At 32.3% G+C, this 101,452-nt stretch overlaps 8 protein-coding genes across 11 annotated transcripts; 6 read left to right on the forward strand and 2 right to left on the reverse strand.

Moving 5' to 3' along the window:
- Window positions 1–15,497: 15,497 nt before the first annotated feature.
- On the forward strand, window positions 15,498–17,704 carry LOC115706540 (ankyrin repeat-containing protein BDA1). The gene is made up of 2 exons (XM_030634221.2): window positions 15,498–16,183; window positions 16,740–17,704. Exons 1-2 carry the CDS (start codon window positions 15,584–15,586, stop codon window positions 17,106–17,108), a joined length of 969 nt encoding a protein of 322 aa, XP_030490081.2. The 5' UTR covers window positions 15,498–15,583; the 3' UTR covers window positions 17,109–17,704.
- A 4,089-nt stretch (window positions 17,705–21,793) lies between these two features.
- LOC133031970 (uncharacterized) lies at window positions 21,794–23,251 on the forward strand. The gene is made up of 2 exons (XM_061105778.1): window positions 21,794–22,899; window positions 22,976–23,251. Exons 1-2 carry the CDS (start codon window positions 22,501–22,503, stop codon window positions 23,249–23,251), a joined length of 675 nt encoding a protein of 224 aa, XP_060961761.1. The 5' UTR covers window positions 21,794–22,500.
- A 28-nt stretch (window positions 23,252–23,279) lies between these two features.
- Window positions 23,280–24,682, forward strand: LOC133031843 (uncharacterized). Its single transcript, XM_061105573.1, has 2 exons — window positions 23,280–23,989; window positions 24,085–24,682. Exons 1-2 carry the CDS (start codon window positions 23,483–23,485, stop codon window positions 24,604–24,606), a joined length of 1,029 nt encoding a protein of 342 aa, XP_060961556.1. The 5' UTR covers window positions 23,280–23,482; the 3' UTR covers window positions 24,607–24,682.
- A 21-nt stretch (window positions 24,683–24,703) lies between these two features.
- LOC133031844 (uncharacterized) lies at window positions 24,704–27,192 on the reverse strand. The gene has a single exon (XM_061105574.1). It carries the CDS (start codon window positions 27,073–27,075, stop codon window positions 25,132–25,134), a length of 1,944 nt encoding a protein of 647 aa, XP_060961557.1. The 5' UTR covers window positions 27,076–27,192; the 3' UTR covers window positions 24,704–25,131.
- A 2,691-nt stretch (window positions 27,193–29,883) lies between these two features.
- LOC133031845 (17.6 kDa class II heat shock protein-like) lies at window positions 29,884–31,717 on the forward strand. The gene has a single exon (XM_061105576.1). It carries the CDS (start codon window positions 29,976–29,978, stop codon window positions 30,723–30,725), a length of 750 nt encoding a protein of 249 aa, XP_060961559.1. The 5' UTR covers window positions 29,884–29,975; the 3' UTR covers window positions 30,726–31,717.
- Window positions 31,718–31,943: 226 nt separating this feature from the next.
- LOC115706555 (protein NRT1/ PTR FAMILY 7.3) lies at window positions 31,944–36,853 on the forward strand. The gene is made up of 5 exons (XM_061107097.1): window positions 31,944–32,187; window positions 33,686–33,829; window positions 33,924–34,141; window positions 34,977–35,542; window positions 35,874–36,853. Exons 2-5 carry the CDS (start codon window positions 33,697–33,699, stop codon window positions 36,757–36,759), a joined length of 1,803 nt encoding a protein of 600 aa, XP_060963080.1. The 5' UTR covers window positions 31,944–32,187; window positions 33,686–33,696; the 3' UTR covers window positions 36,760–36,853.
- An 18-nt stretch (window positions 36,854–36,871) lies between these two features.
- Window positions 36,872–40,513, reverse strand: LOC115706547 (pentatricopeptide repeat-containing protein At1g03560, mitochondrial). The gene is made up of 2 exons (XM_030634235.2): window positions 39,028–40,513; window positions 36,872–38,181 (listed from the first exon to the last, which is right to left on the reverse strand). The coding sequence occupies exons 1-2, from the start codon at window positions 40,141–40,143 to the stop codon at window positions 37,108–37,110; spliced, it is 2,190 nt and encodes a 729-aa protein (XP_030490095.2). The 5' UTR covers window positions 40,144–40,513; the 3' UTR covers window positions 36,872–37,107.
- A 5,335-nt stretch (window positions 40,514–45,848) lies between these two features.
- Window positions 45,849–57,069, forward strand: LOC115706564 (aminopeptidase M1). Of its 4 annotated transcripts, none has more exons than XM_030634264.2 (20): window positions 45,849–46,129; window positions 47,540–47,674; window positions 47,786–47,931; window positions 52,265–52,367; window positions 52,462–52,648; window positions 53,002–53,095; window positions 53,197–53,350; window positions 53,429–53,533; window positions 53,802–53,918; window positions 54,018–54,131; window positions 54,234–54,416; window positions 54,498–54,801; window positions 54,895–55,016; window positions 55,112–55,209; window positions 55,426–55,606; window positions 55,691–55,805; window positions 55,902–55,969; window positions 56,328–56,402; window positions 56,561–56,638; window positions 56,733–57,069. In XM_030634264.2, the coding sequence occupies exons 1-20, from the start codon at window positions 45,920–45,922 to the stop codon at window positions 56,913–56,915; spliced, it is 2,772 nt and encodes a 923-aa protein (XP_030490124.2). In that variant the 5' UTR covers window positions 45,849–45,919; the 3' UTR covers window positions 56,916–57,069. The 4 variants fall into 4 exon arrangements, with proteins under 4 accessions (XP_030490124.2, XP_030490130.2, XP_030490139.2 ...); XM_030634270.2 differs by having other exon boundaries at window positions 47,549–47,674; XM_061106518.1 differs by lacking the exon at window positions 45,849–46,129 and adding an exon at window positions 47,330–47,377.
- Window positions 57,070–101,452: the final 44,383 nt, after the last annotated feature.

The raw sequence follows: 101,452 nt of genomic DNA on the forward strand, positions 1-101,452 counted from the left end.
ACACAAAACAGAATACATGAAGAACCTAAACACTTGCATGCCCAGAAATCTCAAAATGCAAACCCAGAAAAAACAAACAAAGCAAGTAAAAGCATGTCATTACCAAAGGATGCGAGAAACTTACAGTGAAGCGTCGAACTGGGGGTCCTGATTTTAGTCAAGTAAAGACGAAAAGGACTGATAACAGCAAGCAAGGAAAAACTGGGAAAAAATGGCAAAGTGTTCAGAAGGTTCGTGCTGTTTTTGAAGAATTTTCTCTCTGGGAAATTCGAGCAAAAATGGCAAGGAATGGAAAGTAACCGAAATGAAGGAAAGATGGTGGCTTTTATAGGCAAAAGTGCATGAGGAACAGGCGTCACCACCTACCAATCGAACGGTGGGGGAAACGCACGATTCAAATACCCAAAGATCAACGGGCCAGATTGAGTTGCAATAAAGGCGGTGGAAACGTTTGAGTATCCGTCTGACACCATTAATGCACCGCATCAATCAATGGGCATGAAACGAATCGACCTCTGCAAAAAGCGAATCGCTGCATTTAATGCCATCATTAGATGCATACGCGCCCCAAGCTCGTGCCAGGAAACCGAGGAGTCGGCCGGAGACACCTCTGCAAAAAGCGAATCGCTGCATTTAATGCCATCATTAAATACGCCCCCACGCGCTCTGAGCTTGAGCCAGGGAACCGAGGAGTCAACCGGAGGCACCTAAGCAAGCCTTGGTTTATTTTCCAAGTAAACAAGGCTTGGGGGTAAATGTTGCCCCTGATTTCACCCAATATACGTGGACCAATCGAACAGGGACACGTGGATCAAATAACTTGTAAATATTTGCTAAGTCTTTGTATGCCATAAGGAAGCCCCCTGGGCATAGGTCCCGGAGGAGGCACCCGGAGTGCAAGGTGCTCCCGGAAGCTCGCATAGCATAAAGTCTCTCCGTGAGGTGTCAGGCTTCTCCTGAGCAATCAAGTCGCATTTAATGCTGCATGGGAGGAAGCGTGTTGGGACTGCAACACGCAATAAAGTCTGACGGCACAACCTCCAAACAACAGCGCCACAGTAATGATCATTTAAGTCTAGCGACGGCTACTCTGCGAAGAGTCACATCAATCACAAGGCAAAAAGGACATTCCTCATAAAAACCCTACAGCACCTAGGGATTTGACCATGCATTACTCATGGTATATTCATTGGGAATACCCAACTTTATGGATACTTACAGATACGTTTGTAAGAACAATTCTAGGGATTACTCCACCAAAACACTATAAATACCCCCTCAAAGCTCATTAAATGGGATCGAGAATCTTGGGTTGCATATGAGCAAGAAGAGTAAATACTCACCAAGAACATTCTCTGTATTTATAAGGGTCACATTCCCTCAAGTGTGGAATCTGTATTAAATACATCCATTAATAACAAAGACTCGTGGACTAAGGCTCATTAACGCCCCAACCACGTAAAAATCCTTCTCTCGCTTTCTTACAGCTCAATATTATAATCATATTTTAGTAGTTGCCGAAAATCTCGGTCAACAGGAAACATATAGCGTGACAAATTATTGTTCATATATTAAATAATTATTTTTTATTAATGAGATTTATATATATAACTGTGTATATTGAATTCTTTATTCAAATAATTATTTTTTATTTTTACGTGATTATTTATTGTTCATATATCTAGAACCCTATTTGATTAAAGTTAAGATTATAAGATTAATTAATTTGTGATTTCTTCCTATACACATAATAATAATCTCACCTAATAACTAATAATATTTTTTCTTTTATTTTTAATTGTATCACTTTCAAATAACATTAAAAAAAAACTAACATAAAATTTAGTATACGTGTCTCGCACGTAGTTTTTTGCTAGTATATATATATGACAATTATTGTAATTAAAGACTTTTCTAAACCACAGCGCAGCCACACTTTATATAAAGAACATTAATATAAAGTTGGGCCTAATACTATTTGTCAGTGGCGTCTTGCGATTGATTAACGATTTTCTATAAAAATTATTTTATTAAAGAGCATTGTTATTGCATACTACAGCATCTTCTATAGGTGATACCTTACACAATTGGTTAGTGATATTTTTAAAAAATTATTTTCTTAATTACACCAATATTAATATAATACGAAATAAGATGTTAGGCATCGCTTTTTAATAATTATTTTTATTAAATTATACTAGGATTAGACACAGTACATTATAGCATTCACTATATATATCATTAAATACACTTGTTATATTTCTCACTTTCTATAATATTTTTTTTAAGTGGTGCTTTTCAACCACTTGAACACGCATACCACAAAAGTTGTAAGGGTGAATTTCATTGGTTGAAGAAAAGACTACGCATGACATTGAACTTTCCTTGAAATTATTTAAGAAATAATTGTGGCGCAAGTAATTTTGAATTTTTTTTTTTGAAAGCAATTAAAGTTTTGAATTTTTGAATTTTTAAGTAGTATAAATTTAATAATTTTTTAGCAGTTTCTAATATGAGTACAATTTTAATTTTGTCAATACTGATTCTGTTTTAAATATATTAAAATAAAATTTGGAAATAATTGATACTACGTATTTCTGTCTACTCTACGGGTGAAAATCGGTCAGTTTTTATAAATTTATAACCAATTGGTTGGTTACGATTTTTATTTTACAAAAACTGTAATCGATTGTTCAGAAAATATAATCGTATAAAACTAATCGTACGATTTTTGGCAATTTTTAGCGGTTTTTTGGTTTGGCGGTTTTGAGCGATTTTTGGCAGTTTTGACATTTTTTCGGTGTAACTATTTTTTTATTTTAAAAACCAAAACCGACCGCCATGTCAAGAAATCGTAACCGAAACTAATTGCCAAATTCAGTGATGACGTAAAACCAAAAATTCGGTTACGGTCTAATCGGTTTGATAGTCGATTTGGGTTTTTCAGTTTTTATGAACATCCCTTGTCTACACCTAATGATCTAGAATCTAGATCGTATATGTGTCTTATTTAAGACACTAATAAAGTATGTACTGAATTACACACACGAGTTCTCTCTCTTTTCTCTCTCTCAACCCAATGTGGTTAGCCATAAAGAAAACTCAACCTAATGTTTCCTCACCAAAATCATGTACAAATTATTCAAGATATACATCAACGACGTCTTCTGTTTAAGATTTTTGTTTTCATTTATTAATTTATTATTATTAGTTTAATTCCAATTAATATTTTGATGGGGTTAGAATTATAAGGAGCTCATTCCTTAATTAATTTTAATGTTGTGATCGTGTTTATGTGTTGAAACTTATTTAGTTTTTCTATTAGTCTTGTCTTTTGGCATGGTTCTTTAGTCTTGTCTTTTGACATGGTTCTTTAGTCTTGTCTTTTGACATGGTTCTTTAGTCTTGTCTTTTGACATGGTTTTTTAGTCTTTTTCTTTTAATTTTTTCTAGTTCGAGTCTTGTCTTTTAGCATGAGTTGTGTAGCTCAAAATCATCATGGTCCTATGGTAGAAGCATTCAAGAAGGGGAAGATTGGATGTGTTCAACCCGAAATTGCTGAGATAATAGGCATTAAAGAAGCATTAAGTTAGATTGCAAGTCATTCGTGGGATAGAGTCATGTAGGAAACAGATAGCTTGGTGTGTGTGTCCAAGCGATTCAGAGCGGTATTTTATGCTTTCACAATTTGTGTTGTGTAAAACGATCTGCAAATAAGTTGACTCATTTCTCAGCAAGAGACTCTTGTTTCTCTACAAGTCGGGTGCTTCAGTTGGAAGACTGTTCCTCTGAAGTGCGTTCTATTATTTTGAACGAATTTATTAATTAATAGATCTTATGATTTTTATTCAAAAAAAAAATAGAGTATGTACTAATGAAACTGGATCAAAATTACACTTTTATTACAAACATTAAGTACTTATGCTGGTAAAAAAAATAATTATTAAGTTTATATTACTTACAAATTTAAAACTTTTGACCATTGTCCAAAAAATTCTGCCCCCGGTGACGAAGAGGCCAAAGACCATTTGAGGTGAATGTGCCAAAGACCATTTGAGGTCAATGTTGCCTATAGATTAAAATATAGTGTATATGTAGGGAATCTTTATTAGATGTATACTATATAATAAACATTATTATTAAATTCCAAAAAAATAAAATGTATGACATGGAATTGTTTGTTTTTGGTTAGATAGAGCACACCATTATTTACCGACAGCTTTTCTTTTCATCATTCTTTTCTTTTATATAAATATAAATATAATTAATTTGTCTAAAAATATTAAGGAAAAAAGAAATAATATACATCCTTTAAAAGGCTCTTTCCTTACCTTCTTTATCTATTTCTATAAAATTATAATAAATTACAAAGTCAAAAATAATAAGTTTAAACAATTGTTTATTATATATATATATATATAAAAAAAAAAAAAATAGTAATTTGTACAATAAATTTACATATGGTTCTAAAAAATTACAATTTAAGTGTTATAAAAATAAATTGTAAAAATTCTTTTAAATACCGAAAAAATAGAAAGTGTAATGTGTACACAGTATGTAGAGAATCTATGACGTGGCCTTATCCGCGTAATATCATTCATTAACCTAGGAGAAATTTGTTAAGGTTATGCTAGCCTTACCTAATTTTATTTTATTTTTATTTTAATTATTTATTTTTATTTTTTTATAATAGGTAAACCTTACCTAACTATATAGATATATGACCACTCATAACAACTTCTTTAAAATATAGAAACACTAAAAAATTTAAAGAATCGTACTAAAAACATGCTATAACAAATGTTCTAAACTTCTTTTTTATTTTAAAATTTATTATTTATGATCTATATTTATAGAATACTATATATTCATTGCTAAATAAATATATTTTATTAATTATTTTGGGTTTTAATAATTATTTGTATATGAGTATATGTGTATATATTTATATTACATATTTAAAATAAATAAAATATATTAAAATTTAAAGAAAGTAGAATTTTAGTAATGTATTTTAAAAAAATTAATGTATGACGTAATATAAAAGTGTGCTAGAAAGTAGAGTTTTGGTTATGTATTCTAAAGGATAAAGTAAAGAACTTGTCGAGAGTACTTTAATATGGTGAAAATTTATCAATTGGTATTAGAGGAATAATTGATTGGTAGGAAAATATTAATATTAATATGGAATCTTGGCAGTAAAACTATTTAAATTTTATACTTTTTAACACTTAACAACAAAAATTCAAATTTTGACGGTAAAACCTACTAAATTCAAGTTTCGTTTTCTTCATTACACTTCTGTCCAAAAACTTCAGTTAAGTGTCATAGTGGATAGTAAATTTTAATAGTCCACGTAATATTAATTGTTAAAATATTGTAAAAAATTAATTTAAAAATTATAAAAATAAAAAAAATTATTTTATTTTACTTCTTTTCTTTTTTTTTTTTTATCTTCTTCCAACAATTGCCACCCCACTCCCGAAGCTTACCAATTCCTCATCAAAATATTTTTATTTTATTCCAGAGTAAATACTATTTTGGATCATGTATTTTTGTTAAAGTCATTAATTAGACTCTATGTTTTGTTAAATGACAAAATGGATCTTATATTTTTCAAAATGATATAAATAGGACACAAAGCTTAATTTTTAACAATTTTATTTTTTAATATAATCGACTTTAAGATAATTTCTAACAAGAATAAATACATAAAATATAACTAGTTTTGTCATAACATCTCTAGATCAGATTATTATTAAGTTTTATTTTGACAAAAAAAAAAAACAGTTCATGGTCCTATTTATACAATTTTAGAAAATATAGAATCAATTCTATCATTTAACAAAAAGAAGGTTCAATTGATAAAACACAGGATCCAAAAAGGTATTTACCGTTTAATTTATCCCTCCCATTCATGACCGGATCTAGCTCGTTGATAAGTTTGAGATGCCAAAGCCACCATCTCTACCCCATTCCCCTTTTTTTATGGTAGAAAAATCAAATCTTTGCCCAATTATAAATATGCCTGGTTATTTAAGGTTTTTTTTATTTATTTAATTTCTACTGGTTTGACATATTTTTTTGGGTGTAGTAGTGGGTGTGGTAGTGGTGGCAGTGTAGTGATAATGATAACAATGGTAGTGAGGGTGATAATAGAAGAAGAGGTAAGAAGGAACCTCAAAGAAGAAGAGGAATGAGTCATCTAGTCATCATGAGAGAAAGGAAAAAGAAAAAAAAAATAGGATTGGGAAAGAATTATAATTTTATAATTTATTTTATTTTTTAAATTCTAAATATTTAAAGAATTAATATTATGTGGACTATTAAATTCTTGTCAAGTGTACATCAGTGTACATTGTGGCATGTAAACTGTGGCACTTAACTGAACTTTTTAGATGAAAGGGTAAAGACCAAAATAAAAATATAGTTTAGGTAGTTTTACTTTCAAAATTTAAATTTTTAGAAATTTTTACATGAAAAATCCTTTTTACACACTTTATTACAAAATTACCCTCACACGCCTATTACTACATTTCTACTTACAAAGTTATTTTTATTACACATTTACCACTTACTCATCATACCATGCATACACGTGTGCTCTCCCCATGCATCATCAATCAAATCATACTCTCTTCCCTCTCTTTTTTCTTTTTGTTTTCATTTCATTTTCGATTCTTCATTTCTGTTCTCTAAGTTCATTTTGAATTCAAGTAACCTCCATTAACCACCCATAATTTATCACGTTTTTCCCTCTTATTTTTGGTTCATCCACGAATTTTCAACTTCCTCTTAGCCCACGATTTAGCAACTGTTTTTCCCTCTCTGTTTCAATTTTTTTCAATCTTATTTATAGGATGGCAATCACTCGTTCATCTTCATCCCCTTCTCCAGTTCTCAAAAAGAAATCAAAAATGGGCAAGAAATCTTTGGCCAACAAATCCAAGGGTAAACGCCCAATCATTGATGATTTTGATTCTGATTTTGAAGCTCCAATGCCGAAGCGTGTGAGACCCCATTCTTCGAAGAAAACGAAGCTGAACTTGGAGGAGCACACGCTTCCAGAAATTTCTGGGAAAAAATTTCAAAAATCTATTACACATGCTGAAGATCGGACTGAGGTTGGTTTTTAGTTTTATTTTCGTTTCCCCCTTTCTTCCATTTATGCTTTACCCAGATTTTGGCGTTTTCATGTTCATTATGCTTTGTGTAATTTTAGGGTTTCATTTGCGCATTTTGTTTCATGTTTTTAAATTTTTTAGTTATTTATTGTTGCTTTTGATCATTTCATTTGATTCTGGTCTGGGTGTTGTTCTTTAATTTGGTTTTGTTTTCTTTATTTTCAGTGTTTTTTTGTGCTTACAGGTTATGTGTTTTGTTTTCGTTTTTGGTGTTTTCAATCAGTCGTCGGTAGTTTCTTTTCAGTTTTTTAATAGTTTGTTACTGGTATGTTTTGATGTGTTTTTTATTTTCATTAGGTTTAGTTGTTTGCTGTTATATTTTAGATTTCAAAACGATTTTCAAATCTTTGCTCTATATTTTTCTATAGTTGTATATGTTTTTTAGTTTGTTTGTTGTTTTAATATAGTTTTATTGTTCTTTTTATACTGCATTTTTCAATTTCTTTTAGGGTTAGTTGTTTACTGTTTTTTTTATGTTTCCAAACGATTTCAGGTCTTTACTGTTATTTTCTGTGTAGTTGTTTGTCATTGATAGTTTGTTTTTAGTTTGTTTGTAGTTGTATTACAGTTTTCATACTGTTTTATTCAGGATTTATAATTTATCTTGGCCCTTTTCGTTATGTTGCAGGTTTGGGACTGTAAATTTAGTCCTTTTGATCATCCTTTATCCTCAATGGTTGGTATCCTTCCTTCACTTGACATTTCAGTTGCAAAACAGTGTTTTCTTGGTTGCATTCCAGGGCATCTTTGAGTTTCTGTTGCAAATCTTCATAGTTACAATTGGCAGAAATGTAGTGACCACTGGCTTCATAATTTTCATAATTCATTCGATCATCGAATTTTCCATTGTAGAAGACTAGGAATGGAATGTCTTTCCTTTCCTGTGTTTTTGCAATGGTTATTAGTCCGAGACAACGAATTTTAAAACTGGTTTTATTATGTTATGAAATAGAGTACAAACTTACTTCTATTTCTGTTCCTTTGTTCAAGCATTGTATTTCCTGTCCTGATTCCTGATTTTGCCATTTTTTTGGTTGTTAATAAACTACAAAGAAACGAGAATAAAACTATTAAGAAACTTCATTTAAATTTTGGGAAACTAACCATTTCTCAAACTGTTCTGTCCTCTATCTTTTCCACAATAAATTCCTGCAAAAAACGTAATGAAACTATTATTAAATGATTATGCAACTGTAAACCAACTGAAAAACCACAATTATATCCCCAAAATTACATAGTTCTTACTCATTGTCATTTTTCATCATGTTTATTCGAATCAGATCGATTTACAACTATTATAAAACTAATTTGCTACCATTAACATACATCTTACCTTGTATATATGCTAGCTCTTGGTACTTGTCATATAACACTTCTTCATGATTTCTAAACCATTTTCAAACGATAATGCAACTGTAAGCCAACGCAAAAAAAATTAAAAAAAAGTTATTAGTATCCCTTGTTTCCTTAATCAGAATCAGTTCTTGTTTATTGGTTTTACCATATGAATTGCCTGTTGCACACCATTGAATCAACCAGAATGCAACTAAAAATGCTGTGTATCATTGTTGAAAAAAAAATTCAGTTCATACCTTTTTTTTGGATTTGAGGGGGAGCTCCAGATCTGTTCAATACAGATTTACATTGCTTCAATCTGAATTTTCGACGATCGTTTGAGTGATATTGCACTGTAAAAACCGAAATCAAATGTTGAATTTCAGTTTCTCCACGGTTGTCCTGCTATTTTTTTTAAAAAATTTATGTTTAGATCGTTGGATTTGATCGTTTCCTATTGAAATTCGACGGGATTTACAGCTGTTTTACGTTCGATCTGGTTTCATTATGGTTGTGTGGCCGACTGCATCGATGGAGCTTCATTCATCCTCTCAGTTTGTGACGTGCGGCTGAAGGTAAGGGCAAGTGGTATTTTTGTAATATTTTCCTTTTGGGCTGTACAAATGTTCATTGGGCCGGCCCACAGTATTGTTGTAATATTTTTCCCTTTTTAGAATATTCCTATTTTTTTCCCAAATTTTTATGATTAAATATTAAAAAATATAAAATTTAAGTAATTTTATCGTTAATACCCCCACTAATATTGATAAGAAGTGTTTATATATGTATGGTTGGGCATGCAAAAAATATTTGTTTAATTAAGGTAGTTCTAATATTTTTTTTTTCAATTTTGATATTATGAAGGTATATATTTTATTATAGTAAGGTTTGCAAATTTTATTGTATAACTAATAAATTTTTTTTTAAAAAAAATATTTCGATAAAATAGTTTTAATATTATTTTTCTTTAATTGTTTTCTATGATTATAAAAAAAGTTTTAAATATGTAGTGTACTAAACTTGTTTAAATTCTAATTTAGCTATTGCAAACAAAGACAATTGTGTTGTATGGTGGGAAAAAAAAGATCTTTTATAATATATTCATAGTTTTATTCGTTATATAATTAAATGCATTTCTATAATAAATGCAATTTGAATTAAGTACATTAATTTAACTCCTTGCATATTTGTGTGCCTATATAACTGAATTCTTAGTTTATGAGAAATTTATGGGTGATTTTTCATTTATATTAATAAAATAATAAAATATTATTTATATATAATAAAATAATAAAATAAAACAAATCGATTCATATTTGATTAATTACCAAACGCAGTCGCGTAGATAAGAGCAATAACCGTTATTAGATTCGAACTGATATTTGATTACCAAACGCAGTCGTATGAAGAATTTAAGTCGAGAAGTTCAACGAGGACACCGACGACCAACATATGAGAAACCATCTCGTCAGAGTCGATTTTCATGGAAAAAGTCAAGGAAGGCTCGGCGAGCGAGGAAGCTGGTTCAACAATGTCGATCGGCGGCCACCATGTGGAAAACCACCTAGCTGGCACCGAATTTCATGGCTAAAAAGGTATGGAGACAGCTTCGGCGACCTTGATCTTGATGAAGACTCACTGCAAACAAAAAATGCATCAAACCATCCGTCTGAAGAAATTACTTGGGGTGGTCTTGCCGGAAAGCTTTTATTTGATTTTTCTTTTTAAATTAAGATCGTATAATTTTGATTGGTCTTGGAACATGATTTCATAGGGATCCCTTTATTAATTTGTGATCTTCTTCTTTTTATGGCTAACCATAGATGTACTGTGATACTGTAATTAAGAATATGAATTTGGAACGCTGGGAGCATCTTGTTGTTTCTCTTTAATTTTTATTATTTCAAAAAAAAAAAAACAAACAAACAAAACAAAATAAAAATCCATCACCTCCTAAGTTGGAATCAAATAATAATTTTCTTATCAAAGATGAAAGAACTCATTTTTTTTTTTCATTATAATAATTCACCCTAAGTATTTATACTATGGAAACTTAATTATTTACACTATGGCTAAGTATTATAAAATAATTTTTTTTTAAAAAAAAAAACAACATTTTCTACTGGAGAAGCAAAGGAAAAATTGCCACAATTTTTTTTTTTGATAAATACATAAGATACTATTTTTTGTAAACAAATTACATTTTTACGTTTACAGAATTTATTTTTTTTTTACATTTTTTACGGTTTTCTATAAAAATAACACGAAAACAACAAGAAAACTACATAAAAGTAACATAAAAATAACATCTAAATAATATCAAAACAACAACAAAAAATAACATACACATAACAAAAAATCAACAACAAATTAACAAGAGTACAACATAAAAAGACTGTATTTTTTGTAAATAAAATAAAAAAAATCGTAAAAATATTTAAAATTCTGTAAAATCGTATTTTTGTAATTTTTTTGTTGTTTTTGTGTATTTGTGATATAATCCCATTTGATGATAATATCTGATCAAGTTGCATGATTCTAATAAGTAATAAAATACATTTTATATTTGTCTTTTGATAGTTTAGTATTACGTTTATTAAATTCTAAGACGAGAAAATGAATGTGTTAATTGCTTACTTTCTACTAATTTTTACAACTTTGTCAAAAATATTAAGGACAAATTATTAACAAAAAAAAAAGAACAGACCTAGCTAGAGAAAATAAAAAATGTACAATCCACGATCAACTTCCTTTCGTTGTACCCTATCCCAAGGGGAAGTCGAATCCCCGCTGCCTCCTTGAAAGCAAAAGAATAAGAACCTTTAATTATGTGTACTTTTAATTTTCTCTTCTTCAAAATTTATGCAATAATTTTATTGGATTTATTTAATTATCAACATTTTAGAAATTGTTCTTTTTAAAAAAAAAAATAATAAACTTCACAATTTTAAGCTTTGCTTTAGAATTATAACATTCATTTTATTGTTTCTATTACTTTTAAATCATTACACTAATATATTGCATTCAAAATTTACTTTTGAGTTGTATCACTATTATTTTCTTACATTGAATAAATAAAAATAACTCCAATTTTTTTTCCAATTAATCACTTTATATTAAAAAACTTTTAATTAAACAAAAAAGACATTAAATTAAATTATATATAAATATTTATTGTATCATTAAAAAATTAAATTAAATAACACCTAAAATAAAACAAAAGATACGTGCCTTGCAACCCACCAAAAGCTCATAACTTGCACGAATAAAACTAATTATTCGTGGCTTGGTACCAAATATCTTTTTTTTTTCTTATCTAATTATTAACAATTTAGGGATTTATTTTTAATTTTCTTTTTTATTTGATACACATTTAAGTTGTGTTTTCGTTAGTATTTGAATATTAATTTTTAGTTTATTTTTAGATTATCTTAAGAACATATTACAGTTAAATTATCAAGTTTTATTAAATACTAATATATTGCATCAAGTATTTACTTTTAATCGTCAAAATTATAAATTACACTATTTAAATATACATAATAATAATCTCACTTAATAACTAATAATATATTTTTTTTAATTATTAATTGTATCACTTTTAAATAAAGTAGAAGATACTTAGCATAAAATTTAGTATACGTGCCTCGCACGTAGCTTTTTACTAGTATATATATATAAATATATATACTAGTAAAAATTTAGGTGCGAGGCACGTATACTAATTTTATGTTAGGTATTTTTTATTTTATTTAAAAAATATAATTAACAATTAAAGAAAAAATATTATTACTTAATAGGTGAGATTATTATTATGTATATCTAAATAATGTAATTTATAATTTTGACAATTAAAAGTAAATACTGGATGTAATATATTATAGTGTTTAAGAAAACTTGATAATTTAAGTGTAATATGTTCTTAAGATAATCTAAAAATAAACTAAAAATTCATGTTCAAATACTAAAGAAAACACAACTTAAATGTGTGTGAAATAAAAATGAAAATTAAAAATCAATCTCTAAATTATTGGCAATTGAAGATAACATCTATCTAAAAGTTGTAGATAAAAAATCTCTTTTTCACAAATTATAATGTGAAATGTTTTAGTTAAAATACTTTTTATATATATATATGGAACACTTCTAAATGGGTAATACCCATAGATGGGCACTAAAAAAATTAATAAGATAACAATCTAATAACCTTTTATGACAAGTTTCTAATAATTATTTTTTTTAAAAAAAAAATATATATATTTATTTTTTATAAAATTGGAAATAATAATTATAACCAATATTTTGAAAAAATTATAAATTATTTTTAAAAATTAATTGAAATTACTACTTTATAATTTTATGAAATTGTGAGTTTATTAATAATTTATTATTGTAAAACTAAGAATCATTTACATGTATATTAATGTGTTTTTTTTAATAGGAGAATAAGAGCTTGATTGTGAAATCCAATTGTCTTAATATTATTCATGCTCTTAAAAATAAAACGCTACAATACTTCTTAGTTCTTACTTAGGGTATCATTGTTAGAGAAATATTATTATCATCTAATAATTTTTTTGACATTACCATGCATCATTCTCCTAGAATAACTAATGAGGTGTTGTTCATTATTTATATTATTAGGATTGGAAGATCATGATAATCTTGTCTAGGGGTCAAGTATAATTTTTTGTGCTGAAATTCTTGTGTTGGCAATTGCCATTATTCAATAATGTTTATGACACTTTTTTTCTTCGTTCATTTTTTTTGTTAAAATTTTCTTCATTGGTTTTGTTCTTATAGATTTTGGTAAGCTCAAGTATTTTTTAAAAAATAAAAACAGATAAAAGATTGTTAATTATTATGAAATTAAAAATTTTAGGTTTAAAAAAAATCTTATATAGCTTAAAATTAAAAAGATAAATAATATCAGTTCAAATATTAATAGCTATATAATCAAAACTTACCTATATTAATTTAGAGAGTCCATGGTTTGATCATATATTTTTTTAGAAAAAGAAAAAAGATTAAAAAGACGTAGCTAGCTATAGACAATTTAAAGAAAAAACTATGCTCATTGTCATATTGAACAATTAATTTTTCCATAAATAATAATATATTTGTCCGATTTAATTTAATTGTTTGATATATAGCTCCCAAAAGAATAAATTAATTAAATAAATAATATTAATTTATATCAAGTAATTAATATATTAATTAAGTACGTGAATATTATGTGTGTTTATTAAATATATATAGTCTATTTATGTTATTTTTGCTTATATATATATAAATTAAATCAGAAACAAATTACAAACCCAAAACCGATTTTTTGTGTGGTTAGTACCTATTGGGCAATATTAATGGCTATATTAATGCCTCGGCACGTACCTATTTATGATAGAGGGTTGTGACTCTTGAATAATTAGCATCAAATATCAGTTCAAATATTAATGAGATTTGTTTTATTTTTATTTTATTATATATAAATAATATTTTATTATTTTATTAAATATAAATAAAAAGTCACTAATGAATTTCTCATAAACCAAGAAATTCAGTTATATAAGCACACTTTATATAGAATAGATATATATTATATATATATATATGTTTATAGAGAAGTATTATTATCAAGTTTCTGTTATAATTTCTATACTCGAAAGTGAATACATGTTGAAGTTTTTTTAAAAAAATAAAAATTCATAACAGTGTTCGTTAAAGTTACAATATTATCTCTATAAATTTTTGAAAAAATTTGAATAGTTTACAGTGTCAAAAATAGGTTTAAAGTTTCTTAAACACTTTACCACAGGGAATATCAAGAACTCGGTATTGTAAACGATTCAGAATTTTTCAAAAATTTACAGGATAATATTATAACTATAATAAATATCGCTATAAAAAAAATTTAAAAAGTATTTTAGCATATAATTTCTAAGAGATTGTAATAAGATTATAATAAGAATTTGTAACTACCACTCTTCATCCCACTAAATTAAATAAACATAGTTCTTTATTCCTACAAAATAATTGCTATCAACCAAATACTAAAAAGTCGTTTTCATTGATAGCTTTTGTTTTTTCAAAAGTAGCTAGTGGTGTCAAATATGCTTGCAACTAGTAATATATATATATATATATATACTAGGTGATTGTTACGTGCCAAGCCACGTAGTGTTAGTTTTATTTAATATTTTAGTTTTTTTTATTTTAATTAATAATTAAAATAGTATAATTATTTGAATGATTTGTTTTATAAAAATAAAATATGTGTCAGTATATTTAGTAAGTAAAACATAGTTGTGTTATAATAATGTAAGTTATTAATAGTAAAATGTACATTAATCTTCTAACTGAAAAAAGTTCTATTATTTCATTTCATATCTAATAATAGCTACACAACTATACATTTATAGATTTTCACATTTTTTGCAAATTACTAATAAGCACCAATAATATTTTCATATTCTAATATTTTTCAACCTTCTCCTCTTGGTGGTAAAATTAAAAATAAAACTAAAAATAAGCACAAACATATAAGGTAAATACTAATTACAGCCAATTTCATCTTCTTTTTATTTTTTTAAGCTATTTTATCTTTTCTAGACATTTTATCTATATTTTTATTTTTTAAAAAATAAATAAAAAAAATTATTAATATTCTTTTTTAAAATAAGTTTGTTAGAGAGATATGTGGCTAAGATGCTTTTTTTTAATTTAAAAAGAAAATATTAATATTTAAAAGATTGTTTAATTTTTTGGGTTTAATTATTGGGTTTATTTGTTAACGGGAGATCAAACCTAATCGTTAAATTTAACAGAATATTCTAGTATATTCTGTTAAACCAAGAAATGTCGTTAGATAGACACTTTTAATATATAAAGATATATATATTTATATATATATATATAAATAAATATTTATAGTAGTGGGGGCCAAAATTACTACGTAGAGATTGATTAAAATATGTGTATATATAGTCGTGAAAATTAGTAGAGAACTAACATTTCATCAAGTAAATTACAACTTTCTTCAACATATAGTTTTTCTAATCAAAACCATGGAGAAAGTGTTTAGTATGCTTTATGAAGCTGCCCAAGAAGGGAATGTGACCACTTTAAGGCAACTTCTTAAACAAGATAAATTGATTCTCGATCGACTCATTGTTATCAACAACAATGGTTTTTCAGAGACTCCTCTTCATGTGGCGGCTATGCTCGGCCATGCAGATTTCGTCAAAGAAATCATCACTTACAAGCCTGAGCTTGCAAAGGAGGTTGACGCATGGCACTCCACGCCACTGCACTTAGCAGTGGCAAAAAGTCACCTGGAGACCGTCAAAATACTACTTTCAATGGTTGATGATCACAAAAACTTGTGTTCCGCTTGGGATGGAGAGGGAAGAAACCCTATGCACCTCGCAGCTATGAGAGGGCGACTTGATGTGTTGAGAGAGCTACTCAAAGTGGCTCCCGAGGCAGGTCGAATCAATTTGAAGGATCGAAATGAGACCATTTTGCATGTTTGTGTGAGGCATAATCAGTTGGAAGCTCTAAAACTTTTGGTGAATGCTATGGATGGTGATTACCACTTTGTAAATGCCAAAGATGATTATGGTATGACAATTTTGCATTTAGCGGTGACTTATAAACAAATTGAGGTAAGTAAAAACTATTCTTAATGGAATCTTGAATGCTTAAAAGGAACAATGTTTATAAGTATATTTTTTATGTGCATGAAAGTTTAATATATAAATATATGTTTTTTTAAGTTCAGTCATTTTTTATACAAATTTTGATATTTATTTATCTTTCTATATTTTACAATTTAGTACCTATATAAATTTTGATAGCAAGCCCTCTTTTAATAGTTTTTTTAATTTTCCACTCTCAATAATGAAATTTTTGAGTCTGCAACTAATTACTACAGAGTCAGCCCTAGGCTAAGGCGAGTTAGGCCTCGGCCTAGAGCTCATCTAACTCAGGGAACTCAAAAAAAATATTTTTATTCCTTCTAAAAATACACATAACTTATTTATTCATTTTGAAAAACTACATTTTTTTAAATAAGGGTCAAAAAAATTATTTTTCTTTAAGCCCACTGAAGTTCAAGATCTCCTGCTAATAAATTGTGTAAAAAGTTTGGAAGATACAAAATTATACATTTCACTAATCAAAGTTGGCTATTACTAATTTTTTTTATCTTTTATTAACCAGACAGTTAAGTTTTTGGTAACAAATACTAGAGTTGAAGTGAATGCTACCAACACAAACAAATTCACAGCATTTGACATCTTAGCACAGAGTCAACGAAGTGAAAAAGACTTTGACATTTCAGAGTCTCTTCGGTCAGTAGGAGCTTCACAAACCATAGATCAATCTTTACTTACAAAGAAACATATTCATGATCATGGTACTAAAAATGACCAAAGTAATAGTAACAACCAAAAAGAAAATCAACAAGATAAAACAACAAAAATGTCTGAAGGCTGGCTAAGTAGAAAGCGAGAGTCGCTAATGATTGTTGCATCCCTTATTGCCACAATGGCTTTCCAAGCTGGAACGAATCCTCCAGGCGGTCTCTAGCAAGACAATAGTCCCTCAAAATCAATATCTCAGGTCACACAACACGACACGATAATAGCTGACTCTCCTGCTATATTCGATCATCTAGCAGGAGAGTCAATAATAGCTTGTTATAATGATAAAAATTTTATGTACCGTATTTACTTATTTTGTAACACGGTGGGATTTATTGGATCATTGAGTATAATCTTGCTACTCGTCACAGGCTTGCCTTTTTGTCGAAGATTTTGGATGTGGATTCTTACAGTGATTTTGTGGTTGACTATAACGGCTGTGACACTTACATATGTAGTCGCCATATGGGTTGCTGCTCCAAGCAAAGAAACGCACATTGTTGAGGATTTGCTTTACTTCTTCATATCAATTTGGGGTGGAGTTATGCTTGTTATTGCAGTGCTTCATACGATTCGTCTTGTTATAAAATTGTTTAAATGGTTGGGAAATTTTATCCTAGGAAGAATAAAGAGATCATGTGTATAGTTATGTTAGTTAAAGTTGGCTTTATGTTTGTGATAGACTAAGTATAAGCTTGGAATGTTTGTATTTTGCTTATGGATATTTTATAATAAAAATTAATTAGAAAATTTTCTCCCAAATTCATAAAAATTATTGAAAGTGCTAGATTTAAAGATTTTTATTAAATTCTTTATATTCTCACTAATTAATTAAATAATTAAGGGTTCTTATATTGCCAAAAAGTAATTAAGTAATAAAGAGTTCCATAAACCAAATTGCAAAGTCATTTTCTTCATGATAGCTTTTGCTTTTTTCAAAAGTGGTGTCATTAATATGCTATTACAAAATTTATAATTATCATCACTTTTTCTAATATTAGATCCTTATTTTTATGGGATTTGATTTAAAAGAATGAGAAAATTGTTAGATTCACATTTAAATTAGATTCACATTTAAATTCATACTGATATTATTTCAGACTAAATGTATTCTTTCTTCCTTATAAATAGTGAGGTTAATTGACTATTAAAGGGACTTTTTGGGGATGCACTTTGAAAAGAGAAAATATTTTGTAAATATTTGTAACATTTTAATGAGATATTAAAAAACTCATATGGTCGGACTTTGTGATCTTAATATTCTTTTACAAGCAATATAACAAAAAAAGAAGTAGGTTGTTATCGTTGAAAGGGATCGAACCTCTATTATTTTCACATGTCGTTTCTAGATATTCATAATCTTTATTATTATTCAATTACTCATATTATCGTTTTATTGACTTCACTTCGTTGACTAAAATTAAGATTAACGGTATATTTTAAGTAATTGTATGCATAAAATTAATTTGATGATTTTAATTGTAAAATTATTTTAATTAAAAATATTTAATTTATTTTAATTTTATGCTTTTAGATTTGGAGTAGAAATGATAAAATTTTAAGTGAATAAAAATTAGACTCTACACCTTTTTTATATTGTCTTATTTTATTTTTATCCTCTTATTTTAAAGTCTATCATTTTTATTTCTTTTTTTAAATATTGTACTAATTTTGCCCTTATCACTTCAAAATATCATTTTTATTTCTTTTTTTAAATATTGTACTAATTTTGTCCTTATCACTTCAAAATACTCTACGTGTAACTCTCTTATGTTAGGGCATTTTGGATACAGTACATATAAAAGGATGTATGTTTCAATTAAATATAAATTAGAGGTAGATTTAGTTAATTGATAAATAAAAGAGATATTTTTCAATATGAATGATGAGTAAGAAGCTCAATTGGTGGAAGCCCAATTAATAAAAATGACTTGTTGTCTTACAAGCCCAACTTCATCTACCCTCATACTTTTTTTTCCAGTCAACTCAATCTTTAAACATTCTCATTAGTAGCCCAATATTAGTTAAGGATGACACTCCAAAAGTATGTGACTATTTTTATTTAGTTTGAAAATATTGTTTACAAAATTATAAAATATAATAAATTTCAATTGCAAATTTGTAATTAATGTGCAATTGATGTGTACATTAATGTGCATACTCTCAACACAATAATTTGCATAACACATAAACATAATACAAACACTCCATACAATGACTCAAAATAAATAAAATTCACAAGCATAATATTCATGACTCAAAGTAATTATTTTTCTGTTCCTTTTTTTTTATTAACAAAAAAATCATGTGACGTAGATTTTTTCCCTACCTTGTAGTTTTGACAATTTTGAAACCACCTGCTAGCTATAGGGATTTTATATCTTATTTTGTAGTAATTGGGTCATTAGTATATACTTTATGAGAGTTTCAATCTTATTAAAGATAACACTTTCACAGCAAGCTAGTCTTCCAAAGAATCAAACATAATCTCTCACAATAAGTTGCGGTGGAATTCAAATCCTTAACTCATACAAATAAGAATGCCAATAAAAAAAAAATTATCACTACACCACACAACAAATTTACTCATTACATAAAATTAGCACAAAATAATTAACTTCCTCCTCAAACTCAAATCAAAGCTAACACAACATGAAAAAAAGGAACATCATTTCATACATTCTTTCTTACAAATTTTTGTGAACTTCCATCATTAGAAAAATAAATTTAGTAATATTTTCAAATTTCTTAGTAAAAAAGAAAAAGAGAAAAAATAGAGTATTCATTTATAATTAAAAAAAAAAAAAAAAAAAAAAAAAAAAAAAAAAGCAAGCAAACTAAATCGATTACATAAAAATATATTTTTTATAGCTAAATAATTGGTCTTGTAGTGTATCATAATATGTTATGTGATTTATTTAGCTTGATGATTGTACATAAAGTACTTCACATTTTGAGGCCCTTATTTAAATAAGTTTTCTTCTTTAATTTTTAATTAATATTATTATGATAAATATTATTCATTATTGATTTTGTTGTTATGGTAGAAAATTTCAAAACGATTCATGTAGAAGCAATAAATTTGATGGTAGCATTAACTTAGACTTTTATGGAAGACTAGTTCACAAGTTCATGTCGAAACTGTAACATTAATAATGTTAGATTTATCATTGAAGTGAGACTTTTTCCCAATTCTGTAAAAATTTAAGGGAAATTTGAATTCCTATACTTACATAACCTAAAAATTTGTCATCTAAATGCAAAGTTATTAAAATTGGTAATATATGACTATTTTATCACTTTTCCTAAACTACCCCTCTCATTTGTAATCAGCTCTCTCTTCCTCTCTCAAATTCTCTCTTAGCCGATTTCCCATTCCCACACCAAACCCACACTTCCCACACCAAACCCACACAGTGCTCGTCGGACCCGTGACACCCAAACGACCAGGGAACACAGTCGACCAACGCAACCCGAACCCTCGCAACCCCGACCTTCGACGAACTCCCAACATCGACAATGTCAAAGGTATGTTTTTTTTTTTGTTTTATTAGAAAGGATTTAAATATTAATTATGTTTGAGATTGTTTGTGAGATATTATTGGTTAGATTTAGGTTTTTTTGTGAAAATGGGATTCGGATTCCGACTGTGAAGATGGGTTCGGATTCCGACTAAAAAATGGCCTTCGGATCTGGGGAAGAAGGTCGGCCCGATGGTGTGCCATCGGTCCGATGGTCCGATTGGGGTATGGGTCCGATGGTCCCATTGGGGTCGGGTCCGATTGGGTGTCCGAGTATGGGTCCGATGTTGGGGCTCGGACTGTTGTGCTGTATGGGCAGGGAGATTGGACCGATGGGTCCGATGGGTACCCAATCGGGCCAATCGGACCAATCGGACCCGATATTTTTTTTTTTTTTAATATTAATGATTTAGTAATTGTTTTAGGTATTAATTTATTATTATATTATTTAGTGATTGTTTTAGGTATTAATTTATTTTTAATGACTTAATAAGTATTTTTTAATTAATTATTGGTAAGTAATAATTTTTAATTTATTATTAATTATTGTTTTAATTTTTATTATTTTATTAATTATTGTTTTAGTATTAATTAGTAATTATTATTTAGTATTAATTATTAATAAGTATTTAGTGATTGTTTTATTTTTTTTGATTAATAATTGTTTTATATTATTTATTAATTATTGTTTTATTATTAATTATTAATTTTTGTATTAATTTTTATTGTTTTATTAATTATTGTATTTTTATTAATTTTTAATTAATGTTTGAGTATTAATTATTGTAGTAATTTGTATTGTGTTATTATTTATTATTTTTTACTAATTATTAGTTATTAATTATTAATTTTTATTAATTATTAATTAACATTTTATTATTAATTATTAATTATTGTATTAATTTGTATTGTGTTATTATTTATTAATATTTTACTAATTATTAATTATAAATTTGTATTATTTATTAATTATTATTTTATTATTAATTATTAACTTTTGTATTAATTTTTATTGTCTTATAAATTTGTATTATTTATTAATTATTGTTTTATTATTAATTATTAACTTTTGTATTAATTTTTATTGTCTTATTAATTTTATTATTTATTGATTATTGTTTTATTATTAATGATTAATTATTGTATTAATTTTTATTGTTTTATTAATTATTAATTATTGTTGAAAAATTGTTTTTTTATTGTTTTATTAATTATTGGTTTTTTATTAATTATTGTTTTATTATTAATTATTGTATTATTTTTTATTGTTTTAATAATTTTTAATTATTGTTTTATTTTTTATTTTTTTTTAATAATTAATTATTGTTTTATTAATTATTAATTATTGTTTTATCTTTTATTATTTTATTACTTATGTATTATTGTTTTAGTATAAATTATTGATTATTTTTTTTTAATTTTTATTGTTTTATTGATTATTGTTTAATTATTAATTATGAATTATTGTTTTATTTTTTATTGTTTTATTCATTATTGGTTATGTTTTATTATTAATTATTTATCGTTGTTGGTTATTAATTATGTTTTATTCCCACATAGGTTATGTAAGTATATTACCAATTGTATTTTTGTATTATTAATTATTAATTATCGTTGTTGGTTTTTTTTTCAGGGAAGTGCACATCTTATAATTCCAGTGTCGGACCATTACACTGGCCGTGTCACATGGCGCGGGGGTAGTTACTACTACCCGAAGATTAAGGCTAAATTTGAAGAATTTAACCTATTGGACAGGGTGAGGGAATCCCCTTTCAAACAGTTTTTCGAGAGAGCGCCCATACAATTTTCTGGAGCATTTTTTCATCAGTTGATGCTTCACAAAATAAAATCTGACAAGCCGGCTTGGTCACCGGGTTAAACTTATTGCCCGGCCCTACTGAGGAAGACATCAAACAAAATGGAAGCTCTGACCGGTTGATTCAGGAATATTTCAACGGTAGTGCTTCGATCACCTTCGGCCAACTGCGCAGAGTTTTTGAGAGCTGCACAGAAGCTGATGATGTTTACAAGTTGGGGATGGCCTTGTTTGTTATGGGCGTCCTCACTGGTAAGGAGGAGAAGACTGCCGTTCCTCCTTTTGTGATAAGAATGGTTGATAACCTTCCATTCTTCTACGAGTATCCCTGGGGAAAGATTTCTTACACCAAGCTGATGGAAAGTTGTAACAAGGATTACTTGGATGTGAAGAATAAGATGTTGAAAAAGATTGAGAAGGGAGTAACTCAGAAGGAGGCAAAATACTCAGCCTACGGCTATGCTGCAGCGTTGCAGTATTGGGCATACGAGGCCATATTACAGCTGGGCAACGAGTATGCAGTGAGGAGGTCGCATGGCTTTCCGAGAATGGTCAACTGGGAGAGTAAGCCGAAAACTACACTCGGGAAGGATGAAGTGACCAGATTATTTGCTAAAAATGTAAGTTTGTTACGCTTTATTTTGAATTCATGTTAATTTCCATATATTATATTAATATATTTGTTATATTTTTCAGTTGACAGTGTACTCCGTGTTATGTCCTCGGCCGAACGAGATTGAGTTTGTGAGTTACATAACCGGGGGTCAGCCTCCGTTATTTGTTGACTTGGAGGAACTTGTGTTGGGTGAGGATGGGCAACCAACACAGGATGCTTTGCGAAGCCAGGCCGAAAAGCTTGCCTCCACATTGGAAGAACGAGCGGAGGCAGCCCGAATATTTAAAGACTCTACACCACCTCCACCGTCTCCTCCACGTGCACCGCCCGCGTTCCGCAGATGGGTCCGGTGTTGACCCATCTCCGCCTTCGCTCCCGATGGGTCTGGTGTTGACCCATCTGCAGCTTCAGTTCCTGATGGGTCTGGTGTTGACCCACTTGCAGCGTCACAGGGTCCTCCTGTTCCCCCGTCAGCTTCCATTCCCAGCACCTCGGAGGCTCGCGATCCAGTATACCCTGCCATTTTGGCAAGGTTGGAGACTGTGGAGAGGGGGCAGGCCGCTCTGCTAAGAGGACAAACAGCGATTATGGATCAGTTGAAGACCATAATGACGCTCCTGCAAGATCCTGGAAGGCCGGCAGCAGATTCACAGCCACAGCCACAGCCACAGCCACAACCGGAAGAGGAGGCTCGGACACCGGAAGATGACTTCATTCTCCCAAATGATTACCAACCGGATGATGATGACATGTTCTGTACACCTGAGAAGACGAATATCACCAGCATCGGGGATACTCAGGATTCTGAGGTGCAGGTGTTAGAGACAGCTCCAGAAGTCATGGAGAACCGGAGGAAGAGATGGAGGCCTAGGTGGTTCGCTGAGTACACTGAAATGAAGAAGAAGGCTAGGGCTACTTCGACACTCGTGAATGCGGACCCACTTAGAGTGGTTGATCGGAAGCTGCTCAAGACTTTTCACAATTGGGTACTCGGCCAGATTGGGAACAATTACCCGAGAGAGTGCTTCACCGGTCGATACCATTCGTCTTGGTTCCTCGAACTGCATACTCCGAAATTTTGGCTTGGGAACGATGTAAGTTTTTAAGACTTTTTTACTGCTTTTGCTTTTAAAGACTTTATCTAACTCTTTTTTATTTAACTCTGACATATTTAATTTTCATGTTTTAGCATTTGGATGCGGCATTCCATTTGATGAGGAGGCGGCAACACTTTTATCCCGAGTCCTACCCGAATAGATGTGTCACAATGCCGTGTATTTTCCCAGCAGGAGTTATTGCTCGGTGGGAAGCTGCGGGTGATGACCAGGCTAACTATCAGTGGGACGAGAGCATATTAGATTTGATTCGAGGGGATGAAAGTCAATTCTTGGCCAGTTGGAAGAACAAGGAGAGAATATATATGGCCCTCTACTTCGATGGAGCAAAGCATTGGGTGGCATTAGAGATAGATCTGGATCATTGGTTGTTGAACATATTTGACTCCAGCCTCGGATCGATTTCCCCGAACGAATTGAACCGTCACCTGGCAATGTGGGAAAAATTACTACCAAATTTGCTGCTGCAGGCTGGCCTATTCGAGAGTCATGACATGATCCTCTTGCCTCAACTTACCGCCTCAGAGAGCCAGGTCAGAAATTTCACTTCAAAAGTCATGGATCGGGCCGTTGTTCCACAGACAAAGACAAGGTAACTTAATTACAATTGATTTTTTTGTTATTTAACTTGAATTTAATTTGCACACTTTTATTCATTTACTTTTTATTGTCTCATACGGCAGAATCGCGGGATGTACGTGATAGAGCACATCGAGCATAGTATGCTGGAGACTACGTTTGATAATGTGCACGATGAGAATATGAAGAAATTTAGAGAGCGGTGGTGTGTAGATTTGTTTTACCAGAATTTAGCATGAACAAATGTTTTTTTTATTTGGTATTTATTAAGATAACAATGTAACTGGTTTTTTTTATTGGTATGTTTATGTTTTTTCAAGAGTTCATACAAATTTTACGCCTTTCTTTCGTGCAACAAATTATAATAATTATGTAAACATAAAATATCACAAATTCTAATGTTTAAAATAGTCCAACATTAATTCAATAACAATACATAATAGTCCAACCCATCACGATACAAATAAACTAAAATAACATTTTTAACCTCGGTAGTTGCAAGTGCTTCTGTTGTGCCCATTGGCACCGCACATGCTACAATTTCACGATTTGATAATCCTTTCACCGTTACAAGCAGTTCGGTTGTTCTTAATTCTTCCAACCTTTTGCTTCTTGGGTCGCCCTACTGGTTGCTTCTCAACAGGCACTCCAACTGTCATGTTCTTGATGTCATCAGGCAATTCCCAATCATCCTCGTCACCAACTGGCATAATTGTTCCTTCATATGTCCTCCTCCAATATTCAGTTGTGTAATATGGTGAGCATAGTGTGTACGCGCTAATACTTCGCTCCTGACATGCAGCACATGCATGAGGACAAGGAAACTTCATGCACTGGAACAAGCCGCAAGTGCAAGTATGTTCCTGCAAGTCCACTATGCCACCGGTCATAACTGTTCCTCCAGGGTGAACCTGCAACGTGTAAGGCCCGCATGAGTCAACGTTCAAATACCGACCTTTTTCAAAATGCAATGTCAAGTCCTCCTCCATTTCTGGTGCTAGGGGTTTCGTCCACTTGTCAGCTTTTTCTTTTCGTGAAGCAAACCACTTCTGGACTTTGGACCTCAGGAATGCTACAGCAGCAGTGATCGGGAAGCCTCTTGCATCCTTAGTTGTGTTGTTGAAGCTCTCAGCCCAGTTGCTCGTCATTACATTGTAACGTACCCCTGGAAAGTACGACCGGACCCATTTTTCAAATCCGATTTCCTCAAGATATTTTGCAACCGCTGGATTCATGGCCCGAATGTTCTCAAATTCTCTGTGAAACTCTGATCTTGAATACGTGTACGCACAGGTGTAAATGTGATTCGTGAAGACGTCAGTCTTGAACTTGTGGTTGACGTTCATAATAATGTGGTGGTAGCATGCACCGTGGTGTGCATCAGGGAACACGATATCCAAAGCACGAACAATGCTTTGATGCCTATCCGAAACAAAAGCTAAGCTCTCAACATCACCAATCGTTTCTTTCAATTTTCTCATAAAATAGGTCCAGGAATTGTGGTTTTCACTGTCAACTATAGCAAAAGCTATCGGAAAGATATGACTCCCTGCATCCAAAGCCACTGCACACAACATTTGCCCACCATACCTAGTCTTCAAGAAAGACCCATCAACGCATATAACAGGTCGACAAAACTTAAACCCCCGAATAGAAGGACCCAGAGAGAAGAAACAATACTTGAAGCGACCATCTTCTACCACAAAATCCGTGATGGTACCTGGATTCCGCAACTGTAGCATGTGCAAGTAACTAGGTAATAAAGAGTACGAATCTTCAGGTGTAGCCCGAGACAGGTGTATTGCCTTCTCTCTGCACCCCCATGCCTTTTCGTAACTCATTTGGATCCCGTAATCCTTGTGCATACTTTTTCTTATATCAGAGGGCAACTGATCCGAGCCGTCAGTTGTGAACTTATCCTTAATTAGATGGGCAACTATTACAGGTGATGCTTGACGGTTATCTTTTCCTCGAAGATCAAGGGAACATGTATGTACATTATGAAATGTACTCACCTCAAACATGTTAGAAAGTACGTTCTTCTTCGCTCTTAATCTCCACCCACAATCTGTATCCTTACATGTGACGTACCAAATATCAGTACCGGACTTCCTAACGTAGTAGTCAAACCATTTCTTCATTGCATACAGGCCAACAACCATCTTTAAATGCTCTTTGTCTCTAAAAAACTTTCCCACATGTAACTCCCCGCCTGGTGTGCCACCCGTAGATATATAATGACTATGATCCTCGATGTCTTCTCTTGTATACATTTTCTCCTTGAATTTACCGTAACTTGTCGAAGAAGAAAATGGATCGCTCCATCCAGTCACATTGGTACCTCGAGCATCAGTAGGACCACTAATATCATTGGTCTCTCTACCATTATTAGGACCTGTACTGTCAGTAGTTCCTCTAGCATGACTGGTTTCGCCTGGACGACTACTACTAATACCAGGTGTTTGACAATTTTCTCTACGGGGCATTCTTTTCCGTGTCGGTGGCCTCGGTGGTATTTGGTACGATAGTGGAGTCAAGTTCAAAGGTACAGCAGCAGGGGCCTCTGTACCTTGGTCGTCTCTTACGCCATCATTGCCCTCAACATAACATTCGTGTCCGGACCATTAAAAAAACCATCGATGAACGGCATTTGTGCTACAATATCAGCACTCGGCATCATATTGTTTAATTCAGGTAATACATCTGCAACCAACACCTCTGGATTTGTTTCTGGACCAACAAAACTCCCAACCTCGCTACGATTATCCTTAACAAAACTTGGTGTGGGACTAGGATCAACGCAAACATTCTTCTTTAACAAAGTCACAAACAAAGGAGTAAATTCATCTGGCTTCTTCGCAAGTGTAGATAAAAAGTACCTTGCACGCTTATCATTTCCAATAACTTCAGGGCGATACTCAAAGCCTTTCTTGTACTTGTAATGTACTTCCAATTTCAAGTCATACTCCACTTTGTCGACATCCAGTTCTTTGTACAAAACATCAACCAAACCTGAGTAGCTGAGGTTTGGATCAATGTCAAATGTCAAATTGTCGCCCCGTTTATAAACCCAATCTCTACCATCAAACTCCCAAACACCATTATACATAACACACGCATTAACAGTTGAACCTGTCACATATATTTAAAAAAACACAGTTATAATTTACAACAAAAATCTCACCGAAAAAAAATCTTAATTAATCATTAATAACAAAACAATAATAATTAATTGATAATAAAATAATAATTCATAATTCATAATAAAACAATAATTAATAATTCATAATAAAAAAATTTAATAATTAAAAAATAATTATTAATTGATAATAAAATATAATTAATAATTATTACTCAAACCATAAAAAATAAACAATAATTCATAATAATTCATAATTTATAGTTAATAAAATAACTAAAAAACAATAATTCTTAAAACATTAACTAAAATAATAATTAATAACTAATAATGATTAATAAAAAAATAACTAATAACACAAATAATAAATCAATATAAAATAAATTAATAATAATAAATAAAAAATAATAATAGATTAAAAAAATAAACAATAATTAATAATAATTCATAATATATTAAAAAAATAATAATTAATAATAATTAATAATAATAAATAAAAAATAATAATAGATTAAAAAAATAAACAATAATTAATAATAATTCATAATTTATAGTTAATAAAATAACTAAAAAAAAAAAGTAATTCTTAAAACATTAACTAAAATAATAATTAATAACTAATAATGATTAATAAAAAAATAACTAATAACACAAATAATAGATCAATATAAAATAAATTAATAATAATAAATAAAAAATAATAATAGATTAAAAATATAAAAAAAAAATCCCGTAGGGTCCGATTGGTCCGATGGTCCGACCATCGGACCCCACAAGGATCGGACCGTATATTAAAAAATTTAAAAAAATAATAAAAAATTAAAAAAAATAATTTGGGCCGATGGGTCCGATGGTCCGACCATCGGACCCCTATGGGGACCATCGGACCCTTGTTCCAAAAAATAAAAAAAAAATTCAGAAAAAAACATCGGACCCGAGGAGGGTCCGACCATCGGACCCAGTGATGGACCATCGGACCCATCGGGTCTTCACCCCTGTCAACAAATTTTTTCCCACGTCGGGCCACCCATCGGGCCAGCATCGGGCCCCATCGGACCCGACGAAAAAAAATGCAGAAAAACAGCAAAATCCCAGTTTTCACATGCAGCAAAAATTATAACAGAAAAAATAGCAAAATAACAGCAACAATCCACAGATCAATCATCAAACACAACATTCTTAATTAAATATGACAACAACAAACAAGATTTAGAAAAAAAAAAAAAATTAATTACTTACCCATTGATGGAGCTTGTATGTGTTCTTGCTTCTAATGTGGTGGATTAGTGTGGTAGCTTGTAGTGTGGAAGGTTGTAGCTTTTAGTGATGAGTGAAGAGAAGAAAAAAATTTTGGTGGTTGTGGAAGCTTTCGGGTGGGGATTTTGTTTGTTGAATTGATGAGAAAAAGGTTGGAGTGGGTAGATGTAGGTGGGGAGGGTATTATGGGAAAAATACAAAAAGTGTCATATAAAATTAATTATGTATAGTATTAGTTTAGGGAAATAATATATGGGTTATTTAAGCATGGAAATTCAAATTTCCCAAATTTAATTACTTAATTTTGGGCTCTCAAAGCTTGGTTTTGTTTTTTTTATTCTCTACGATATTTTTTATTTGTATTAAATTTTAAAGATGTTTGTTAGAGAATTTTATTAGTTTACTTTTTTTTTTTAAGTAAATTTAATTTATGTTCATAATCTTAAATTAACAGTACATTACTCTCTCATTATTTTTAATAAAATATTTATTCATTATTAAAAAAAAGGGTAAATACCATTTTGGACTCTTTGTTTTGCAAAAGTTACAGATTGGACCATGTGTTTTGTTAAATGACAAAATGGACCCTGTATTTTATAAAATAGTAAAAATAAGACCCTAAGCTTAATTTTTGACAACTTTTTTTTAATACAACCAACTTGAAGACAATGCTTAATACGAACAGATACAATAAATGTAAACAGTTTTGTCATAGTATTTTTAGATCGGATTATAATTAAACTTTATTTTGACAAAAAATCAATTCAGGGTCCTATATGTACTATTTTAGAAAATACAGTGTCCATTTTGTCATTTAACAAAACACAGGGTCCAACTGGTAACTTTTGTAAAACAGAGGGTCCAAAATGGTATTTACCCTTAAAAAAAAATATAAGGCAAAATAATAATTTTGTAAATTTTTTTCTCGTAAAGAAAAATACAGACAAATTAAATGGGCAAAATAGTAATTTCACTTAGGAACTTTCAACTATGTTCTTCACCATTCTAGAGTCTATAGACAAAACCATTCTGTGTTCACCTGATCACTCTACTAATCTCCAGAACACTCTCTTCCCATTCCTATATGTACAAATATATATATATACCATTCTCAGTGATTCAACTAATATCAAACCCATAACACTCAGAAAGATCTCAAACACACAAAGCTTCAATCTTTGTTCTTCAATGGATTTCACAAACAACAACAACATCAGATTAATTTCCCAACCCCTCTTCTCAATCCTCGGAAACATCTTAGAATTCCCAGAAAATTTCGACCACCACTCTTCCGCCGCCGTCACCGGACCCGGCGCCGGTGCCAGTGCCGGAAAGTTTCAAAACAACAACCCAACCAAAGCTTATGTGAGAGATGTCAAGGCCATGGCGGCCACCCCGGCCGACGTGATCGAGTACGCTGACGCCTACGCTATTGTGGTGGACATGCCCGGAATTAAGCCTTCTCAGATCAAAGTTCAGGTGGAGGACGACGGTGTTTTGGTGGTTGCCGGAGAACGGTGGAGGCCGGAGGATGAGAATGGTGGTGGTGGTGATGGAGTTAAGTATTTGAGGATGGAAAGGAGAGTTGGGAAATTTATGAGGAAGTTTTGTTTGCTGGAGAATAGCGACAAAGACCGTGTCTCTGCCGCTTATAACGACGGAATTTTGACTGTAACTGTTCGGAAAATTCCGCCGCTGGTGACTAAGAGACCTAAGATCATTGAGGTCAAGGGTGCTTGAAATTATTAGTAATAATAATAATTTTTAATAACTTTAAATCACAATATTTATCAAATTATTAAAATTTTAGGCTAATTAGTAATTTTTCCCCTGAACTTTGACATGTAATAAGTTGTACTCCCTGAACTTTTTTAGCCGTTAAAAATTCTCCCGAACTATTGAGATTGTTAAATTTAAGGACTTTTGTCTAATTTTAGTAGAAAATTCTAACATGGATGAAAGTTCAAGGGGCATGATTTAGTACATATCAAAGTTTGAGGGGCATGATTTGGTAGATATCAAAGTCTAGGGAGCATGGTTAAGTACATAAACAATTACTGAAACAGTAAAATTGAATGAAATTAGACAAAAGTCCTTAAATTTAACAATCGATCTCAATAGTTCAAGGGGAATTTTTAACGACCAAAAAAGTTCAGGGAGCACAATTTACTACATGTCAAAGTTCAGGGAGAAAAATTACTAATTAGCCAAAATTTTATAATAAAATTATAGTTTGGTATAGTAGGTATATATACTATGAATTTTCATAAACAATGTGTAATTATTATTTGAGTAATTTATTATATAAATATTTAAATTTAGTTTTAATTATAAATTAAAATTTAAGTTTAATTTTTTTTACAGTAATTTTAAGTATAAATATTTAATTATTAAATATCAAATAAATTATCAGGTGACAATCATTGATTGTTTTATGTTATTAAATTTTTATTTTTTATTTAAAAATTAATTTGAATATACTAATAAAAAATAACATAATACTGTAAAAAATCTAAAACCGAAGTAAATTTAAATATTAATATTGAAAATTATTTTTTATTATTTTGAATTTTTTTTTTATTTTCATTTAAGAATAATAATTAATTATTGTTGTTGTGATAGTTAAGATATAGTTAATGATTGTATTTATGTATGTTTTACTTCTTCATATCAATATATTTTAAAAAATAAATTAAGTTTATGGCAAATTAGTCTAAATGTAATATCTTAAATAAAAGTAACATACTTCTAATTATTCAAATTATACATTAAGTTTTACATATTTAATTTAATTCAATAATTATTCTAATTAATATGAAAAAAAAAAAAGGCTGAATAACATTAATAATAACAATCTCACCAAAACCCTTTTTTTTTTCTTTGTTTTTTTTTTTATGTGAAACTCACCAAAACCTTATTTGTTAATTTTGTGAAAATGAAAAGTTTGTTTTAGGAAAAAAAAAATAATTATGTTTTTTATTAAAGGGAAATAAATGTGAGAATTAAGAGTAATTAAGTGTTTGGTAGATACATACATTATTACTCATCACAAAAAGTGCCATGTCTTCTCAAATCTCTCTCACTCTCACATAAATTCTTCTTCTTCTTCTTCTTCTTCTTCTTCTTCTTCCTCTTCTTTCTTCTCTTGTACAAAAACTCCAAAGAATAATTTGATGATCCAAGTTCCAAACAACATTTTAAGGTACTTTTATTATTATATGATGTGATCATATTATATTATATATATGTGTATATATTATCATGGGATTTTCTCTTTTTCTACAAGAACTTATTCTCTTCTAATTCTATCTTGTATTTTTTATCATAATTATGGTTAATAATTTTCTTTTTGTAATGTTTATTATTGTTATTAAATATTTTGTATTTTTCTAAAAAAAGTGTTAGGCACAAATACAAAAAGACTACATTGGGAGCACTGTACACCTCACTTTTTCACAAATAAAATGACAAAATAAAACAATTAAAAAACAAATTCCATTTTCTTAACAGAAAAAATATATATATTCAATAATTAAGTCATATATATCCTTGTTAAATACTCCAATCTCAATAATAAAAATCTCTTCTTTTCTTTTCTATATTAATAAAACAATAATTAATTAAATTTGACAATTAATAACATTAAATTTAGTTCAAAATATGTCAAATTTTAAATATTAAAACAGAACAATAAATCAGAAAATTACATTGTATACTCATTTTACTTTACATATTTTAATTTTTATCTTTATTTCTATATTCTTTAAAATATACCCACTTTTATAAACAATGTTCCTATTATACCCTTTAAATTAATGTAATTTATGTGTTAGACTTAAGTGGATGATGGGGATATAACTCACTCACAAAAGTAAGTATATTTTAATAACACTAGATAGATGTTACTTGTCAAGTCACGTATGTTAATTTTATTTTAGTTTTTAGTTTTTTTTAATATTATAATTTTAAAATTAATAATATTCAATGTAGTGATAATCATTAAAATTTGAAAGCATAACAGTGATTTAAATAAAAACAAAAATTACTATTATACTTTGTAATAGTAATTAAAGAAATATTATTATCCGTCAAATTTAAAACATTCAAATTTAATTTAAACTATCAAAACATTAATTATTATGCATCTGGTTAAACTATCAAAACATTCAAATTTAATTTAAAATAATATTTAAAATTTAACTAATTCTAAATATCAAAATTTGAAAATAATTTTTTTAAAAAAAATCAACAATATGAACAAATTTATTATTAATTACAACACTTTAAGTAGATTAATTATATTTAGGTTTAACTAACTACATAGAGGCTGACCCTTTACGTGTCAACATCTAATAATTTGTTATTTTTTTTTTTATTTAAAAAAAAAGTCACCCAATAATTTTTCATAAACCAAGAATTCTGTTATATAGCCACATTTTATCTAGAATAGATATAATTTGAAAGTGTTTTTGATTAATAGATACAAAGATATGTATTCATCAACTTATCCCACAACAAATTGAGATAGTGTTTAAAAAATTATGGATAAATTATACACAATTAAAAAAATCCAATAATTAATTGATAATAATCTCCAAATATTTTACTTTTTAGTTTGATCAAAAATCATGTAGGGTAATTTTTTGCATTTAATATTAATTTTATTATTTTAATAATAATTTTATATATTGATATCAAAGAAATTAAAAAAATGGAGGAAGAAGAAGGTATTAGAGATAATAAGAATAATAAAAATATCACAAAAGATGGTTCAGTTGATTGCTATGGAAAACCAGCTCTAAAAGAGACTAGTGGTACATGGAGATGTGGAATTTTGCTTCTAGGTAATTTTAATTAATTGTATTATTATTTATTTATTTATTTAATTTCAATATATATTTTTTTTTAATATTTGGGTAATTGAAATTAATTTTGCAGTGAATCAAGGACTGGTCATATTGGGATTTTCAGGTGTTGAAGTGAACTTGGTTGTGTTCTCAAAATCAGTTTTGAGGTACTCTCATGCTGAGGCTGCACACACATTTACCACATGGATAGGAACAGTCTATCTCTTCTCATTAATTGGTGCTTTTCTTAGTGACTCTTACTTGGGAAGATACCTAACTTGTCTCATCTTTCAAGTCATTTACATTATTGTAAGTTTTTCAATCCTTTAACATCTTCCTTTCGATAAACTTATGCTTATTGTGTTTCGGAAATCGAGTAATTTTATAGTTAGATATCGTCTTGATTGGACTATAATTTTACTTCGAGAGAAAAGGATTTAGGTTTTCTTACGAAAGTTGTACTAACACTAGACTATACTTATAATTTATTAAGTATAAATAATATTTGTGTCCCCTAAACTATAACCCTGTAAAATTTTGCCCTTGTTATTAGACTATTATTTATGCATTTATTTTTTTTTCGTGAACTCTTGAACTAGGCTTGATAAACGTCATGTTAGTATTATATCAACAAATTGTTTAAAGAAATGAACAAATTACAACTGCATAGAGATGTTTGTAATAATTTTTATAATTCAAGTGAAATTTTACAACAAAGAACAGTTTATAGGACAAAACTCTACGAGGGTTATAATTCAGTGGGATAAATCTTATTTATTCATTTATTAATGTATAAATGTTCTTTGGATTTTTCAAATAGCTTTGTTTTGACAAAATTAAACATATTTTTTCGACCTAGTAGTAACTTTATTGTTGAGTTCGGAGAAAATGAGATTCACACAGTTAAGACTTTTTTTCTGAAATAAAATGTGTAGTACTACTCCTTTTATTTTTTTGGTGAGTAAATTTGTTTCGTTAGTTTATTAATTTTGGTATTATAAGTGAAATACTAGTAGTCTGATTAAAATAGATCAGCTAATACGAAAGACTTTCAAAATATTACTAACTCGCTTTACTTATTAAACTAGTTTATATAATCACTAGTATTAACTTAGTTTAAATGCTTATACTTTTTTTTTTGTAGGGTTTAATAGCATTGTCCTTATCAACACACATATTTCTACTCACTCCTCAAGGTTGTGGAAAGATTGGTGAGCCATGTGAGGCTCACAAACCATTCCAAATAGCATTATTCTACACATCAATATACCTAATTGCCTTAGGAAATGGGGCAGCTGAGGCTGCACTTGCTGCATTTGGAGCTGACCAATTTGATGAGGAAGATCCAAAGGAAAGACACTCCAAAGCTTCATTCTTTACCTACTTTTACTTGGCTCTAAACCTCGGTGCCCTAGCCGCCGAGACGATTTTGGTTTACATCGAGGACATGGGGCAATGGGTGTTGGCTTTTCGGATTTGTACTTTATCTTCCATTGTTGCTTATGGTTTTCTCTTAAGTGGGAATTTGAAGTATAGGCGTTTTAAGCCTTGTGGGAATCCCATCTCTAGGTTTTCTCAAGTTATTGTTGCCTCTTTTAGAAAATTTAATCTCAAGATGCCCTTGAATGGTGATCAAGAGCTTTATGAAGTTGATTTGAAAGAGAGTGAAAGAAATGGAATGAGGAGGATTCTTCATAGTAATGGCTTCAAGTAAGTATGTATGTTATGATTTTTAGTTAATTCAAACTATATATCAATATAATAAATAGTCAAAATCGTACGTTATTTAAATATAATTTCTCATTTCAATTAGAATTTCTTAACCAAAAACTATTAGTTGGTTCATACATTTTTGTAATCCTAAGTATGAATTCCCATTTATTTTAATACATCAAAGACAATTTTCATAGTAATATTTGTAAGTATTAAGTTCTTAAAAATGTCATTTTTGCTCTTAATTTCTTTTGCTTTTCTTTGCTTTAAATTGATGCCATTCTATTTTAAAATGTTGAGATTTTTAATGATATTTTCTTTCATATAGGTTTCTTGACCAGGCTGCAATCATTATGACAGAAGATATTAAACTAATCACAACAACAACCGAAGGCAAAAGCACACAAAATCCATGGCATGTTTGTACTGTCACTCAAGTTGAAGAAGTAAAATGTGTGTTAAGATTATTACCAATATGGCTTTGCACAATCTTCTCCTCTGTAGTTTTTGTTCAAATGCTTTCGCTTTTCATTGAACAAGGCGCGGTTATGAACCGAAGAGTCTTTAGCTTCGATATCCCTCCTGCAAGCATGACTGTATTTGATTTCATCTTCACATCGCTCTTCATCATACTATACGAGAGACTCGTATTCCCTTTGCATGTTAAAGTAACAAAACGTGAGCCAAAGCTTCCGAGTGCCTTAGAGAGGATAGGAATAGGGCTCGCTATTGCCTCACTAGCCATGTTGGTAGCTGGATTCGTCGAGCAACAAAGGAGGAAATTCGCCATTGGTTCCCTCGAACAGGAGACTAGCTCTTTGAGCATTTTGTGGCAAATTCCGCAGTACTTTCTAGTGGGAGCTTCGGACGCGTTTGTCTATGTGGCTCGGATGGAATTTTTTGCTTCACAAGCACCCGACGGGTTAAAGAGCTTGGGAATAGGGTTATCGTTGTCTGCTTCGGCCATGGGGAGCTACGGTGCTAGCGCTATTTTAAGTATCGTGATGAGGATTACATCTTCGAGTGATGGGAAGAAACCCGGTTGGGTTCCTCCTAACCTAAATGATGGCCATTTGGATTGGTTTTACTTCTTATCAGCTGCTTTGGCTGCACTCAATTTCGGATTATTTGTTGTTTGTGCTAAGCATTATAAGCCTATATCTTTTGAGAAAAGAGATGGTGAAACTGAAATGAGAGTTTTAGATTCAACTTAGATAATCTTGTAAAGCTACCTTGATTGCCTTTAGAAATTGTTGATTAGTATTAAAAAGTTCAAATTAGAGAAAATGACATTCTAAATGATCAAAATCAATTCAAGAAGACAAGTGAATGAAAACCTGTTTAACAAAGTTTTGAAATTTAGAAGTGTTCTGATGAAATTTCAGAAATATTTAGTAAATGTTTAAATAAAATATCAAAAATTTCCTACTACTTAATCCATTTTCTAATAATAGATTCTCTCTATTTATTACATCAAAACACATTTATATAATTTAAATATTAAGTTTGAGTGAACTATCGAAACATAGCAACTAAAAAGCCTTAAACGAATCCAAATTATGTCATACCCGGGTTCGTCTGGTCCTTTGAAAAGTTTGTCCGGTGCTTTGAAAAGTTTGCTTCGCCATCAACTTTACCTTCAATGGATCGGAAATGGTGAAACCTTGTGCCTCCATCAACTGCCCCATCCTACGAGCCTGTTGCTGAAAGCCGCCAGCCACAAGTCCATCTATGATCCTCTCGAACTCACCCTGACCCAATTCTTCCTTTCTAGCCTCGAGAACCCCCAAAGCTTGTAGAGCCTTTTTCTCAATTCCAGCCTTTGAATACATATCACAAAGGCTTACATGAAGTTTAAGCGGAGGAGCTTCACCCAGCTCGGAAATTTTGGCCACCACTTGCTCGGCCTCCTCAACTAGTTTTAGTTTTCCTAACCAATCCACAAGAACAGTGTAAGTAGCTACTCCCGGTTCGAAACCATCCTTCTCGAGCTGCAACAAAAGTTCCAAGGCTAGACCCAATTGGTTCTTCACTTGATAAGCTGAAATCATGTTTCCAGTGCACTCGTCGTCTGGCATTTCACCAAGTTTTCTTAAGTGGTCAAAGTAGTTCCTTGCATTAACAGATTCGCCAGCTTTCCCATATGCCTCGACAAGCAATTTACAAGTCTCGGCATTTACTTGGTACCCAGCACACAGCAAGGAACTGGAAATATTTAAGGCTCCAATGCAATCTCCTTTATGGGAAAATGATCGAAACACAGCCATGTACATCTCCTCTGTGGGATTGATATTGCTCGCTTCCATATCCCTCACTATTTTATGCGCTTTTCCAGGTTGCTTGGCATTGACATAAGCCATGATCATGGAATTGTAAAGATTAAAGTCTAGTTGGAAACCTTGGGCCCTCAAACTTTCGTACGCTTCTTCTGCACGTTCAAGATTTCCAACCTTGCTGTACATGTGAACCAAAACAGTGGCAGTCAAAATATCAGGCATGATACCATTTTCAGTCATCTTTTTGAGGATTCTCTCTGCATCTTCCAAACGGTTCTCTTTAGCATGAGCATCGATAAGCTTTGAGTAATCACGAATATTTGCTTGGAAAGACTTCTCGCTTAATAAAAGTTCTGCTACCTACAAAACAAATCCCGTTTGACATCAGAAATTACGAAGATACAGTTCACATAAACAAAACATGTCCAGTATCAGATTTGTCTCGGCATAAAAGGAAAAAATTTTAATAACATAAGTAGGGATACCTCGAGCTCTAATACAAAAAAGAGTGCATTCAAAATTTGAATGTTTGCTAGACTACATTATTTGCGGATCGGTAAATAATAGCAAAAAACAGACATAAGATGTTAACTTTTTAACTCATGTACAGAACAAAAGTCAGTTTTTTGAGATTTTTATATGTTTTTAGTCTAAATAAAAATGGTATATAGTTATGTACACACGTAAATGACTCTGTCAGTGTTAGATTTTACATAATATTTAAACTGAAACACAGAATGAAGAAATCTGAACACTTCAGCAAAACAAAACAGAACAAAGATACCTTACTATGCAAATCGATAAAATATACACTTTATAGAACATGATTTTTATTGTAGAAAATTTTTTATGAAACCTAATGATATCAGAATTATTTAAGAGCCAACAATGAAACATACTAAATTACTTACCAAGGCTGTTCTCTCCCACTTCTTACCCTAAAATCATATTAACTAATTATAATATTTGCATGATTCAGAATCAGATTATTAGATATATTTAACTTATAGTCTTTTACAGTCTGATGTCATTGCTACTTATATAAAGTTAAAGCTGGTGATAAACAATGCAAAATTGTTGTGAAAAAAGAAAAAAGGTAAATAGTAATCACAAAGTGTAACATGGAATTTAGCCAAAAATGGTCAAAAGAAAAACTCACAACTCTTACTACTAGCATAATACATGTCATATGCAATGTTTGTTTACCTTAAAGTACAGCTCAGTATTCTGTTCTTTCAATCTATCAAGCAAATTGGTCCAATCAACTTTACTAGGTTGAAGAAGCTCTGCCCATTCAGCCAAAAGTGGAGATGGATCATCTTTCTCAGTCAATGAAACTATTTTATCAGTAACAAGTTTGCATTCCCCAGATATTGGTTTCGGTTCTTCAGGCCAAATTACTTCTGCAGCCTCATTAACTTTATCTGCCACCATAGCCCACTTTGGGTCAGAAAGATCAAGACCATAAATCTTGTACCTTATCTTCCCTCGTCTCTTGGGAAGAGACACAGCTTTAGGTTTGTCCTCCTCTTCCGCCCCAACCACAACAGCAGCTTCAGCCCCATCGGCCACAGCTTCTTCACCTTGTTCATCTTGAGCTTTAGCTTCGTCTCTAAGACGCTCCAAACCTTGATAAAACTCACTCTCTTCCATTTTCTCGCGAGCCCACTTAAACCTAAGCTCCCTCAACATATCCCCTCTAATACCAATCTCACCAGCAAACCTACACAACTCCTTAACCTCTTCACATTGCAAAAAACCCTTCATTTTCTCCTTCTTAACCGCCTTTTTCATATCATCCATAACCATATTACTCACCTCCCAAACTGTTATCCACAAATCTTCACTAAACTCCTGCGAAGCAGTAGTAGATTCCGCCGAAGAACCAAGCATCTGCTCAACACCACCCTTTTCGATCTCCAAAACAACCTTCTCAACAATAACCAAAAGCATACCATCTATAGTCTCCTTATTAAAATCAGGGTAAGAATCAGTGAGCTTACCCCGCATTATCCAAACGAATCGAGACAAGAACTCGTTAATTACGCCATCTTCCTCTTCCTCAGCATGATCTTCAAAACCAAGTATCAAATCATTAGCTGATTGATAGCTCATCAGCTCAGTCGACGGAGAAGAGTGAATGCCTCTCCAATTCCAACTCTCAAACTCTTTATTAAAGTTTCTTAAAGGCCTTGAAGAGTGAGCAACCGATGAATAATTCAAAGGTGCAGAAATGGCGAAACTACAAAGAAATCTCCTTCCATTGATTCTTGAAACCTTATTCATGGCTACTTTACCAAAGATCAAACCTTTCAAATACATCCTTCTAACCCTAGTTTAAGCTTAATCAAATCATCCACTGAAACTTCTAAGATATTTTTCTCAAAATCTTCACTCTTTTAAGTCTCTAATCAATTCATTCAATAATAATGAAAGAGAAACAGTTTGAATAGAATGAAAGAAGAGAGCGTAGAGAAACCTGTTGTTAGAGGAGTCACTTCCGTTGCCGTTTGCCGTCGCCGGAGGTAGAGACGGCGAGAAAAGAGAGTAGAGAGAAGGAAGCAAAGGCTGCGTGAGTGGAAGAAGAGGAAGAGGTCTGTCTCTCGCCCTATGTTTGAGGGCAAAATTGGAATAAAGAAAAGTTTTGAGAGAATAGATGAAGGAGGTTTTAGATGCACCCCTATATGTTTCGGCATCGGTGAGAAAAATTTAATCTAATTTTTTATATGGTTATTTATGTTGTAGTTATTTAGTATATTTTGTAAAATTTTAAGAAATTCAAAAAAAAAAATTAACACGCTGAAAATAAGGTTCAAAAAATTTATTTCACACCTATATAAAATAAAAGAGTCTTGTGTACAATAGACTATTTAAACTTATTTTCAAGGTATTAAATTTTTCTGAATCTCTTAATTTTTTGCAGTATGTCTTAAATAACTACAACGTAGACGACCATGAAAAAAAATTAAATTAAAAAATTCTCTCATATGTCAAAATAAATAAGGGGTGCATCAATTGACCCATTTTAAGGGTGCATTGTAGAAGTATCGAGAGTTTTATTTGCACCCCTTTTAATAACTTTTATTTTATTGATGAAGTTGTGGCTCTTAAAGAAGTGTTCTCGTGGTTGAAGTGTGATTTCTCTGGTGTTAGTGTTATCGAATCTGACTGTTTGGTGTTGGTGCAAGTCGTTCGAAATTTTAATGTATTGCAATCCACTTTTGGTGGTGTCGTTGAAGATTGTAAACGCTCACCTTGTGGCTAGAGTGTCTTAGTTACATGTTGATTGTGTGTTTTTCGGAGTCTAATCTCCCTTCTGATATTGTTGTCATTATTAAGGTCGAGTTGGTATAGTTGAATGATATTTTCAGTTCAAAATATATATATCTTTAATTATATTAGTGTGTTTAATTTTTTTTTTCCCAATTTATATTCTTAAAAAAAATACATATTAAATATTATAACAAAAAAAATTATATGAAATTTTATTAGAAAAAATAAAAAAAATTATGAAAATAAATAAAAACTATTGAAATTAACACAATATAATATGAGACAAAAATTAAAAATATTAAGAGCAATTTTTAAAAATTATGTTAAGCTTATTTTATTTAAATATTAGGGTGTACTTATTATTTTGTTGGGTGGAAATATAATTTCCTTATATGAAAAAAAAAATGGTGGGGTAAATACCATTTTTGTCCTAATGTTGTACAAAAATTAGCGAGTTTTTTTATAGTCTGTTAAATGATAATTTAGACTAAGTATTTTTTGAAAGAGAAACGTTGTTGATACAATTCAATATCATATTTCTACATTTTTTTGTAATTATTAGCTCCCGCGCATTTTGTAACGTTCCTGCTTCAAGCTTTTAATGAACCTTTACACCCACGGAATTATGTCTCTTATACATGAGTTCGTCACTCTGACTGCTTCATGGACTGAAGACTGACCCTACAAACCAACACGAGTGTTTCCAGCGTACTTTATTCTCACTTGCACGCTTCTTGGGAAAACTTCTCATGTTAATTTTTTTCTCATAGTCAATGTACATTATAGTTATTTAAGACATCCTCTAAAATTTTAAGAAATTCAAAAAAAAAAAAAATTAACAGACCAAAAATATAATTCAAACAATGTATTGCACCCGTGACTATTTTATTCTATACGCGTGTGAAATAGACTGTTTGAATTTCTCAAAAATTAGTAAGATATCTTAAAAAATTATAACATATACGAATATAAAATAAATAGATAAAAAAAAATTAGATGTCGAAACAGGTAAAAGTTGCGTCAATATATATACCTTTTAACACTCCATAAATACATTAATATTATAATTTGAAAATAATAAAATATATTAAAATTTAAAGAAAGTGGAGTTTTGGGCTTTACTATTTGAGAGTGCTCATAAGATTTTATTTTTTCACTTCACCAGTTTTGTTGAAAGCTGTTTATTATTATTTTTAAGTGATTTCATATCACACAAAGTTGGATAGCTTGGATGGTTAGGCACGTGTTTGCTCCCTCAATATCGAGGGTTTAAGTCTACCTTTTTGCATAATTTTAAATTAATTATTTTTGATTTTATTTGATTATAGTTTCACGTTAAGTATCGAGTCTTATATAAATTAAAAAATACTTTTAAGAAATATCATTAACTAAACGTAGGGTGTCACGGTCACCTATAAAAAATATTGGACACCACTAATACCCAATAACAATGCTCTTTATTATTTATTTTTGGCTGTAATTACTTTTTCTTTTTTTAAAAAAAAAAATCGTGTTTGATTCTAGGGTTCAAGTCTACCCTTTTGCATAATTTTAAATTAATTATTTTTGGTTTTATTTGATTATAGTTTCACGTGTCTACTGTTTAATATTTTTTCGGTGTCATACAAATATTAATGTAATTAAGTATCAAGTCCTATATAAATTAAAAAATACTTTTAGGAAATATCATTAACTAAACGTAGGGTGTCACCTATAAAAAATACTGGACACCACTAATACCTAATAACAATGCTCTTTATTATTTATTTTTGGCTGTATTTGCGTTTTCTTTTTTTTTTTTTAAAAAAAAAAACCGTATTTGATTCTTTATTTTTAAATGTTGCAACATCTTTTTCACATCCTTTAGAAGAGTGCAGTAAGAAACTACTTTTTTCGGTCGGTAGCACGAAGATTTAAGATATTCATAACAAAATACTTAGGGCGCATTTAAAAAGTCACTGTGTAATTAGAGACAATTACACAGTATGACATGTTTGTCTGATTATGTAATTACACTATAACTGTGTAATTGGAGGTCATCGAGGGATTCCAGTTACACTCTTCAATTCTCATGGCCCTCGTGGTCCATGAGAATTGAGTGTAATTACTAAAAACTTTATATTTTAAACATTAACTAGTAAAAAATATTATTTTCCTGTGTAATTACTAACTATTTTACCAAATAAAATATAAGTATTTCATACATAATTACCATCTCATATCTTTTTTTTTTTAAAGTAATTACCATCTCATATCTAAACACATTATATTTTAAAATTTAGTGTAATTACTAGACCGTATAATTATCATTGTAATAACTTCACAGTTACTTCCAAACACAACTTTATATGTTCCTTAAAGAAATTTGAATGAGAAACCAATTCTTTTAGAAAGCTTTTAGTTTAATGAGCCTAAAAGTTATTCTGCCTCACATATCAAGTTCATTTATTCTCAAAAAATATCCTAAACCCTTAATTGAGGCTCTTTTGATTCTCTTGACAAAAAAAAATTACTTCAAAATTTCTACTAGACAATTTGGAATCTACTTTTATAATAATAAGATTGTGATCTATCCATATATTTAGGTAAAGAATAAGAATAAAGTAAAAAAAAAAATTATTTATTTATTTATTTACTAAAAAATAATGTAGGTTTTACTTAGTGAATATAACAAATTAATAATTAAAAGTATTGGCTAATAAGATAATTTAAATGCCGTTTATTTTAATAAGTTTATTTTAAATATAGATGCATCTTTTTTGTTCAACTAATGAAAGGGACACCTCCTAAAACTTCTATCAATCCAAACAAGATCAAATAGAAGAATACAATAGCATTTTTGAGATAATTTATATACAAGATACCCTTTTGAATGGTGAGAAAATTTATTGTGCAAAACATAATGTTCGAATATTGTTATAAGTGTTTTGCTTTTTTATAAAATTTTTGAACACAAATCAAATATCTACTATAACTATTACATACTTTCATTGAAAAAAAAAAACCCTTAAAAATTATTTTTAAAAAAATTAACAGAGAAATTTTCTTTTGTTTTAATTTTTCTTCCTTTATTTTACTTTTATTTTTTTGTGGTAATAACCCCTTAAGTTAACTTTTATTTACAAATTTGAGGTATTAGTTACATTTCAACATTAAATACGAATTGTAATTGCCTCTGTGAATATGTGTACACGTGACACTAAAATCTTGGATCCAATAAAAATATATAAGTATACACAATGGCAATTCAACATATATTTAACGGTGAAATTCAACTGGCACTTTAAATTTACAAACAAAAGTATACTCAAAGGGATTTTGCTGCCAATTATAAAACAAAAAAAAAAAAAACATTGATATTGGGCACCAATGGTATCTAGCACATTCTAGACGTCTCATCTTATAATTAGTTCGCGATACTCACTAAAAGTTATTACATTAAATTATATGGGATTTGATATTTAATGGGAAATTTGAATTTCTATGCATTTTATAAGGGATAATTGGTTAGGAGAACCAATAATTAGGGTAATTTTAAAAATAGGACACTTTTACAAAAACCCCTAAAATACCCTCCTCATAATTTCTAACCCTTTCTCTCTCCTTCTCAACTAAATCTCTCTGCCCACTTCGCCCGAACCGAACAGCGACCCCCACCTCCCACCACGAGACGACCCCCACCTCCGACCGAGACGAGTCCGACGGAGACCCACAACAGCACCACTGCGACAGAAACACTGACGGAGACCCAAAGCACCATCCACGAACTGAACCCACAATGTCCAAGGTATGTTTTAATTTTAATTTTTTTTTGTGAGAAAGTGTTAAAGATTGAGTTTGATTGTGATTGTGTTTGTGAAACTTAAGATTTTGTTAGATTTAGGGAAATTTTTGTCGGATCTAAGAAATGGGTATTATTTTGCTTGGGGAAGAGAAAGACCCGATGGGTCCGATGCTCGGACCGATAGGGGTCCGATGCTCGGACCGATAGGGGTCCGATGCTCGGACCGATAGGGGTCCGATGGTCCATGTTGATTTCAAATAGTAAGGGGCCCGATGGGTCCGATGGTCCCTTTTGCTTTCAAATAGCAAGGGGTCCGATGGGTCCGATGCTCGGACCGATAGGGGTCCGATGGTCCCTGTTGCCTTCAAATAGCAAGGGCCCGATGGGTCCGATGCTCGACCCGATATGGGTCCGATAGGTGTTTGGTCTGATGGGATTTGGGGGGTCCGATGGGCCCGATTGCAGGTAATGTAAATGGGGGGTAAAATTGGGTTTTAGAAAAAGTTATCCTATTTTACAAATTATGCATAGTATTAGTTTAGGGGACCAATATTTGGATTTATTAAGCATATAATTTCAAATTTTCCTATTTAATTATACTAATAGCGATATTAACACGTAGTAGTGTGCTAGACACTAATAGTATCTTTTAGCATTTCTTAAAAAAAAAAAAAAGTTAAAGGACACGTATGATGCCTATTACCTTTGTGATGTGTAATATCAAGTCTCAATTATTTTACTTTAATAAAGATTATAGAATATTACTAAACAATTATAGAGTAACACCTCCTAATAGTGCTAAACACCTTGCTCAAGAAAAAAAAATGCTTACTAGAAGGAGCAAGAATGACACGTGTCCCTACTAGTAGTAGCCGTTTGGGAGGCTTAGCTTAAAAAAAACAGAATTCAACAATCCAAACGGCGTCGTTTTGAAGCCTTTCCATTTCCACAGTATAAATACCCCTCTCATTTTCCCGCTAAATAGCAAACTCATTTTCCTTCATTTTCCCACTTCCCAAACACACTCACTAAAAAGAAAAAATGGAGCAATTCAAAGGCCAGCCTCGCTTACCCAAATTCATCCTCCCAAAACGATACCGTATCAATCTCAAACCCAATCTCAACTCCTGCAAATTCACCGGCTCCGTCTCCGTCGACCTCACTGTTCTCTCTGAAACCAGATTCATCGTTCTCAATGCTGCTAATCTATCTGTCAAAATCGCCTCCGTATCTTTCATCCCCAAAGATTTGGTAAAACTTTTTCTTTTATAATGATCTTATGGATTGTGTGATGTTAGTTTAAAGTGATTCTTAGTAGTTACGATCGTTATGTAAGTTCATAATATTTGATCGGATCTTTGAGAGAGTGAAATGAGTTCTTCTTTTGTATAAATTGATTACTGTGTTTTTGAACTTTTTTTAATGGATGATTAGAGTTTGGAGAGAGGAAATTTCAGATCATTTGGAGTATAATTGTTGATTTTTAGCGATCCTTATGGGTTGTGTGATGTTAGTTCAAAGTGATTCTTAGTAGTTACGATCGTTATATAAGTTCATAATATTTGATCGGATCTCCAGGAGAGTGATATTAAGCTCTTTTAGAAATTGATTACTGTGTTTTTTATCTATTCAATGGATGATTAGAGTTTGAACAGAAGAGAAAATTTTATGTGAGTGTACTTTTTGCTGGAAAGATCTTCTGGAGTATTTTTGTTAATTTTTTTAACGATCTTTGTGGATTGTGTGATGTTAGTTCAAAGTGATTCTTAGTCGTTACTATAGTTATATAAGTTTATAATATATGTTCAGATCTTTTGAACTTTTTTAATGGATGATCAGAGTTTGCAGAGCAGAGAAAATTTCATGTGGACTTTATTTTTTGCTGGAAAGATTATTGGAGTATTATTGTTAATTTTTAGTGATCTTTGTGGATTGTGTAATGTTAGTTCAAAGTGATTGTAGTCCTTATAATCGTTATTATGTATGTTACCTTTTTCAATATTTTCATATATGTGTATATAATATAGAAAAATTCTGCAAGGGTGAATTGAAGACCCTTATCTATTTCAGTATCTAAAACAGCCTGCAAATTTTTGACATATTTAGAAAAATTTAACACGCCGAAAATAGAGTTTAAAGAGTTTATTGATTTTTTTATTTCATACGCATATGAAATAGACAATTTGAACATACAATTCTATATTGTAAATTATTCTGAATTTTTATGAAAAAGATTGAACTAAGAAATTTTTTAGATACCGAAACAGCTAAGGGTTGCACCAGATCATCTATTTTAGTGGGTTGAAGCAACTTATAATATATTTAATATATATAATTGCCTAATATTTGATCTGATCTCCGGGAGAGTGAAATTGGGAAGATAACAAATGATTACCATGTGTTTGAACATTTTCAAGGGATGATTAGAGTTTGCAGAGCAGAGGAAATTTCATGTGGAGTATTAAGTTTATTTTTAATGATCTTATTATGGATTTTGAAGTTCTACTCCTTACAATCGTTATACTATGTCAATTTTTTCAAAACTTTCATATACATATAATTTCCTAATATTTGATCTGATCTCCAGTAGAGTAAAATGGGAACCTCTTTTTCTTTTTAAATTGATTGCCGTGTGTTTGAATTTTTTCAATGAATGATTAGAGTTTGCAGAGCAGAGGAAATTTGATGTGGAGTTTACTTTTTGCTGGAAAGATCATTTGGAGTTTTGCTAAAGCAATTATGAATCTTATTATATGGTTACTAAGAGGCCGCAGTGAAGAGAGTGGATCATCAGGAGTATAATTGCTGTTACCATTTCTGGGGGGCTTTTTTTGTGTTCGGTTTATTGAATTACTGATTGGATTGGATTCTGTTCCTAATTTTATGAGTTATTGGAAACTTGAACAGGTATTCAAGCCTACAAAAGTAGAAATTTTCGAAGAGGATGAGATTTTGGTGTTGGAGTTTCCACAGACACTCCCTATTGGAGATGGGATTTTGGATATTGAGTTTGAAGGGGTTTTAAATGACAAGATGAAGGGTTTTTATCGAAGGTAATTGATCAATATTTTTGTTGTGTTTTTTATCACAGTTTTGTTGAAAACCCGATCACCAGTTTTCACTTGTTAGAATCTTATCTCCATACAGAGGCATACATGTTTTGAAGTTTTTCTTATTAGTAAACTAGGGAATGACACCGCGCTTCGCGCGGTTTCTATAACATTAGAATGGTAAATATCTAAATTATTTTATATTCTTATAAAAAACTATATATAGTTTTTAAGATTTTTCTCAATCTCTCATTACTATTATTTAAAGTGATTACTCTGTTTAAATTCATGAGTAAATTTATAGTTTTGATGCAATTTAAATTATTATAAGAATAAATAGATATTTTTTTCCTTCAATTATTACAAAAAATAAATAAAAATAATAAAAAGTCATGTCTCTAAATTATTCTCGATTTGAAATATTCTAATACATTATTTCTGTTATTGAGTTGTGACTTTGTTTTAGTTGTTTATAATATTAATTAAAAAGTAATTAGAATTTCTTTATTTTATTCTCTCTTTTAATTACTAATAATAAATATTGAATATAAAAAATTAGAAAAAAAAAATCACAAAATTTGATACCTACAACTCTTCCTAAATAGAATGTACATTGTCACACCTTCTTTACATGGGAGAACTATATATATATAGATAGATTATTGAGTTCTCATCCTTCTTTTTTTCGTTGTTTATAACATTTTTAGTACTAATACTAATATTAATCATGAAGTAATTATAATTTATTTTTTTTATTCTCTTTTAATCAAAAATAATAAATATTAATTAACAAAAGCCAAAATTAGAAAATTATAATTCTTAATAAATAAAATGTCATGTCACCTCTTTTTGTACTACTTAGAGCATCTCCAATGACACATTAAATTTGGTGTTACACTATCACTAAATTTAGTGTCAAAAAGTATTTTCACTCCAACCACAACACTAAAATTTACACCAAAAAATATATTTTATTTATTATATTAATAAAATATAATATATTTTAATATTAAACAATATATATAAACAAAAATAAACTATTAAATATTAATAATAATAATTAAAAAAAAAAGATACAGTTGCTACAGTGCTACTGCATATATACGGTGTAATCGCAAAGAAAGATCGCATATATGATGTAAAGATGCTGCTACGTTGGAGAAGATTACCCACTGCAACTTTAAATTTGAAGGCTCTTTGGAGTTGCTCTTATTATATCATAATTATATATAAACAAATAGATAGCTTAATTTAAAATAATAATTAGCAACTGACTAAAAATTAAATTCAATAGAAATCATAATACAAAATTTAAATAAAATTTACTTTTAAAATATGACTATATATATATAGTAGTATGAAAGTAATGTTATTATATATTTACAGTTTATATAGAAATATATTTTTTGAAACAATATTTTATGGACAAATAATAAAAATAAATCAAGGATATTTTTCAATGTATCATTAATATTAATCAAATAAATATATGTCTTTATATAAAAATTATTCTTGGCAATAAGTATATAAACACTATCTTAAAGCGTATAGATTGAACAATTAAATCTCACGTGCAAAGAGTTAATATAAAATAGAAAGATCTATTCATATAATAAAATAGTAAAAGAAATATTATATTTCTCCTTCCAAATCTGTGTAAATAAAAAATATAAAAACTAATTAAAATAAAAGAATTTCAAAGAAAATAAAACATAAAATGAAACCTACCAATTCAATATTTGTATACTAAATAAAGCACTCATTCTCACAAAATTAAAAAATAATAATAAATGATGAGAAAATATAGAAAAGATAATTTTTATATATATATATTTGGTTAATAATAATAATAATAATAATATGAGTAATATGTATAGTATATGAATTATAGAGATGAAGAGAGACAATTAATTTTAATATAATTATGAGTATTATATAACATGAGTTATAGAAATGAAAAGACATAATTAATTAATTTTATCAATGAGATTATATATTTTTATGATAAATTATTGGACTTTTTTTTTCACACAAGGGTAAACATGATCCAAATGATTCCAATATCAATTAAAAAAAAAATGTAACATATAACATGGTAAAATCAAAGAAATTTTTTTTTACTATCTTTGAGTTTTTATTCTTTCAAAAAAAAAAAAAAACAATAACAAAATATGATATTAATATTAACTAAAAAATTGTAACACATATTGGTATAAAAAAAATTGAAAGAGAGACATGTTAGAAATATAAATATATTTGTTAATATATTCTTCTTAATAAAATAGTTTTATACACTACATGTGCAAAAAAAATAAATAAATAAAATATAAAAGATATATGAAAGTCTCTAAATATCTAATATATTGTATATAATCAATAATCAAACGATAATACATACATTTTTTTTTTGTCACAAATTTAAGATAATATATAATAGTGATTAAAATGTACATTAATTTTGTATATATACACACAAAATAAAAATGAATATGTATTTATACTCTTATAATATATAGTATTTATTAATATTTCTACAACACCGCCGACCTCCTCCTCAATGTGAAGAATGCTCATTTCTTGGTATCATATTTGTGTTTGTCATTTTTCATCCTTGAACCAAAAAAAAAAAGCTACAAAAAAAATTTGTTTCTGCAAAACCAAAAATTCATTAAACATATAAAATAGTATATTAAAAGTAATTTACCTTTTAGTTGTCAAAATGACATAAATTAACTTTGAATAAGAAGTATTCAGCTTTCCCATGAATATGATAGATCGAGATTTCTTTTCTATGGAATTCAAAAATAATTTTAGATTTCTTTGAAGAATTCTTTAAATTGTAAAGAAACTATTCTTACAAAATTTTACTAATAGTACACTTCCACATAACACATCAAATATATTCTTCCTACATATTTATATTGAAGAGAATTAATACATATATTAAATTATGTGTATGTTATATTTTTATAATTAATTTGGTATTAGTGTGAATGTTACGTTTTTAAAATTAATTATCATATAAATGGTATGGTATTTTAGAATACTATAGGTCATTAGTCTTTTATTTCTTTTAAGTTAGTATTAATTAGTATATAAAATAAAAAATAATTATAATGTTTTTTGCTTAACAATTATTATGTAACCATTTGAATTCGTTGATTCCATTTTATATGGGTTTTCTATCTATAATTTAATGATGTATTAACTAAATTATAAGTTTCCTTTTTCAACAATATTATTAACAAATTATGATATCACTTACCTATAACTCATTATGAATTAGAATTGTAATATAATAGGTTTATTAATGTCACTTGAGCATATATAACGTTGTCTATATAAATATAAATATATATATATATAATAAGAGAAGTGAAAAGGTTTGAGAGAGAGAGAAAATAATTGTAATATAGTATGAAGAAAGGCATAGTGCTTATTTTTTTTTTCTTATTTATATAATAATAATAATAATAATAATAATAATAAGTGTAATAATATATTTGAGTAGATAATAAGAAGTAGTATTGTAATAAAATCAACCGTTACAACTATTAATCCTTATTAAAAAACTGTTACAATTATTAATGGTTACAATGTGTTAAATAGAGATAGTAAAAAACTTTGAGTATCTCATTATCTTTTAAATAACAATAATTATGTAAGTTAAAAAAACAAAGAAAACTATTTGTATTCTTTGAATGTTATAAATTAATGTAATAAATTTTAAAATTATTTCATGGGTTTAAATGGTACTAATTAAAAGAAAAGAATAGACTAAATATATAATTGAATCTTTAAAATAATAGGAGTAAATTTAGAAAATTGAGAGAAGAGAGATTGGAAAAAAATGACATAGAAGTTGCCACATCAACTCCCCTAAAACTCTCCTTTATATATATAGATATTGATGATTGATTGATTGATTGATGGACAAATTATTTAATTTTCCTCAAATTATAGCCTTTTTTGCATCTAAACATTTTTCACATAAAGGTCCATGTAGAGTCTTGTCATTGCATCTATTTTTCTAGAGCATTGCTATTAGGCCCCTTGAAGTGTCCAACACCATAATGATGTGTGCCTCTTAACTTTTCTCATTTTTCTAAGGGTTTGCTGATGTAGCATTGACGTGGCATTGATGTGTCATGTAACTACATCAACAAACCGTTGAAGAAAAATGGTTGGAAGGACAAAACTCTACAATAACCATAAGTAAAAAAGTTTGGGAATAAGACTCTTAAGTACCATAGTTTGGAGGAATTTTTATTGTATGTCCTTAATAGATTGTTTTGTGTCTGTATATGCTTGACTTATTACTCTTCTTTTGTATAAGTACATATGAGCATAATGGTGAGAAGAAGAATATGGCAGTCACACAATTTGAACCAGCTGATGCAAGACAGTGCTTTCCTTGTTGGGATGAACCAGCTTGCAAGGTCTCTATTTATCTCTATCTAAATCAACAAATATGTATATATATAATGATTATTGTTATATTTTGTTGTGTTATATTTTCTTGGGGAGTTACAGGCTACGTTTAAGATCACGTTGGATGTTCCATCCGACCTAGTAGCCCTTTCAAACATGCCAATCATTGAAGAAAATGTTAAAGGACAAATCAAGACATTATCATATCAAGAATCACCAATTATGTCTACATATTTGGTGGCCTTTGTTATTGGCTTGCTTGATTATGTGGAAGATCATACTTCTGATGGTAAAGTTATAATACTCAACATCTATTCTCATTTAGCCAAGTAAGTAATTTCAGCAAAAAAATGAAGTAAATAACTGTTACGAAGAAAAATAGGGTAAAGTTAGTGTGTAAGAGGAAAAAGAATGAGAATGAGAATACTACTTCCCTCATCCACTCAAGAATGGATTCTTTTTATTATATTTAAATAAAAGACAATTTTATTCTTTGAAAATCTATCTCACCAAAATAATAATTTCAATTTTCCTATTTTTTTTTTTCTCGTGTTGATTTATTCCAATTTCTATTATAGCTATTGTTTTGTGAACAAACCTTTGAACAGTCATTGATAGTGTTATATTACATCTCAATCACAGGGGTCAAAGTTCGAGTATACTGTCAAGTAGGAAAGACAAACCAAGGAAAATTTGCATTACATGTTGCTGTCAAGACACTTGAGCTATTCAAAGAGTAGATTCTCTTTCTCAAAACTGAGTATATATATTTCCGTTTATAGGTGCTTTTGATTTTGATTGTTTTCCTCTTTGGTTAACATATTAACATATTTACAGATATTTTGGTAGACCATATCCTTTGCCTAAATTGGATATGGTTGCCATACCTGACTTTGCTTTTGGGGCAATGGAGAATTATGGTTTGGTTACATATCGTGAAACAGCTTTGCTTTATGATGATCAACATTCAGCAGCTGCAAACAAGCAAAGGGTAATAATGTGAATTTTCTGAACATCAATGCTTTTGCTATTAGTACTCTAAAAATTGAATATTTGGCTGTTTTGAAAGGTTGCAACCGTGGTAGCTCATGAGCTCGCGCATCAGTGGTTTGGCAATCTTGTAACGATGGAATGGTGGACTCATTTGTGGCTGAATGAAGGGTTTGCAACATGGGTACGTTCTCACTTATATTTATGAACTTTAGACTATTATGTGAGGTGAAAAGAATTTGCTAATTTTCATGGAAAGAAAATTAGACAACGAAATACATCTAATATACAGCTAACACTTTCATTTAAAAGTCTAGATGCTCGATAGAAGATGCCCTTAGCTGTTCTTCGGTCTTTACATATCTTTTTGAAATTAAATATTGTTGAATTTTCCCACTATCAAATTGACAACTGATTTCAATGTGACAAATAACTCTTATGGGGTCATTTAGGTAAGCTATGTAGCAAATGATAGCTTGTTCCCGGAATGGAATGTATGGACTCAATTTCTCAATGAATCTATTGAGGGTCTTAGACTTGATGGGCTTGAAGAATCTCACCCCATTGAGGTAATTTTGTCTGCACTGTGAATAGATACTCTTACACATATGCCTGCTTCAACTACATATCATAATCATATTGAAGTGTGCACCCTTTTCATTATTCAGGTGGAAGTTCCGCACGTGTCTCAAATTCAGGAAATATTTGATGCAATCAGTTATAAAAAAGGTGCTTCTGTTATTCAAATGCTCCAACGCTATATTGGTGCTGAATGTTTTCAGGTTTGGTTACTTGGTTTGTTCTTTCCTTTCATAAGTTTAGCTACTTCACTTTAGTCATGTCAAATAATTGTTTGTATTGTTTTATTTGATTGATGTGATTAGAGGTCACTTGCTTTATATATAAAAAGACATGCTTTCTCAAATGCAAAGACAGAAGATTTATGGGCTGCCATTGAGGAAGAATCTGGGGAGCCTGTGAACATGCTAATGAGTTCTTGGACAAAGCAAACAGGATACCCAGTTATCTCCATCAAAGTCAAAGATCAAAAATTAGAGATTCAACAGGTCATTTTGTCTCTAATTATAGTTTGTTAAGTTCTATTCTACTGTTTGTGAACTTACAGATCTTGTATGTTATAAATGTAGTCACGATTCTTGTATGTTGGTTCACATGGGGTGGGAAAGTGGATTGTCCCAATAACACTATGCTGCGGTTCATACGACAACCAAATAAACTTCCTACTAGAATCAAAGTCTGGAGCTCTCGACATGAATGAATTCGGCCTTGCAGAGGCCGCAACAGCTGAAGGCAAGGGCGGTTCATCACTCGGTTGGATAAAACTTAATGTCAATCAAACTGGTTTCTTTCGGGTGAAATACGACGAGGATCTTGCAGAGAGACTAAGATATGCAATAGAGAACAAGTACTTAACTGCAACAGATAGATTTGGTATTGTTGTTGATGCTTCTCACTCACTTCAATCTTTTGTCTTGTTGGTTTCGAAATTAAGTAGTTTAAATCTTGTGTTGTTTGTTTTCACAGGGATTTTGGATGATGCGTTCGCGCTATGTATGGCTAGCCAACAATCTCTTAGCTCTTTACTTACCTTGATGAGTTCTTACTCGGACGAACTTGATTATACTGTGCTTTCTAACTTGATTACTGTAATGTTATGCTCTAAATCTTGTTTTAAGTTCAGTTCGGTTCATTTTATAAACCTTAGTCTGCTAATTCTGGTTACCTTAATAACAATTCACAGGTAAGCTATAAAGTAGAAAGAATTGTAGCTTCCGCCATACCCGAGCTTCTGGATGCCATTAAACAATTTTTTATTAACCTATTCCGAATTGCTGCAGAGTAAGTTCTTTCATGCATTTTCATGACTTATTCATGTTATCATTCTCATTCTCTTTTTCATTACTCATAGCCAAACAACACCAAAGATAGACTAAGGTAGAAAAATCACAGAGAAATTGAATTGGGAGGGCGAGTTTGGCGCTTTCCCTTAACACATCAAGAAGACGAAATTTTTATCATTTTCTCATTTCTTTTCTTCTTTCAAAATTGTATCAGGACTCTTGGTGGTTGGCAACCTAAAGATGGAGAGAGCCATTTAGATGCAATGTTGAGAGGAGAAATTTTGACAGCCTTGGCTGTATTCGGACATGAACAAACTCTAACCGAAGCAATTAGGCGTTTCAATGAATACTTAATTGACAGAAACACACCACTCCTTCCTCCAGATTTGAGAATGGTTGTCTCTAATGTAACTTAAAAGCATATCTAAATAACAACATTATATATTTGTTCATTATGGATTATGGTTTGAACTTTGCAGGCTGCATATGTAGCTGTAATGCAGAGAACTAGCGCGAAGAACAGATCGGGTTATGACTCCCTTTTGAAAATCTACAGAGAAAGTGATCTAAGCCAAGAGAAAACCCGGGTTCTAAGTATAATCCAGAACTTGATTAAGAACAATATTGGTCATGCTTAAACATGGATTATATATTTATCTTTATGGCAATTGTTTCTATTTCGTCTTGTAGGTTCATTGACATCTTCTCCTGATCCCATCATAGTTTTGGAAGCTCTTGATTTTTCGCTTACTTCTGAGGTAATTAATCTCGAGTCAATTTATGTTATGTATGAAAATATTTATAGGTAGGGGATCGTAGGAGCATTTATTTTTGACACTTACATAAATTCATATCTAATTTTTAATTTTCTTTATATGTTGTTGTAGATTATAGTTATAATAGACATCTCAGGAAGATCAGAATAATTTATAGTATTAAAAATAAAATTCAAAACAATTAATTGCATACGTATAAAAAAAATATATATATACTTGTCCATTTACCGAAAATAGAAACATTTACAATTAGTACAAAAGTAATACATTATTAGTATGTGTATACATATTTCTCCTGTGATTTACATATTTTAGAGCTGAATATGGCTATTTTGTTTAGGTTCGTACTCAAGATGTTGTATTGGTTCTTAATGTTAGCAAGGAAGGGCGTGAAACAGCTTGGAAGTGGTTGAAGGTACTATCAAACATAAGTCAATTCCCTTTTCCTTCAAATAACAGTGTTAAATCTAATATCAACAACAAAATATGAACTCGTATGTATTAGTGTATAGTATCTTAACACTGCAAATGCCCTCATAATATTTTCTATTTACTAATGATTCCGAAATGTAGGATAACTGGGAGCACATTTCAAATACTTGGGGTTCTAGTCCTTTAATAACCCGTTTCATCAATGCAATCGTATCGCCGGTTTGTTCTCTTTCTCTACATCTCATTTATAATATTTGAAAAGAACTCGAATCACGCTCTTCTCATTCCAATTTTCACTCCTATTTTTCGATAGTTTTCTTCGATAGAGGATGCCGAGGAAATTGAGGATTTCTTTGCGAACCGCACCAAGCCGAGCATGGCTAGAACATTGAAGCAAAGCATTGAACGGGTACGCATTAATGCCAATTGGGTTCGAAGTATTCAAAATGATGACCAACTTGTTAAGACCCTCAACACTTTGACATACTACCACTAAGGTTGGGTCGTGTAATGTCATTATGTTGTGTATAATATGTTTAAAGAATAAAGTTGTAAATATAGTAACCTAAAACAATCATGTGTAATAAATATGCACTCTTTAATGCATGATTGGGTTGATGTTACGGGGCGGGAAATTAGCGTTGAGCACCTTTCCGTCTTTGTTATTATTTTGCCAAAATCCCTTTAAGTATACTTTTTTTTGTTAGTTACATTTCAACATAAAATACCAATTGTAATTGCCTTTGTGAATATGTGTATAGGTGATACTAAAACCTTGGATCCAATAAAAACACATAGGTATACACAGTGGCAATTCAGCATATATTTAACGGTAAAATTTAGCTGGCACTTTAAAATTACAAACAAAAGTATACTTAAAGGGATTTTGCTGCCAATTACCAAAAAGAAAAAGAGTTTTAATATTGGGCACCAGTGGTGCCTAGCACTTTCTAGACGTGTCATCTTGTAATTAATTAGCGATACTCACTAAAAGTTATTATATTAAATTATATGAGACTTAATACTTAATTAAACTAATAATGATATTGACACGTAGGAGTGTGCTAGACACCAATATTATCTTTTAGTATTTCTCAAAAAAAAAAAAAAAAAAAAAAAAGCTAAAGGACACCTATGATGTCTAGCACTCTTGTGATGTGTAATATCACTATTGATGCAATTCAATATGCCTATATAACTGAATTCTTGTTTATGAAAAATTCATGGGTGACTTTTTATTTATATATAATAAAATAAAAATAAAACAAATCCCATTAATATCACAAAAATATTAGCTATGAATAACCTTTCCCTTTGTACCAGCTACATGAATAACCACCGCTTTTCACGAATTAGCTACCGGAACTACCGCTTACCTATTTATTTATCTTCATACTTCTCCACCTTTCAAACCCAATCTCACTCCTTTTCACTTCTCCCTCTAGCCTCTACTCTACTCATACCCTAATCGCCATGGCTGAAGGTATACTCTGCTTCATCTCTTCATCATTACTTGTTTTCTATTCAAAAATAACAATTTTTTTTACTGAGGTTTAGGTTAAATTTTCCAACTCCTTCCCTCTTTCTCCTATCCTCACGCAAACAAAAAACAGTACAGAGAATAACAGATATATTTGTATTAGTTTAATTGCTTATTTTGTTTCTCTGTGCATAATAATAATGGCGAAGTATATTCAAATACGGGAATTTGACGATGATGATGATTGAGAGTCGAGGTGTATTGGTATCAAATCATTAAAGAATCACTTTCTGGGTTGTATTTATTTTACAATTTTGTTTCAACTACTACTTTCATTCGGTGTATGAATCACGGTTTCGATAGTGGGCACGTGGCGGTAATATACAATGACCCTTTTTGCTTATTTATTTTGTTAGAAGTCATCACCTCCTCTAAACTTCTAGAAATTTCTAGTTATTACATATTTGATAGTTAATTTAAGACAAAGCCCATTGTAATTACCAAAGATTAGTAGAAAAGTCTAATAGCTTTCTCAAAAAGCACTTTTAACTTTTCTAAAAGCTACCCCAAACGGGCCCTAGATAAATGTAAGAAATGAGTAGAAAATAATTTTCTAGAAATTTTTAGAAACAATAGTCACTAGATGTTTCTAGTTATTTGGGACAAGCCTAATGCTAGAATTCTCTATTAGAATATTTCTAATTAAGGAAATAAAATAATATTATTGATTCTGATAAATGAATATTTTATATTCATTGAATCTGGACAGAATCAATTACGTAATATTCTATATATGGTCAGATTTCTATATTCATTACCTGATTTGATTTCCTGAATTAATTGTCAAAATATTCTGACAATTAATGTGGCACAGATACTGATGGAGTATCTCACCTATAAATATAGGGTCTCGGTCCCCGAGCTCCTCACTCATTCTGTTCATAACAGCAAAATCCATCTAAAGAGAGTTGAGAGAGCGAGGAAGCCCGATTACCCACATCAACTAGTTTCCTTTGCAGATCAAAGCTTATGTGGGTTTGAAGCTCAAGAATCAATAGCTGGAGGTATTTCGATCCTTATTCATAGTGTATATATGTTTGATTTAATTCCGCATTTATATACACATACATATATGTTTCAGTTTGTACATATAAATGTTTAACAGTTGGTATCAGAGCGGATTATATATCTCTGCCTTGATTTATTTTAAGTTTTATATATATATATTTTTACGGGGTTCTTCATTTATAATATAAATTATATATATTTATACTTTCATATTATACAATCCCGATTATATATATACATTCATACTCAATTCTTTTTTATACATATATATATTCATATTCATCTTCATATATATACATATATATATTTATATTCATATACATCTTTATATATAAATATATATACATATATGATCGGTTCTTAATTTATATATATTTTATATATATATTCATATTCATATAATTCTGATCATATATATACATTTTAATTTAATCTACGTATATACATATATATATTCATATTTTTTGTTTATATATATTATATATATGCGTAAGTATTGTTGTATATATATACGTATATATATATTTTTTATATATACTTTTATTGCATGAAATTGTATGTAATACTCTCTTCCATACATTAATGATGATTTTATGCAGTATATATTGTATACGAGTATATATATACATGAAAGTTTTATGCTTCGGTCCGTATTTTTTTCCGTTTTTATTTTTGGTATTTATTTTGAATTCTATATGCATTATTATATTCATAAGATATTATAGATCGATTTTGTGCATCAAAAATAATTTTAATACCTTAAAATCTGAAAACTTTACTGGAAAAATTCATTCAGACTCGAGAACACCTTTTGAAATTAAAGTATACATTTTGCGTGTTTTCGATGCTTGAAATCAATATAGATCTCTTAATTTTTTCATTTAGATCATTTTGGAATTGATTTCATGATTTTTGGAAGTTTAAGGATAATTTATTATGTCGTTTTTCAGGGCAGATTTTTCAAAAAAAAAAAAATAGAAAATTAAGAAAAATTTAAGAAAATTCCGAAATTTAATTATTTTGATTTATTTTTGGAATTTTATTTTATTTCCTTATTTTGTTTATTTAGTCAATTAAATTACATTTGTTTAAACTTTCCATTCTTATTTAATATATATCTTCATATATTATATGTTATTTAGTAATAAATTATTATGGAAGTTTTTAATTTGGTAAATTAATTACATGCTTTATTTTTTACATGTAATTACAATAATTGTGATATTTTAAGAATGTGAATATTTAATTATTCTACAATTAAGTGCGCAATTATTATATTTATTTACCAATTAAGTAATTTATTGATTAAATTAATTGATAATCTGCCATTAAGTATATTCTTTAATTTTGCATTTAATTCATTTCATATAATTAATTGTACTAATTTGTATATTTACCTTATTTATACAAATTAATTATTAGTACAAATATTTAAGATATTATATGGTTATAAATGCATAATTAATTACATATCGTGGAATTAAGCATTTAATTTATTATCATACAATAATTGTTTTAATTTGTATTTATTTGGAAAATTTATTTTTAATTCAATTAATTTTGATTTGTATGATTTAAATGCTATACATAAATTTCTTTTATAGTGCTAGATATATTTAGAATGTTCAAACATTAAGATAGGTTGAATATTTTATATAGCACATTAAGTTTCATAAAACTTCATAAAATTATTCATAAAACTTCCTAAAATGAATAAAATATGAATAAAATGTAAGTAATTTTGTGGTTTGACATAAGAAAACATGAACTTGGGACAAATGCTCATATCTAGAACGGTTTTTAATGATCTTCGGACGACCACACTAGGAGCACTAATCTCAGTGATTGTCTACTATGTTAATAACGAAATTACTTTTAGGTAGAGCCCAATACCTAATGTCAAAGTGAAAATATAATTTTATATAATTAGGGAGTAGCCACAACATCCTTATTCGTATAAAATTATATATTAATTAAAATTCACCTTAATGGACATAACTTGTAATTTATTATATAAGTATAATAATTTTACCCTACAGGGATTTTATTATATTTGTATAATTAATTAGGATAATATATTAAATTAAATTCTCTTAATTTACCCCACAGGGAGTTATGGGGATTTAATTTAATAGTGTTATCACAAATTTAATAAAGATAGATAATAAACCTTCATTTTCCTAAACTAATTGTTTAATTAAATCTATCATAAAGTTCATCTAATTTATTAAATTTAAAATTTAGCCCACAGGCAATTTTAGATTTAGTAAAATTTTAATCTTCAGTTTATACTTTGGTGTCTAGTGAACCACATAATTTTAAATAATTAGGGAGTAGCCACATCATCCTTAATTATATAAAATTATATATATTAAGTGGATCAAGATCACATAATGGACATAAATTATGTGAACATAATAATCTTACCCTACAGGGATTTTATTACATTTACATAATTAATATGTTAAATTAAATTCTCTTAATTTATCCCACAGGAAATTATGTAGATTTAATTTAATAATTTTATCATAAAGTATAAAATTTTGAAACATTTATAAATAATTAAGCGTTTCATACCTTTCATTGAGATAGAAATATTAAACTTTAAGTTTTTCATAAATTGTGTAAATCTATCATAATCTACATCTAAATCTAATCTTATTAAATTAAAAATTTAGCCCACAGGCAATTTTTGTTTAATAAGATTTCATATTTAAACATGTTTATTCATTGGTAAAAACATGATTCATTTAAACCTCAAAACTATATGTAATTTTATTACATCACTATTCATAAATTTTTACCATACCAGTAGAAATTTCTAAAATTTATTCTGATAACTTCATCCAAAATGTACAGTTTTTACTGTATAATTAAGAAAAAATAAATCACACTTTATTATCACCAATAAATTTTAATTTATTGTGTATGAATTCATTCTAATATAGTTAATGTGATTATTAACACATAGTGAATTATTTTAGATTGTTATTCCACATTCATAATTTCTTCCAAGGTTTACAAATAAACATAAGAAAGTCAGTAACTGTGAGCAAATCTTATCCACAGACAAGATAAGTTCTCACATTTAGAAGTTTAAGGAACAAGCAATATAGTAGTGACTTTGTTTTAAAATTAGCAAAGATCTTTATGTTCCAAGCTTCTTTTGAAACTTGATTTAGACACATTTAAAGGTCTTTACTATAAAATGATGTCACTCATAAAGATATGCAAGTTCAATCTGACAATAAGAAATGTGTTATTAATAAGAATTCTTCTACATTATAGCACCAAAAATTATGGAACATATATTCATAAATAGAATAAATGTTAGTAAATGGTGGGGATATTCATTACACTGATTTTACTAACTTTATTTAGAACTTGTGTGAAATTCATTAAGAATATGTATTCCAACAAGTCAAAATCGGTGCATATTAGAATTCTATCATATTAGAAATCATACAAGTCAATTAATTTTGAAGACATGGACTCAAATTTTGCATCTCTTTTTTAATGATTACTCACATAAATTATTTTTCTACAAAAGTATAGATTTATATGTTTCAAAGACATTTAAATCTTAAGTAGAGAAATAATGCATTTTGCATATTAAGATAGTGAGATGAAATATAAAATGGAGAATACTACATTAAAATTCGTGAGTATGGATAAACTCCCAGTCCATTTGTAAAGTTTCTTTAAAAGCATGGATTCATTGTCCAATACATATGCCTGGTACACCTAAATCATAGTGTGTGATAGATTTAAGAAACTAAGCATTTTTTTTTGGACATGGGGTGGAGCCTACATAGCAAACTCCAAACCTTCCTAAATCTTTGTCTATTGATACTCTTAAATGGGGGTGTACATATCGAATCGTGTTCTAACCAAAGTTGTTTCTCAAACATATTTTGAGTTGTGATAAGGTTGAAAACTGACTTGATGACATGTACACATTTTATAAATACCCATATATAGTTAGAGTACAATTGTCAAAGAAAAGATCTGGGCCCAAATACCATAAATAAGCATTTCATCATAGGGTTACATATTTTATTATCCATCTCACAATACTAGAATTGTGGAATTAAGAATTGACTTGATCAGTGGGAGTGATCAATCTAGGAACCTAGTTTCTGAGAAAGATCATTCATATTTTCTCAAACTTCCACCTCAAGTATTAGATTAATTGTGATTTAGTACAACAACCCTTAAGGTTAATGGTTATTGAGAATTCATAACTAATCATTAATAGTCTACAAGTCATTGATAAAATTCTAATAAGTTATGTTATTTAGTAATTGCTTATAATTTCTAAAATAACATGCATATTGAACCATTTGCTCTTTTAAGAGTTTGTTGGTCCATCCTTAAGATGACTTATTAGAACAATAAGATCAATGTTTTCTAGTGATTACATTTTGTACAATAAGAGTTCAACTACAATATTAATTTGAGACACAAATTAAATTATAGAATGATAAAGAATTGAAGTTGTAGTACAACATGCCATGAATGAAGAAATGAATATGTTAAAGAGCAATAAAGTTTATCTTTAGTAAAGTTGCCTAATGGGGTGGAGAACATTAATTAAGCATAAGTTTTTTCCACCAATAATATTCATTAGGCAACATTGAGAAACATAAAGATATAAAAGAATATTCATTGCTAAGAAGTTCATTTTTGAAATAAGAATCAATAATAAAGGAGATTTACATTCTCACTTGTTTTTATAAAAGATTCTATTATAGACCTTGGCATTTGTTGCTTGTTTTAATTCATTCATCAATTCCAAACAGTGAACTAGAGGAGAAGGTATACAGGCTGCCATAAAGATTTTTCTCTAATAGTGGTGAACATATGCAAGCTTAAAGTGTCTACCTATAGATTAAAATAAACATCTCACAAATTGGTATTATATCATCTTTTTCTTTAGGTTTGAAAAGAGAATTATGGAAATAATTATATACCAGAAGGTTAGTGGGAGTAATATTTGTTTTATACGTAGACAATATGTTACTTGCAAATGATGATAAAAGTTTTCTATATAAGTTGAAATAATTCATATCTCAAATTATTATTTTGAGATAAGGAATATAAATAATATATATAATTTTAATTAATTAGAGAGTAGCCACAACATCTCTGATTAAATAAAATTATGTATTATTCATCTGATATAACTTTTATCTTTAAGTGTGATAAATTCAATTCGAACCAGCATCTGAAAAATGATCTGGAGTGAGAATAAATTAAGAACATTCATTTGCTTCTATTTTAGAAGCCTAATGTATGCCTAAGAGTCTGAATAAGACTTTGCATTACATTTGTTTCAGGATCGTTAAGTAGTATCAGAATAACTAAAGTTAAGACCACTTTATTCTTCATACAAAGTGATGAGGTGTCTTTAAGATACTAAAAATTATATTCATACATATTTTGTTAAGATGAATTGACTATCTGGAAATATAGTTAACCAATTAGATTCTAATGTACTTCACTGGTTGTATTGATTCACGTAAATCAATATTTTATTACGTCCTTAAGATTACCAGTAAGTTATATTGTAGAGAATCTTGATTGTTATTTCCACTATAGAAGTCACATTCATTTATTGTTTTGAGGATACATCTCGTATGATGTATTATAGAGTTTCATAGTAGGCCTAGAGTTCAGAATTACAGTTTTATTAGGCCATTTTGCGATAAATTCAGCTACAATATTTATGGCTAATAACTATAAGAGTACTGGTCGAAGCTAGCATATCGACATTAAGTATTTAGCCATAAAAAAGCGTGATAAGTGGTCATTAATCACGCAAACTGAATTGGGTGATCACATATACTTGACTAAAGGCATGCCGTAACACAAATTCAAGGATCATAAAGTAAATGTGGGATTCAGTTAACCCATATGCAGTTTTTTATTTGTACAACCAAAAATTATTCAATGAAACTCTAATTTCGATATTTTCTCATATTTATGTGCACCTTAATTTTGTTTGAGAAAATTATCATAAGAGGACCTGAATAAACATAAGGGTTAGGGTTTATTTGCTTAAGTACATTGCCACATAAAATACATTTTTATATAGTAAATGTATTGTAATACATAGAAGATAATACTCGACTCATAATGAGGACATGTCGCTATGATTCGTATGTTTATTATATAATGAGGAACGTTGGGGTTTGAATGTTTTAGTTTAAATGCTGACCAAGTGGGAGAATATTAGAATATTTCTAATTAAGGAAATAAAATAATATTATTGATTCTGATAAATGAATATTTTACATTCATTGAATCTGGACAGAATCAATTACGTAATATTCTATATATGGTTAGATTTCTATATTCATTACCTGATTTGATTTCCTGAATTAATTGTCAAAATATTCTGACAATTAATGTGGCACAGATACTGATGGAGTATCTCACCTATAAATATAGGGTCTCGGTCCCCGAGCTCCTCACTCATTCTGTTCATAACAGCAAAATCCATCTAAAGAGAGTTGAGAGAGCGAGGAAGCCCGATTACCCACATCAACTAGTTTCAATTGCAGATCTAAGCTTATGTGGATTTGAAGCTCAAGAATCAATGGCTGGAGGTATTTCGATCCTTATTCATAGTGTATATATGTTTGATTTAATTCCGCATTTATATACACATACATATATGTTTCAGTTTGTACATATAAATGTCTAACATTCTCTAGCAATTTGAAGTGGCTTCATCAACCAACCATGAGGCACTATAAATAGACCCTTGGTCTCATGGATGTGGGTGCACAAAACAAGTGAAGTCTTAGTGTGTGATAAGTTATCTATACACAAGTGTGTGTGTATTCTTAATAAGTGTCTAAATACAAAGTGTCCCAAAAGTGTGAGTTATATACAAGTGTGTAGTAAAGGTGTCTAGTGATAAAATAAAAGAGTAAGTGTTTGGTGTATTGTGGTCTAATAAAAAGTGTTCAAGTCTTGGTGTAATTACTTTTTCAATAATAAAGTAATTACTTAACATCAACACCTACTCTACAAGTATCTAGAACTTTCTATCATTTTGGTAATGTTATAGAATTTTCTAGAATCATAGAGAGTAATAGTCATTAGAAGTTTCAAGAATATTTTAGTAACACAATTTGTAATACCCGGAATTATGAGAACGGATTAGCAAAACCCTAACTAGATAATTATGTATAATTGAGGAATTATATTATTATATAGTTCAATATATGTGAAATTATATGAATTTTAATATGTTAAGACCCCGTTGGTGAGCTAGGGGCATTTTGGTAACTGTGACCCGAGAGGGGTAAAATGATGAAATTAATTTAATTACGTGCTTAATAGAACTATATTATTATATAGTATACCTATGTTGTCTTTTTAGGTGTGTTCTGACAGGTTGGCGCGGTATAGTCACAACCGGGTATTTCGGGCCGAACTGGGTTCGATCCCAAAATACAATTGAATTGAATTAATTGGCATTTTAATTGATATTTGATAATCTGAAATTTCATTGGGTTTGAAATTGTGTGTTAATGTCATTTTTGCCCTTGTATGTTTAAAGTGGAAGTTATATGGCCCTAAGGGCATTTTAGTAATTTGGCTTTATGAGATAAGTGTGTGAAATGGCATTTTTGACAAAAAAAAGAAAATAGAAATTCTGGTTATTCTCTCTCAACCTGAACCTCTCTTTCTCTCTCTTACTCTCTTGTTTTTCAACTTGATTTGGTGAGAAATTGATGAGAAACTAGTTTGATTGTTGGGGAAAATTTTGTGTTAAGGCTTGGAGTTAACTTGTGCAAGGAATGGAGGTAATTTTTATAACTTTGATTCTCTTTTGCTTGCTGAATTTTAGTTAAAAAAAAAAGCATGAATAGGTTGAAGAAGATGATATGTGCATGATTGTGAGTTCTTGTTAATTTAAGCATGTGGTACTTGAATCTTTTGGGTTTTGTGTTTGTTGAGCATGGAATGAGATTCTAGGGTATTTTCTGGGTTTGATTTCATGTTAAAGTTGGTATGTTGCTGCTAGAAAATGTTTGGGGTTGAAGGATTTAAAGCTCAAGTTCATGAGCTTGAACTTTGTTGGTTTAAATGCATGATTTTGAATTGATTGTGTAAATTGAATTTTGAGAGTTGTTGTTAGCTCTCTATTGTGATGATTTTTATCTGTAAGAAGTTAATTTTGGGTATGGTATGATTGAGTTTCGAATTTATTGAAAAATTGGCATGTTTAGCCCTTAAAAATGGAGTTTTTGGGTGTTCTGAACCCAGTCGTCGCGACGGGGTTTTTGGCCGTCGCGACTGGGTTTGGCAGTGAGAAATTCTGTTTTTCTCAATTTTGTTTTGGCCATAATTTTTGACTCGGGACTCCGTTTGGGACGTTCTTTATATCGTTGGAAAGCTCGTTCCGAGCTTTATTTGATTATCTGTGTTTTGAATGCCATGTTTATATTTTGTGAAAGTGAAATTGGGGATTAACCCTATTTGTGAAATCCCGGATTGTGTGACTAGGATTACCGGCACCTGATCAGGAGCACCCAGGGGTTTGGAATCTCTGTTATTGCAGGACAACAGGTAAGACAGTAGTTTGCACGTAGAGTATGCGCGGTGGCGCTTATGTTGAATATGATATATGTGAGTAATTGCAACCAGGATTAGGGTTATTACCCTAACATGAGCGGTTTAATAGCCTAGGATTATTACCCTAGTGATATATGTTGTGTAATACTATGCCATGTCAGATATATCTATATATTGGGATTATGAATTATGCGCTTAAGGCATAATTAAACTAGACTCGGTAAGTTGGTACCTTGAGTTTAATTTTAATGCGGTCTAGGGTTATTACCCTAGAATATTATGAGTCCACTGAAAGCATGAGTCAGCGTTGACACTCTTAGTAAATATCATCTAAGTATATAGAAATGTATTATATGCGTGATTACATAGTATGCAAGTTAGGGTTATTACCCTAAGATTATATATGTTGTAGTAAATATTGAATACACGCATGTATGTTAAAAGTTATGTGTTTAAGACATAACTGGGTTAGACCTGGTATATATCACCCGGATAAACCACCGAAAGAACGTAATACATGGATTACGTATATACATGAATAGGGTTATGCGAGCAAGGCATAACCAGGTTAGGCTCGGTAATCAGAACCGAGGTAAACCCTACTGAGGCCTTATTGTATATAGACGTGTGAGAGCAACACGTAGGTCTACGCCACGTAGACAGAAATAGACATGTGAGCGTAACATGCAGGTCTATAGCAAATAGACAAATAGTGCAGTGGCACTAATAATTATGTGTTACATATTGAGATTAAGGGTTATGTGTCAAGGCATAATCAGGTTGGACTCGGTACTCATAACCGAGATGAACCACTTCTAAGGCCTTAATGTATTTAGACGTGTGAGAGCAACACGTGGGTCTACGTCATGTAGATTTAAATAGATGTGTGAGCGCAACACATAGGTCTACGCCACGTAGACATAAATGGGCATGTTGGTATAATAATCAGGTCTGTGTCATACAGACGTATGTGAATGGCATATCTATTAAATAGTATGATGAGCATATTATATTTGTTGTGATTTATACTGTCTTGCTGGGCTTGGATCACGGGTGCTCTACTGTGCAGGAAAGGGTAAGTCAGTGGCTAATCAACCATGAGTTTGAGGAGCAAGACGAAGAATGTACATGTTCGAGCCATATCAGACCAAGCGGGTTAAGGGTCTATCAGTGATGAACTTTTGAATTCTATTTTGCCGTTTAGGTTGGCTAGAAAGAAATGACTTGTAGTAACGTTTGTAAATATTTTTGGGATCCCAACTATTTTAAAAGTTTAAATATATTACAAGTTTATTTTCATTCTGTTTAATATAAAAGTTTATGTTCTGCGCTATTTTGATTAGTAATCTCGATTAGGGGATTAGAGTTTCATAAGTATTTTGGGTAGAGTGCCTAATTATTTAGCGCGTTACACAATTAGTTAGAATTATCTAGAATATTATAGTTAGTTTCTTTTGAGTAGTATAAATAGGGGTCATGGGTCTTCAAGTTGTGCATCCAACAAGAGTGTCTTCAAAGTGTGTTCAAAAGAGTGAAAGTGTGTTCTAAAGTGTACCTAAAGTCTTTCAAAAGTGTGAGTTATATACAAGTGTGTAGCAAATGTGTCTAGTGATAAAATAAAAGAGTGAGTGCTTGGTGTGTATTGTGGTCAAGTTAAAGTGTTCAAGTCTTGGTGTAATTGCTTTTATAATAATAAAGTAATTACATTTTCACGTGTTGTGGTGTTCAACAAGTGGTATCAGAGCCGGATCAAGTTCGTTCCAAAAGAGTCCTTTGTTGAGTTTCTTAGAGTGATTGTGTGTAATTTAGTACTACAGAGTTTGCACGATGGGTGACCGTCAAGTGGTTGGCGAAATTAAGAAACTTAACAACCAAAATTACAACACGTGGTCGATGCACATGGAGGCATATCTCCAAGGCCAAGACTTATGGGAGATCGTTGGTGGCAATGAAGTCACACAACCGGAGGACACATCCGCTTTGAAGAAATGGAAGATTAAAGCGGGCAAAGCCATGTTTGCGATTCGGACCACAGTCGAAGATGAGATGTTGGAGCACATCAGGCCGACAAAGACACCAAATGAAGCATGGGATACTTTCACATCATTGTTCACCAAGAAGAATGATACGAGATTGCAACTTCTGGAGAACGAGCTTCTCTCAATTAGGCAGCGCGACATGACGATCAAACAATACTTCACCAAGGTAAAATCTCTTTGTCGCGAAATCTCTGCATTAGACTCTAGTGCTGGCATGTCAGATGCTAGAATTAGAAGAATTATTATTCATGGATTAAGGCAAGAATTTAGAACTTTTATTGCTGCAATACAAGGTTGGCCAAGCCAGCCTTCTCTTGTTGAGTTAGAAAACTTGCTAGCTGACCAAGAAGCGTTAGCTAAGCAAACGTCTGGAGTCTCATTAAAGAGTGACGAAGAAGCACTCTTTAGTAGAGATAAGAAAGGACGACCCCGACCAAATACTAGTAGAAATGCTAGAAAACATGATGACAAGGATAGTCATAATGGGAGCTCCCAAACAGGGGGAGCTCAAAATAAAGACAAACGAGGTGGTCAATCAAAGAATAACAATAAATTTGATGGAAAATGCTACAACTGTGGCAAGTATGGCCACATGGCTAAAAGTTGCTGGTTCAAGAAGAAAACTGCAGAAGGCAATGCAGCCACATCAAATGCAGAAAGGACAAGTGATGAAGAATGGGACGCATAAGTATCATTCGTAGTGGAGGAAGAAGAATTAGCTTTGACAGCTTCTGTTCCAGGAAAGATCGACTACAATAACGATTGGATAGTCGACTCTGGCTGCTCAAATCATATGACAGGAGATGAAGAGAAGCTGCAAGACATGATAGAATATAAAGGTGGTCGCGTAGTGGTGAAAGCCAACAACTCAAGATTACCGATCGCGCACATCGATAAAACAACAATCACGCCAAGATTCAGCCCAAAAGAAGTATCACTCCAGGATGTCTACCATGTACCTGTGTGAAGAAAAACTTGCTATCAGTGGCGCAACTTACGGCGACAGGTCACCATGTCGTATTCGGTCCTCAAGATGTCAAGATCTACCAAGATCTTGAAATCTCTGGAACACCGATGATGAGAGGACGACACTTAGAGTCTGTCTATGTAATGTCAGCAGAGTCCGCTTATGTAGACAAGACTCGGAAGAATGAAACAACAGATTTGTGGCATGCAAGGCTAGGACATGTTAGTTATCATAAACTCAAGGTGATGATGAAGAAGTCTATGCTGAAGGGTCTTCCTCAACTTGAGGTCAAAACAGAGACTGTATGTGCTGGCTGCCAATACGGTAAGGCACATCAATTACTGTATGAAGATTCAAAGTTCAAAGCTAAAGCACCATTGGAGCTGGTCCATTCTGACGTGTTTGGGCGAGTCAAACAACCATCAATCAACGACATGCGGTACATGGTTACATTCATCGACGACTTCTCAAGGTACGTATGGGTTTTCTTTATGAAAGAAAAATCTGAAACTTTTTCAAAATTTAAAGAGTTTAAGGAAATAGAAGAAGGAGAAGTCGGCAAGAAAATCCAATGCCTCCGAATAGACAACGGTGGCGAATATACCTCAGATGAATTTTCTGAGTATCTTCGAGATGTTGGAAATATATTTTACCAGGAACTTAGATCTACTCACAAGTATGTTGATTTAACAACCTAATATTGAACTTCTAAAACGATGAACTAAACACATAAAAGTTAAGAATAACTTACAGTGATGGCAGCGGAATTAAGTGTCTCGTTCCACTCAGATCTCTAACCCTTGATTCCTGTCTGTAGCAGAGTATAATCAAGATCTGAGCCCGAAAATTCTTCAGTTGGATGTGATCCTTCACAGTCTTCCAAACTATGATGAGGTACTGAGTGATGTGTGTGGGCACTTCTCTCTCACTAGGATTTTCGAAATTCTCTCTTGTTTTTTTCTCTCTTGATTTCGTGTATAGCAATGCAAAGCTAAAAGCTTGTAAAAGCATACCAAGAGTAGAGAGAGGGGGCGGCTATAAATAGGAAAAGGGAAGAGCACAACTTTCCAAATAAACAGTTTCCTCTTTTACTGTGTAATTGAATAACTGCCTTATTTAGTGTGATCCACCACTTTTCTATTTAGGCTAGGCTTTGATTAGAAATTACATGACAATTTAAATTGAAAATAATAATTGGGAAACAAGCAAAGGGTGCCCGGCCATGGTGTGTATGGGCCTCACTGGAATTTTGCAGTTACCTCAATTTTATTTCTATTTTTCCAAAATTGCCATTTTTTCAATTCTAATATTTTAAATGTCAAAACTAATTATTTAATAACTAAAATAGATTATTAAATAATATTTCCATTTAAAATAATTATTAATTAGACATGCAAAGTCTCTTAACTAATAATTAAACTTAGAAACCCTTTTATTTACAATTTCATCCTAAACTGTGAGAATTCACAAATTAGACATAGTCTAACTTTTAGAATTATAATTGATTAATCATAAATCAATTATAGAGTCTTACAAACAGTACAGTCTCAACTAGAATGGGGACCATGGATCTATATGCTGAGCTTCCAATAAGTTGAACCGATTTACCAAGTAAATCCCTAACTTATTAATTCCTTGTTGAATTCACTCTTAGAGCTTGGAATTGCACTCTCAGACTTATATAGAGCATATCATATGTTTCACGATATCAATATGCTATCTCATTTAACCATTGTTATAATCTTAATGTGATTTAGAGATCCTCTATATAGATGATTTACATCGAGATGGGACCAATTTACCGTTTACACCCCTCAATGTATTTTGCCCCTTTGAACACCTAGTTACCTGTAAATGATGTTTTAGTGATCTAATATACGATACCTTTGAAACAAGAGCTCATCCATTTACTTCTATTTAACTAAGCTCAAAAGGAATCATCACTTTACTTCTATACACCAGTAGAAGCTATAGATTTCCATATTTATGTTCAGCACTCCCACTCAGTTATGCTATCATGTTCCCAAAATATACGTATCATCCTGACCTAAAAGGTAGGCTTAACTAATAAATCAAAGAACATGAATAGCACTCCTGAGATTGAGCCTAAGCATATCAGGATTTAGATTCTCTTAATCTAAGATCAACTTCTGACATTGACTTGGAAAGATACAACGGTAAGTTTACAATATCTTTGACCAAGTTCAATATCGGTCCAGTCCAATGTATACTCCATACATTCAAAACTAGTATACTTTGCCAATGTTCTGGAAAGAACATAACACTTACTCCAAGTGTAAGTATACTTCATCGCTGATTATCACATCAGTGTAAATTCAAAACACTGATGAACAGGGACCAAATCTTTTGAATCATATAATCACAATCACATTCCACTGTATTGACAATACTGTAATTGTGAATAACTATATGTTCTGGATTTAACTGATTTTGTGCATATATCAAGTATATATATATTAAACCATAAACATGTAACATACATGTAATCATAATTCACTTCAAAATTCTAAATTGATAACTAATCAGATTGTAATGGGTTTTATTTAGGGCACAAAACCCAACACGAGAATGCCGCATACGCCATCAATTCACATGTGCAAATACGCCACAACAGAATGGAGTAGCCGAGAGGAAGAATCGCCATCTTGCAGAAACATGTCGAAGCATGCTACATGCAAAGAATGTTCCAGGGAGATTTTGGGCTGAAGGTATGAAGACAACCGCTCATGTAATCAATAGGCTTCCCCAGGCTAAGTTAGGGTTCGTTTCACCCTTTGAAAAACTATGGGATTGTAAACCTGCAGTAAGTCACTTTCGAGTATTTGGTTGTGTGTGTTACGTATTCGTGCCAAGTCACCTACGTAGCAAATTTGACAAGAAGGCGATACGATGTATCTTTGTGGGATACGACAGCCAACGGAAAGGGTGGAGATGTTGCGACCCTACAACTGGAAAGTGTTATACATCAAGGAATGTGGTCTTCGATGAGGCATCATCATGGTGGTCATCGCAAAAGGAAGCATTACCATATTCTAAAGAAATGGAAGACGAATTGCAGAAGAAAATGGGGGAGCAAATTGTTGAGTTACCTACAACACAAGATACAGATGAAGAAGAAAACACCGAGGATGAGGCACCTCAGAATCCATGGCAAACAGGGGTGCATCAAAGAGAAGAACATGATGATAGTCAACCAGAACTTCGGAGATCAACAAGAGCGCGAAAGCCAAATCCAAAATGTGTTAATGCTGCTGTAGCTGAAGAAGAAAAGTTCAAAGAACCAGAGTCATATGAAGAGGCATACCAAAACTCCAAGTGGCTAGGAGCTATGAAAGAAGAAATAAGTGCGCTAGCAAAGAATCAGACTTGGGAGTTGGTGCCAAAGCCGAAGGAAGTGAAACCCATTTCGTGCAAATGGGTTTACAAGGTAAAAACTCGTCCTGATGGTTCAATTGAGAGATACAAGGCTCGGTTGGTTGCTCGAGGATTCTCTCAACAATATGGGCTTGATTATGACGAGACATTTAGCCCAGTCGCTAAAATTACAACAGTGCGAGTTCTGTTAGCATTTGCAGCTATAGTAAAGACTGGAGACTATGGCAGATGGATGTGAAGAATGCCTTTCTACATGGAGAACTGGATCGAGAGATATACATGGTGCAACCAAGAGGATTTGAGGATAAAGCACATCATGACTATGTTTGCAAGCTGAAAAAGGCGCTCTATGGATTAAAGCAAGCTCCACGAGCATGGTATGGAAAGATTGCTGAGTTTTTAGTAGAAAGCGGATATTCCATGGCACATGCAGATTCAAGCTTATTCGTCAAAGTAAAAGAAGCAAAGATCGCAATTGTTCTGGTATATGTCGATGATCTCATTATCACTGGAGATGATGATGCAGAAATTTATCAAACAAAAGAGAACCTATCAGTACGCTTTCAAATGAAGGAGCTTAGAGAATTGAAACACTTCCTTGGATTAGAAGTTGATCGAACTGAGGAAGGCTTATTTCTCTGTCAGCAAAAGTATGCTAAAGATTTGGTGCAAAGATTTGGAATGCTCGAGTGCAAGCCCATCTCAACACCTATGGAAGCTAATGTTAAGCTATGTGCTCATGCTGGGAAGGACTTGCAAGATGGAGCAATGTATCGACAGCTGGTGGGAAGTCTAATCTACCTTACATTGACTCGACCAGATATTTCTTATGCAGTTGGAGTAGTAAGTCGATATATGCAGCAACCAAAGAAGCCACATTTAGAAGTAGTACGACGAATACTGAGGTATGTCAAAGATACCGTTAACTATGGTCTCTTCTATAAGAAAGGGGATGAGGTTAAGATCATTGGCTACTGCGATGCTGATTATGCTGGAGATCATGATACCCGACGATCAACTACTGGGTATGTATTCAAGATTGGATCTGGAGTAGTGTCTTGGTGTAGCAAAAGGCAACCAACAGTGTCTTTGTCAACCACAGAAGCAGAGTATAGAGCAGCAGCAATGGCAGCTCAAGAGAGTATGTGGTTGATGCAACTAATGAAGGATCTACACCAATCTACAGATTCTGCAGTGCCACTTTATTGTGACAATCAGTCTGCTATTCGTCTAGCAGAGAATCCAGTATTTCATGCTCGAACAAAGCATGTGGAGGTGCATTACCATTTTCTCAGAGAGAAAGTACTTCAGGAAGAATTAGAGATGCACCAAGTGAAGAGTGAAGATCAAGTAGCAGACTTATTCACTAAAGGACTTAGCACAACGAGATTTCAGAAGCTGAGAGACCAACTCAGTATGAAGAGTCGGTGTTGAGGGGGAGTGTTAAAAATCAACACCTACTCTACAAGTATCTAGAACTTTCTATCATTTTGGTAATATTATAGAATTTTCTAGAATCATAGAGAGTAATAGTCATTAGAAGTTTCAAGAATATTTTAGTAACACAATTAGTTAGAATTATCTAGAATATTATAGTTAGTTTCTTTTAAGTAGTATAAATAGGGGTCATGGGTCTTCAAGTTGTGCATCCAACAAGAGTGTCTTCAAAGTGTGTTCAAAAGAGTGAGAGTGTGTTCTAAAGTGTCCCTAAAGTCTTTCAAAAGTGTGAGTTATATACAACTGTGTAGTAAATGTGTCTAGTGATAAAATAAAAGAGTGAGTGCTTGGTGTGTATTGTGGTCAAGTTAAAGTGTTCAAGTCTTGGTGTAATTGCTTTTACAATAATAAAGTAATTACATTTTCACGTGTTGTGGTGTCCAACATATTTTTGTGTACACTCCATAGCGATGATAAGTGTTATTATATGCTATTTTGGTTATTCTTTTTTGATTTTGATTCATTTTTTTCCCAATAATGGGTGTGTTTATATCCATGTTGAAATAATTGTCCAAATATCAAATGACACCTTTGCCCTTACTGAACTTAACTAACTTAACCAACTGTTAGTTAAGACAGTTAATGTTCGGGCCTTGTGAACCACTGATGCAACATCAGTATTTAAGGGGCTATTCCTTCACACTGCAACATTGAATCTTGGAGAAGAATTACACAATGAGAAAGAGAGAGAATTCAGTTTGATTGAGAGCTGTCTTGAGTGCCCAAAACTGGTGTGACATTGTTCCTTTGATCACCACCATTAGAGATAGAAATTACAGAAGCATTGCTTCATAGTGTATGTAAATTTGTATCAGTTGTAATCCTTCCTTTGAAGCTCAATCAATAAATTCTCATAGCCATAGTTGTGGTTGTTTCTGGCCGAGGATGTAGGCAAGTCATCTTGCTCGAACCTCGTAAAATACATTGTGTTCTTTATGTTTTATTGCACATGTTTTCTGGTTTAATCTTTACTGCATAGCTCTGCATTTGTCATACTTGGTTTTTCATTGATCTTACTGTTCTACATTTGTTCTTGCTGAGGTATTGTTTTCACAACAATTGGCATCAGAGCTCAGGTTTCTTGCTGCAAGAACTGAATCAAGAAAGTAATCTATGGCTTCCGCACGTTTTGAAGTAGATAAATTCAATGGAGCCAATGACTTTGGGCTGTGGAGAATAAAGATGAAAGCTTTTCTGGTTCATCAAGGAGTGTATCAAGCCATTGATAAAGAAGAATTGAAGGAATTGGGAGATGACAAGAAGAAGATTAAAGAAATTGAAACAAAGGCTCATAGTGCAATCTTGCTGAGTTTGGGAGATGAAGTGTTGAGAGAGGTATCCAATGAAGAAACAGCTCTGGGGTTATGGGAAAAGCTGGCATCAATATACCTGAAGAAGTCACTTGCCAACAAACTATACCTGAAAAAGAAACTGTACACACTCAAGATGGAAGACTCGAAAGAACTCAGAAAACATCTTGATGAGTTCAATCGAATCATCCTAGACCTTAGCAACATTGGAGTGAAAATAGAAGATGAAGATCAGGGAATCTTGTTACTCAGTTCACTGCCTAAGACCTATGAACACTTTGTTGACACGATTCTATATGGCAAAGAAACATTGACCATGACAGAGGTCAAGGCTGCACTCAACTCGAAGGAAATCCAGAAAAGAAATGATGAAAGGATTGATAGCATAGCAGATAGTTTGTTTGTGAAAACCAGAAGTAACTCAAGAGATTTCAGAAGTGGACAAAACAAAACTAATCACAAGAACAATCAAAACAGAGGACACAGTTCAGGATTCAAATCCAAAGCAAAATCTAAACAAGGAAAGCAGTGCTATTACTGCAAGAAGGAAGGACATTTCAGAGATGAATGTAGGGCACTCAAGGCAAAACTAGAGAGAGAAAAGGGACAAGAAAGAGGAGCTGCAGGGATTGTTTTTGATGGCTATGAGTCTGCAGAAGCTCTAGTTGTGACAAGTCAAGAATCTGGTTGTGAATGGATTCTTGACTCAGGGTGTTCATTTCACATGACACCAAGGAAGGAACTGTTAAGTGATTTCAAGAAGATTGAAGGTGGTTCAGTTCTACTAGGAGACAACAAAGCCTGTAAGATCTCAGGGATGGGAAGTGTACTGATCAAGATGAATGATGGTCAGATCAAGCTCATACAGGAAGTCAGGTATGTCCCTGAACTAAAGAGAAATTTACTTTCAATTAGTGAACTTGTATCTAAGGGCTGCACTGTAAAGATAGATGGTTCAATGAAAGTAATGAAGGGTACTAGAATAGTAATGAAGGGAGACATCAAAAATGGAATTTACTATCTACAAGGAAAGACAGTTGTGGGAAATTCGAATCTGGTTGTCAAGAGCTGTGATAGAGACAATACAAGGTTATGGCACATGAGACTTGGCCATGTCAGTGAGAGAGGTCTTTATGAATTGGAGAAACAGGGAATTCTCAAAGGCAAACTTGACAAGGAACTAGGATTCTGTGAAGAGTGTGCGTATGGTAAATGCAGCAGAGTGAAATTCACTCCAGGAATACACACAACCAAGGACAAGCTGGACTATGTGCACTCTGATCTCTGGGGTGCTTCAAGAACTAAGACAATTGGAGGTGCCAGCTATTTCATGAGCATCATTGATGACTACACTAGAAGAGTTTGGGTTTTTCTACTCAAAACTAAGGATGAAGCATTTCAGACATTTGTCAACTGGAAGAAACTAATTGAAAACCAGACAGGAAGGAAGATTAAGAAACTAAGGACAGATAATGGGTTGGAATATTGCTCAGATCAGTTCACAAAGTTTTGTCAAGACAATGGTATTGCTAGACACAAAACTGTTGTGAAAACACCACAACAAAATGGGATTGCTGAGAGAATGAATAGGACATTGCTTGAGAGAGTGAGATGTATGCTAAAGGGTGCTGGTTTAGACAAGAAATTTTGGGGAGAGGCACTGCAAACAGCATGCTACCTCATTAATAGATGCCCTTCAACAACACTAAGGTTTAAAACTCCTCAAGAGTTTTGGACAGGTGAAGTGCCTAGATATGATCATCTCAAGGTTTTTGGCTGCACTGCATTTGCTCATATCAAACAAGACAAACTAGAACCTAGAGCCATCAAATGTTTGTTCTTGGGTTACCCTGATGGTGTCAAGGGTTATAAACTGCAGTGCCTAGAAGATGGACACAAGAAGTGTTTCATTAGCAGAGATGTGGTGTTTAAGGAACATGAAATGGCAATGAAACTTGCCAATACAAAGAGCAACCATGAACAACAAAGTGTTGAACTTCAGACAGACCAGGAGAATACAGAAGTTGCAGATCAGGTGGATACATCTGCAACACAAAGAAAACACAGTACTGAAGAAGAATTAAGGGAAGAACAATCATCTTCTGAGCTTCAAGAGTACCAACTGGTCAGAGATAGGGTTAGAAGAGAAGTAAGGCCACCAGAAAGATTTGGATATGCTGACTGCATTGCTTTTGCACTTGCAGCAACTGAAGAAATCGAAAACAGTGAACCTACCACCTATACAGAAGCTGTCACTGGAAAGAATAGAAAGAAATGGCTTGGTGCCATTAATGATGAAATGGGATCACTAGAAAGAAACAAAACATGGATTAGAATACCTAGACCTAAAGGACAGAGGGTAATAGGCTGCAAATGGATATTCAGACACAAAGAAGGGCTACCTGGTGAAGAAATCAGATACAAAGCAAGGTTAGTTGCAAAGGGGTTTAATCAGAGAGAATGAATTGACTATAATGACATTTTCTCCCCTGTGGTAAAACAAACTTCCATTAGAATCATGATGGCTAAGGTTGCTATGTTTGATCTTGAGATGGATCAAATGGATGTACAGACAGCATTCCTACATGGAAGTTTAGAAGAGAAAATCTACATGGAAGAGCCTGAGGGATTTAAGAATGTGGAAACTGATCAAGTTTGTTTACTACAAAAGTCTCTATATGGCCTGAAGCAGGCACCAAGACAATGGAATCTTAGATTCCATGAATTCATGCTGCAAATAGAATTCACAAGAAGTGAATATGACCCCTGTGTTTACTACAACAAGACTCCTATATGGCTTCTGCTCTATGTGGATGACATCTTGATAATTGGAAAAGATAGAAAGGCCATTGACTTACTAAAAGAACAACTCAGCTCTGAATTCGAAATGAAGAACCTTGGTGAAGCCAAAAGAATACTCGGGATAGATATCAAGAGACAAAGACCTGGTTTTGTTTTCTTATCTCAAGAAGGATACATTCAGAAAATCATTGACAAGTTTTGCATGAGTGAGGCCAAGACAGTCACTACACCTCTTGCCTCACACTTCAAACTTGCTCAAAATCAAGCACCAGCTAATGAAGAAGACAGACTGTACATGGACAATGTACCCTATGCTTCCTGTGTTGGAAGCTTAATGTACTGTATGGTCTGTACCAGACCTGACTTGGCCTATGCATTAAGCATGGTAAGCAGATTTATATCTGATCCAGGCAAGACACATTGGGAGGCTGTGAAGTGGATTCTAAGGTACCTAAAGGGAACTTCTAATGTTGGTTTGCTGTACAGAGACAGTGGAAAATTTGAAACTGAGATTGCAGGGTATGTTGATTCAGACTATGCAGGGAGTATTGACACCAGAAGGTCTATCACTGGTTATGCATTTACAGTGTTTGGTGGATGTATTAGTTGGAAATCGAATCTACAGAAGGTGGTGGCATTATCCACCACAGAAGCAGAGTATATGGCTGCTACTGAAGCCATTAAAGAGGCAATCTGGTTAAGAGGATTCACTGAAGAACTTGGTTTCAAAGGAGAAGACATCACTGTCCATTGTGATAATCAAAGTGCTATTCACTTAATGAAGAATCCCATGTACCATGAAAGGTCCAAGCATATAGATATCAAGCTACATTTTATTAGAGAAGTGATTACAAGGAAAGAAATACAGATTAAGAAGATTGGAACAAAAGAAAACCCTGCTGACATGCAAACCAAGTATGTTCCTCAAGCAAAGTTCAGACTTTGTCTGAATTTGCTTAGCATTCTCACTGCCTGAGATTGCTCAAAGTCCAGAATAGTTGCAACTCATCTCTATGCCTCTGATCATTTGATATATGTCCAAGGTGGATAATTGTTGAAATAATTGTCCAAATATCAAATGACACCTTTGCCCTTACTGAACTTAACTAACTTAACCAACTGTTAGTTAAGACAGTTAATGTTCGGGCCTTGTGAACCACTGATGCAACATCAGTATTTAAGGGGCTATTTGTAACACCCTAACTACCTTAGGCGTATTACGTGCTTTTTAAACATGCTGTGCAGCTCGTTGCTAATCAACGAGGTTTATGGAAAAACGTGATTAATTAAAATTTTGCTTTTTAATTAAACTTATAAAATAATAATACGAAAGACTCGGGATCCCGATAATAAAATCATTTACAAAAAGATTTAACTGTTTAACTGATATACAAAACAAGAGTCGTCTAACGACCAGTTACAAAAATCAGCCTCGCTGTCCCGATGATCGTACGCTCCAGGCCTAACCGCCCCGACATGTACAACCTTCATAAGCTCGCTCACGGTCCATCAGCACTAGCCTTGCCTTTACCTACACATCAACGTAGAACTGTGAGTCGACAGACTCAGTAAGAAAAGCATAATAATACTCATACATAATTCTAACTGCCGTGTCCAACACGATGCGGAATCCCGCCATTCTTGCCATGTCCAACATGGTGGTGCGAGCCACTACCGCCATGTCCAACATGGTACTGAGTTCTGAACGTTCATAGGGACGGTACTATTGACACGTAACAACACGATCGGTCGAGCCGGTCATACTCATTGCTGGTCATACTCCGGCCTATACCGAGCGTGTTACTATATCCTCCGATCGGTCGAACCGGTCATACTCCCATTGGCCGGTCATACTCCGGCACTGTACAGACGGGATACGTCAATAGCACGGAACCACCAACCAAGTGTCGACTGATCGGTCAAACCGGTCATACTCCGCCGCGGTCATACTCCGGCTCGTACCGACGTGACGGGGTTGGATGGTTCGAAGCCAACATACAACTAATGTAATCTAATAGGCTTCCTACATGCTCGCTAAACATGTAATCTACATATGCATCTTGTTATACTAATCTTACGGATTCGATTTCAGTGTGTCGGTCCAACCCGACCGGAACCGAAGCCGAGCGGCGGACATCGGCTCCTAAACCATAAAAATCACAACGCTATAAGTGACACGCTAAATCACTTCCCGGGGACTAAAACTAGGAACTAAAAGTTTCCCTATCGATAAAAAGCATGGCAATACCCCTAAAAACATAAAAACGAGGAAAACTAGGGTCCCTGAATTTTCCCCAACCGGTAGACCGGTTGTCCAACCGGAATTCCGGTTCTGGAAAATTCAGAACCCTCATCCGGAATTCCGGATGTACAACCGGAATTCCGGTTCCTCGCAGGCAGCCAACTAAAATTTTCATAACTCGACCAATTCAACCCCAATTGGTTCCAAACTTTCCAGACCTGCTCTAAACACCCCAAAGAACAAATCTAAGGCCTCAAAACCACCCAGAAAACACATATACAAAAATCACCATTGGAGCTCAAGCTTTGAGTTCCAAACTCAAGCTTGAGCAAATCCACCTAACAAGCAATCAAACCAACTTAATTCTACATAATCAAGCTCAAAATAACCTCTGGAAACTCAAGCAAACATCCTCAACATCACAGCAACAAAATAGAACCTTTTCTCTCAAAAATCACATATTTGCATAGGAAATTCAAAGCTTTAAACAACACCACTAGCATGCATTAAAACCTATATAATCCATCCATTTAAAACCTAATTAAGCTACTGGAAACAACAATTAAACACAGCAACATACAGCTTTGCAAACTAACATGCAACCTACCATTTTCACCTCAAAAACATCAAGAACAAAAAGAAGGGTTGAGAACCACTTACTAGCAACTATGGATCATAAAATCAACACAAAAAGGACTTGAATCACCAAGGAAAACTCCTCCTCCTTAGAGGGCCGAAAGAGAGAGGCTTGAGAGAGAGAGTTTGAAAGTTGTAAATTTTTCTAAGTGTTATGTTTTGTAAAAAATAAAGAAATAAGTATAAATCCACTTATCAACTTACATTTCAGCCAACAATTAAATAAAACAACATTTATTTTTCATTTCATAAAGTCACATAAGACAAAACACTAATGGGGCAAAAAGACCATTTTGCCCCTCCTCCATAAAATCACATAAAAATCACTAAAGGGGTATTTTTGGGAAATTCTAAATTCCCGGCCATTCCCGACATTCCCAATGTCTAAAACCCGTCCCCAAACTACTAACATACTAAATTGTGATTTCTACTGAGCCAAACGCCGAGTTCCAAAATACCGGACACCGGAAATGCAAAATATGCAAGATACTGAATAACATAAATAACCGAATAATAAATTATTTAAATATCTATAAATAATTTCATAATTAACCATAAACAACTGATAATTTCCAAATTAACTAAGCGGGCTTTACAACTATCCCCCCCTTAAAAGGATTTCGTCCCCGAAATCTAACCTGAATAACTCTGGATATTGAGCTCTCAAATCTGACTCTAGCTCCCAGGTGGCTTCTTCCACCTTACTGTTTCTCCAGAGAACCTTGACCAATGCTATGGTCTTATTCCGAAGGACTTTATCCTTTCTATCCAGGATCTGCACTGGCTGTTCCTCATAAGTCATATCTGGCTGAAGTTGAAGACTCTCATATCTGAGTATATGAGAGGGATCTGAAACGTATTTTCTCAACATCGAGACATGGAATACGTTGTGAACTGCTGATAAAGCTGGAGGCAATGCTAACCGATATGCCACTTGACCTATCTTCTCGAGAATCTCGAAAGGTCCTGTAACTCTAGGGCATAACTTGCCTCTTTTCCCGAAACGTTTAATCCCCTTCATCGGAGATACTCGTAAAAACACATGTTCCCCTACTTGGAACTCAACATCTCTGCGTTTCGGATCTGCGTAACTCTTCGTCCGCTACGTGAGGCAAGCATTCTAGCTTTTATCTTTTCTATTGCCTCATTGGTCCGCCGAACTCGACTACGGACCTAGGTATTTCCTCTCCCCGGTCTCATCCCAGTGGTGAGGGGATCTACATTTCCTACCGTACAACGGTTCATAGGGAGCCATCCCTATCGTACTCTGATAACTGTTGTTGTACGAAAATTCTATCAACGGTAGATATTTACTCCATGAACCCTCAAAGTCCATAACACAGGCTCTCAACATATCCTCCAATATCTGAATTGTCCTTTCGGACTGACCATCTGTCTGAGGATGGAATGCTGTACTGAATTTTAGCTTTGTACCCATTGCCCGTTGCAAACTTTGCCAAAATTTGGAGGTGAATTTCGGATCCCTGTCCGAAACTATAGACTTCGGTACCCCGTGAAGTCTCACTATCTCTCTGACGTACGCCCGCCAACCGATCCCACCGTGAACGTTGTTCTAACCGGCAGAAAATGAGCAGATTTCGTAAATCGATCCACCACTACCCAGATGGAATCAAATAAACCCGTGGTCCTAGGTAACCCGACCACAAAATCCATCGTAATATCTTCCCATTTCCATTACGGTAGGGTTAGAGGCCGCAACAACCCTGCTGGTCTCTGATGTTCAGCCTTAATCTGCTGACATGTGAGGCATCTCGATACGAATTCTACCAAATTCTTCTTCATACCGTTCCACCAGAAGTACGGTTTCAAATCTTGGTACATCTTGGTGGTGCTGGGATGCAGGGAGTATGGGGTAGAATGAGCCTCCTCAAGGATTTCATTTCTAAGTCCCACACTGTTCGGAACGCAAACTCTGGCTTTATACAAAAGCATCCCACTATCTGACACTGAAAAGTCCTTGGCTTGACCAGCCAACACCCCATCTCGGATTTTCACTAACTCCGGATCTGTCATCTGAGCGACTTTTATTCTTTCTAATAGATCAGATTGCAGCGTCAAGTTGTGAAGCTGACATACCACAAACTCAATGCTGGATCTAACCATATCCTCAGCTAGTTGGGGTGAGATCTGAACCATGCTAGCTACTTGCCCGGGACCCTTTCTGCTCAGGGCATCGGCCACTACATTGGCTTTTCCAGGATGATAGAGGATCTCGCAATCGTAACCCTTCACTAATTCCAACCAACGCCTTTGTCTCATGTTCAAATCTTTCTGAGTAAAGAAATACTTGAGACTCTTATGGTCGGTATAGATTTCACACTTCTCTCCATACAGGTAATGCCGCCAAATCTTCAGTGCAAAAACCACTGCGGCTAATTCTAAATCATGGGTCGGGTATCGCTGTTCATAATCCTTTAACTGACGGGAGGCATAAGCGATGACCCGATCGGCTTGCATCAATACACACCCAAAACCCTGTTTGGATGCGTCACAGTAGACTACGAATTTCTCCTTGTCCGAAGGCAAAGCTAGTACCGGAGCAGTAATCAACCTCTGCTTTAGCTCCTGAAAGCTAGCTTCGCACTTATCTGACCAAATAAACCTCTGATTTTTCTTTGTAAGCTCGGTTAGGGGCATTGAAATTTTGGAGAACCCCTCCACGAACCTACGGTAGTACCCAGCTAATCCCAAGAAGCTTCGATCTCCATCCTTGTCTTCGGTCTCGGCCAATCCCTGACGGATTCAATCTTCCCGGGATCCACCTTGATCCCATCTTTACTCACAATGTGCCCTAGGAAGGACACCTGAGACAACCAGAACTCACATTTCTTGAACTTGGCGTAAAGCTTATGTTCTCGAAGTCGTTGCAGTACCATCTGAAGATGTAACTCATGCTCCTCTTCTGATTGAGAGTACACGAGGATGTCGTCGATAAATACAATCACACAGATATCGAGGAAATCCTTGAATACTCTATTCATCAGGTCCATGAATGCTGCAGGAGCATTGGTTAGTCCGAATGACATAACCAGAAACTCGTAATCTCCATACCTAGTGCGGAAAGCCGTCTTTGGAATGTCTTCCTCTCGGATTCTCAACTGATGATAACCCGAACGGAGATCAATCTTAGAAAAGACCGTCTTCCCCTGAAGCTGATCGAACAAGTCACCGATCCTAGGTAATGGGTATTTATTCTTCACCGTCAGCTTGTTCAACTCCCTGTAGTCGATGCACATCCTCATAGATCCATCCTTCTTCTTGACGAACAAAATCGGGGCTCCCCAGGGTGACACACTGGGCCGAATGAACCCTATGTCAAGCAATCCTTGGAGCTGAATCTTTAATTCCTTAAGTTCAGCTGGAGCCATTCTATACGGGGCTTTGGAAACCGGATCCACCCCTGGTGCCAAGTCAATCACGAAATCGATCTCCCGCTGAGGTGGTAACCCTGGAAGTTCTTCGGGAAAAACGTCCAAAAATTCCCGAACCACTCTGATGTCTTCTGGCCGAATGGTATCTGGCCGAGTGGTGTCCACCACCACAGCCAGAAACCCTAAGCACCCGCCGTGCAACAATTCTCTCGCTGACATAGCCGAGATCACCGGGATCCGAGATCCCTGAACTGAACCCACAAATACAAACGGTTCTTCACTTTCCGGTTGGAAGACCACCATTTTCCTTTTTACAATCAATACTCGCCGAATATTTAGATAGGAAATCCATTCCTAAAATAATATCGAATTCGACTAAACTCATCTCTATCAGATCAGCGCTTAACTCTCTACCATCTATCCTGATCGGCATAGACCTAATCCACCTATTGGAGATAACCAATTCTCCGCCAGGTAACAGGGTTCCAAACCCTGATTCCAAATCTATCATAGGGTCTACCCAATTTACTAGAGATTCTAGCAGCCACACAAAAACAACCTTGACCCAAGCACTCACCTGGAGAATGCCTCTTACTAATAAGACACTCCAGTAGGAACAATGGGTCTCAACACTACCCTGACGATCGTCTTGATTCTAGTTCCCTCGGAACTTCTTGTTCTGCCTCGAGCCACCGAATGCAGTGGATGATTCCTCTTCCAGTCCATGGCCGAACCACTACCTCCCCTGCTGAAACCTGACGCAGAAGGGGTAGGAGCCCCGCCACATTCCGGAGTCCTAACTGATTCCACATACATCTAGCTGCGCCCTCAGCTCACCATGCTTTCTTCGCCATCTCAGCTTAGATGGTCTTATCGTCGGTAGTGATCATAAGGTCATACTTGATCTTCACATTAAGTCCATCGAGATATTTTCTTTCTTACTGAAATCGGTTGGCGCAAATCCCGAGGCTAACCTCGCCAACCGGCTGAACTGAGTAATATATTCCGTCATGCTCATATTCTCTCGCTGGGTCAGGTGGGCGAACTCTTTCCTCTTGGCGCTTCTGACCGCCTCGTTATAACATTTAACGCTGAAGAGTTCCTAAAACCTTTCCCAGGTCATAGTGATAACGTCATGGATCTGAGACACCATGTCCCACCAGACCAGAGCGTCTTCTTAAAACTGAAAAGTGGCACTCACCACTCTGTCGTTCCCGGTGACACCCATAAAGTTTAAAATCTTGGTGAACACCGTCAGCCACTGCTCGGCTTTCATCACGTCCGGACCTCCCAGGAAAACCGGAGGTGCTTACTCCCGGAACCATTCATTCAAAGGTTCCAATCTATTAGTCGCCACCACTATCTCGGCCTAGGCAGCAGGGGCAGGTGCCACTGGAACTACTGGCACTGGAACTGCGAGAGCACCCTGCTGTCTCACCCTCTGAATCTCGAGGTCTTGCTCTTCAATCCGGGCTTGCATTTCAGCAAACCTAACTTCCCAATTCTGGGCTTCCTGATTGACTTGGGCAGCCTGCGGCGAGTTAACATCACCTCAACCGCGAACCCTGCCCCTGGGACCTCTACCTCGGCCCAAAACACTTGAGGGGAACTGAGCTCCTCGACCTTGATCTGACCCGACTGAGATGCCCTGACTCCTGATATTTCGTCTGGCGTCCATCTAGTCTGAACCGCCTCGAAATCCCGAGTTGGCACTTCAGGTCACGATCATCGAGAGCTTTACTAATGCCGCTTAATTTGGAAATTAAAAACGAAACATGCGCCTATTCTACTATCAGGCTACTAACATGCTTCCTCACAGGCTTTTCTTTTTCATAACTGAATAAAATAAACTACTAAAGCAATAAAGGCTTACTGAACCGTGAACCGAGCTAACTGCTGATGATGATTGTACATGTCGTGACGATCTTCGGAAAACAACCTGGCGGCTCTGATACCAAATTGTAACACCCTAACTACCTTAGGCGTATTACGTGCTTTTTAAACATGCTGTGCAGCTCGTTGCTAATCAACGAGGTTTATGGAAAAACGTGATTAATTAAAATTTTGCTTTTTTATTAAACTTATAAAATAATAATACGAAAGACTCGGGATCCCGATAATAAAATCATTTACAAAAAGATTTAACTGTTTAACTGATATACAAAACAAGAGTCGTCTAACGACCGATTCTACAAAATCGGCCTCGCCGTCCCGATGATCGTACGCTCCAGGCCTAACCGCCCCGACATGTACAACCTTCATAAGCTCGCTCACGGTCCATCGGCACTAGCCTTGCCTTTACCTACACATCAACGTAGGGCGTGAGTCGACGGACTCGGTAAGAAAAGCATAATAATACTCATACATAATTCTAGCCGGTGTCCAACACGATGCCGAGTCCCGCTATCGCCATGTCCAACATGGTGCCGAGCCACTACCGCCATGTCCAACATGGTACCGAGTTACGAACGTTCATAGGGACGGTACTATTGACACGTAACAACACGATCGGTCGAGCCGGTCATACTCATTCTTGGTCATACTCCGGCTGTACCGCATGTTACTATATCCTACCCGATCGGTCGAGCCGGTCATACTCATTCTTGGTCATACTCCGGTCTTGCAGACGAGATACGTCAATAGCACGGAACCACCAACCAAGTGTCGACTGATCGGTCAAAGCCGGTCATACTCCGGCTGCTGGTCATACTCGGCTGTCTTGACGTGACGGGGTTGGATGGTTCGAAGCCAACATACAACTAATGTAATCTAATAGGCTTCCTACATGCTCGCTAAACATATAATCTACATATGCATCTTGTTATACTAATCTTACGGATTAGATTTGGTGTGCGTCAACTGACTGGAACTGAAGCTGAGCGGCGGATTACTGGCTCCTAAACCATAAAAATCACAACGCTATAAGTGACACGCTAAATCACTTCCCGGGGACTAAAACTAGGAACTAAAAGTTTCCCTATCGATAAAAAGCATGGCAATACCCCTAAAAACATAAAAACGAGGAAAACTAGGGTCCCTGAATTTTCCCCAACCGGTAGACCGGTTGTCCAACCGGAATTCCGGTTCTGGAAAATTCGAACCCTCATCCGAATTCGGATGTACAACCGGAATTCCGGTTCCTCGCAGGCAGCCAACTAAAATTTTCATAACTCGACCAATTCAACCCCAATTGGTTCCAAACTTTCCAGACCTGCTCTAAACACCCCAAAGAACAAATCTAAGGCCTCAAAACCACCCAGAAAACACATATACAAAAATCACCATTGGAGCTCAAGCTTTGAGTTCCAAACTCAAGCTTGAGCAAATCCACCTAACAAGCAATCAAACCAACTTAATTCTACATAATCAAGCTCAAAATAACCTGCGGAAACTCAAGCAAACATCCTCAACATCACAATGACAAAATAGAACCTTTTCTCTCAAAAATCACATATTTGCATAGGAAATTCAAAGCTTTAAACAACACCACTAGCATGCATTAAAACCTATATAATCCATCCATTTAAAACCTAATTAAGCTACTGGAAACAACAATTAAACACAGCAACATACAGCTTTGCAAACTAACATGCAACCTACCATTTTCACCTCAAAAACATCAAGAACAAAAAGAAGGGTTGAGAACCACTTACTAGCAACTATGGATCATAAAATCAACACAAAAAGGACTTGAATCACCAAGGAAAACTCCTCCTCCTTAGAGGGCCGAAAGAGAGAGGCTTGAGAGAGAGAGTTTGAAAGTTGTAAATTTTTCTAAGTGTTATGTTTTGTAAAAAATAAAGAAATAAGTATAAATCCACTTATCAACTTACATTTCAGCCAACAATTAAATAAAACAACATTTATTTTTCATTTCATAAAGTCACATAAGACAAAACACTAATGGGGCAAAAAGACCATTTTGCCCCTCCTCCATAAAATCACATAAAAATCACTAAAGGGGTATTTTTGGGAAATTCTAAATTCCCGGCCATTCCCGACATTCCCAATGTCTAAAACCCGTCCCCAAACTACTAACATACTAAATTGTGATTTCTACTGAGCCAAACGCCGAGTTCCAAAATACCGGACACCGGAAATGCAAAATATGCAAGATACTGAATAACATAAATAACCGAATAATAAATTATTTAAATAGCTATAAATAATTTCATAATTAACCATAAACAACTGATAATTTCCAAATTAACTAAGCGGGCTTTACACTATTCCTTCACACTGCAACATTGAATCTTGGAGAAGAATTACACAGTGAGAAAGAGAGAGAATTCAGTTTGATTGAGAGCTGTCTTGAGTGCCCAAAACTGGTGTGACATTGTTCCTTTGATCACCACCATTAGAGATAGAAATTACAGAAGCATTGCTTCATAGTGTATGTAAATTTGTATCAGTTGTAATCCTTCCTTTGAAGCTCAATCAATAAATTCTCATAGCCATAGTTGTGGCTGTTTCTGGCCGAGGATGTAGGCAAGTCATCTTGCTCGAACCTCGTAAAATACATTGTGTTCTTTATGTTTTATTGCACATGTTTTCTGGTTTAATCTTTACTGCATAGCTCTGCATTTGTCATACTTGGTTTTTCATTGATCTTACTGTTCTACATTTGTTCTTGCTGAGGTATTGTTTTCACAACAATATATGTGTATGATGTTTTCACATGTTTATGGCTTTCTTACCATAGGAGCACAAAACCAAGAAGGAAGCGATGGAGGAGATTATGTCAAAGAGCAAATATTTAATGGGGGATATTTGTTTCTTCAAAAGCTTTGAATTCTTGATGTAATGTTAAATATGTTTGCTTTCGACCTTTAAAAGTTTTTGTTTTGCTCTGTTTCTTTCATTATTTTTTTTATAGGTACAAAAATAAAAAATAAGGAAGAGAATGAACATTTGATGGAAGAGTTATTCAAAAACTTTACATCCTTGATGTAGTCAAAATCCTTATCATCTCTTAGTGATCCTAGGAAGATGAGTGCTTTAAAGTCTCTTGTAAAAAAGAGCATTCTGAGTGATAAGGGATGATTTACTACTACTACAAAATGAGAAATTTCTAATCAGGTATGTTGTTTAAATATAAGCTCTTGTTTATGTCTGGAGAAAATTTTGACCTGGTAAATTTGTGCTATTTGTTCTCAAATGACTATTGTCTTCAGTACTATTATATACTTAAGAGGTACTTGACTTAGCATTTATGAAAATGATGTGCCTGATAAAATTATTAGACTAAGTTCTATATATATGTTGTGGCTTACTTTTAGTAAAAAATCGATGGTATCTTCTTATCTACAAATATAAATGCATCACTTAACATTTATGTTTTATTATTATCATTAAATGATTGATCATATATCCTCCTTGAAAGAATCTATTTAAATTAGTATGTTAGGAGCTATTATTCCAATTATTTTTAGCTAAGGAATATCTTATTTATAAATGTACCTGTACTTAGCTTAATGTTTCTTTTTGTATATTGTAAAATAATTACTTTTTGTCTTTCTTGTTCAGAAAGATGAAATTCATTTTAGTATCTTGCGAGCTATAATTCTTTCTAGAATTGTACAAAATATTGATGAGATTGATCCTTAGTATGTAACTCTTATATCATATATTCATTAAAAATTACATATGGATTGAATTTTTATGTCAAGTGTGGCTTCAATTGCAAGCCGAAAATAAGTTTTTTTTTTTTTCCTTCATATAAATATATATATAATTATGGGTAATAGGGAATTATATTTTTTTGCTAACTCTATTAAAGGATTATATTTGATCATTCAGAATAGAATTTTATCAATTATTTAGAGCTTATACTTATTTTTATAGCATACTTATTTTCCCTGTAAATTTTATGGGGGGTCTTTGTATACTCATATATTGCCATTTCTTCTTGCTTAGTTGCCAAATTAATATTGGTGTTATAGGTTTGATGCTCCGGTTTGCATTTCTCCCATTACTATTCTGTTAGTTTTATATTTAGTTTCAATTTAATGTTCTTATTAAATATGATTACCCTTTCTTTCTCTTCCTAAATTAGGCTATATAGTGGTTAGCTTATAATTAGCAGTTGTAGATTTTATATGGGTTGAGTGTATTGCAATTTAGTTACATTAAATCTGCAAGATGGTTGAGATTTTTGTTAATTATTTTACTATTCTTATCATTTTTACTACGTTTATGTTTTATGGGTTATTGATTGGGAATGGAATATGTTTAATGTCCACTGTCATCTTTTAACGATTTCTTAGCTCTTGAGATTTACGAGGTATCTATTTTTATCACCTTTATATTTGTGTTTGTAACTTTGTACATATATATATATAGGAGAGGTTTATAAATAGTTGATATATTATGTTTTTTTGGTTAGTTTTTCATTCCAAATATGGAATTATGTTTTTATACAAATATATATATATATATCTTTATTTTTTTCTGATAAGTCGAGTGTGCATGCTTATTGACCTTTAAAGATGTACGATTAAATTGCAAACATAGATTTCTTACACCTCGGTAAATTTAAATATATAGAAATTTAGTAAAATTAAGTTAAAATTACAATCGATACTAACAATTTATTTATGCATTTTACAGTGCTATAGTATATGTTGAACTTGATGACAATACAAAGGCCACAACTTTGTCGACACTACCATATACAAATTATCCACACAAAAAATGGACAATCCAATTATATGGGAACTCAACTAGAATGAGAAGTGCAAACTACAAACATTACACTGTTGTTTCTATCGAAACAAAAGAATATTAAAATTCAATCATTAAGAGTATTTTTATTTTTTTTTATTTACAACTTTTAGATGTTATCTTCAATTGTCAACAATATTTTAGAGATTGATTTTTAATTTTTTTTTATTTTACACAAATTTAAGTTGTGTTTGTTTTATTATTTGAACATTAATTTTTGATTTATTTTTAGATTAACTTAAGAACATATTGTAGTTAGATTATTAAAATTTCTTAAACACTAATATAATATATTGCATTCAATAATTATTTTTAATTATCAACACTATTTATTACATTAATTGAATTTACATAATAATAATTTCAAACAATAATTAATAATATTTTTTTCAATTATTTAATGTATTATTTTTAAATAAAGTAAAAAATACCTAGCATAAAACTTAGTATACGTGCCTCGCAGAAGTATGAGGCGGTGATGTGGCGGTTCAAAATCACTTCAAAAAGCACTAACTCTTCTCTCCTTAATTCTTTCATTTTTTTTTTCATTTTTTACTAATTTTATAAATATTAATTGATTTTAAATATATTTTAATATATATCATAAATCTAAATTTAAATTAATTCTCACGTTTTGTTTTTTTTTTTAAAAAAGGATATTTTTTTTTAAAAAAATTAATATATAAATATAAATATATTTATATATATATTATTAAGTTTATAACTATATGTTATTAATTAATTAAAAAATAAAAACGTGAATTGAAAAAAAAACTACACACGTGTAGTTATTATTTTTTTAAATGAATTTTTTTTTTAAAAAAATTATATATATTATTAAGTTTATAATATTATGTTATTAATTAATTAAAAAAAATAAAATTTAAATTAAAAAAAAAACTACACGTGTAATTATGATTTTTTTATTATTATAAATTGAAAATTTCACTATTTGCCCTTAATAATATACCCCATATCAAAATTTATACCCTAAACTAATTTGTACAAATTAATGCCTATAATTTTAAAAGATACCCAAATTACCCTTTAATTAAAATTTCCCTCTAATAGTTTCCCTTTCCTCTCTCTCTTCCCACTTCGGCTTCCCCAACCCGCCACCTACCTCCGAGAAACCCAACCAGCGAGGTACCTCCATTGAAGGTGTTCCCGACCTCCATTCCCTCTCTCTCTTTCCACTTCGTCTTCCCCAACCTCCATTCCCTCTCCCTCGCCACAACGAAAGTCCGAGAACCCAAACCCACTTCCCCAACCTCCATTCCCTCTCCCTCCATTCCCTCTTCGTGTGCATCCAATCGACGAACCCACAACCCAGTCGAGGACGACAAAACCCACGAAACAACCACCACAAAATCCAATCGACACCCACCACCGTCCTCAATCGACACCCACTTCAGTCAAAAAGGTACCATTTTTTTTTAAAAAAAAAATAATTGATTTTAAATGTTCAATTTTGCTAGATTTTTGTGGATTACTTGATTACTTGTGATTTATCTTTGTTCATGTACATTCTGTGGATTCCTTTGATTCTGTGTATTATTTTTGGCAAAATTATATGTATGTACAGGGTTTGTCGATGACATATTGATATGATATCGATAGGATGTCGATAGATTGAGTGTCTGTTTGAATTTAGATGTTATTTGTATGTCGATAGGATATCGTTTGTATGTCGATAGGATGTCGATGGTGGTTTAAGTGTATTTTCTGGCCTATATTGTCGACGACTTGTCGACAGTATGTCGATGGTTTGTCGATTAAATTAACTTGTTCACTGTTAGGTTGTATTGTCGACTGAATATCGACAGTATGTCGATATGTTGTCGACTTGTTGTGAAATTGTGGTCTGATTGAATTTGTCGACAACATATCGACTGGTTGTCGATATGTTGTCGATTATAATAACTTATGAATTTAAGTTTGTATTGTCGACTGAATGTCGACAGGTTGTCGATATTTTGTCGACAAGCTGTGAAATTGTTGTCCATTTAAAATATTGACTGAATGTCGACAGGATGTCGATATTTTGTCGACATAATTGAATTGTGTTTGCTATAATGACGACATAATGTCGACGGCATGTCGATATAATGTCGATATGTTTTTTAAATTTTTTGGCAGCTTTATTTATTTGTTTTTTGTTTTTTCAGATGGCTCCCAGACTCATAATTCCAGCACCCGAGCATTTTACTGGCCGCGTTACTTACAGAGGCACCGGAATTTTTGCAAAAATCAAGTCTCGGTTTGAGGAGTACAACTTGAATAACACGGCGAAGGAAAGCCGTTTCGGCAGCTTTTGGAATGCCGTACTGTTGACATTCTCCTCGGTGTTATTTCACCAGCTGATGCTCCACAAAATGAAGGTAGATGCCCAGGAGGAGTTGAGGATGCGGTTTTACGTTGGTCGGAAGGAGGTCAGATTCGGAGTGCTGGAGTTTGCACTCATTACAGGCCTGGACTTCTCCTCGGGGCCAACAGAAGAGGAGAAGGCTGCGCAGGTTGCTCGCTCAGGGTCAGACCGATTGATCAACAAATATTTCAACCGGTCTGATAGTGTGAAGACAGAAGCACTCCAAGATAGGTTCACAAACTGTCAGAACTCGGAAGACTTGTACAAGCTCGGCTTGTGCTTGTTTGTGGAGTCAGTGCTTCTGGGCCGCGAGGCAAACGCGCTGATTACGCCTCACATACTTAGATATGTGGAAGACCTCGAGTTCTTCTTCCAGATTCCTTGGGGGAAGCACTCATTCGCCAGACTCATGCACTCGCTTCAAAAAGACATGTTGAAGCAGAAGGTCAACTACGAGAAGAAGTTGAGTTCGGATGTTCAGCACGAGTGCAAATACACAGCTTATGGCTTCGCACCTGCAGTACAATATTGGGCGTACGAGGCCATTTTGGAGGTAGGCAAGAGGTATGGCACGAATCACGGGATTCGGTTCCCCAGGATGCTTAGCTGGACGAGCAAGGGCGATATTGGGAAGAAAGACGCCAGCGCATTATTTTCTAGACGGGTATGAATTTCACTTATATTCAGAATAATTATTTAACATAAATGCTTGTAATAAATGCTAAATGGTTCTATTCTGATATTTTTTGAACCATAAACAGAATCTTGAAGTGGTGAAGAGGCTACTTCCACGGACAGAGGAGGAGGCATTTGTGAGGACCATATCTTACGATGGTGTGGAGAACCTGGTTGATGATGGTGTGGATGACACAGAGGCTGAGGCAGGTAGTCAGGTACCAGAGACTCAGGTACCAGACACTCAAGAAACAGACACTCAGGTACCAATTTTTGGAACTTTTTTTTATGTCTTGATTTTTTATTGTTTTTGTTTTGTGATATTTGTTACATTGTGGAATTATCGTATCCTTACCGTATTTTTTTGGTATATATTTTTTCAGGCCACTGGTTCAGAACCTCAGCCCAGTGCACCATCTTCATCAGGCGTTCGGGGTGCCGAGTACACTGATTTAGTGGCGAGGTTGGATAGGATCGAGGCTGACACTCAGGGTCTGTATGCTGCTCATGTCGAGCTGAAGAAGGCATACGAGACCAGCCATGTAGAGCTGAAGGGTGGTCAGAACGTAATTATGGAGCAGCTCAGAGACATATTGGCCATGTTGAATCGTCCGCCAACGACAGCTTCAGCACCGGAGGCCCCAGCAGATCCATCTACCCCACCACCAGCTGCATCACCCCCAGTAGAAGAGGAGGAGGTCTTCCCCGACGGGTACGATCCTTACGAGGGAGCTCCAGCGACTCCGATCGATACAGGTGTTATCCATGTACATGACACCGAGTCGCAGGGTTAAGAGTCGGAAGAGGAAGAGAAATCCTCCTGTATGGTTCGGTGACTATACGGAGATGAAGAGGAGACATAGGCCATCTTCGACGTTTGATCCCCTGGAGCCATCGGATGAGAAATTGTTAACCACTTTCCGAAAGTGGTGTGTTGGACTCATTCTGAACCACTGACTTCGGGATTTGAGAAGTGGTGATTACGGTCCATCATTCTTTTGGATAATACTCACACCAAAGGAATTGCTTACAGATGACGTAAGTAAAGTATTTTATAATATTACTTCACTTTACAACTTTATGTGCAATTAATATATTTTTTTGTCTAACTGACATTTCCCTTTATATGCAGCATATAGATGCAGCAATGCATATGCTGAGGAGGCGACGCACCGACTATCCACTGACATTTCATCAAAAGGGTGTCATTCTCTCCACATTCGTGACCACCATGATCAGCAGTGCATGGACGAGCCACAAGGGTCCGAGGAGAAACTTTGTGTGGGAGGATTATATCCTGGACTACTGCAGAGGGGTTCATAAGGTATTGTTTTAGTAAGATTTTAAATGTTAATTGTTTGGGAGGATTATTATGGTTTGTTAATTGTTTCGTTGTTCTCCGTAATTACAGTCCCAAGTCTTTGAGAGATGGAGGGGTAACGAGTTTATTTACTTCGTTCTGCATCTTCCCGAGGCAAGGCACTGGGTCACACTTGAAGTTGACATAGAGCTGTAGAAAATTAATGTCTACGACTGTGATTCCAGCGTCTGTCATTGGACCGTCATGGAACCCATCCTGAAGACTTGGGGAGAACTGCTGCCCTCGCTAATCCTTGCAACCGGGGAATTTCCACATAACAACCAGATCATGGCGTTAACTAACAGGGACATCACGGTGCTTCCAAAAATGCACTCGACTCGAGCCACTCACGACTTAGTTCCGAAGTCAACAACCAGGTACATAGCGATAAAAAAGTACTATAGTATTAAAATATGTTTTACGTTAGACTGACTTTACATTTTATTTTGCATTTAGTGGTGATTGTGGCGTCTATTGCATTGAGTATGTGGAACATCTCATGATGCAACGTGGATTGACCGATGTGACGCCAGGCCGGATAGCTATGTTTCGTCAACGGTGGTGTGTTGATTTATTTTACCAAAATGTCGGCTGATTATATGTGTAATTATTGGGACATTGTATATTTTGTGTAATTAACATTACAGTTATGTATATATAGACTTTCTCTTCGTTCAAATTTTGATAATTATTCGTGGTTTCAAATATAAAATATCGATATTATTCAACAAAAATAACTATTAAACCTAAAAATAATTAAAATATTTAAAAAATATTCAACCTCGACATTATTTTAAAGCAGTTTCGAACCTGAAAATAAAAACAAATGATGACAAAATATGCATCATTATAATATATCAAATTTCCCAATAGAAAACATGTTATTACAACGAATAAGTACAAGACGCCTCAAATGCGGGCTTTGCATGTGCTCTGTTGTGGCCTGAACTGCCACAGCGACTGCAGTTTCGTGGTACAGAACCTTTTTTATCACCAGACGGGAAACGGTTCTCCCGTCTTCTTCCAGCGTTGCTTTTTCTTGGACGACCTACAGGCTTCTTTTCCACAGGTACCCCAACTTTCATATTCTTGATGTGTTCTGGGAGAACCCAATCATCCTCGTCACCAGCAAGATTGATGGTATCATCGTAAATCTTCCTCCACGTTTCTTTTGAATAATAAGGTGAGCAAAGCGTGTACACACTTGTGTTCGTTTTCAATGCCGCGATACATGCATGAAGGCAAGGGAGTTTCAATAACGTGAACACGCCGCAGGTGCATGTTCTTTCAACTAGATTCACATCACCACCTCTTTCACCGTTAGGTCCCCTACCAACGTTATACAAATTGGCTCTATTTCGTTGGACGCGCCTGTACCTTGCATTTTCATGAATTTTTGCCAAGTTTTTTTCAAAGAGCGTGGCCAAAGGGGTGGTACATTCGTCAGCATTTTTGAGGCGATCAGCGAACCACGATTGGAGTGTGAACCTGATAAATTCAGCCAAAGTAGTTATTGGATATTTCCTGAACTCTTCTGTGACACTATTGAAGCTTTCAGCAGCGTTGCTCGTCATGATGTTGTATCTATCGCCCAAACAATAAGGGTGAGCCCACTTCTCAAACCCTATACTCTCCACATATGCAGCAATGGTCGGATTCATCTTTCTAAGCTTCTCGAACTCTCTATCGCATTCAGTCTTCGACCATGCGTAAGCAACATTATATATTTGGTTGTGAAAAGCATCAGTCTTGAATTTGGCGTTCACGTTCATATGTCGATAACATGTCGACATTATGTCGACATAACGTCGATAATGGTCGTCACTGACCTTTCCTTTTGTAATCATCGACAAACCATCGATAAATTATCGATATATCATCAATAACACTGGAAAACCCAGAATTCGACTGAAAACCAGATCTGCCAGATCTCAACAATTTCAGACCAAAAAACAGCAGTTCCAACAAATAACACACATATAACAATTTTAAACTACATAAAGTCAAACAAAATGCTTAAAACACAACTTACCCATTATAATGGTGTAAGATTCTTGAGTGATATTGGGTTGTGCTTCGGTTTTCCACCAACACCCACCGAGAAACAACCATTCAAGAGGGAAGAGAGAGTGGGACGGACAGAGAGAAATTTTTTGATAAATTTTTCAGTTTTTTCTAGAGAGAGTGGTGCACGAGAGAGAGGGAAGAGAGATAGAAAGATCAATTTCAGTTTTTAGCAATTTTATTTATTTTTTTGAAAAAAAGGGTAAAATGGGAAGTTCATGTAATTAATGGACTAAATTTGTACAAATTAAGGGAGGGTATAAATTTTGATATGGCTTGTATTATTAAGGCCAAAAAGTGAAATTTCCCTTATAAATTTCTATTATAATTAATATATTCTAAAATCACTTTAAATTATTTTTCTCTCTCTTCTGAATTCTCTCAATTTTAATATTTTATTAAAGAATAAATCTATAAATTGATATTTTATTATTATTTTAATAATTTTTCTATAAAAAATCATAAATCTTCAAATTAATTTTTACTATTTTTTAAAATATTTTTCTGTAAAAATACAAAATATAAAATAAACTCCAAAAAAAATATTAAAACATCAAATATAATGAATCGTAAATTTTGTTTATATACATAAAATATCAATAAACATATATACCTTCACGTTTTTGGTTTTTTTTTTAAAAAAAAAAAATTATAATAATCAATCACTCAATATATATATATAAAGGAGAAGTATGAGGCATATATCTTCTCTCCTTAATTCTCTATTTATTTTTTATTTTTTACTAATATTATAAATATTACTTAATCGTAAATATATTTTAATATATATCATAACTCTAAATTTAAATTAATTCTCACGTTTTGTTTTTTTTTTTAAAAAAGGATATTTTTCTGAAAAAAATTAATATATATAAATATATATTATTAAGTTTATAATTATAACTATTTGTTATTAATTAATTAAAAAATAAAAATTTGATTTGAAAAAAAAAACTACACATGTGTAGTTATTATTTTTTAAAATGATTTTTTTAAAAAAAAAAAATTATATATATTATTAAGTTTATAATATTATGTTAATATTTTTTTAAAATATTTTTTTTAAAAAAAAATTATATATTATTAAGTTTATAATATTATGTTATTAATTAATTGAAAAATAAAAATTTATATTAAAAAATAAACTACACGTGTAGTTATGATTTTTTTTATTATTATAAATATCTATTATAATCAAAATATTCTAAAATCACTCTAAATTATTTTTCTCTCTCTCCTGAATTCTCTCAATTTTAATATTTTATTAAAGAATAAATCTATAAATTGATATTTATTATTATTTTAATAATTTTTCTATAAAAAAAATCATAAATCTACAAATTAATTTTTACTATTTTTTAAAATATTTTTCTATAAAAATACAAAATATTTAAAAAATTAGAAAATAAAAAATAAATTCTAAAAAAAAAATATTAAAATATCAAATATAATGAATCATAAATTTTGTTTATATACATAAAATATCAATAAACATATATACCTTAACGTTTTCGGTTTTTTTTTTCAAAAAAAATATAATAATCAATATATCAATATAAAGAAGAAGTATGAGGCGGTGACATGACGGTCCAAAATCACTTCAAATAGCACTATATCTTCTCTCCTTAATTCTCTCATTTTTAATTTTTTATTAATTTTATAAATATTAATTAATCTAAAATATATTTTTATATATCATAACTCTTAATTTAAATCAATTCTCACGTTTTGAGTTTTTTTTTGTTTAAAAAGGATTTTTTTTTTTTTAAAAAATTAATATATATTATTAAGTTTATAATAATATGTTATTAATTAATTAAAAAATAAAAATTTGAATTGAAAAAAAACTACACACGTGTAGTTATTATTTTTTTTAAATGATTTTTTTTAAAAAAATTATATATATTACTAAGTTTATAATATTATGTTATTAATTAATTAAAAAATAAAAATTTAAATTGAAAAAAAACTACACATGTGTAGTTATGATTTTTTTTTTATTATTATAAATATCTATTATAATCAATATATTCTAAAATCACTCTAAATTATTTTTCTCTCTCTCCTTAATTCTCTCAATTTTAATGTTTTATTGAAGAATAATTCTATAAATTGATATTTTGCTATTATTTTAATAATTTTTCTATAAAAAATGATAAATCTTCAAATTAATTTTTACTATTTTTTTTGAAATATTTTTCTATAAAAATACAAAATATTTTAAAAAATTAGAAATAAAAAATATCAATCAACATATATACCTTTACGTTTTTGTTTTTTTTTTTAAAAAAATATAATAATAATGATAATAATAATAATAATAATAATAATAATAATAATAATATAAAAATGATGACTCTAATGTGTAAGTTTTTGGTTTGTTTTTTTTTTTTGAAAAAAAAAGATATAATAATAACAATAA

Source organism: Cannabis sativa, chromosome X (genome assembly GCF_029168945.1).
Source record: "Cannabis sativa cultivar Pink pepper isolate KNU-18-1 chromosome X, ASM2916894v1, whole genome shotgun sequence".
In the NCBI taxonomy this organism is placed as follows: Eukaryota; Viridiplantae; Streptophyta; class Magnoliopsida; order Rosales; family Cannabaceae; genus Cannabis; species Cannabis sativa.

Excerpts from the sequence above, each read along its gene's own strand:
- LOC115706540 (XM_030634221.2), top strand. The coding sequence starts at position 15,584 with ATGGAGAAAGTGTTTAGTATGCTTTATGAAGCTGCCCAAGAAGGGAAT. Across the intron at positions 16,184-16,739 it reads TGACTTATAAACAAATTGAG|ACAGTTAAGTTTTTGGTAAC; the intron begins GTAAGTAAAAAC and ends TTTATTAACCAG.
- LOC133031970 (XM_061105778.1), top strand. The coding sequence starts at position 22,501 with ATGGCCTTGTTTGTTATGGGCGTCCTCACTGGTAAGGAGGAGAAGACT. Across the intron at positions 22,900-22,975 it reads CCAGATTATTTGCTAAAAAT|TTGACAGTGTACTCCGTGTT; the intron begins GTAAGTTTGTTA and ends TATATTTTTCAG.
- LOC133031843 (XM_061105573.1), top strand. The coding sequence starts at position 23,483 with ATGGATCAGTTGAAGACCATAATGACGCTCCTGCAAGATCCTGGAAGG. Across the intron at positions 23,990-24,084 it reads AATTTTGGCTTGGGAACGAT|CATTTGGATGCGGCATTCCA; the intron begins GTAAGTTTTTAA and ends TTCATGTTTTAG.
- LOC133031844 (XM_061105574.1), bottom strand. The coding sequence starts at position 27,075 with ATGCCCCGTAGAGAAAATTGTCAAACACCTGGTATTAGTAGTAGTCGT.
- LOC133031845 (XM_061105576.1), top strand. The coding sequence starts at position 29,976 with ATGTTCTTCACCATTCTAGAGTCTATAGACAAAACCATTCTGTGTTCA.
- LOC115706555 (XM_061107097.1), top strand. The coding sequence starts at position 33,697 with ATGGAGGAAGAAGAAGGTATTAGAGATAATAAGAATAATAAAAATATC. Across the intron at positions 33,830-33,923 it reads ATGTGGAATTTTGCTTCTAG|TGAATCAAGGACTGGTCATA; the intron begins GTAATTTTAATT and ends TTAATTTTGCAG. Across the intron at positions 35,543-35,873 it reads CTTCATAGTAATGGCTTCAA|GTTTCTTGACCAGGCTGCAA; the intron begins GTAAGTATGTAT and ends TCTTTCATATAG.
- LOC115706547 (XM_030634235.2), bottom strand. The coding sequence starts at position 40,143 with ATGTATTTGAAAGGTTTGATCTTTGGTAAAGTAGCCATGAATAAGGTT. Across the intron at positions 38,182-39,027 it reads ATACTGAGCTGTACTTTAAG|GTAGCAGAACTTTTATTAAG; the intron begins GTAAACAAACAT and ends TTTGTTTTGTAG.
- LOC115706564 (XM_030634264.2), top strand. The coding sequence starts at position 45,920 with ATGGAGCAATTCAAAGGCCAGCCTCGCTTACCCAAATTCATCCTCCCA. Across the intron at positions 54,802-54,894 it reads AACTGCAACAGATAGATTTG|GGATTTTGGATGATGCGTTC; the intron begins GTATTGTTGTTG and ends TTGTTTTCACAG. Across the intron at positions 55,210-55,425 it reads CTATTCCGAATTGCTGCAGA|GACTCTTGGTGGTTGGCAAC; the intron begins GTAAGTTCTTTC and ends AAATTGTATCAG.